This window comes from Nicotiana tabacum, chromosome 15, assembly GCF_000715075.1.
Source record: "Nicotiana tabacum cultivar K326 chromosome 15, ASM71507v2, whole genome shotgun sequence".
NCBI lineage: Eukaryota > Viridiplantae > Streptophyta > Magnoliopsida > Solanales > Solanaceae > Nicotiana > Nicotiana tabacum.
The window spans coordinates 39,826,541-39,970,719 of NC_134094.1; the positions used below are offsets into that span (position 1 = coordinate 39,826,541).

At 38.8% G+C, this 144,179-nt stretch overlaps 3 protein-coding genes, 1 long non-coding RNA gene and 1 other non-coding gene across 11 annotated transcripts; 2 read left to right on the plus strand and 3 right to left on the minus strand.

Moving 5' to 3' along the window:
- The first annotated feature begins 4,923 nt into the window (after positions 1–4,923).
- Positions 4,924–5,506, plus strand: LOC142169592 (uncharacterized). The gene is made up of 2 exons (XM_075231475.1): positions 4,924–5,111; positions 5,278–5,506. The coding sequence occupies exons 1-2, from the start codon at positions 4,924–4,926 to the stop codon at positions 5,504–5,506; spliced, it is 417 nt and encodes a 138-aa protein (XP_075087576.1).
- A 23,729-nt stretch (positions 5,507–29,235) lies between these two features.
- LOC142169998 (small nucleolar RNA R71) lies at positions 29,236–29,342 on the minus strand. The gene has a single exon (XR_012699617.1). It is a non-coding gene; the product is annotated as a small nucleolar RNA R71 (small nucleolar RNA).
- An 18,591-nt stretch (positions 29,343–47,933) lies between these two features.
- Positions 47,934–49,574, minus strand: LOC142169439 (uncharacterized). The gene is made up of 3 exons (XR_012699227.1): positions 48,854–49,574; positions 48,683–48,730; positions 47,934–48,297 (listed from the first exon to the last, which is right to left on the minus strand). It is a non-coding gene; the product is annotated as an uncharacterized LOC142169439 (long non-coding RNA).
- A 14,924-nt stretch (positions 49,575–64,498) lies between these two features.
- Positions 64,499–89,319, minus strand: LOC107765969 (putative GPI-anchored protein At1g61900). 7 transcript variants are annotated; one of them, XR_012699229.1, is made up of 9 exons: positions 88,974–89,297; positions 87,450–87,589; positions 86,057–86,908; positions 78,724–78,969; positions 78,603–78,617; positions 73,228–73,318; positions 65,419–65,559; positions 65,248–65,295; positions 64,499–64,862 (listed from the first exon to the last, which is right to left on the minus strand). XR_012699229.1 is itself a non-coding variant. In XM_075230765.1 (8 exons), exons 2-8 carry the CDS (start codon positions 87,481–87,483, stop codon positions 64,795–64,797), a joined length of 1,404 nt encoding a protein of 467 aa, XP_075086866.1. In that variant the 5' UTR covers positions 87,484–87,589; positions 88,974–89,295; the 3' UTR covers positions 64,499–64,794. The 7 variants fall into 7 exon arrangements, 5 of the variants coding, with proteins under 5 accessions (XP_075086866.1, XP_075086865.1, XP_075086867.1 ...); XR_012699228.1 differs by having other exon boundaries at positions 65,419–65,562; XM_075230765.1 differs by lacking the exon at positions 73,228–73,318 and having other exon boundaries at positions 88,974–89,295.
- Positions 89,320–141,784: 52,465 nt separating this feature from the next.
- On the plus strand, positions 141,785–142,135 carry LOC107775827 (large ribosomal subunit protein uL29-like). Its single transcript, XM_016595613.2, has one exon. The coding sequence runs from the start codon at positions 141,785–141,787 to the stop codon at positions 142,133–142,135; it is 351 nt and encodes a 116-aa protein (XP_016451099.1).
- The last annotated feature ends 2,044 nt before the right edge of the window (positions 142,136–144,179 follow it).

Genomic DNA, 144,179 nt, shown 5'->3' on the forward strand with positions numbered 1-144,179 from the left:
TGTTTGACGCTTCATTCTAGAAGGAACCAAACTTTGGAAATCATTAGAGATCTTCTGAATTTTGGGCGAAGCGGGTGTTCTTGTATTTCGATAATTTCTCCGGAACTTATTCCCCTTCTTTAATGGACCCAATCTCTCAAATACGGAAGTTCTCATAGTTTATTTTCCAAGTCGATCAAAGACAGAAGGCATATTAGAAGCAGCAGATTCGTCTTCTACAGTGATATAATTGATTCTCGCCCTTCTTATGGAGATGCGCACTGGTGATGGTTGCTTGTATCTCAAACCTTCACGTGGTTGCCTCGTCGCAGCTTCTGATGGGAGCTTCCCTAACTTTGACGACTCATTGGGATTGTATCCAGCTGTTGCAAATAGCCTGTAAGCGTTAGGATTAAAACCTTCATCTGTTCTCTTTGTAGGGAGTGCCACATTCTGCAAACGATTTTGGGCTATAAACCCTGCAAGTGGCTTCGAGGACAACTTTACTGCCTCAATTTGTTTTACCGGAAGAGTTAACTCATTTAGCATGTTAGTTTGGAGATTAGATGATTCGCCTTCATCTTTCTTCCTTTTAGGGACATATTGGAGCGCGTGATTTACTTTCTTTCCATAAGGCGCAATATCCTCTTTATGAGATTTATTCGCGTTGGGTTGTACCTCCTCAGTAACAGATTTGGCTACCAGCAATCACCTCAGCTCTTTTAGTTGTGGGCTCGTCATTCTTGCTTTTCATGCCATCATCAGCTTTTAGCTCCTTCACAATGCAGTTCTTCAAGTAAAACTTTGCAACAGTGAAGTGTGACTCAGCCTCGGTGAATGGTTCGTCATCAGCAATTATCTTCTTCTCGACTTCACCTTTGTAGTATTTCAAACATTGATGGTAGGTAGATGGAACCACTTTATTCTCATGTATCCAAGGCCTTCCAAGCAAGACGTTGTATGAAGTCTTTGCATCGATCACATGCAGCCATGCACTTGATTGCATATCTTCAATGGTGATTCCCAACCTGATCGCACCTATGGCTCTTTGCCCCCCTTTGTTGAATCCTTGGATCATCACATGACTTTCTGAGAGTTCGTTTATGGGAATACCAAGTTCTTTCACAGTGCGAATTGGAAAGATGTTCACTGAGGATCCTCCATCAACCAAAATTCGATTTCCCTTTTCATCACGCATATAGCCAACCAGGTACAACAGGCGGTTATGAAGAGTGCCACCTAGCAGAAGATCGTCATTTGTGAACGTGACTTTTTCCTCGCACATATTAACTTCTTGAGGAATAGACTCGATGAGATTTTCTGAAGATGGTGCTAATAGTAGGTCATCACTCTTTTCTTCCCCTTTATCAACATTACAACAAGAGGCCTCAATACCATCATGAGAAATCTTCATGCGGAACCAACATGGCAAGAAATCCTCCAAGGTCACTGGATGTCGTGGCTTTTGAGGGTGGTGCACCTCCACTTTTGCTTTCTTCAAACGCCTAACTGGATTCCGTTTCCTTGGTCCTTTTACCATAATTTTCCTTGTTGGTTGTTCTATTGATTCTTTTCATGGGCTCCTTTTGTGGCGCCTACGACGAGTCACCAACGTCCAACCTTCATCATCATCAGGTTGATCGACTTCAACTTTATTATTCTCTAGTAATTCTCCATCTTTACTTTCTTTAAAACCACATAATTCATTCGGACTGAATGAGCCAAAGGTGATAAAGACTTTGTTTGCACTTGATTTCTCATCTTCAAGCACGATCTTCTTTTCACGAGCCAAGTCCATAACTTTATCCTTGAAGACAAAGCACTTCTCTAGAGGGTGGCTCACAAGTCGATGGTATTTGCAATAATTTGGGTCATTCATTTTACCAGCTTCATTTGGCCGCTTCATCTCCGGAAGCTCAATGAGATTTAACTCGAGGAGTTCTTGAAAAATTGCTGGCACATCAGAATCCAGAAATGGGTACTCCTTCTATTGTATTTTTTTAGAGTCAACTTCCCACTTGGTTTATCTTGAAAAGAAGTGGATTTCGTACTCTGCTTCTTGCTCACCTTTTTGTGAACTTCACATGTGATGTGTTGACATTCATAGCTTCTTTGTTTTCAGACCTCGGTACAAACTTACTCCATTTCCTGACTTCTTTCTTGTCGTTCCCTTTGCGAGGCTCATAGATAGGTAACCTTTCGTTTCCAGCGAAGGCCATGCTTAACTCCATGTCATGGGCATGAGTCGCAAGTTCTTCAAATATGCTAGGCTTGATACCTTGCAGGATGTAGCGGAGTCCCCAATGCATGCCTTGGATGCACATCTCTATGCCAGAAGCTTCACTAAGCCTCTCTTTGCAGTTAAGGCTTGCATTCCTCCAACGATTGATAAAGTCGATAACTGGTTCACTCTTTCGTTGATGAGTATTTGTAAGTTCTATCGTACTCACAGTACGTCTCGTGCTATAAAAGCGATTGAGGAACTCTTGCTCTAGTTGATCCTAGCTATCAATAGATCCAGCCTCGAGGTCTGTGTACTAGTCAAAAGCATTTTCTTTTAGCGAGCAGACAAACTGCTTGACGAGATAATCTCCATAAGTCCCATCATTGTTGCACGTCTCAACGAAGTGCGCCACATGTTGCTTTGGATTACATTTACCATCAAACTGTTGAACCTTTGGAGGTTAACAGCCAGCAGGCATCTTCAACATATCGACCCTGGAAGTGTATGTCTTTGCATATGTAAGGGAGGACTTTACAGCAACTTCATACTTGCTCTTAATGGTTCCTTCAATGAACTCCTTCAGGTGATCGATTGGAATCATCCACTCAGATGAGACAGGGATAGCCTTAGCGGATGCTACTTGTCTTGGGGGAGAATCACTCTCTGGAACTTCTGGGAGCTTGCCAAGTGCGTGGGTGGATTTTTCTTCCAGTAAGATTCCCACCCTATCTGTTAGCTTTTTAATTCTAGCATCTTGATTTTGCATGCACTTGGTCAAGCCAGCAATTGCTTCCGTCAAGTTTGCCAACTGCTCCTCCACAGATGAAGTGTTTGTCACCATGGCTTGCATGATTGTCGTGGACGATGGAGAGTAGCATGGATTGTCACACAGATTGATCCTCGATTGGCTCACGCTATGTGGTGTAAGTGGGGAGGATCCATCACTTGAAGCATCATCATTTTCCTTCACAGCAGAGTGCTTGGATCCGGAGAGGGCAAGCAGAGCAAGAGTTTTCTTGATCTTTTCAGCAACATCGCTTCCTCCTTCGGGTGCGTTTGTGGAAGATCTTACTCCTTTTGAGGATGAAGATCCAAAAACAGGGGTTGGTGCGGACGGCACATGGGGTGTTTGTTGTCCTAACGAGCTTGCTTTGCTCCTCGTAACTAGTCCAAAGCTTCCAAAAGTAACATCGAGGATGCTTTCCACATCAGCATAGAACCTGGAATTAACATCCTTGGTGGAGGTCGAGCTGGAGTTGATTTTCTTTGAAGCCATTTCAATGTTCTTGAACTTAGGTGATTTGAAAAGTTGAGATGAGAGGTAGAGATTGTCCCACTAGGTGTGCCAGAATTTGTAGACAATATATTTGCGTCGAGAAAATAAAATCAAGACCGAAATATATTTCAACAATCGTAGTATTTTATTTAATTTAATATGAGTGTACAATCTCTATAATTCCTCTGATTCTACTTTTCCAATATAAATTCAAGGGACTTTGAGCTTGATCTTGATCTTGAATTTGAATTTGATTTATCCGTCTTGAATTCAACTAGCACGAACTTTAATTTGAACTCGTACTCCTTGAATCTTGATTTGTTCTTCGTTCTTGAGCATGAACTTGATTTGTCCTTCGTTCTTGAACTTGAACTTGATTGCTTGAAGCCTGAAATTTGTGGAGGAATTTGCAGCATTTAATCCACGAGCTCTTTCTTGCTTTTTGTTATAACTTCTGGTGTCTTTTCTGGGTTATGAAGACCCCTATTTATAGTTGTGGGAGGAAAGAGTTATGATAAGAACAAACTCTTTCCGACCAATCAAATTGAAGTGTGACAAGGCCGCATTTGATTGGCCAGAACATGTCACTTGCACACGTGGTGCGATTTCATTAGCCTTTTAATGTGACTTGGCATGGCTTGTCATTTGGACACGTGGCATGATCCTATTGGCTCTTCTGTTTGACTTGGCGTGCCACGTCATTTGACACGTGACACCAAACTGGGCCTCTAGGAAGATGACATCTTTGGCCTAATGAAGTGGGTTCATCTCTTGTAGCCCAACTAAATAGGCTAGCCCAATGGATTAAGGCTTATTTATTTAATCAATATATATTGGATTTATATAATTAATTTAATTATATTATCCCATAATAATTATTTAGACCAATATATCTTGAATTTAAAATATAGCCCAAATAATTTTATGATTTAATCCAATAAAATTTAGATGCCTATAATACTTTTTGCTGTGCTTAAGATTAATCCATACAAAAGAAAGACTATTTTGCAACTTGATACTCACTTTAGGCTCTCATACCTTACTTGAAGTTTTGCCTTGACCATCAGTGATTATATTTCTATACAATATCTTTTACAACTGTCAAGAATTCAAATTAACTAATTTTTAAATTTTAATATTTCGTGTCATATTTTCTCTATCAAATTAAATATTTGACCATTATCATGATGTTTTCATATCAACATTTTAAACTCCATTTTCAATTAAATGTTACTATATAAAGTTGGACAGAGGGAGTTCCTGTTTGGGGGGTTATTCTTTAGTTTTACTTGTTCGGCAAGATCTTAATATCGGTAACATATTAGCTTGAGTGGCATCCACTTTATAGATAATTGGAAAGTCAATATACATCTAGTAGTGTCAAGTGAGCAAGTCAGGTCAAGTTTGAACGGGTTAAAGTAATAAATAGATGGAAAAAACATAAATGGCCGGTGGAAAGGGGGATAAGGGAGCCTCTAGGCTGAGAGTTGGGTCTTGGAATATAGGGATGTTGACGGGGAAGTCTATAGAGTTAGGTAAGATTCTTCAGAAAAGGAAGATCAACATAGCGTGTGTCCAGGAGACTAAACGGAAGGGTACTAAGGCACGGGATGTAGACGGGTTTAACCTATGGTACTAAGGAAGCGCTGGAGGTAAGAACGGGGTAGGTATTTTAGTGGAAAGGGACCTCAGGGAGCTCATGGTCGAGGTTAGCAGGGTAAACGATAGGTTGATGAGTATTAAGCTTGTAGTTGGAGGATTTAAGGCAAACATGGTTAGTGCATACACTCCCCGGTAGGTTAAGACCAGGATGTCAAGCAGCAATTCTGGCAGGATTTGGACGAGGTGGTGCATATTATCCCGCATACCGAGAAGCTTTTCATGGCGGAGATTTCAATGGCCATATTGGGACTAGTGCTAAGGGTTATGATTATGTGCACGGCGGGTTCGGATTTGGGGATAGAAATGAGGGAGGTACTTTACTGTTGGACTTTTCTAGAGCTTTTGATTTTGTTATAGCTAACTAGAGTTTTCTGAAGCAGGAGGAGCACCTGGTCACATTTCGGAATTCGATGGTCAAGACTCAGATTGATTACCTTCTCTATAGGAAATATAATAAAGGTCTTTGCACTGATAGCAAGGTTATCCCAAGTGATCACCTCACGACCCAGCATAGACTCCTAGTAATAGACTTGGAGATCAAAAGGAGTAGGAGGAAGAGGGCGGTGTATAGGCAACCTAAGATCAAGTGGGGTAACTTGACCAAGGACAAAAAGTTACTGGCTATGAGGGCCTGGAGGAGTACGGGGAACGCGACTAGTATGTGGATCACGATAGCGAATTGCATTAGGGAAGCTGCTAGAGAGGTCTTAGGTGTCACGAAGGGATGGTGGTGGAATGGAGAGGTCCATGGTAAAGTGGAAGCCAAGAAAGATGCTTATTTGAAGCTAGTGGAGAGTACAGATGAGGAGGAAAGAAGGACTTATTGGGAGTGTTATAAAAAGGCAAAGAAAGAGGCGAAGTTAGTAGTTACGGCGGCTAAGAATACAGCGTTTGGTCATTTGTACGAGGAACTCGGGACAAAGGCGGGGATAAAAAGTTGTACCAGTTGGCCAAGGTGAGGAAAAGGAAGGCATGTGACTTAGACCAAGCCAAGTGCATTAAGGACGAGAATGACAAAGTATTGATGGATGAGGCACTTATTAAAAGAAGATGACAGACATACTTTCAAAAACTATTGAATGAAGAGGGGAATAGAAGCATTGTGTTGGGTGAGTTGGAGCACTCCGAGAGTCGGCGAGATTTTGGGTATTGTAGGTGGATTAAGTTAGAGGAGGTGGAAGGGGTGATGCGTAATATGTGAAGGAGCAGAGCGATGGGGCAAGATGAAATCCCGGTGGAATTTTGGAAGAACGCGAGGCGAGCAAGTGTCACGACCCAAAATCCAATTAGTCATGATGGCACCAAACCCAACCCGCTAGGTAAGCCAATTAGCAAATTTCCTTTCGGATGTTGCAAATGCACAAACTAAACAACAATCCAATTCAATTAGAAATTCACTGAGAGAAATAATGATAATTTAACTAAACGTTTATACAAAGAATTCTCAAAGGACTAGTAGTACAAATTATGAGTTTATAAGACGTAGAGTTTACAAAGATGATGTGAAATAAATACATCATCTGTTCGAAATGCACATAAATAGATTTTTTTTATAAATCTAAAACTACCATGAACAAGAGGCAGCTACAACCGGAATACAGGTTCATCTTCAAAGCCAGCTCCCGCCATACACAGCGATATCAACTCCAAAATCTGCAAGCAAGGTGCATAAGTGTAGTATGAGTACAACCGACCACACGTACTCAATAAGTAACAAACCTAACCTTAGGTTGAAAGCAGTGACGAGCTTGGACAACGGTCAGAGTCCAATACCAATAGCCAACAATAACTCATAACAATATAATAAAAGTAGTACAAGAAATAACTCAAAGATATGATACTCAACTCGTTCACAGTTACGAAAAATAGCCATGCTTTTCAAGTATAATAGTAAAACCCAAATCTTTCACCGAAATCCCCAAAATATGAGTAAGTCAGGAATTTGTGATTTTTTCCAAAATACTTTCAACAACAAATAAGATGTTTCAATCTTAGATAGCATGAGGAAAGTACATCTCTATGCCTACAGGTCAATATGCATGTGAAGTCCTAAATGTCACAAAATCGTGTAGCATGAGGAAATGCATCTCTATGCATGTATGTCATGTATACATGTCAAATGCAATGCATCACAGTGATGAACTTGCGTACTCACACTCTCGGAGTACTCAATCTCACTATCTCGAACTCCCACTCATCAAGCTCAATCACTAAGCAAACTTAGTCACTCAACATTATACGGTACCTGCGCTCATTACTGGTATGTCAGACTCTAGAGGGGCGGATCCTACCCAAGCGCTAATATAAGCCAACATTAAATGCTGCAGCATGCAGCCCAATCTCATCAATAATAATAAAGCCTATAAGGCATGTTGCGACGTGCACCCCCATCCATATAATAATAATAATAATATATAAAGCCAATATGGCCTGCTGCGGCGTGAAACCCGATCCCATCATGAACTAATAAAACTTGTTGCGGCGTGCAGCCCGATCCCATCAATATCACTCACAATCAGGCCCTCGGCCTTAGCTCAGTCATCAATCTCTCAACTTTCCCGGGCTCACGAATCTCATTCCAATCAGCCCAAACAATGATAACATGATGTGACAACAGAGACTAAGATATGATATGCAAATGAATGAATATGACTAAGCATTAATTGAAATTAAGAAAATAACTCAACAGCAACAATGACCTCAGTGGGTCCCAAAATAATAAGTATATAGCCTCAATATGATTTCTAACAAGGATCACAACTCCATTACTCTAGCACGTAGGAATTTCATGGCTAGAAGCAAGATTAGGTAACTACACACTACCACATAATCAACCGAGTCATAATTCACACGGTGCACGCCCACACGCATGTCACCTAGCATGTGCGTCACCTCAACACCAACACATAACTTGTATATTCAGGGATTCATACCCTCAGCATCAAGTTTAGAAGTGTTACTTACCTCGAACAAGCCGAATCCAATACCGAACAAGCCAAACAATACTCTAGAAATGTCATCCCGCGCGTGCCGACCTCTGAACGGCGCGCAACCCAATTCATGTGGTGAAAATAGCCTCAAACATCTCTTCAATCTGAGTTCCATAACTCCAAATATGTTAAAATAGCTGAACCACCAAAAATAGAGTACTTATAACCACCGGATGAATCAATGAATCACCATCGCGAAAATATCATTGCGATCGCAAAAAAGAGAAATGCATTGTCCCTGAAATACTCTACGCGATCGCGGAACTAGCTTCGCGACCACGAAGCACAAAATGCTCACCCTCGAAGAATCTCTACGCGAACGTGATGAATAAGTCAAGAAGACCTACCCAGCCTAGCTCTACAATGTGTGACCGCATAACCACTTGCACGAACGTGATGCTCAAGCTCCATAAACCTACGCGAACACAGACGAATATTCGCGAATGCAAAGAAGAAGATAGCCGGCTCCAGATTTTCCTAAATGCGATCGCCTCCATCTTCGCGATCGCGAAGAACAGTTGGGGCACCAGACATCAGTAAAAACCAGAAATGCAAATATGAAGAAAAATGGTCTGAAATCGATCTGAAACATGCCCGAGCCCCTCGAAACCCCGTCCGAACATGCCAACAAGTACCATAACATAACACGGACCTACTCGACGCCTCAAATCACCCTTAACAACATCAAAACCATGACTCGCACCTCAAATCAAAGTTAATGAACTTTGAATCTTTCAACTTCCAAAACTCGTGCTGAACCTTATCAAATCAACTCGGAATGAACTCAAATTTTGCACACAAGTTCCCGTCAAACTTATGAATATTCCAAACCTTCAAATTATCAAATTTCGCCAATTAGTGCTGAAACCTTCTAGAAACATCCAAATGTAAATCCGGGCATACTCCCAAGTCCAAAATCACCATCCGGACCTAACGGGATCATCAAAACTCCGATCTGAGGTCAAATACTTAAAAGTCAAACTTGGTCATCTCTTCCAACTTAAGGCTTCAAACATGAAACTCATTCTTCCAAACTAATTATGAAACACTTGAAAACCAAAACTGAAGATTCACACAAGTCATAATATATCATATGAATCTACTCAAGACTTCAAACAGCTGAACAGAATGTAAATTCTCAAAATAACTGGTCGGGTCGTTACATTCTCCCCCACTTAAATATATGTTCGTCCTCTAACATGCCTAGAGTCGTTCCAAAGCCATCAAATCGCCGTGTAACCTTACCATGCACAAACTCGGGGGTGATCCCACGTCACCCCAATCCATGTAAGCCTGACAACACAACATAACTAAAGATTATTACTTTAACCTTAGTCTATATGTCTTAGAATGTCACGACCCCAAATTCCCTCTGTAGGAGGTCGTGATGGCACCTAGTCTCTAAGACTAGGTAAGCATATCAATGCGGAATAATAATAGATATCTAAAATAAATAAACTACAATTCAAATAATTACAACTCCCAAAACCCGGTAGAAATAAGTCACAAGCTTCTAAAAATTTATTCTCTATGTCTCTATACATCAGAGTCTAAAGCAAATAAGGAAGACAACATAGTAAGATATAATGGGACTCCGGAGTCTGCGGATACTGGCAGATATACCTCGAAGTCTCCTCGTACAGCTAGTTTATTGATGCCTGGTCTGATAAGAGGTACCTGGATCTGCACAAAAAGATGTGCAGAAGTATAGTATGAGTACACCAACGGTGGTACCCAGTAAGTGCCAAGCCTAACCTCGGTAGAGTAGTGACAAGGTCAGGTCAGGCCCTACTAAAAAATAATTAATGGCATGGTAAAATGTTTAACAATATAATAAAATAATATGACAATGGAAATGAGTAAAATAGCATGTCATCATTTAATTACACCAAATAATGGAAATTAATACCTCGTGGAAACAAAATAGAATTCTTTTCAACTTTAAGAAAATCACAACAATAATCAAAGGCGACTACGACCATAAATCAACATCAACAAGGGCACTCCCGAGGTACCACCTCGTAGTCCCAAATCATAAATAAATTCACAATATCTCATTTCCTTATATCACCGCCAGAGCCTTTATAATTTATTTTAAAGAAAATATTTCCCCGAAATAGCATCCCGCGTTTTAGTCATCCTTATCACACCGCATGACTTCTAGTAGTTTTTCCTACTAGCCACGCGTATCAAGTCATCATTATCTCACCGCATGCGTTTCAACACCCAAACCTTATACCACGGCATGCGTATCAATATCACAATTTGCACCTCAAGTGCCCAAATATTTCAATTTGTCAAAATAAATCAACAACAATATTTTTCCACAATAAAGAGCTCACAGATCCATCACAATGAGTACAAAATCTCACCAAGAATATTCGGGAATAAATAACTCAATAAAATAATATTTTAAAATTTTAATACGTTGCTTCAATTCCAAATTTAAAATGTCAAATAATTCATATTAATAATATTTAATTTAAAGAAAATCAACCTTCAAATAATGCACCGAATAAAAGAAACCAAGTTTCAATTAAACAGGTAAAACAATTAGGAGAAAAAGGTCAAGCAAATTTAAAGTATAAACATTTAAATCAATGATGAAGAATATAACAAGGTAAAATTATTTAATTGATATGCAACAACGATCTACACAATTTAAAGACATAATCTTTCATATTTAGCCCGTGTACACACTCGTCAACTCGTGTACACGACTTTCAACACATTAAAATTTATCACTTCAATGCCAATCCTAGGGGAAATTTCCCCCACACAAGGTTAGACAAGTCACTTACCTCGACTTGCTCCAATTTAACCAAGTAGTATGCCTTTTCCTCGATTTTTCAAATTCGATCGACTCGTATCTAGTCATAATTAATTCGATACAGTCAACAAAAATTATAGAATCAATTCCATAAGAAAATAATATATTTTTCAATAAAATCCGAAATTAGTTCAAAAATTTTTCGTGGGGCCCACGTCTCGAAATCCGGTAAAACTTATAAAATCCGACAACCCATTCAATTAAGAGTCCAACCATACCAGTTTCACTCAAATTCGACTCTGAATCGACAGCAAAATCTCAAAAAATTCATTGTTATGAGATTTCTAAAAGAATTCCAAATTTCCATCTTAATACACTACTTAAATGGTGAAAACAATGATATATTCGTGTATATTGACCAAATCCGAGTTAGAATCACTTACCCAAATGGTTTTCCTTGAAAATCTGTCAAAAATCGCTTCTGCTCAAGCTCAAGTTCGTCAAAAATGGAAAATGGGATGAAATTCTCAGTTTTATAAACTGCTGAGGTAGCCATCGATCCTGGGTATCGATCATGGCTTCGATCTTTTTGGCCCTCGATCTTGGGCCTCGATCCCGGGCCTTCGATCACTGACCTTCGAGCTTGCCTTCGATCATGGCCCTCGAGCCTCGCGCCTTGGCCTTCGATCATGGCCCTCGAGCCTGCCTTCGATCATGGACCTCGAGCCTAAGCCTCGATCATGGCTTCGATCTTGATCCTCGTCCCTGGCCGTCGATAACTGGGCTCGATTTCTGCATTTCCAACAGAAGAAAATTGCAGCAACTGTTTAAGTCCAACTTTTGATCCGTTAACCATCTGAAACTCACCCGAGCCCCTCGGGACCTAAACCAATTATATCAACAAATCCTAATACATCATACGAATTTAGTCGAGTCCTCAAATCACATCCAACAACACTAAAAACACGAATCAGACATAGATTCAAGCTTAAAGAACTTTGAAACTTTCAATTTCTACAAACGACGCCGGAACCTATCAAATCAAGTCCGATTGACCTCAAATTTTGTATGCAAGTCATAAATGACATAAAAGAGCTATGAAAATTTTCGGAACTGGATTCCGACCCCGATATCAAAAAGTCAACTCCCCAATCAAACTTTCAAGCTTAAATTTTTATTTTAGCCATTTCAAGCCTAATTTAACTACGAACTTCCAAATAAAATTCCAAACATACTCATAAGTCCAAAATCACCATACGGAGCTGTTGGAATCATCAAGATTCTATTCTGGGGTCATTTTTTCAAAATGTTGACCGAAGTCAAACTTAGCATTTTAAGGCCAATTTAAGGAGCCAAGTGTTCCGATTTGAACACTTCCAAATTCCGAACCAACCATCCCCGCAAGTCACAAATTTATAAAAGCACATACGGGGAGTTTTATTTAGGGGAACGAGGTTCTAAAAGTCAAAATGACCAGTTGGGTCATTACATTCTCTACCTCTTAAACAAATGTTCGTCCTCGAATGGGTTTAGAATAATACCTGGAGTGGTGAAAAGATAAGGATAACAGCTGCGCATCTCATGTTCGGTCTCCCAAGTTGCCCCCTCGACCGAATGACGCCTCCACTGAACCTTCACGAAAATAATGTTCTTTGACCTCAGCTTTCGAACCTGCCTGTCTAAAATAGCCATTGGTTCCTCAATATAAGATAGATCCCTGTCTAACTGAACTGAACTGAAGTCTAACACATGATACGGATCGCTGTGATACTTCCGGAGCATAGAAACATGGAATACCTGATGAACTGCAGAGAGACTAGGGGGTAATGCAAGTATGTAAGCCACCTCTCCAACTCTTTCAAGAATCTCAAAAGGCCCAATATACCTAGGGCTCAACTTGCCCTTCTTCCCGAACCTCATCACACCCTTCATAGGCGAAACCCGGAGCAGGACCTGCTCACCAACCATGAATGCAACATCACGAACCTTCCAATCCGCATAACGCTTCTGTCTATATTGGGGGATATAAAGTCGATCCTGAATCAATTTAACCTTTTCCAAGGCATTTTGAACCAAGTATGTACCCAATAGTCTAGTTTCACCTGGTTTGAACCAACCCACTAAAGACCGGCACCGCCTACCATACAAGGCCACATACGGAGCCATCTGAATGCTCGACTTATAACTGTTGTTGTAAGCAAACTCCGCAAGTGGTAAGAACTAATCCCAAGCACCCCCAAAATCTATCACACATGCACAAAGCATATCCTCCAGTATCTGAATAGTGCGTTTAGATTGCTTGTCCGTCTGAGGGTGAAATATTGTACTCAATTCTAACCAAGTACCCAACTCACGCTGTACGGCCCTCCAGAACCGTGATGTAAACTGCGTACCCCGGTCAAAGATGATAGATAACGGTACGCCGTGAAGTCTGACAATCTCGCGAATATAGATTCGAGCCAACTTCTCTGAAGAGTAGGTAGTCATCATAGGAACGAAATGAGCTGACTTTGTCAGCCTATCCACAATCACCCAAACTGCATCAAACTTCTCCTGAGTCCGTGGAAGTCTAACAACGAAATTCATAGGGATCCGCTCCCATTTCCACTCCGAAATTTCTAACTTCTGAAGCAGTCCACCTGGCTGCTGATGCTCATATTTCACCTGCTGACAATTAAGACACCGAGATGCATACTCCATTATGTCTTTCTTCATCCGCCTCCACCAATAGTGTTGTCTCTGGTCCTGATACATCTTTGTAGCACCCGGATGAATGGAGTACTACGAACTGTGAGCCTCTTGGAGAATCAACTCACGCAAACCATCTACATTTGGCACACATAGCCTGCCCTGCATCTATAATACACCGTCATCTCCAATAGTGACTTCTTTGGCATCCCAGTGCTGAACTGTATACTTAAGGATAAGCAGATGGGGGTCACCGTACTAACGCTCTCTGATACGATCATAAAGAGAAAGCTGAGAAACTACACAAGCCAAAACTTGGCTCGGCTCGGAAATATCCAACCTGACAAACTAGTTGGCCAAGGCATGAACATCCAAGGCTAAAGGCCTCTCTGTTACTGGTAGATATGCTAAGCTGCCCAAACTCTCCGCCTTACGACTCAAGGCATAGGCCACTACATTGGCCTTCCCGGGATGATAGATAATGGTGATATCATAATCCTTAAGCAACTCCAACCTTCTCCATTGCCGCAAATTAATATCCTTCTGTTTAAACAGATGTTGTAGACTCCGATGATCGGTGTAGACCTCATAATGGACACCGTACAAATAATGCCGCCAAATCTTCATGGCATGAATAATAGTTGCTAACTTAAGGTCATGGACCGGATTATTCTTCACATGTACCTTTAACTGTCTAGATGCGTAGGCAATCACCCTACCATCTTGCATTAACACTACGCCAAGACCAATACGCTATGCGTCAAAATATATACAGTATAAGACTATGAACCTGTAGGTAATACCAATACTGGGGCTGTAGTTAAAGCCGTCTTGAGCTTTTGGAAGCTCTCCTCACATTCCTCGGTCCACCTAAACGGAGCACCCTTCTGGGTTAATTTGGTTATAGATGCAGCAATAGAAGAGAAACCCTCTACAAATCGGCGATAATACCCTGCCAAACCAAGGAAACTCCGAATCTCCGTAGCTGAGGACGGTCTGGACCAACTCTACGCTGTTTCAATCTTCTTTGGATCTACCTTGATCCCCTCACACGAAACTATATGGCCCAAAAATCCCATTGAATCAAGCCAGAATTCACACTTTGAAAATTTTGCATATAAATTCTTTTCTCTCAAAGTCTGAAGCACAGTCCCCAGGTGTTGTTCATGATCTTCCTAACTCCGGGAATACACTAGAATGTCGTCAAAAAACACAATGACGAAAGAATCAAGATAGGGCTGAAATACACTATTCATTAAGTGCATAAATGTTGTTGGGGCATTGGTCAGCCCAAAAGACATCACAAGGAACTCGTAATGACCGTACCGAGTCCTGAAAGCAGTATTCGGGATATTTGGCTCCCAAATCTTCAACTGATGATAGCTTGAACGCAAATCAATATTAGAAAACACTCTGGCACACTGAAGTTGATCAAATAGGTCATCAATATGTGGCAATGGATACATGTTCTTCACTGTAACCTTGTTCAGCTGGCGGTAATCAATACACATCCGCATAGAACCATCCTTCTTCTTTACAAATAAGACAGGAGCACCCCAAGGCGATACACTGGGCCGAATGAAGCCCTTATCCAGTAATTCCTGTAATTGTTCTTTTAATTCTTTCAAATCTACTGGGGCCATACGATATGGTGGAATAGAAATGGGTTGAGTACCCGATAACAAATCAATACTAAAATCAATATCCCTGTCGGGTGGCATACCCGGGAGATCCGCTGGAAATACATCAGGAAAATCCCTTACTATAGGAATTGACTCCACGGTAGGAGTATCAATACTAACATCTCTCACATAGGCCAGATACGCATCACACCCCTTCTCAACCATTCGTTGAGATTTAAGAAATGAAACAACCCTGCTAGAAACATGATCTGAGGTACCTCTCCACTCTAGCCGCGGTAGACCTGGCATAGCCAACGTCACCGTCTTGGCGTAACAATCAATAATAGCATGATAGGGCGACAACCAGTCCATGCCCAAAATAATAGCGAAATCCACCATACTGAGCAATAATAAATCAACTTTGGTCTTAAAACCACTGATAACAATTAAACACGACCGATACACACGGTCCACAATAATAGATTCACCCACGGGTGTAGATACATAAACAGAAGAACTCAAGGAATCACGTGATACGCCCAAATACGGGGCAAAATAAGATGACACATAAGAATAAGTGGAGCCTGGATCAAATAAGACTGATGCATCTCTATGACAGACCGGAATAATACCTGTGATAACAGAATCAGATGCAACGACATCTTTCCTAGCAGGAAGGGCATAATATCTGACCTTGCCTCCCCATCTAGCTCTCGGGCCATACTAAATCTGATACTAGGGTGAAGACCCTCAATAAATCTGTGAACCCGCTCTCGAACTGTAGCAACTAAGGCTGGTGCATGCCTAGCCAAATCACTGAATCAGACCGCATATTCTGACACGGTCATAGAACCCTGGCGCAACTGCTCAAACTATGCGCGCCATGCATCTCTAAGACTCTGAGGAACATACTCCCTTAAGAACATATCTGAAAATTGAATCCAAGTGAGTGAAGATGCCTCAGCGAGACTATCCAACTCAAATGCCCGCCACCACTGGTAGGCTGCTCCTCTAAACTGGAATGTCATGAAAGAAACCCCACTGGAATCCACAATACCCATAGTACAAAGGATACGGTGACATTCCTCCAGAAAACCCTGAGCATCCTCTGAAGCTAAACCGCTGAAAGTGGGAGGGTGGTACTTCTAGTACCTCTCGAGCTTGAGCTGCTCCCCCTCTGAAACTACTGTCCTAATCTTAGGCCGAACTAGGACAACTGGCTGCACTGGTATAACCTCTGGGGCATGGTCAACTTAGGCCCGTGGCTCTGGAGTACGGGCGGCGGGAGTCTGTGCTCCTCCCCAGGCTTGAGATGTGGCAGGAGCAAGTGGAATTTACCTTGCCTGAGCTACAGTGCCAAACATGCTCAAAACTTGGGCAAGAGTCTCCTGAAGTGCAGGAGTAGTATTAGGCATCTCAGGTGCCTGCTCTCCAACTGGAGCTACTGGTGGCTCTGGTGCAGCAGCTCGTGCAGGTGCTCTGGCTGCACCACGTGGTCTTCCTCGGCCTCTGCCCCGACCCCGGCCCCTTGAGGCTCCAACAGGAGGCATGGGTGTCTGATCATCGGATCCAGTTATGCGTGTCCTCACCATCTGTGAGAGAATAAAAAGATAATGGTTTAGAACTTTGAATTCAACAATTGCGCATGATTAGGAATCAAAGAAGTAAATATTTTCCTAACATTTCCATAGCCTCTTGAAGATAAGTACAAACGTCTCAGTACCGATCCGCAAGACTCTACTAAACCTACTTGTGACTCATAACACCTATGAACCTAGTGCTCTGATACCAACTTGTCACGACCCCAAATTCCCTCTGTAGGAGGTCGTGATGGCACCTAGTCTCTAAGACTAGGTAAGCCTATCAATGCGGAATAATAATAGATATCTGAAATATATAAACTACAATTCAAATAATTACAACTCCCAAAACCCGGTAGAAATAAGTCACAAGCTTTTAAGAATTTATTCTCTGTCTCTATACATCATAGTCTAAAGCAAATAGGAAGACAACATAATAAGATAGAAGGGGACTCCGGAGTCTGCGGACGTTGGCAGATATACCTAGAAGTCTCCTCGTACAGCTAGTTTACTGATGCCTGGTCTGATAAGAGGTACTGGATCTGCACAAAAAGATGTGCAGAAGTGTAGTATGAGTACACATCAGCGGTACCCAGTAAGTGTCAAGCCTAACCTCGGTAGAGTAGTGACAAGGTCGGGTCAGGCCCTACTGGAAAATAATTAATGGCATGGTAAAATGTTTAACAATATAATAAAATAATATGACAATGGAAATGAGTAAAATAGCATGTCATCATTTAATTACAACAAATAATGAAAATTAATACCTCGTGGAAACAAAATAGAATTCTTTTCAACTTTAAGAAAATCACAACAATAATCAAAGGCGACTACGACCATAAATCAATATCAACAAGGGCACTCCCGAGGTACCGCCTCGTAGTCCCAAATCATAAATAAATTCACAATATCTCATTTTCTTATATCACCGCGAGAGCCTTTACAATTTATTTTAAAGAAAATATTTTCCCGAAATAGCATCCCACGTTTTAGTCATCCTTATCACACCGCATAACTTCTAGTAGTTTTTCCTACTAGCCACGCGTATCAAGCCATCCTTATCTAACCGCATGCGTTTCAACACCCAAACCTTATACCATGGCATGCATATCAATATCACAATATATCACAATTTGCACCTCAAGTGCCCAAATATTTTAATTTGCCAAAATAAATCAACAACAATATTTTTCCATAATAAAGGACTCACGGCTCCATCACAATGAGTACGAAAATGTCACTAAGAATATTCGGGAATAAATAACTCAACAAAATAATATTTCACAATTTTAATACGTTGCTTCAATTCCGAATTTAAAATATCAAATAATTCATATTAATAATATTTAATTTAAATAAAATCAACATTCAAATAATGCACCGAATAAAAAAAAACCAAGTTTCAATTAAACAGGTAAAACAATTAGCAGAAAAAAGTCAAGCAAATTTAAAGTATAAACATTTAATCAATGATAAAGAATATAACAATGTAAAATTATTTAATTGATATGCAACAACGATCTACACAATTTAAAGACATAATCTTTCATATTCAGCCCGTGTATACACTCGTCACCTCGTGTACACGACTTTCAACACATTAAAATTTATCACTTCAATACCAATCCTAGGGGAAATTTTCCCCACAAAAGGTTAGATAAGTCACTTCCCTCGACTTGCTCCAATTTAACCAAGTAGTATGCATTTTCCTCTATTTTCCGACTCTGATCGACTCATATCTAGTCATAATTAATTCGATACAGTCAACAAAAATTATAGAATCAATTCCATAAGAAAATACTACATTTTTCAATAAAATCCGAAATTAGTTCAAAAATTGCCCGTGAAGCCCACGTCTCGGAATCCGGCGAACTTACAAAATCCGATAACTCATTCAATTACGAGTCCAACCATACTAGTTTCACTCAAATCCGACTCTGAATCGACACCGAAATCTCAAAAATTCATTTTTATGATATTTCTAAACTTTTTGTTAGAATCACTTACCCAAATGTTTTTCCTTGAAAATCTGTCAAAAATCGCTTCTGCTCAAGCTCAAGTTCGTCAAAAATGGCAAATGGGACGAAATCCCCAGTTTTATAAACTGTCGAGGCAGCCATCGATCCTGGGTATCGATCATGGCTTTGATCTTTTTGGCCCTCGATCCTGGCCTCGGTTATAGCCCTCGATCATGGGCCTTCGATCACTGGCCTTCGAGCTTGCCTTAGATCATGGCCCTCGAGCCTTGGCCTTCGATCATGGACCTCGAGCCTGAGCCTCGATCATGGCTTCGATCCTGAGCCTCGTCCCAGGCCGTCGATTTCTGGGCTTCGATTTCTGCATTTCCGGCAGAAGAAAATTGCAGCAGCTTTTGCAGTAGCTGTTTAAGTCCAACTTTTAATCTGTTAACCATCCGAAACTCACCCGAGCCCCTCGGGACCTCAACCAATTATACCAACAAGTCATACATCATACGAACTTAGTCGAGTCCGCAAATCACATTCAACAACACTAAAAACACAAATCACACATAGATTCAAGCCTAAAGAACTTTGAAACTTTCAATTTCTACAAACGACGCCGGAACCTATCAGATCAAGTCCGATTGACCTCAAATTTTGCACGCAAGTCATAAATGACATAACGGAGCTATGAAAATTTTTGGAATTGGATTGCCACCCCGATATCAAAAAGTTAACTCCCCGGTCAAACTTCCAAGCTTAAATTCATATTTTGGCCATTTCAAGCCTAATTTAATTACGGACTTCCAAATACAATTCCGAAAATGCTCCTAAGTCCAAATTCACCATACGGAGTTTTTGGAATCATCAAAATTCCATTCTAGGGTCGTTTTCTCAAAATGTTGACCGAAGTCAAACTTAGCATTTTAAGGCTAACTTAAGGAACCAAGTGTTCCGATTTCAACCCGAACACTTCCTAATCCCGAACCAACCATCCCTGCAAGTCATAAATTTATAAAAGCATATACGGGGAGTTTTATTTAGGGGAACGGGGTTCTAAAAGTCAAAATGACTGGTTGGGTCATTACATAGAACTTAATTTCCAACATCCGAAATTTCTTAAAAGACCTAAATCTCGCACCTACACAATGTATAAGTCTGAACCAATTGTATCAAGTCATATCCATAACCCAAGATGTAATTACATAATATACCACACAACTCGCATACTCGTAACAATAATTCTCGATCACAGTAGCTGCTCAAAACAAACCTAATACAGGTAATAAACCTCATATCAAATAAAACCTCATTCAAAACCTTCGTACACTGCCAATGATGAAAGAAACACGTAGAAACTCATAACCACTCATCATATCAACAAGTCATGGAGCTCTCTTACTCGTCAAAGAAGAACTAAAGCCAAATTCATAGCCCACTTCCGATATTATTCTTCCTAATATACTGTAATCAAATCTGATAGTATCCATTCTAGGTCCAATGACCTTACCGCATCAAACACAACTATTCCATTGACACGCCACACCAATACAACCTAAAGTGATAACTGTGCAATCTATGCACCAGCAAGCAACAATTCAAATGTACTCAAACATGGAAAATGACTCAAATGAGAGAACTATCTCGCAACCCTAACAAGTACCACCACAGTCACAATGCTATGAACCCATCATACATAGTAGAACCAAGACATACGGATCTGACACAAAGGATCATATCCCAACATAACGTCGTTGCAATGTGTGACCCCATCCAACACTGGTCCAATGAAATACCTCAAGCCACAATGCTCAAAATCAAAAACCACACGAAATTTCACATCAAGCACACGAAGTGCATGACCATAACCATGGAAAAGTGAATAACACAACATACCACAGCCCGGAAAGACCATAGCCAAGGTGTAATCAACCATTTAACACTCCAATAACCATTTTGCTCGAATTCCGCTACAAGGCCCAAAGAGAACCGCATCATATGTGCATATAACCAATAAATCACAACCCCTCGTAGCATATAAGAGTAGCACATAGAATATATCAGAACACGAACAAGCTCAACTCTAACTGAATGACTCACTCCTCAACACTAACCGTGCTGAGTCAACAAATTCGACCCGGTGTAAAATACACATCCTCATTGGGCCTACCGATGGGACCCCAAATCAACTTCAATCATCCCCAAGTTGATAAATAGCCCTCCAAAAGTCCACAATGACTTAACCATATCATGTACTACCATCCAGCTAACTTTGGCGACATCTTCACAGTTCGCAACCCCGAAACGATCTACGTCTGAGAACTCCCAGTCTCCAAATTCATAGAACACATGAATCACCATAGCCGATCCTAACTCCACCACCCGAATGTATAACACATCTCTCATACACGATCATCCCACAAGGAATACTTCTATAATTCGTCCGTGCCACATAGCAAAATTTGAACTTCAACAACCGATCAACCAGGCGAGTACCCCAATATCAATGAAGAATCCGTAAGTCAAAACACAGTGCGCCTTCTAAAATATGCACCCTTCTTAAGAAATACCAAGTGGTAATATCATTCATCTAATCATCTGAAACCGTCCATGTTGTCTAAGAATTCAAGACCTTCCCTTCGAACTGAATTGTGACCTTGTACATGCAAATCTCTATCCCACACAATACACCACATCTATCATGCCATCATATGAAAAGTACGAGAATCTCATTATAAACTTTGAATCACAAGCAGAATACATCCTCAAATAGCTAGAAATCTTCCACTTGATCTCATCCAGAAGAAAATCATAACATGCAACATACTCCTCGTGCCGGTAGAAAATATCCATCTCAAACCGAAGTAGAAATCATCGAGAACTCTTTGAAACCTATTTGCACATAATCAAGCCGTCAGAACTGAATCTCTCTAACTCAACCAAGCCACGCAGGTTGCCAACCCCAAGAGTATTGCCACAAAACACCTGTAGAGACTCACACCATCATAAGTACCTAAAGAATCGATCATATCCATTAACGTGTTGATCCCACCTACTACCAAGTTGTCCTATTTCTCTGAGTTCTTTTCGAATTACCCTCAAGTTGACACTTCTCCTTGCCAGAACACCACGATTCTTACCCAAAGCTCACCACAAGATATCCTAGCATAAAACCATACCTCCCTATGGCCCATAAGTTATTGTATTCCCTCTTAAGCACCCCCAAAGTACCACAACTGAGACACCCACTCTAAAGAGACCTTCTGCGGATCTAAAATCATTTCCTTCACCTTCGTGATACTAAAATGTAAAATCCATAATGATATAGAAATACCATGAATCCCGACACCATTAATTGCAAATCACATATTCTAGCCATATACAAATCTGGAAAAAATAATTCTCAAATGCCATCAAGAAAAGCAACCCTAAACCATTCCCAAGACTTCCATATGTCCATAAGGTGTAATACATCATGCATCCAGAAATTCCTTACTCAATTCATCTTCGAAATCAGCCTCTGTAAGTCATAACCGATCCACAAGTATGCCTCAAACTGAAACTAGTACAACACTCAACCATGCAATCAAATCGTCGATAGAAGACCCCCATTTGGCTCAAAGCCATAGATCCAAACATTCGATAACTCACCATACTCTATTACTGTCATAATCCCGCATCGAAATTCAACTCAATCCTTCATAAGCTCATGCAACACAAACCACCTAATACCTCAAATCATCTGCTAATCTCGCATTCATCCTCGTGACGGTCAAGTTGACTATCTCAACCGATCCAAACTTAAATTGCAACATATAAAAACCACTGATAGAAATAAACACTCCACACAACATTATAAGGATCACATATTCGTAGACTACCCACAAGAGATAACCCACCTGCTTAGCCTCAACTGGCTTCCCTTTATACCCCTTCATGGCCACGACCACTATGCAATCACTACATCCTCTCAAGTCTGAACTCGTCAACAAGACATGAGAATCTACTTCGTCTCACAAATGAAATAACATGAAAGAATCCCTCAAAATATTCGTAACTCCAGACCGTATAACACATCCACAGAAATAGAGCACTTAATAGTCGTTTTTACATCTCAAGAAAACTCTTCTTTACATATTTCAACCATCTGAATGCTTCCAGCAGTCACATCCTACTTATCATATAGCCATTCAAACACTCACTGAGCCATCAGTCCCACTCATAGCAACACCTCTGGACATAGAAGTCCAAAAGAATATGCCCACACAACTGAAACTACCGAGCCTAAGTTGCGGTCCAACCCCGGCCTCAAGTCCTTTAGACTGGCCCATCACCAAAACACAGAAGACACATCTCGCACCTCATCCATGGAATTCCACAAGCCATCGATGTACAGCTGATACCAAGCGCTCACATGCGTATAAGAGTAAGTGGAAGGAATTTAAAGAGCTACGCTTCAAGCTGTATCAATGTCGCACAATAAGGAAAGAAAGATGGAACGTTTATCCTAAATGCCCTGTATCCTCTCAAATATAGGTATGCACGTCATTATAACGATTCGCAAGACTATACTAGACACTTGCTCATGACTCATAGAACCTATGAACCTAGAGCTCTGATGCCAACTTGTCCCGACCCAAAATCCAACTAGTCATGATGGCACCTAACCCAACCCGCTAGGTAAGCTAATTAGCAATAATCCAATTCAATTAGAGGTTCACTTAGAGAAATAATTATAATATAACTGAACTTTTATACAAATAATTCCTAAAGGACTCGTAGTACATATCATGAGCTTCTAAGACTTAGAGTTTACAAAGCTAGTGTAAAATAAATACATCATATGTTCAAAATGTACATAAACAGATTTTGTTTATAAATCTAAAACTACCATGAACAAGAGGAAGCTACAATCGGAACGCAAGTTCATGTTAAAAGCCATCTCCCACCATACACAGCGATATCAGCTCCAAAATTTGCACGCAAGGTGCAGAAGTATAGTATGATTACAACCAACCCCATGTACTCAATAAGTAACAAACCTAACCTTAGGTTAAAAGCAGTGACGAGCTTGGACAACGGTCAGAGTCCAACACCAATAGCCAACAACAACTCATAACAATATAATAAAAGTAGTACATGAAATAACTCAAATATATGATGCTCAGCTCGTTCACAGTTACGGAAATTAGGCATACTTTTCAAGTATAATAGTAAAACCCAAATCTTTCGCTAAAATCACCAAAATATGAGTAAGGAATGTGTGATTTTCCCCCCAAAACATTCAACAACAAATAAGATGTTTCAATCTCAGATAGTATGAGAAAAGTATGTCTCTATGCCTACATGTCAGTGTGCATGTGAAGTCCTAAATGTCACAAAATCGTGTAGCATGAGGAAATGCATATCTATGCATGTATGTCAAGTATACATATCATATGCAATGCATCACAGTGATGAGCTCATGTACTCACACTCTTGGAGTATTCAATCTCACTGTCTCGCACTCCCACTCATCACGCTCAATCACTCAACACACTCAGTCACTCAGGATTGTACAGTACTTGCGCTCACTGCTGATATGTCAGACTCCGGAGGGGCAGATCCTGTCCAAATGCTAATATAAGCCAACATGGCCTGCTTCGGCGTGCAGCCCAATCCATATAATAATAATATATATAAAGCCAATATGGCCTGCTGCAGCGTGCAGCCCGATCCCATCATGAATCAATAAAACTTGTTGCGGCGTTTCGCCCGATCCCATTAATATCACTCACAATCAGGCCCTCGGCCTCAGCTCAGTCATCAATCTCTCCAGTCTCTCAGGATCACAAATCTCATGCCACTCAGCCCAAACAATGATAACATGATGTGACAACAATGACAACAGAAACTGAGATATGATATGCAAATAAATAAATATGACTGAGCATGTAATTGCAATTTAAGCAAATAACTCAACAGCAACAATGACCTCAGTGGGTCCCAAAAGAATAAATATATAGCCTAAACATGATTTCTAACATGGATCACAACTACATTACTCTAGCGCGTAGGAATTTCATGGATAGAAGCAAGATTAGGTAACTACACACTACCACATAATCAACCGAGTCATAATTCACACGGTGCACACCAACACGCCCATCACCTAGGATGTGTGTCACCTCAACACCAACACATAACATGTATATTCAGGGATTCATACCCTCAACATCAAGTTTAGAAGTGTTACTTACCTCGAACAAGCCGAATCCAATCCCTAGCAAGCTAAACAATACTCTAGAAATGCCATCCCGCGCGTACCGACCTTTGAACTGCTCGAAACCTAATCTGTGTGGTGAAAATTGCCTTAAAATTGCTTCAATCCGAGCTCCATAGCTCCAAATATGTTAAAATGGCCGAACCCCCAAAAATAGAGTACTTATAATCATTAGACGGGTCAATGAATCACGATCGTTGAAATATCATTGCGATCGCGAAGAAGAAAAATGCACTGCCCCTGAAATACTCTACGCGATTGCGGAACCAGCTTCGCAATCGCAAAGCACAAAATGTTAACCCTCGAAGAATCTTTACGCGAACGCGGCCCCAAGCACGCGAACGCTATGAATAAGTCATGAAGACCTTCCCATCCTAGCTCTACACAGTGCGACCGCGTAATCACTTGCACTAACGCAATGCTCAAAATCCAGCAACCTATATGAACGCGGACGAATATTCGCGAACACGAAGAAGAAGATACCTAGCGCTAGATTTTCCTCTACACGATCGCACCTCCATCTTCGCGATCGCGAAAAACAGTTGGGGCACTAGACACCAGCAAAAACCAGCAATGCAAATATGAAGAAAAATGGGAAACTCATAACCACTCATCCAACAAGAACTAAAGCCAAATTCTTAGCCCACTTCCGATATTATTCTTCCTAATATACCGTAATCAAATCCGATAGTATCCATTCTAGGTCCAATGACCTTACCACATCAAACATAGCTATTCCATTGACACGCCACACGAATACAAACTAAAGTCACAACCGTGCAATCTATGCACCAGCAAGCAACAATTCAAATGTACTCAAACATGGAAAATGACTCAAATGAGAGAACCGTCTCGCAAGCCTAACAAGTACCACCACAGCCGCAATGCTATAAACCCATCATACATAGTATAACCAAGACATACGGATCTAACACAAAGGATCATATCCCAACATAACTCTACTGCAATGTGTGACCCCATCCAACACTGGTCTTATGAAATACCTCAAGCCGCAATGCTCAAAATCAACAACCACATGCAATTCGACATCAAGTACATGAAGTGCATGACCATAACCATAGAGAAGCGAATAACACAACATACCATGCCCGGAAAGATCATAACCAAGGCGTAATCAACCATTCAATACTCCAATAACTATCTTGCTCGAATTCCGCTACAAGGCCCAAACAGAACCGCATCATATGTGCATATAACCAATAAATCACAACCCCTCATAGCATAGAAGAGTAGAACATAGAATGACTCACCCCTGAACACTAACCGTGTTGAATTAACAAATCCGACTCGATGTAGAATGTGCATCCTTATTGGGCCTACCAATGGGCCGCCAAATCAACTCCAGTCATCCCAAATGGATAAATGGCCCTCCAAAAGTCCACAATGACCTAACCATAGCACGTACTACCATCCAGCTAACTTTGGCCACATCTTCACATTCCGCAACCCCGAAAGAATCTAAGTTTGATAACTCTTAGTCTCCAAATCCATAGAACACATGAATTGCCATAGCCAATCCCAACTCCACCACCTGAATGTCTAACACATCTCTCATGCACGATCATCCCACGAGGAAAACATCTATAATTCGTTCGTGCCACATAGCAAAATTTGAACATTAGCAGTCGATCAACCATGCGAGTACCGCAATACCAATGAAGCATCTATAAGTCAAAACACAGTGTGCCTTCTAAAATGTGCACCCTTCTCAGGCAATACCAAGTGGTAATAATATTCATCTAGTCATCTGAAATCATCCATGTTGTTTAAGAATTCATGACCTTCCCTTCGAACTGAATAGTGACCTTGCACACGCAAATCTCAATCCCACACAACACACAACATTTATTATGCCATCATATGAAAAGTACGAGAATCTCAATATCAAATTTGAATCACAAGTAGAATACATACTCAAATAGCTAGAAACCTTCCTCTTAATCCCATCCAAGAGAAAAACATAACACGCAACATACTCCTCGTGCCTGTAGAAAATATCCATGTCAAACCGAGTTAGAAACCATCGAGAACTCTTCGAAACCTATTTGCACATAATCAAGCCGTTATAACTGAATCTCTCTAACTAACCAAGCCACGCAGGTCGCTGATGTTCGGCTATAATTCCATATTTTAGTACATTATTTACCTTACAGTTTAGGTGATTTAATGCCAAACTATACTTTATTTACGCGTAATGGAGTCTATTTTATGTGTAGGTACATTGGAGATGAAATTAGAGCAAAAGGAAGATTTAAAGTATAAAGCGTGCTCGAAAATAGTTGGAAAGAAGAAAGAAAGAAGTGAGCAGCGGAAAAATGAAGAAGCTAGCGAAGCGAGATATGGAGCTCGCATTAGAGCTGGTGAGGCGAGCCTCTGAACTCGCGTGGGAGCAGGCGACGTGGGGGGTAAGGTGAGGATGAGCGCACTGAATGCCTGGTGCCGCATAGTCTGGGGGCCAGATGCATCTCGCGTTTTACCTCGCGAGGCACGGTCTGAGACGAGCCTGATCCGGATTTAGAAGGCTTATTTCATCTCTTTGTTTGACTAGGACTTGGGCTATGTCTTTTAGGTATTTTTCTACACATATAAATAGACATTAAACACCACTTTTGAAGGAGCTTTGCAACCGGAGGCAAGAATAGCTCGTGGAACACCTGTTGGTGGATAGAATCATCGATTTCTACATTCCTTCATCTTTACCTTGTAATTTATTTATGCAAAATACTTGGGATATTTTTACTATGAGTATGAGTAGCTAAAATTCTAATATAGGATTTTGATGGAATCTATTGGAGGATGATTTTCCTGTTACGTTATTATAGATTTGCCGTAGTGTTTCTCTATTTTTTTCAACTACGTTTATATTACGGTTGGTTGAAGAGCTCTCAATCGACTGTGCCTATTTAATGTGTATTCTCGGAAAAGAGTGCATATTTAGGTAGTTGTTGAACATCATCACTCCTAACGTATATAAGGGATCAATACGGAGGGTTTAAAGGTGGGATTAGGAATAACGAAATCTTGGTACTATCCGAGTGAGCCGTAACTTAGTGCCAGCTAGCGTAATTCGGAAGAATATATCTAGTAAATTGTGGTAGTTACTCAAGAGAGAATTACGACAATCAGAAAGCACATGATCGGTAGAGAAAACTTAGGCAACTTTATAGGAAATGTAGCGGAAAAGATTCTGACAATAGGGGAAATCAGAACCTTAGATCATTCCAAATCTTATCTACAACCTGTTCGTAGTTAGTTATTAATTACTGCATTTTCATAACTAAATTTTTTAGCAGTAAACATCTAATTTGTTATTTAAATATTTCTGAAGATTGATTGCGTGAATTTGTGCAAGTCTAGTAGATGTGCTTTATAGGTTAATTCCCTGTGTGATTCGACTTTGGGCTTGTTAACCGGAATATATTTGCAACAACCGATTAGTCCTTTTTATAAGGCACAGTTGGGCGTGATCAAATTTTGGCGTCGTTGCCGGAGAATTAATGGTGTTATTAATTGCAGCTAAAAGAAGTGCTAGAATTCTTAGTGTAGTCAATTTTCTTCATTTTAAACTAAATATATTGAAATTCTAACGTTTGTAGTCTTGGGTGTTACAGGGGCATGCCTAGAAACTCCTCAAGAACTGCTGAATTGTTCGAAGCATTATCATATCCTGAGAAAGTTTTCAAGGCACTGAATCGTGCAAACAAGAAGGGGAAACAACAATAGAACTCAACAGAACAAATCGAACTAGACATGGATGACGGAATAAAAAATCCAAACAACAAAAACAATGCAAATGAACCGAACAATCAGGGTGTGGTGCCTCTTGTGCCAGAAACAGTATTGTATGATTGGGCACAACCCACCACCGAAAATCTGGCAACCGCAATTGCAGTCCCTCAGATACAAGCGGAATCATTTCAAATCACAAACAGCATGCTACATTTGTTGTAGAACAAGGGACTGTTCTCAGGGTCTTACATTGAAGATCCTCAGCAGCATCTGAAAACTTTCCTGTCAATATGTGTCACGCAAAGGCAACCTAATGTGACACCGTGAGCAATAAAGTTGTTATTGTTTCCATTCTCGGTGATGGGAGAGACTCAGACTTGGCTTAATTCACTCCCCATAAACTCCATCACTACTTAGGAGGAATTAGTCAAGAAATTTTTGAACAAGTTCTACCCACCCAATAAGACTGCCAAACGAATTGATGAGATATTGAGCTTCAGGCAGAGACCAATAGAAACACTACAAGAAACGAGGGAGAGGTTCAAGGGTATGCTGGTTAAGTGTCCACATCATGGCATTTCAGATCAGATGTTGGGGCAGAGGTTCTACATAGAATTGGCAGACAGCATAAAGGCCAATGTTGATGCTTCAGCAGGTGGAGCATTTTTGAGCAAATCATTCAGAGAATGCAAGATCCTACTTGATAAAATGGCTCAAAACTCAGGATGGATGACAAGAGACTCTACGATCACTCCTGTCGTTCACTCAGTAGCTTTGGACCCAGATAACTCCATAGCCGAAAATATGGCCACTCTGATGATACAAATGAGTATCCTCACCAAAAAGATCGATGAATCAGGACAGAAGTAGCAAGTACACATAGTTTATGCGACTAATGGGGGCTTATGTACACCATGCATTAACCAACCATATGTATGCTCTTGGAGTGCGGAAAGTGACAACCAGCACTATCAGGAAGATATGAACTATGTGGCAAACTATGGAGGAAAGAGGCAAGGTGGTCAGAATTGGGGGCAACAGAATCAGCAATATAGACCAGCACATCAGCAGTACAATAATAGCAGCAATCCTGGAGCTATGCAACCACAGGGTCAAGTTGTGCTGTACCAAAGGCAACAAAGACATAACCAGCAAAATTAGCAGCTAGCTTATCAACAGCCTCAACAACAGCAAATAGTGAGACAAGATGATGGGTTGTCTGAAATTAAAGGAATGTTGCAACAACTGATTGGGTCCAATGGAAAAATGCAAGAGAGAGTGGACGCACATGAATTAACGATAAAAGGTATTGAGATTCAATTAGGACAGATATCAATGGCTCTGAATAATCGCCCCCAAGGGACGTTACCTGCAGACACACAAGTCAATCTAAAAGAGCAGGGCCCAAAATAGCTTATGGCAGTGAGTCTAAGAAATGGTAGAGACCTAGATCTAGAGCAAGAAATTGCTCGCGAAAGCCGACCAAATAAAACACTTGTGCCAGTACCCATTGAGGTAGATGATTCAACAGGGTTAACTGAGGTGCCGATACAACATGCACAAGAGAGCACAAGCAAAGAAAAAGAGGTTGCAAAGGAGATTGAGGTAGCACAAGAAACGACAGTAGAAGTAGTGCCTGAGCAGGATAAAACTCAAATCACATGAAGGAAGCGAACTCCAGCACCATTCCCACATAGATTGGCCAAATATCAGAAGGGTGAGTAGTATAAGAAATTCATGGAGATGTTGAAACAAATCCAGGTGAACATTCCACTGATTGATGCCTTGAAGGAGATGCCTGGGTATGCCAAACTGATGAAGGATTTGATGACTCACAAGTTAGACTCTCTAGACTTGGCCACTTTTATACTAACCCAGACCTGTAGTGCTGTCGTGATGAGACCCATAACTGAAAAGTTGTTAGACCCAGTGAGTTTCATAATCCCATGCACAATAGGCAGCTACGCTTTTGCTAAAGTATTGTGTGATTTGGAGGCAAGCATAAACTTGATGCCTACAAAAGGTTAGGCATTAGAAGAGCAAGAGCCACATCCATGTTACTATAGCTAGCCGACCGGACAGTGAAGAGGCCATCAGGTATCCTTGATGATGTACTAGTGTAGGTTGGAAAGTTTGTTTTTTCAACAGATTTTGTCATTCTGGACTACCGGGTTGACGAGGAGATCCCCATAATTTTGGGAAGACCATTCTTGGCCATTGGGAGAGCTCTAATTGATTGTGAAATTGGAGAGCTAAAAATGAGACTGAATGATGAAGAGATAACATTCAATGTGCAGAAGTCTATGTGGCGACCAAGTGAATTTGCTAACTGCTCTCTGATAGAAGTTGTGGATGTAATTTTGGAGGAGGAAGATGAGACTCTGAACACTAAAGACCCTCTAGCAGCCTGTCTCATGAACTTAGAGGAAGTTAATTGAGAGGACTTGGCAGAGTGGGTGCTGGCTCTTGAAGGCCAAGGGTTCTGGAAAAGAGAGCTCGAATTTGAGTCTTTGCATTTAGAAGAAAGAAAGACTCCTCCAGCTAAGCCATCAATCGAAGAGCCACCACAGTTGGAACTGAAACCGCTACGACCTCACCTCAGGTATACATTATTAGGACCTAACTCAACTTTACATGTTATTATCTCATCTGTTTTGTTAGATGTGCAGGCAGAACAGCTTTTGCAGGTATTAATAGAGTGCAAAACTGCAATTGGTTGGACCATTGCAGACAGTAAAGGGATCAACCTGGCCTTCTATATGCATAAGATTTTACTGAAGGATGGCCACAAACCTTCCAGAGAACATCAAAGATAGTTGAACCCAACATGAAAGAAGTTATGAAAAAGGATATGATAAAGTGGTTAGATGCGGGAATCATTTTTCCCATCTCCGACGGCAACTGGATTAGTCCAGTTCAATGTATGCCAAAGAAAGGTGGAATGACTGTTGTGCAAAATGAGAAAAACGAGCTGATCTCAACAAGAATAGTCACGGGATGGCGAATTTGTATGGACTACAGAAGATTGAACAAGGCCACCCGAAAAGACCATTTTCCCTTGTTGTTCATTGATCAGATGTTAGATAGATTGGCTGGGAGGTCCCACTTCTGCTTTCTAGATGGATACTCAGGGTATAATCAGATCTTTATTGACCCGGAAGATAGAGAGAAAACATCATTCACCTATCCATATGGCATCTACGCTTTTCGGGGAATGACGTTAGGCCTATGCAATGCACCCGCCACATTTCAAAGGTGCATGATGGCCATCTTCACAGATATGGTAGAAGACATAATGGAAGTCTTCATGGATGATTTCTCAGTGGTGGGAGACTCATTCGATGACTGCCTTAAGAATCTGAAAAGAGTGCTGAAAATATGTGTGGAGACCAATTTGGTGCTCAACTGGGAAAAGTGTCATTTCATAGTACATGAAGGTATAGTCTTGGGGCACCTAGTGTGATAGAAAACTTACCACCACCCACTTCTGTCAATGCAATAAGAAGTTTCGTTGGCCACGCCGGTTTCTACAGACGGTTTATAAAAGATTTCTCCAAAATTGCTAACCACTTGTGTAAACTGCTTGAAAAAGATCAGCCTTTTGTGTTTTCTGACAACTGTAGGGTAGCGTTTGAGGAGTTGAAGAAGGAACTGGTGACTACACCAATCATAGTGGCCCCCGACTGGGGGCAACCTTTGGAGCTGATGTGTGATGCAAGAGACTATGATGTGGGAGCAGTTCTTGGACAACGAAAAGATAAAGTCATGCTTCCGATAAACTACGCAAGTAGAACCTTGAGCGGCGCCCAACTGAATTACACAGTGACAAAAAATGAGATGCTAGTTGTGGTGTTCGCATTTGATAAATTCAAGTCATACCCGATAGGCTCAAAGGTAATTGTTTACACTGACCATGCTGCCCTCAGGTACCTAATTGAGAAAAAGGAGTCAAAGATGCGCCTAATTCGATGGGTGCTACTGCTACAATAGTTCGACTTGGAAATCCGGGACCGAAAAGGAATAAAAAACCAAGTTGTTGATCATTTGTCCCGGCTTGAAGGAGCGGAAAAGAAGGTGGAGGTGGAGGAGATCATGGAGACTTTCCCAGATAAACAACTTTTAGCAACGAGCCTCGAGGCTACACCATGATATGCAGATATTGCAAATTACCTAGCAAGCGGTATTGTTCCCTATGACTTGTCTTCTATGCAAAATAAAAAAACATTTCGTGATTGTCGCATGTATTTCTAGGATGAACCATATTTGCTTAGGATTTGTCTTGATAACATGATCCGGAGATGCATTCCCGAGATAGATCAATCTTCTGTTTTGCAGGCATGTCATGCTTCACCGTATGGAGGACATTTTGGAGGTGTTAGGACAGCTGCTAAAGTGTTTGAGTCAGGTTTTTATTGGCCGATATTGTTTAAAGATGCACACTTATGGGTGAAAAGTTGTGATGAGTGCCAACGGACGGGGAATATTTCCCGTCGGCATGAGATGCCCATGAACCCAATTCAAGAGGTGGAAGTATACGATGTATGGGGAATCGACTTTATGGGACCATTTGCCAACTCATATAATAAGTATATACTTGTAGCGGTGGACTATGTCTCGAAATGGGTAGAAGCCGTGGCACTTCCAACAAATGATGCGAAGATAGTTATTGGTTTCCTGAGAAAACATATCTTCACCAGATTTGGCACTCCAAGAGCTATCATCAGTGATGGGGCACCCACTTCTACAACCGATCCTTTGCAAAGTTGTTGGAGAAATATGGAGTTCGCCATAAAGTTGCTACTCCACATCACCCACAAAGCAAGTCGAGGTGTCAAATAGAGAAATCAAGAGTGTTTTGACCAAAACTGTAAATGCTACTTGGACTGATTGGGCGAGAAAATTGGATGATGCGCTATGGGCCTACCGTACTGCATTCAAAACTCTGATTGGTATGTCATCGTATAAATTGGTGTTTGGAAAGGCATGTCACTTGCCGGTGGAGTTAGAGCATAAAGCCTTCTGGGCGTTACGACAATTAAATCTAGACTAGGAGGCCGCTGGAACTAGTAGAGTCACAGAGCTTCATGAACTTGACGAATTTTGTTATCATGCTTTTGAGAGTACAAGGTTACATAAGGAAATAATGAAATCGGTGCACGATAAAAACATTCTTGAGCAAAATTTTAAGCCGGGAGACGTGGTATTATTATTCAATTCGAGATTGAGGCTGTTTCCGGGAAAATTGAAGTCAAGATGGTCAGGACCATTTTGTGTGCTAGAGATTCACCCCACCGGAGCCGTAGAGATTGCTTCAGAAGATGGCTCTCGCAAGTTCAGAGTCAATGGTCACAGGTTGAAACATTATTTGGGCATGGATGAGACGAAAGTAGTATCGGTGACTCATTTGCTAGAGCCAACAATATTGAGCGAGCTTTAAGTTGATTGCATGCATCGTGCCGCGATGTTAAATCAGGCTCTTCATGGGAGGCAACTCATTGTAATGTTGTATTCTTCATGCCGTGACGTTAACTAAGGCGCTCGTTGGGAGGCAACCCAATTTGTAATTGATTTTTAGTAAAGTTAGAATTTTTTTTCTTCTCGTTTGTAGGAACTAACATGTTTCCAGGGAATTTCGGCGGGTCGTGCACTGAACCTCGCGTCGCCTGGTCCCCAGCGAGCTGGGCTAGACGGAATGCCTCGCGTCGCCAGATAGAATTCTCGCATGGGAGCTCGCCTTGCATGGGCTACAACGAGATATATCTCGCGTGGAGCCTCACGACGCATGCCCTAGAGCTCGCGTTGGAGATCGCCTCGCGAGGGGGAAAGCAAGGCAGAATCCTCGCGTCGCCAGGTAAGTGAATTTTTCGGGTTCTTTTAATTTCTTTTCTTTTGTTATTTTAACTCCCTCCCTTAAAAACCTAACCTAAACGCCGAAAACTTCACTGCTCACAAAAATCTCCAACACTCATGCAAAGAAGAAACTGCCAAACCCTCTCCCTCACAAACCCTCCAATATCAATTCAAGGTAAATCCCTCCTCTTAAACACCCAAGATATGATTTCTACCTCCATTCCTTGGCAATTTTGAATTGGGTGAATGCATGTCATTGGATACAAATTTTGGGGTTGTTCTTTATTGTAACAATGTGTTTGTGTGTCCCAACCCCATGAACCCCATAAGTATGGTGTTGTTATTGTGTGAACAAGTGGTAGCATGGAACTCCCAAGCCAATTTGGGAGGGTGAGGCAATCCCTCATCCCTACAAGCACTCCCATTGCACTAGTGCATGCTAAGTGTTTGTCATAATGCCCCAAAGGCATTCTTTGTCCCCATTGGAGCCCGATCTCCGGGATTGTAAGACTAGTGCTATGTAGTCATGCACCACTTTAAAATTTTAAGTGTGGGGTGGCTCACTAGTAGCCCGATGCTTCGAAATTGGAGGAAGCACCCATGTGTCATTGCTTGATTCTCATACTAAGAAAAGATGAGGTGAAGTCTGAGTAACCTCGGAAATTATTGAAAATCATGTGTTGAACTCTTAAGTGTGGGGTCGTAAAACCATGTTTTGAATTTTGCAATGCGTCCTAAACTGATTAATACACTTGTGTAGATACAAACATGCCTCCAAGGAAGGACACCGGTAAAGGAAAGGCCACATCCACTGCTCCGTCTAAGGCTAAGGCTCCCTCCGCACCTACACCGAAGAAGAGAAAAGGGGGGAAGCTACTTCCAGTCAGGGTGAAGGACTACAAGCCGTGGCAGCTGTAGCAGCCACTCCCTCACAACCTCAAGGACAGCGGGAGTTTGGACTCAAGAGCATACCTCCACATGTTAAGGATTGGTACAAACGTTGTAGGCCGAGACATATACATCCGGAATCTGCAATTCATGAGCTTCGCCTACAAGCCAAGTACCAAGAAATATGGAGATGTATTAATGAGTTAGGGTTGCGTTATGTGTTCAAAAATATCAGGGATATCAATATTAATCTGGTTCGAGAATTTTATGTCGGGTTTGAACCAAAGGATCCTGAGCAGCTGGTGCCCATTCGGGGAAGGTTGATAGATTTTCCAGCCTCAATAATATGCAATTTCTTAGGTGCTCCAGATGTTCCTCAGGAACCCTTGGATAATTTCATCGCCCGTTCTACATATCGAGAGCTGAGACGCACTCTTTGTGGTGTCAATTCTGTGGCGGCTTGGGTTCGGGACAAGAAAACCAATCGTCATAGAAAATTCCCTAAGAAGAAAATGAGGGCAGAGGCTCAAGTATGGCTGAAATTACTTAATACACGGCTCCTACCTTGCAATCATGACACTCTTATTATCCGTGAGAGGACGTGTGTGCTATATTTCTTCATGACTGGCTAGCGAGTGAATGTGGGCCACTTGATCCGATACCAGATGTCCTTAGTGAGAACTAGTAAAAGAATTGATCGAATGCCCTTTGCAAATATGTTAACACAGTATTTGAGACAAGAAGAGGTGGAGGAGGAGAAAGCTTTCGATCACACCATTGATCAGCCCCTACGACTAATGGACATTACAAGCGTCCGGGTTAAGGAGGAGAATGTTATGCCATCAATGACAAGTTTCGAGCATAATGCTCACGATGACAGCTTTATGGCCCATTTATATGGGATGATGGACTTGCATCTTCGGATTGGGAGACGTCCCGCTCAATGCTCATGCTCAGCAGCTGGTTGGGCTTGGTAATGGCTACAGACTCCTAGAGGATGAGGATGTCAACACACCTGAGCAGTCTGAGGCTGAGCCGGAGAAGTCGGATGATGATGATGATGATGCTGATGAGGAGGAAGCAGAAGATGAGGAATGGGCAGCCTTCGAGGAGGAAGGCGATGACGAGGTTTGATCAGGGAGTTTTCATACACCCAACTTGTTATTTTTCTTGTTTTGTCTGTTTGAGTATGCACAGAGGGCATTGCATGAAATAAGTATGGGGTGGTAACTTGTAAATATTAGTCTTGTTGTAGTTATTTTTTTTAGTTAGTGTCGTCTTAGCCTTTTAGAAAAAAACAAAAAAACAAGTAGAAAAATTGGACTCTTTCTGACGACGGATCTCCTAGACAGTTTTCTTGAGGGAATTAAGTCTAAAGAAAAAAAAATATTTCTTTGTAGGTAGTGTAGTAATTTCCCCTCGCTTTTTCTTTGTGTCGCAGTTCTTTTCCAAGGGTTTTAGTTGAACCGGGTGTAGTTAGTTTTAATTTTTAGGAGTAGAAACCACTGTGCTATGAATTGAATTGCAGTGATATCTCTTGACTTTGTTATGCCTTGAGAATAGTGAGCACTCTGGTTGTGAAGCTTAGGCTCAGTGTTTGACTCTAGTATAAGTACCTTTAATCGTAGATTCTTAAATTTGCTTAACTGCTTTGACTAGAGTGTCGTGATAAAACCAATCCTGAGTGAGTTATGTGTCATGTCTGTGTGAGGTTTGTATGTATTCTGTGCATTGCAGTTGATGTCTAGAACTTGCCCCGTGTGTGTGCAAAGCAAAATAGTAGTTTTGTTCAGTCTGGGAAGTGATATAGGCATTTTCTTGTTGAGCCAGATATATATAGTTTACCCGCCTAAATATCATATAACGTAGTTAACCCCTTTGAGCCTATAATCTTGTTTCTTTGGTAACCACAGTACAAGCCTTACCCCTTTGTTTGAATTGACCATATATTTGAACCTTGTCACCTCTCATGAGCACTTGAATTGTGATGAATTATGTAAAAGTTAAAGTGTAGGGTGGTGGTTTGTCTTTTGAGTGGAACAAATGGAATAAGGAGAAAGGTGCACCGTTTTGAAAAGAAAAAAAATATATATCAATAAAAGCCACTTGGATTGAAAGAAAAAGAAAAAATATACATATAGTTGTATTGTATGAAAAATAATTCTTGATGGTGGTGGATAGTGATGTAATTGTACTTAAAGGAGTATAGGGTAATATACATTGAAGTAAAGGTGGAGTTTTGGTTTGACATAAGTATGGGCTCGAGTTTTAAAGTATATGTATTAAAGTGCTTAAGGGAGGTGTAGTCACTTATATCCAAATGTATCCTACCCGACCCACAGCCTACATTACAACCAGTTAAAGTCCTACTTGATCCTAGACTGAATGATCTCGATTAGTAGAGTATTACACTACGGGCAAGCCTATGGTGCATCATTTGTGGCATATGACTGTTATTTCTCAGAGCGAGTGAATTCTTCCTATCTTGAGTTCCTACGGTCTTAAAATTTATTGTGTGGAACTAATTTCGTTTGTCGTGTGAGGGCACGTGATTCATGATGGAGAGGTAATGTCGGTGACCTCCATGTTAGAGTAAGTAAGTGAATTATGAATAATGCATGGTATTTGTGAGTCAAATCTTGAGGTGAGAGTGTTACACATTTGTGCTTAGTATATTTTAAAGATTCTTGGTGTGACGAGTTAAGGGAATTGCTTAAAAGGTCGTGTCTATAAGTGTAGTTTGATTGCTCGAGGACGAGCAACGTTTAAGTCGCCAACCCCAAGAGTATTGCCATAAAACACCTATAGAGACTCACCACATCATAAGTACCCAAAGAACCGATCATATCCATTACCGTGTTGATCCCACCTACTACCAAGTTGTCCTATTTCTCCGAGTTCTTTCTGAATTACCCTCAAGTTGACACTTCTCCTTACTAGAACACCACGATTCTTACCCAAAGCTCACCACAAGAGATCCTAGCATAAAACCACACCACCCTAAGGCCAATAAGCCGATGTATTCCCTCTTAAGCACCCCAAAGTACCACAACTAAGACACCCACTCTGAAGAGACCTTCTGCGAATCTAAAGCCATTTCCTTCACCTTCCTAATACTAGAATGTAGAATCCATAATGATATAGAAATACCACGAATCCCGACACCATCCAATGCAAATCCCAGATTCTTGCCATATACAAATCCAGAAAAAAAATTCTCAAATGCCACATATGAATCTTAAACTCCTTATAACTTCCTCGAGAGTCATCCACCCTATTCGAATCTCAAATGAACCGCCCAAACGAGCCGAATGATCTGTGCTCCATTAGCACTTCAGCACCCAAAGAAGTAATCCACACATTTAAGCAACCGAGCGAATTCCTTTTCTTAGTACATTACATCCATCAAGAAAAGAAACCCTAAACTATTCCCAAGACTTCCATATGTCCATAAGGTGTAATACATCATGCATCCAGAAATTCCTTACTCAAGTCATCTTCGAAATTAGCCTCTTCAGTCATAACCGATCCACAAGTATGCCTCAAATCGAAACTAGTACAACACTCAATCATGCAATCAAATTATCGATAGCAGATTCCCCCACTTGGCTCGAAGCCATAGATCTAAATATTCGATAACTCACAATACTCATACTCTATTACTGCCATAATCCCGTATCAAAATTCAACTCAATCCTTCATAAGCTCATGTAAAACAAACCACTCAATACCTCAAATCATCAGCTAATATTGCATTCATCCTCGTGACGGTCAAGTTGACTTTCTCAACCGATCCAAACTCAAATCACAACATATATAACCCACTAATAGAAAGAAACTCTCCACATAACATCATAAGGATCATATATTCGTAGACTACCCCGCAGGAGATAACCCACATGCTTAGCCTCAACTGGCTTCCCTCTATACCCCTTCATGGCCACGACCACTATGCAATCACTGCATCCTCTCGAGTCTGAACTTGTCAACAAGACATGAGAATCTACTTCGTCCCATAAATAAAATTACATAAAATAACCCCTCAAAATCCCCATAACTCCATACCGTATAACACATGCACAGAAATCGAGCACTCAATAGCCCTTTTCACATCTCAAGCAAACTCTTCTCAACATATTTCAACCATCTGAACGCTTCCCGCAGTCATATCCTACTCATCATATAGCCATCCAACCGCTCATCAAACTACCAGTCCTACTCATAGGGACACCACTGGACATAGAAGTCCAAAAGTACATGCTCACACAACTGAAACTACCGAGCCTAAGCAGCGGTCCAAACCCGGCCTCAAGTCCTTTAGACTGGCCCATCACCAAAACACAGAAGACACATCTCGCACCTCATCCATGGAATTCCACAAGCCGTCGATATACAGCTGATACCGAACGCTCACATACGCATACGAGTAAGTGGATGGAATTCAAAAAGATATGCTTCAAGCTGAATCAATGTCGCACGATAAGGAAAGAAAGATGGGAAGTTTATCCTAAATGCCATGTATCCTCTCTAAGATAGGTATGGACGTCATCATACCGATCCGCAAGACTCTACTAACATTTGCTCATGACTCGTAGAACCTATGAACCTAGAGCTCTGATACCAACTTGTCACGACCCAAAATCCAACTAGTCATGATGGCACCTAACCCAAACCACTAGGTAAGCAAATTAGCAACAATCCAATTCAATTAGAGATTTACTGAGAGAAATAATGATAATATAACTGAACTTTTATACAAAGAATTCTCAAATGACTGGTAGTACAAATCATGAGCTTCTAAGACATAGAGTTTACAAAGCTAGTGTGAAATAACTACATCATTTGTTTGAAATGTACATAAATAGATTTTTTTATAAATCTAAAGCTACCATGAACAAGAGGAAGCTACAACCGGAATGCAAGTTCATCTTCAAAGATAGCTCCCGCCATACACAACGATATCAGCTCCAAAATCTACACGCAAGGTGCAAAAGTATAGTATGAGTACAACCGACCCCATGTACTCAATAAGTAACAAACCTAGCCTTAGGTTGAAAGCAGTGACGAGCTTGGACAACGGTCAGAGTCCAACACCAATAGCCAACAACAACTCATAACAATATAATAAAAGTAGTACAAAAAATAACTCAAAGATATGATGCTCAGCTCGTTCACAGTTACGGAAAATAGACATGATTTTCAAGTATAACAGTAAAACCCAGATCTTTCACCGAAATCCCAAAAATATGAGTAAGTCAGGAATCTGTGATTTTTCCCCCAAATACTTTCAACAACAGATAAGATGCTTCAATGTGCATGTGAAGTCCTGAATGTCACAAAACCGTGTAGCATGAGGAAATGCATCTCTATGCATGTATGTCATGTATACATGTCAAATGCAATGCATCACAATGATGAACGCACGTACTCACACTCTCGGAGTACTCAATCTCATTGTATCGCACTCCCACTTATCACGCTTAATCACTAAGAAAATTTAGTCACTCAACACTGTACGGTACCTGCGCTCACTGCTGGTATGTCAGACTTCGGAGGGGCGGATCCTTCCCAAGCACTAATATAAGCCAACATGGTATGCTACGGCGTGCAGCCCAATCCCATCAATAATAATAAAACCTATAAGGCATGTTTCACCTGAACTATTTCTTTATATAATAATAATAATAATAATAATAATAATAATAATGATAATAATAATAATAATAATAATAATAATAATAATAATAATAATAATAATACGTGTAGCCCGATCCTATCATGAATCAATAAAACATGTTGTGGCGTGCAGCCCGATCCCATCAATATCACTCACAAGCAAGCCCTCGGCCTCAGCTCAGTCACCAATCTCTCTAGTCTCTCGGGCTCACAAATCTCATGCCAATCAGCCCAAAAAATAATAACATGATGTGACAACAATGACAACAGAGACTAAGATATGATATGCAAATGAATGAATATGACTGAGCATGTAATTGTAATTTAAGCAAATAACTCAACAGCAACAATGACCTCAGTGGGTCCCAAAAAAATAAGTATATAGCCTAAACATGATTTCTAATAAGGATCACAACTCTATTACACTAGCACGTAGGAATTTCATGGATAGAAACAAGATTAGGTAACTATACACTACCCTAGAATCAACCGAGTCATAATTCACACGGTACACGCCCACACGCATGTCACTTAGCATGTGCGTCACCTCAACACCAACACATAATATGTATATTCAGGGATTCATACCCTCAGCATCAAGTTTAGAAGTGTTACTTACCTCGAATAAACCGAATCCAATACCGAGCAAGCCAAATAATACTCTAGAAATGTCATCCCGCACATACCGACCTCCGAACGGCTCGAAACCCAATCCATATGGTAAATATCGCCTCAAAAATCGCTTCAATCCGAGATCCATAGCTCCAATTATGTTAAAATAGCCGAACCCCCCAAAAATATAGTACTTATAATCACTGGACGAATCAATCACAACTGCAGAAATATCATCGCGGTCGCAAAGAAGAAAAATGCACTGCCCCTGAAATACTCTACGCGATCACAAAACCAACTTCTTGATCGCGAAACACAAAATGTTCACCCTCGAAGAATCTCTACACGAACGCGGCCCCAAGCGCGAACGCGATGAAGAAATCATGAAGACCTGCCCAGCCTAGCTTTACACTAAGCGACCGTGTAACTACTTGCACGAACGCGATACGCAAGCTCCAGCAACCTACGCGAACGCGGACGAATATTCGCAAACGCGAAGAAGAAGATACCCAACTCCAAATTTTTCTCTACGCGATCGCACCTCCATCTTCGTGATCGCGAAGAACGGTGGGGCACCAGACACAAGCAGAAACCAGCAATGCAAATATGAAGAACAATGGTCTGAAATTGATCTGAAACACGTCTGAGCCCCTCGAAACCCCGTCCGAACATGCCAACAAGTACCATAATATAACACGGACCTACTCGAGGCCTCAAATAACTCGTAACAACATCAAAACCATGAATCGCGCATCAAATCGAACTTAATGAACTTTGAATCTTTCAACTTCTAAAACTCATGTCGAACCTTATCAAACCAACTCGGAATGAACTCAAATTTTGCACATAAGTCCTAAATTATATAACGAAACTATTCCAATTCTCGGAACTACAATCCGACCCCGATATCACCAAAGTCAACTCCCACTCAAGCTTATGAACATTCTAAATCTTAAAATTGCCAACTTTTGCCAATTAGTGCTGAAACCTTCTAGAAACATCTAAATGCAAATCCGGGCATACGCCCTCAAGTCCAAAATACCATCCGGGCCTAACGGAATCATCAAAACTTCGATCTGAGGTCAAATACTCAAAAGTCAAACTTGGTCATCTCTTCCAACTAAGGCTTCAAACATGAAATTCATTCTTCCAAACTAATTCTGAAACACCTGAAAACCAAAATCGACGATTCACGCAAGTCATAATACATTATATGAAGCTACTCAAGACTTAAAACGTCTTAACGGAATGTAAATACTCAAAATAAATAGTCGGGTCGTTACAGTAGGCTTGGAGTGGCTCACTAAATTGTTTAATATTATTTTCAGGATGAAGAATGTGCCCGAATAATGGAGGTGGATTACGATGGTTCCATTGTACATGAACAAGGATGATATCAAAAATTGAAATAGATATAGGGGTATAAAGCTGTTGAGTCACACTATGAGGGTTGGGAGAGGGTGGTGGAGGCCCGAGTGAGGTGGTGCATATCTATTTTCGAGAACCATTTCGAATTCATGTCGGGGCATTCGACTATGGAAGCGATTCATCTAGTGAGGAGATTAGTGGAACAATATAGGGAAAGGAAGAAGGACTTGCATATGGTATTCATTGACCTTGAGAAAGCGTATGATAAAGCTCCAAGGGAGGTTCTATGGAGGTGTTTGGAGGCTAGCGGCATTCCGATAGTGTACACTAAGGTGATTAAGGATATGTATGACTCGGAGCATTTTCCTGTTGTGATGGGGCTGCACCAGGTATCGGCTCTTAATCCATTTTTATTTGCCTTGGCGATGGATGTGCTGACGTGACACATCCAAGGGAGGTGACTTGGTACATACTATTTGCCGATGATATAGTGTTGATTGACGAAACGCGAGGCGGAGTTAACGCGAGGTTGGAAGTTTGGAGACAGACCTTGGAGTCTAAAGGTTTCAAGTTGGGCAGGTCCAAAATAGAATACTTGGAGTGTAAATTCAGTGACGGGACCCATGAAACAGACGTGGATGTAAAGATTGATGTCTAAGTTATCCCCAAGAGAGATAGTTTCAAGTATCTCGGGTTTATTATCCATGATAGCGTGGAGATTGACGACGATGTCACATATAGCATCGGAGCGGGATGGATGAAATAGAGGCTCGCATCCGATATTTTATGTGATAAGAATATGCCGCCAAGACTTAAGGTTAAATTTTATAGAGTGTGGTTCGACCGACTATACTGTATGCTGCTAAGTGTTGGCCAGTCAAGAACTCTTATGTGCAGAAGATGAAAGTAGCAGAAATGAAGATGTTAAGATGGATGTGTGGGTGTACCAGGAGAGATAAGATTAGGAATGAAGCTATCCGGGACAAAGTGGGTGTGGCCTTCATGAAGGACAAGATACGGGAGTTGAGGCTGAGATAGTTCGGACCCATTAAGAGGTGAAGCATTGATGCTCCCGTTAGGAGGTGTGAGAGGTTGGCCATGACGATTGACGGGTTTGAGAAAAGGTTGTGGTAAGCCTAAGAAGTACTAGGGAGAGGTGATTAGGCAGGATATGGCACTGCTTCAGCTCACTGAGGACATGACCCTTGATAGGAGGGTGTGGAGGTCGAAGATTAGGGTAGAAAGTTAGTAATTAGTTGGAAGTTTCTTATTTGCTCACTGATAGTCTTAGTAGCATGCATATCGCTTCATATTCTTAGATCTTTATTGTGTTATGTGGTTTTGTTCGCCCCAGGTATTGTATTCTCTGTTGTTATTATTTGGTACTACTTATCCTTTATCTCCTTCTTTCTCTTCTCTCTTTTCTAGCTTCCCCCCTTCTTCTTCTTCTTCTTCTTCTTCTTCTTCTTCTTCTTCTTCTTCTTCTTCTTCTTCTTCTTACCCTTTTCGAGTCAAGGGTCTATTGAAAATAGCCTCTCTACCTTCATTAGGTAGGGGTAAGGTCTGCATACAAACTACCCTCCCTAGACCCCACCTGATGGGAATATACTGGGTCTGTTATTGTTGTTGTTGTTATTGTTGTTTATATCCAACCCAAGGCTTAAGGTCCAAGATCACTATATTTAATGTTTTGTTATTTATAGTTTAATATATAAAGTATATATTTAAATTTATTCAGTTCGATTTGATAAAGTGCTTTTAAAATATAAAAAAATAAAACATACTCTAATTATTCGGTACGATTATAGAATTACTATCGAAAAGTATAATTTTATTGGAGAAACTTAATATTCAGTTCGGTAGAATCAGTTAGGTCGAGTTACTCCATTTTCAAAGAACCATTAAAACTCGTAAGAACCATCTTGACTTTGAATAAAAGTATTCATCGTTTTTGTTTTCAATTTTGAAATTAAGTTATTTGCTTTCCTGATATCCTTTCTTCCGATTTAGAAAGTTTTTCAAAAGATGAAATATATAGATGGCATCTTTTAAGTTATCCACAACGATCATTGAAACACTTTAACTTTTCAAGTGATTAGACAGACACCTATAATCAGAAAAATGTGCCTCATAAACACTTGAGTCTAACTAACCCTATGTGTGAGTCACCTTTGCCAATAGCGTGTCAAATAAAATAATTTTAAAACGAGACGTATAATTTAATTTGACACATGTAATTAATAAAAAAGAAATACATATAAAGAGAATCTTTTTTCCTACTTTTTACTAGACCAGTCCTCCCCTCCCCCTTTTCTTCTTTCCTTTCCTTTCCCCCCTAATTTGCTGATGCTTCTTCTATTTCTTGACTAGAGATCGAACTCCTCACCCATATTTTCTTCTTCTTTTTCATTGTGATTTTTTTGATTGATTGTTACCCAAGCATAAAATTTATAAATAGTTGAATTGTGTGTTGAATTCAAGCGGATGGATGGAGGTGTTAAGGGTGTGTTATGAGGAAGAAAGGGTCATTGGGCGGCTTAGGGTGGTGGAATCGTGGAGCCCAAATAAATAAAATAAATTCTTAAAAAAAAGAAAACACAATATTAAAGGCTATCACGCACTCAATCTAAAGTGAGACACACCTGATTTGTCATGTTAGTGAGAGATGTGTACAAGACACAACTGCGTGAACGAAAGATGTCTATTTGATCACTTGAAAAGTTTAAATGTTTAAATGATCGTTATGGATAACTTAAATGGGCCATCATTTCAAAATAAAGAGAATATGAAAAGAAAAAATTACCAATTATATTAGCTTATAAGTAAGTTAATACAAAAATTAGCCAATTCATAAAATATTATCAATATTAGTCAATTAGCTGTTTGTAGCCAAAAAATATTATTTTTTTGCTTTCTTTTAAGTGGTGTTGTTGGAATAGATTGGATAAATTTTAAAGGAGTTTAAATCTCAGTTTTGAAATAATTTGGTAGAGTTTTGAGGTAGTTTGAATTAAAAATTCGAAGTAGAAGATGAATATGGAAAAAGATGATATGTGTATCACACTTTGTATCATTTGTGTATCACATATGTATCGTTTTTTATCAAATGTGTATCACATGTATATCTATGTATACAGAGGAAGATTCAAGTTTTAAACTTTATGGGTTCAGAGTTGTAATTCTACCACATCTCATCTAATTTAATAGGTTCAAAATTTATTATTAGTATATATTTAATAATTTTTTGGATAAAAATACAGAGTATGAGCGAAAGCTATGGGTTCAACATGGGTTGAACCCATAGCATCTACACTTGTTCAAAGATAATGGCTTATTTGAATGAAAAAAAATTAGTCAACATACTTCATTTAATTGTGTATAGTATTACAAATTCAATGGCCATTGATGTAATATTTGCAATATAGTCCCTTAAATTTTGAATTAATGTGGTTTAAGAGTGGGTTGTTCTAGTGGTGAGCAACCTCCACTTTCAACCAAGAGGTTGTGAGTTCGAGTCACCCCAAGAGCAAGGTGGGAAGTTCTTGGAGGGAGGGAGCCGAGGGTCTATCGGAAACAGCCTCTCTATCCCAGGGTAGGGATAAGGTCTGCGTACACACTACCCTCCCCAGACCTCATTAGTGGGATTATACTGGGTTGTGGTTGTGGTTGTGGTTGTAGATTCAATATATATTTTTCAAAAAAAACGTATTACGAATAAACAGTATTATACTTCAAATGAAAGAAAACAAAAAATAAAAATTATGAGATATAGAAAACTAGACCCTAAACCGAGAGCAAGTAGAGACATGACGTTCAATATATATTTTCAGAAAAAAATGTTCAAGTGAATCTCAGTCTCAAGCCCATAATATTCTCAAACGAAATATGTGGTATTATGAGTTGTAATATTCAAACTCCATATTGGAGATAGAAGAAGATGAATTTTAAGGAGTGTTAAGTATTTTGAAGGTGAATAATGCTAATTACGAAATTGCGCACATGATTTAAATAGAAATTGTTAGGCAAGCCCTGTGTTACTTTTAATGTGCTTAGCATACAATCTAATGTGAAGGCTGCATAGAGTTTCGTTTGACCAAGCAATATGTTGTCCATTCTGACAACTATGTTAGTTATCTAAATCCGGAATGAGAAAATGTCATTCCTAATTGTATTTTAGTAATCGTTTGTTAGCTCTATAAATAAATAGCTTAACAGGAAGGATGATAACATCCTCAAATCAGCGCATTCAGAGAAACATGGCCTTTTACAAATCAAGTATCCTTTCTCTCCTCCTATTATCTGGTAAGGCTTCTTTGATATATATATATTTGAGATACATCAAGCCAAAATGTCATTTTATATCTTTACTTTGTGTGCTTTAATTTATAGGCATATTTCTGTTGGGAATTAATGAGGTGAAATATGTAAATGCCAAGTCATGTCTCCAGTTTTGTGATAATGAAGTGGCATACATGACTTGTCCCTCTTCAGGAGATGAGCAAATTAGTCCAGTATGTGTCAACTGTTGCACAGCAGATGAAGGTTGTAAACTTTTCCGCACTGATGGATCTTTAATTTGTACTGGAACCCAAGATTAACTGTACATACTCATATCATATGTGTGCAATAAGGCCTGAGTTTATGATTACTCAGGTGATTTCTAATGTGCAATTATGTTTGCATCCTTTGTCTAAGCTTGTAAAGATATGAATAAATTATAAGTACTATTGGCTTTTTTCCAGCACAATACTATCATAATATCTAGCAACACAGGATGAAAGAACTCAGACCTCTTCATTTGTTGCTCTATCTGTTTTTACTGTAAAGTTTTCGCACATGCAGGAAGACGACAGTAGTTGTGCTCGTTTTTCTCCTCCTTTTTTGAATAGTATTAGGACTTACAACTTTTCCTCCACCAGCGTGGGCAAAATAGCAGAGTAAGTATTATAACAGACTAGAATCTGCGGCTATACATAAGGAAGGATACTCAAATATATACACGTGATCTGGTCATTCACTATCTACCTACAGGGCTCTAATTCAAACTGGATCAGCTTTCTGGAAAATCTCTTCAAAACAATATAGAAATAAAAAAGAAAAGAATGGGCACAAGGAGATCTACTCCATCACGGGGACAGCCTGCAATCACGGCATCAATACATGCATCAATATATAACCTAAAAACAGAATAATTCCTACGCTAATAGTGTACACCATCCCCCACCCCACTACCAAACAAAAAAAGGAAGAAAAGCGGAGGAGAATTTGCAAAATATTTCATGAAAAGACAGTTGCGTGTGCAGTTCTATATAGTTTGTATCCATAATAGAAACAGAAATCTATTTCAGTTTCTCACTTGATAGGATGCAATTGTCGTCCAATGGCTAAAACTCACTTTTCAAGGGAAATGATAAATGCAATTCCATCTTGAGAAGAAAGCAAAAAATACTACCTAGTATGACGTTTGAAAATAAATGTCATCACAGGAATAAACAAAAGAAGGCTGAAAATGAAAGATACTCACTAGAATTTCCTAATGTCTCTGATGTTGGTAATGCCGGCAACGCCATCTCTGCAAATTCAAGCAATTCATCAAGACATTTATTTGCCGTAAAGATAATTAATATGGAGCTATATGCCAAAAGTAGCTTCAGTTTGGCAGAAAGAGAATTTAATGTGAAGTTAAGTCAATTACCGGGAGCACATAGAGAAAAAGATGTGCCGGTCAATGATGAAGGCCATGGAGCAGCAATATTGTCATTTAAATCGCAAGTAAAGCTGAAACCTGTTGAGTTGTCATACACCAGATCCGCTGGATAACTTCGAAGTAAGCACCCTGCTAATTAATTCAAATGACATAATAAGTGCAACCTACACCAAGCAAACCTAAGATGCATTCCACAAGGCAAAAAGCAACACTGACAAAATACTGGCATTGTTGCACTTATTTTTTCAGTCAAACACAGCTATGAATTTCAGTTTGCTTACCAACAACTGCGGATGCATGCATAAAATTCCAGCTATCCCTAAGCTAGAGGATAATCTTTCAAGTGCTCACTTCTCATGAGTAGTATGCATGCAAATTGTGGAATGAAATAGGTGAATCGGGGTGTAGCGAAATTGCCAAGCTTAAAATCAGTGACAACCTACTAAAAATGGCAGAACTTTATTAGAGCAGATGGCACTGGTGCTGCTTTTGTTAGGATTATTTAACTTTTCTTTGTATTTCTACACCCTAAACAATGTAAGGAATGCAAGACAATTCCTTGCATTCATGCTCTTACAAATCGTCATCGAGCAACTATGTTTGATGGTCCCATCCCATTAAATCAGCAGCTAATCAATTGAAAATAACCCAATGACACCTTTATATATTCGTGAGGGTGCACACCGTTGCAAGACTGCAGTGTTTTGAATAGCGTGCGACGACAAATAGCGACGAGGATCTGCTTTACTAAGGCGAGAGGCGAGCAGCAAAGCGCTCGCCTTTTTTATGTGAAGCGACAATTTATACAAAAAAAATAAAATATTATATACATAACTAAAAACTCATTAGTAATAATATATTAATAAATATATCAATTCAAAAATTAAAAACTCAATAGAAGAACTGAAGAAGCTCTTTGACTCTGTTCTGTTGACTGCAGCACCTTTTTGCTCGATAAAAAAAGAGCAAAACAGAAAAAAAAAAAAAAAAAAAAAGAACAAGAAAAAAAAAGGAAGAAAAAACAGAGCTTTTCTCAGAATCTATTATGTTGAGTGCAGCAGCAGTGATCAAAAACAGAGCCAAAAAAAAAAAAGAGAAGAAGAAAAAGGAAGAAAAACAGAGCAAAACAGACTATCTGTTGCAGCAGCGATCAAAAACAGAGCCCAAAAACAAAAGAAAGAAGAAAAAGGAAAAAAGAAAGAAAGGAGAAAGAAGAAAGAAGAAAGAAAAAAATTGGATAGAGTAGAGATGAAACACGAAGAAAGAAGAAAGGAGAACAAGAAAGAAGAAAAGAGATGAAGTGAAGCATACCTCATGAAGAAACTTGAAGAAGAAAGGAAATCGCGGGACAGCTGTAAGTCTGTTGTCGACTTGAAGGAGAAAAGAGTAAAGAAATCGCGACCCCTAATTTTTTGTTTTAATCGCAGATCGCTACTGCTGCCTTCTTCTTTTCTTTTTTGCAAAAGGCGACGCTACAGGTCGCCACACGCTACAGAGGCAGAGGCGCTCGCCTCTTTGAAAACGCTACGCTATAGAGTAAAATGGCGATGGAAGCTCGTATCGCCTCGCCTCACGCTATTAGTACTGAGGCGAGCGCTATTTACAACCATGTGCAAGAGAGTTAAGTAGCTTAATTATCAAAGGCGAATACTCACTTTATTATGACCAGTAAGCTAGCTGTAGGGAACCTGCTCTAAGGTATCATGATACTTGACCGGGGGGTGACTTTTTGATATCGAGGTCGGAATTTGATTCTAAAAATTAAAATATCTCTGTTATATCATTTATGACTTGTGTGCAAAATTCGAGGTCAATCGGACTTGATTTGATAAGTTCCAGCATCGTTTATAGAAATTTGAAATTTCAAAGTTCATTAGGCTTAAATTGGGGTATGATTCGTGGTTTTAGCATTATTTGAGGTGATTTGAAGGCTCGACTAAGTTCGTATGATGTTTTGGGACTTGTTGGTGCATTTGGTTGGGGTCTCGGGGGCCGCGGGTGAGTTCCGGGATGGTTTTAGATTATTTTTCCTTGTTTTGCAACTGCTAGAACTGGTGTCTGGTATTGTTCATCGCGAACGTGAAGGGTCTCACGCATTCGCGAAGAAGGATTTTGGGCTGTTGGGATTTGCCCATCGCGAACGCGATGAAGGAGACGCGAACACGAAGAAGAGGCCGGGGAAGCCTACGCGAACGCGAAGAGGAAAGGGAGTTGGGGCCTGCCTGGCTTTAAGCCTTCGCGAACGCGGCTCGTGTCTCGCGAACGCGAATGGCAGAGGTCGGAAGGCAACGCGAACGCGATGAGGAGATCGCGAATGCGAAGAAGGAATCTTGGCAGCACATTTATGTGTTTCGAGAGCGCGAAGCTATGGTCGCGAACACGATGAAGGCATTTCTGGGCAGAATTAAAAGTTCCAAAACGGGGATTTTGAGTTCATAACACAAAATCAAATTTGGAGCTCGGTGGAAGGTGATTTTTGGATAGATTCTTGCATGGGTGTTTGGGGTAAGTACTTCTTATCCAGTTTTGATTAATTTCCATGATTATGCCTTCGAATCCATCATTTAATGGGTGAATTAAGTTGAAAAATTTAGAAACTCCTCTTGGTTTAATTTGAATATTGAGGGTCGAGTTGAGGTCAGATTCTCGTAAAATTGATATGGTTAGACTCGTGGTTGAATGCGCTTTCGGATTTTGTAACTTTTGTCGAGTTCCGAGATGTGGATCCCACGGGCTATATTTGAGCTAAATTTCGATTTTTTATGAAAAATTAGCATTTTTTTATGGAATTAATTCCAATAAATTTTATTGACTGAATCGAATTATTTGTGGCTAGATTCGAGGCTTTTGGAGGCCAATTCATGAGGCAAAGGCCTAGCGGAATAAGAATTATACGGTTTGAGGTAAGTAAGAGTTCTAAATTTGGTACCGAGGGTATGAAACCCCAGATTATGTGTTATGTGACTGGTTTTAAGGTGACGCACATGCTAGGTGACGAGCGTGTGGGCGTGCACCGTAGGAATTGTGAATTGGTCAAATTCCTTGGATCTGTGTAGTTGAATAATCTGTTGATACAAGTACATTCTCTATGTGTTAGAGAAAATTGAGTTGAGATTCGTATTAAAAATCATGCTTAGACATATGTTGTTATTATTGGTACCCACTGGGGTCATTTATGTGGATCAATTATATGTTCAAATTGTAATTTCACACTCGGTCATGTTCATTCATTTCATATCATACCTCAGTCTCTGTTGCTATTTATTAATACATCATATTATCATTTTTGGGCTGATTTTCATGATATCTTGAGCCCGAGAGACTGGAGAGGTTGATGACAGAGTGAGGTTGAGGGCCTAATTGTGAGGATATTTATAGATCGGGCTGCACGCCGCAACATGTTTCATTGATTTATGCCATGATTGGCTTGATATAGCGCTTGGGCTGAAAGAGCCCCTCCGGAGTCTGTACACACCCCCATGAGCACAGGTACCTACTGAGTGCGAGTGCCGAGTGCTGAGTGATTGTGAGGAATGAGTGACTGTGAGGAAAGAGTGACTGTGAGGTTGGAGTGAAGGGGAGGACTGAGTGACTGTTACTCGGAGTGGATGCATTGATTCCATTATTGTTGCATTTCAGCTGTCATTATCACTGTTTTTGGAAAAACTTTGAAAGACATTATTTATGTTTCAGTCAAATTTGATATGAAATTACTGTGGAGTTTTAAATGTTGAACATGAAAGCATACTTACCTTTTCATGTTGGAAATTACTGTATTTTGACTTAGCTGTGAAGCTCGTCACTACTTTCAGTTCTTTATTTATTATTGTTACCCACTGAGTTGATTGTTACACCCTGCACTTCGTGTGCAGATCCAACTGATCCCGAAAACCGCAGGTGTTGATTCTTTCGCACAGTTGATTTTTCAGAGATTCTGAGGTAGCTGTCGTGTTTCGCAGACCTTGTCTCTCCTTCCCTGTCTCCTTGTTTTCTGTATTTGGTCTCAGACTATTATAGACCATGTTTTCCAGACTTGAAATATATAGATGCTCATGTACTCAGTGACACCAGGTTTTGGGAGTGTATTTATATCAGTATGTATGGGGTTTTCTATTAAATTTAGATATTATGTTTCCAATCTTAAAAGAAATTGTAGTTTTCTTTGAGGTTGTTGGCTTGCCTAGTATTGAGATAGGCGCCATCACGACAGGTTAGGATTTTGGGTCGTGACAAGTTGGTATCAGAGCCTAGGTTACATAGGTCTCACGAGTCATTAGCAGGTTTAGTAGAGTCTTGCGGATCGGTACAGAGACATCTGTACTTATCTTCGAGAGGCTGCCGAACCCTTAGGAAAATTTCACTTTCTTGTATTCTATCGTGCCGAATTGATTCAGCTTGAAATATAATTCTTTGAATTCCTTTCACGCATTCGTGTGCGCATGTGAGCGCTCAGTATCAGCTCTGTATCGCTGGCTTATGATTCCATGAATGAGGTTCGAGATGAGTATTTTATATTTTGTTGTTGGGCCAGTCTGGAGGATTTGAGGCTGGAGTTAGACCGCAGCTTAAGCTCGGTAGTTTCGGTTGTGAGAACCGGTGCAATTGGACTTATGCGTTCGGTAGTATTCCTATTAGTGAAATTTGTGGCTCGATGAGCGGTTGAATGACTATATGATAAGTATGATGTGACTGTGGGATGTGTTCAGATGGGTTAAATGAGACAAATAAATTTCACTTGTGACTCAAGAGTTTGTTATTGGGTACTTGATTCCTATTTTGATGTGACGTACAATTTTGAGTTGTGAGTGCATTGAGGGATCTGTCATGTTGTTTAATTGTGGAGAGAAGTAGATTTTCATGTCGTGTTGTTGCGTTCAAACTGAGAAATATTAAGTGATTCTGTGGTAATTGTGGCTACGAAAGGGTATAGCAATATGCCAATTTGAGGCTAAGCTGGTGGGTTATCTCCAGCGAAGTAATCTACGTAGGTGTGTTCCTTATAATGTTGAGTGGAGAGTTTCTTTTCTACCAGCTAGGCGTATGTGTTGAGATTTGAATTTGAATCCTGTTGAGAAAGTTGACTTGACTGTCACGAGAATAAATGCGAACTTTGCGGATGATTGAGGTATTTTATGGTGAGTGTTGCGTAAGCTTGAGAAGAATTTTCATAGAACTGACTGCAGTATTATGGCAGTAATAAAGTATGATATTGTGAGTTATGGAGTATTGGGGGAGCCTGCTATTGACAATTCAATTTCATGGATATATGTTAAATTTTAGTTTTGTTCTGAGGCATACTTGTGGGTTAGTTATGACTTGCAAAGGTGGAGATCGAGGATGACTCGGGTAAGGAAATTTCTGGATACGGGTTACATTGCACTTTATGAAAATATATAAATTATGGAATGATTAAGTTATTATTTTGAAGGATGTAGTTCGCACGAAGTATGAATTTGATTGGTCGTGTTAAGGCAAGGTTACTTCTTTGAGTGTTGATTGTGCTAAAGGAGCACGTGTCTTTCGGCCAGTTTGGGCAGAGCAAATTAGATTTGAGCAGAGTGGATGACTCTCGAGAGGGTTCTAATGGATTCAAAATGTATATGTGGCAATTAAAAAAAATTGAATTTATATATCACTAGAATCGGTTACTTATACCGGATGGTATCGGGACGTGCGATAATTCTGTTTGACTATGGATTCTATATTTCAGTATAAGAAAGGAAAGAGGAACAATTTTAAATTCACATAAGGTCCTTAAGAGTAGATGTCTCGGTTGTGGTATTTATGGAGGTGCTTTAGAAGAATACAGTGGCTTATGGGACTTAGTGCGGTGCGGTTTTATGTTGGGATGTCTTGTAGTGAGCTTTGGGTATGGATCGTAGTGTTCTGACAAGGAAAAGTGTCAACTTGAGGGTAATTCAGAAGAAACTCGAAGAAAATAGGACAACTGGGTAGTAGGCTAGACCAGTATGGTAATGGTATGTTCGGTTCTTTTGGGATAATTATGATGTGGTGAGACTTTACAGATGTTTCGGTGGCAATATTCTTGGGTTTGGTGACTTGCGTGGCTTGGTCGAGTTAGAGGAATTCAGTTTTGATAGCTTGGTTATGTGGAAATGGATTTGAAAGTATTCTTGATGGTTTCTACCATGGTTTGAACTAGATATTTTCTACCAGTGTGGGAGACATGTTGTGCACTGTGAATTCCTTATGGACGAGAGAAAATGGAAGGTTTCTAATTGACCGGGTATGTAATATGTTGGTAACTCAGAGTTAATAAGGAGATTCTCATGCTTTTCACATGATGGCATAATAGATGTGGTGTGTTGTACGAGATTAAGACTTACATGTACAAGGTGGCAATTCATCCTGGAAAGCAAGACCACGAATTATGGACAGAATGGTCAATTTCAGATGTTTAGACGGATATTATAACTACTCGGTAATCCCTGAGAAGGGTGTGCATTTCAAAAGGGGCATTGTGTTTTGACTTTCGAATGTCATCGGTATTACGATACCCACCTGGTTAATAGACTGTTGATATTCCAATTATTGCTATATGGCACGGGAGGAAATGTGGAAGTATTCCTCATGGGATGATCGTGCGTGAAAGATGTGTTAGTCATTCGAGTACTGGAGTTGGGACCAGTCACAGTGATTCCTGTGTTCTATGAATGTGGAGACTGGGGGTTCTCAGAAGCATATTGTTTCAGGGTTGCGGACTGTTTGAGGTGAGTATTTTATTTTAACTCAGTGGAGGCACTAGTTGCCTTTGTGATGACTACGCGCTACGAGTGTGTGTGTGTGTGTGTGTGTGTGTGTGTGTATATATATATATATATATATATGTGTGTGTGTGTGTGTGTGTGTGTGTGTGTGTGTGTGTGTGTGTGCGGGCATCGGGGCAAGTATTGAGACTCGGAAAAATGTTTAGACTATGATATGCCTAGAGTTGATGGTTAAGCGTAAAGTTATGACGTTTCTCTTATTCGTACCTTTGTTGAGAACTATCCAGGCTATACTTGAGGTTACAAAGAGGCTAACTCCTTGAATAAACTGGGTAGTTACTATTTTTGCATTCACTTGCCGATTTGAGTTGTGATAACGCACTTTGCACATGTCTACTCTATGGCATGTTATTTATACCAGTCCAGGAGCATGTGAATTTTATTTCATTTATCATAAACATGTGTACTTATTTGATTTATCCTATATGATATGCTTGGACTGGAGGCATGTGACCATGCCAGGCGGATTATGTTATTGGCACGTGAGTTGTCCGTGTGGATCCATATACCGATATTATTGGCACGTGAGTTATCTGTGCGGGTCCGGATATTGATACGATAGCACATGAGTTGTCCGTACGGGTTGATCTTAATGTGAGCTCTAGGAGAGCTGGTTACCGTTATTAGATTCGTGTGTCTTGGTTTTACCATGTATTGTGAGCTCATAGCATGTCGGTTGTAGAAGTGCTTGTTGAACTTGCGAAACGGTTCTCTTCTTTGAAACATTTTCCATTTTTGGGTACATGGATTGCGCAGTTTGCGGTTTGAATTAGATTGGTGTGGCATATTTGTGGGATAGTTGTGTTTAATAATTGTCACGACCCAAACCGATGGGCCGCGACGGGCACCCGGTACCTTACTCAATCGAGTACCAACGTAACGTATCTTTCTTATTACATCATCATATATAAACTCAAAACATAGGCCGACAAGGCCGTACAATCTTTTACGTACACTACATATGTCTATAAGCCTCTAAGAGTACATAATTGTCATAAAGGTTGGGACAGAGCCCCGTCATACCAAATCATACACATCTAAATCATACTGACCAAACAAGCAATTCCGGAGTAAATAGAGTGCACCAATATCTTCTGCTGAGCTGATCACCTACTTGGAGGATTCTCGACCTGTCTATCGAGACCTGCGGGCATGAAACGCAGGGTCCCCAGGCAAAAGGGACGTCAGTATAAATAATGTACCGAGTATGTAAGGAATAAAAATCAATAAATAATAGACATGAGAGAAACATGAAGTAAAAGACTCGACATGTACGTCTGCATAGTTCTGTGAATCATTTCATTTTTATAACGTCATGCATATGCATATAAATGTCATACCATGCATAGGTATATGTGTTCATAACATCATCAAGCCTCTTAGGGCATCCCATCCTATCATTTTGGCCAATGTAGTCAAATCATCAACGTATACCAGCTGATCAGGTGGTGGTGAGTATATAATGCCATAACCTTTTTCCATATCCCATATACATATAATATACATATATACGCGTATATAACGCCATCTGTTCATGGGTCAATGTATATATATAAATGCATGAAATGCATAAGAAATACGTTAATAATATTTTCTCAGAATGTCATAAAAATAATATGCCTTAAGAAATACGTTAATAAAATTTTCTCGGAATGTCATAAAAATAATATGCATGTCGGATAAATTTTATCAAATACGTATTTTTTCTGAGACCCATAAACAGAAGATATAATAATAATTCACATGGAAAAATCAAGAATATAGACACCCCTAATAGTTCTATGAATAGAGTCGTTTATGGAAACTGTGCGTTTGCTCGTTTCTTTCAGTATCATTTGGGTCATGCCAAAAGAAAGAAGGGATAGCCTTAACATACCTGAGTCAATTCTCTTGATAATCCTCTAATACATGTTAATTGCGACAAAACACGGAACAAGTCATATGAAAAGCTCGAAGCAATCATGTTGCTATGCAAAGAAAATCTTAACTAAAACCTTTCCTTAAGAACTTAGCAACAACGTTGCTATTTGGAAAGTGAATTAACGTTGGTGATTGAATTATAAAGTTTCTATATAAAGCTTGGATTGTAAAGTTTCTGTGTAAAGCTTGAATTGTAAAGTTTCTATGTAACGTTGGTGCTTGAATTGTAAAGAACTTAGAATGGATCTCTTTCCTTAAATGAGTAAGGTGACTCACGTTCAAGACTTTCCCACCTCTCTTACTCTTTCCACCTCTTTTAATGACTTAAGAGTCATTTGGTTAAAGAGTGGCTTGCTGCCACGTTGGTCTTTCCCATCATTATCCAAATAATTCATTAATTAAGTGGGTAATATCTCATTACCCAATAATTAACCAATTACCCGCATAATTAAGAATTATCTCAATTTACTTAAAATACTACTTACTTTTAACACACCTTATACACCTTATTATCATGGCCATGTGGTACCTTGTATGGTATTAGTCCATAAATACCGGGTATTTTAGCTCGGGTCGTACTTTATCCAAAATGTCAAACTTCGACGAAATTTATTTTCTCCGATTTGCTTACCCTCTCACCTTCACGAATTTACTCGTTACTTGTTTGAAATAGCATAATGCTTATAATTTCAAAATAATCACATTCCCGAACTTACGTCGATTAATTTACGACGAAGCTTTAACGTACGAAAATGCGAGATGTAATATCTCATTTTCGAGCTTTTAAAAATTTATTTATGGTGTACTTTCACGTATGAAAATATGGGGTATAACAATAATAGATGGTCATTGGGCATAGAATGGGTACTATTAGGTTTGATTATGGTATATTTGGGAGGATAACAATGAAAGTCGGCTTAGAAGGTGACTATGGTTCTGGTTGGGACAAGATAACTCCATGACTTGTTGATCTGATAAGGGGTTATGAGATTCCACGTGTTTCTTTTATTATCAACAGTGTACAAAAGTTTTGGAACGAGGTTTTGTGGGATGTGGGGTTTAATATAGTACTTGGTTAGTTTGGAGTAGTTACCGAGATTGGAAATGGTGCTGTGAGCAGGCGAGTTGTGTGATATATCATGTGATTACATCGTGAGTTATGGCTATGTCTTGATATAATTTGTTCGGACTTATACAGTGTGTGGATGTGAGATTCGGGTCTTGAAAAGAATTATAGATGTTAGAAATGAGGCTCCAAGGTTTTTGGGCTAAGGTTAAATTGATTCAGGAGCGGCTTCGCACGGCACAGTCTAGACAGAAGAGTTATGCCGACCAAAAGGTCCGTGATGTTGCTTACATGGTTGGTGAAAAGTTTCTGCTCAAGATTTCACCCATGAAGGGTGTGTTGAGGTTCGGAAAGAAGGGCAAGTTGAGCCCTCGATATATTGGGCTTTTTGAGATACTTAAGAAGATTGGAGAGGTGGCTTATGAACTTGCTTTGCCACTTAGTCTATTAGGTGTTCATCCAGTGTTCCATGTGTCCATGCTCCGAAAGTATGTCGGGGATCCGTCTCATATTTTGGATTTCAGTACAGTGCACCTGGACGGTAATTTGACTTATGATGTGGAGCCGGTGGCTATTTTAGACCGGCAGGTTTGAAAGCTGAGGTCAAAGAATATAGCATCAGTGAAGGTACAATGGAGAGGCCAGCCAGCCAAAGAATCTACTTGGGAGATTTAGCGGGAGATGCAGAGCAAATATCCACACCTATTTGAGGCTCCAGGTATAATTCTAAACTCGTTCGAGGACGAACGTTTGTTTAAGATGGGGAGAATGTAACGACTCAGCTGGTCGTTTTGAGTCTTATTACCTTGTTTACCCATTTACTACTCAAGTTATGCTTTACGGTTATTTTATGAATTACCGGGCTAGTTGGTTCGGGTCCGGAAGGATTTCGGAGTGAAATGAGATACTTAGTCTCATAATTAAAAACTTAAGTTAGAAAAGTTGACCGGATATTGAATTATATATAAATGACCTCGAAATTAAATTTTAATTATTCGAATAGCTCTGTATGGTGATTTTTGGACTTAGGAGCGTGTCCGAAAAATTATTTGGAGGTTCGTAGTGGAATTAGGCTTCAAATGGCGAAAGTCAAATTTTTTTGGGAAGTTTGACTGGGGGTTGACTTTTTGATATCGGGGTCAGAATCTGATTCTGAAAATTAAAATACCTTTGTTATATTATTTATGACTTGTGTGCAAAATTTGAGGTCAATCGGAGTTCCAGGACGGTTTCGGATCATTTTTCCTTGTTTTGCAACTGCTAGAACTGGTGTCTGGTATTGTTCTTCGCGAACGCGTCGCGTTCGCGAAGAAGTATTTTGGGCTGCTGGGATTTGCCCATCGCGAACACGATGAAGGAGACGAGAACGCGAAGAAGAGGCTGGGGAAGCCTACGCGAACGCGAGTGGGCGGATGCAAACGCGAAAAGGAAAGGGAGTTGGGGCCTTCCTGGCATTAAGCCTTCGCGAACGCGCCTCGTGTCTCGCGAACGCGAAGGGCAGAGGTCGGAAGGCATCGCGAACGCGATGAGGAGAACGTGAACGCGAAAAAGGAATCTTGGCAGCACATTTTTGTGCATCGCGAACGCGATGAAGGCATTTTTGGGCAGAATTAAAAGTTCGAAAACGGGGGTTTTGAGTTCATAACACAAAATCAAATTGGGAGCTCGGTGGAAGGCAATTTTTGGAGAGATTCTTGCATGGGTGTTTGGGGTAAGTGATTCTTATCCAGTTTTGATTAATTTCCATGATTATGCCTTCGAATCCATCATTTAATGGGTGAATTAATTTGAAAATTTTAGAAAACCCTCTTGATTTAATTTGAAGATTTGAGGGTCGAGTTGAGGTTGGATTCTGGTAAAAACTGGTATGGTTAGACTCATGGTTGAATGGGCTTTCGAATTTTGTAACTTTTGTCGAGTTCCGAGACGTGGGCCCAATGGGAGATTTTTGAGCTAAATTTCGGATTTTTATGGAAAATTAGCATTTTCTTATAAAATAATTTCAATAAATTTTATTGACTGAATTGAATTATTTGTGGCTAGATTCGAGACGTTTGGAGGTCATTTCACGGGGCAAAATCTTAGCGTAATAAGAATTACACGGTTTGAGGTAAGTAGCAGTTCTAAATTTGGTCCTGAAGATATGAAACCCCGGATTATGTGTTATGTGATTGGTTTTGAGGTAACGCACATGCTAGGTGACGAGCGTGTGGGCGTGCACCGTAAGAATTGTGACTTGTTCAAATTCCATGGATCTGTGTAGTTGAATAATCTGTTGATACCAGTACATTCTCTATGTGTTAGAGAAATTGGGCTGAGACTCGCATTAAAAAGCATGCTTAGACATATGTTGTTATTATTGGTACCCACTGGGGTCATTTCTATGGATGAATTATATGTTCAAATTATAATTTCACACTCAGTCATATTCATTCATTTCATATCACACCTCAGACTCTGTTGCTATTTATTAATACATCATATTATTATTTTTGGGCTGATTTTCATGATATCTTGAGCCCGAGAGACTGGCGAGGTTGATGACAGAGTGAGGCCGAGGGCCTAATTGTGAGGATATTTATGGATCGGGTTGCACGCCGTAGCATGTTTCATTGATTTATGCCATGATTGGCTTGATATAGAGCTCGGGCTGAAAGAGCCCCTCCGGAGTCAGTACATACCCCCATGAGCGTAGGTACCTACTGAGTGCGAGTGCTGAGTGATTGTGAGGAATGAGTGATTGTGAGGAAAGAGTGACGGTGAGGTTGGAGTGAATGGGAGGACTGAGTGACTGTTACTCTGAGAGGATGCATTGATTCCATTATTGCTGCATTTCAGCTGTCATTATCATTGTTTTTGGAAAAACTTTGAAAGACATTATTTATGTTTCAGTCAAATCTGATATGAAATTACTGTGGAGTTTTAAATATTGAACTTGAAAGCATGCTTACCTTTTCATGTTGGAAATTACTATATTTGGACTTAGCTGTGAAGCTCGTCACTACTTTCAGTTCTTTATTTATTACTGTTACTTACTGAGTTGGTTGTACTCATACTACACCCTGCACTTCGTGTGCAGATCCAGGTGATCCCGAACACCACGGGTGTTGATTCTTTCGCACAGTTGATTTTTCGGAGATTCAGAGGTAGCTGTCGTGTTTCGCAGACCTTGTCTCTTTGTTTACTGTATTTGGTATCAGACTATTATAGATCGTGTTTTCCAGACTTGAAATGTATAGATGCTCGTGTACTTAGTGACTCCAGGTTTTGAGAGTGTATTTATATTAGTATGAATGGGGTTTTCTATTAAGTTTATATATTATGTTTCCAATCTTAAAAGAAATTATAGTTTTCTTTGAGGTTGTTGGCTTGCCTAGTATTGAGATAGGCGCCATCACGACAGGTTAGAATTTTGGGTCGTGACAAAAGGAAATCGTTAGACTGTTGTAGGTCTACTGTCGACTTGAAGGAAAAAGAATAAAGAAATCGCGAGCCCTAATTTTTTGTTTTAATCGCAGATCGCTGTTGTTGCCTTCTTCTTTTCTTTTTTGCAAAAGGCAACGCCACAGGTCGCCACACGCTACAGAGGCAGAGGTGTTCGCCTTTTTGAAAACACTATGCTATAGAGTAAAATGGTGATGGAAGCTTGCATCGTCTCGCCTCACGCAATTAGTGCTGAGGCGAGCGCTATTTACAACCCTGTGCAAGAGAGTTAAGTAGCTTAGTTATCAAAGGCAAATACTCACTTTATTATGACCAGTAAGCTAGCTGTAGGGAACCTGCTCTAAGGTATCATGATACTTGTACGGTACCATAGAGCAATTATTCATATTCTCGTCACTAAGGGTTGAAAGTTTAGATTCAGTTTATCGAGAAAATGGAAAAAGAAACTCATTTCAACTGACGGTCCAACAGTATTAAATGTATGCTAATGTTAGATAATATTAAATGTATACTAAAATGAATTTCTTTTTCGTCTTGTATCTAATATTGTTGATCACGCTTAAAACTGTGGAAGGAAATCTTTGCGTGTAATTCTTGGAGAAAGAATCCTTATTTATTTGAGTTTTCAATTTTTGTATGTGCTTGGCTAGTTTTAGTAAATCTATATTTAATGGCTAGAAGTTGGTAAGTTATGAGTCCTTATTTGGGACATTTCCGTAAGATTCTCAAAATTAACACCAACGAAACTAAAGTTTAGAGAGATGTAAAAGTCTTAAAAATCTATTAATAAGTCTATCTATCCAACCGGACATGTTGTGATAAGGTTAACTTGGTTTCTATTATACCTTTGGTCAAAGTTAGGAAAACTACCCCGCTATGAGTCTTGACTTTTTATGTGTCAACATGGTTATCACTTATTCAAAGATAATGGCTTATTTGAATGAAAAATAATTAGTCAACATACTTCATTTAATTGTGTATAGTATTACAAATTCAATGGCCATTGATGTAATATTTGCAATATAGTCCCTTAAATTTTGAATTAATGTGGTTTAAGAGTTGGTTGTTCTACTGGTGAGCACCCTCCACTTCCAACCAAGAGGTTGTGAGTTCGAGTCACTCCAAGAGCAAGGTGGGAAGTTCTTGGAGGGAGGGAGCCGAGGGTCTATCGGAAACAGCCTCTCTACCCCAGGGTAGGGATAAGGTCTGCGTACACACTACCCTCCCCAGACCCCATTAGTGGGATTATACTGGGTTGTGGTTGTGGTTGTGGTTGTGGTTGGTTGTGGTTGTGGTTGTGGTAATATTCAATATATATTTTTCAGAAAAAACGTATTACGAATAAACAGTATAATACTTCAAATGAAAGAAAACAAAAAATAAAAATTATGAGATATAGAAAACTAGACCCTAAACCGATAGCAAGTAAAGACATGACGTTCAATATATATTTTCAGAAAAAAAATGTTCAAGTGAATCTCAGTCTCAAGCCCACAATGTTCTCAAACGAAATATGTGATATTATGGCTCAAAATGTGAGTTGTAATATTCAAACTCCATATTGGAGATAGAAGAAGATGAATTTTAAGGAGTGTTAAGTATTTTGAAGGTGAATAATGCTAATTACGAAATTGCGCACATGATTTAAATAGAAATTGTTAGGCAAGCCCTGTGTTACTTTTAATGTGCTTAGCATACAATCTAATGTGAAGGCTGCATAGAGTTTCGTTTGACCAAGCAATATGTTGTCCATTCTGACAACTATGTTAGTTATCTAAATCCGGAATGAGAAAATGTCATTCCTAATTGTATTTTAGTAATCGTTTGTTAGCTCTATAAATAAATAGCTTAACAGGAAGGATGATAACATCCTCAAATCAGCGCATTCAGAGAAACATGGCCTTTTACAAATCAAGTATCCTTTCTCTCCTCCTATTATCTGGTAAGGCTTCTTTGATATATATATATTTGAGATACATCAAGCCAAAATGTCATTTTATATCTTTACTTTGTGTGCTTTAATTTATAGGCATATTTCTGTTGGGAATTAATGAGGTGAAATATGTAAATGCCAAGTCATGTCTCCAGTTTTGTGATAATGAAGTGGCATACATGACTTGTCCCTCTTCAGGAGATGAGCAAATTAGTCCAGTATGTGTCAACTGTTGCACAGCAGATGAAGGTTGTAAACTTTTCCGCACTGATGGATCTTTAATTTGTACTGGAACCCAAGATTAACTGTACATACTCATATCATATGTGTGCAATAAGGCCTGAGTTTATGATTACTCAGGTGATTTCTAATGTGCAATTATGTTTGCATCCTTTGTCTAAGCTTGTAAAGATATGAATAAATTATAAGTACTATTGGCTTTTTTCCAGCACAATACTATCATAATATCTAGCAACACAGGATGAAAGAACTCAGACCTCTTCATTTGTTGCTCTATCTGTTTTTACTGTAAAGTTTTCGCACATGCAGGAAGACGACAGTAGTTGTGCTCGTTTTTCTCCTCCTTTTTTGAATAGTATTAGGACTTACAACTTTTCCTCCACCAGCGTGGGCAAAATAGCAGAGTAAGTATTATAACAGACTAGAATCTGCGGCTATACATAAGGAAGGATACTCAAATATATACACGTGATCTGGTCATTCACTATCTACCTACAGGGCTCTAATTCAAACTGGATCAGCTTTCTGGAAAATCTCTTCAAAACAATATAGAAATAAAAAAGAAAAGAATGGGCACAAGGAGATCTACTCCATCACGGGGACAGCCTGCAATCACGGCATCAATACATGCATCAATATATAACCTAAAAACAGAATAATTCCTACGCTAATAGTGTACACCATCCCCCACCCCACTACCAAACAAAAAAAGGAAGAAAAGCGGAGGAGAATTTGCAAAATATTTCATGAAAAGACAGTTGCGTGTGCAGTTCTATATAGTTTGTATCCATAATAGAAACAGAAATCTATTTCAGTTTCTCACTTGATAGGATGCAATTGTCGTCCAATGGCTAAAACTCACTTTTCAAGGGAAATGATAAATGCAATTCCATCTTGAGAAGAAAGCAAAAAATACTACCTAGTATGACGTTTGAAAATAAATGTCATCACAGGAATAAACAAAAGAAGGCTGAAAATGAAAGATACTCACTAGAATTTCCTAATGTCTCTGATGTTGGTAATGCCGGCAACGCCATCTCTGCAAATTCAAGCAATTCATCAAGACATTTATTTGCCGTAAAGATAATTAATATGGAGCTATATGCCAAAAGTAGCTTCAGTTTGGCAGAAAGAGAATTTAATGTGAAGTTAAGTCAATTACCGGGAGCACATAGAGAAAAAGATGTGCCGGTCAATGATGAAGGCCATGGAGCAGCAATATTGTCATTTAAATCGCAAGTAAAGCTGAAACCTGTTGAGTTGTCATACACCAGATCCGCTGGATAACTTCGAAGTAAGCACCCTGCTAATTAATTCAAATGACATAATAAGTGCAACCTACACCAAGCAAACCTAAGATGCATTCCACAAGGCAAAAAGCAACACTGACAAAATACTGGCATTGTTGCACTTATTTTTTCAGTCAAACACAGCTATGAATTTCAGTTTGCTTACCAACAACTGCGGATGCATGCATAAAATTCCAGCTATCCCTAAGCTAGAGGATAATCTTTCAAGTGCTCACTTCTCATGAGTAGTATGCATGCAAATTGTGGAATGAAATAGGTGAATCGGGGTGTAGCGAAATTGCCAAGCTTAAAATCAGTGACAACCTACTAAAAATGGCAGAACTTTATTAGAGCAGATGGCACTGGTGCTGCTTTTGTTAGGATTATTTAACTTTTCTTTGTATTTCTACACCCTAAACAATGTAAGGAATGCAAGACAATTCCTTGCATTCATGCTCTTACAAATCGTCATCGAGCAACTATGTTTGATGGTCCCATCCCATTAAATCAGCAGCTAATCAATTGAAAATAACCCAATGACACCTTTATATATTCGTGAGGGTGCACACCGTTGCAAGACTGCAGTGTTTTGAATAGCGTGCGACGACAAATAGCGACGAGGATCCGCTTTACTAAGGCGAGAGGCGAGCAGCAAAGCGCTCGCCTTTTTTATGTGAAGCGACAATTTATACAAAAAAATAAAATATTATATACATAACTAAAAACTCATTAGTAATAATATATTAATAAATATATCAATTCAAAAATTAAAAACTCAATAGAAGAACTGAAGAAGCTCTTTGACTCTGTTCTGTTGACTGCAGCACCTTTTTGCTCGATAAAAAAAGAGCAAAACAGAAAAAAAAAAAAAAAAAAAAAGAACAAGAAAAAAAAAGGAAGAAAAAACAGAGCTTTTCTCAGAATCTATTATGTTGAGTGCAGCAGCAGTGATCAAAAACAGAGCCAAAAAAAAAAAAAAGAGAAGAAGAAAAAGGAAGAAAAACAGAGCAAAACAGACTATCTGTTGCAGCAGCGATCAAAAACAGAGCCCAAAAACAAAAGAAAGAAGAAAAAGGAAAAAAGAAAGAAAGGAGAAAGAAGAAAGAAGAAAGAAAAAAATTGGATAGAGTAGAGATGAAACTCGAAGAAAGAAGAAAGGAGAACAAGAAAGAAGAAAAGAGATGAAGTGAAGCATACCTCATGAAGAAACTTGAAGAAGAAAGGAAATCGCGGGACAGCTGTAAGTCTGTTGTCGACTTGAAGGAGAAAAGAGTAAAGAAATCGCGACCCCTAATTTTTTGTTTTAATCGCAGATCGCTACTGCTGCCTTCTTCTTTTCTTTTTTGCAAAAGGCGACGCTACAGGTCGCCACACGCTACAGAGGCAGAGGCGCTCGCCTCTTTGAAAACGCTACGCTATAGAGTAAAATGGCGATGGAAGCTCGTATCGCCTCGCCTCACGCTATTAGCACTGAGGCGAGCGCTATTTACAACCATGTGCAAGAGAGTTAAGTAACTTAATTATCAAAGGCGAATAGTCACTTTATTATGACCAGTAAGCTAGTTGTAGGGAACCTGCTCTAAGGTATCATGATACTTGACCGGGGGGTGAGTCTTTTTGATATCGGGGTCAGAATCCGATTCTGAAAATTGGAATACCTCTGTTATATCATTTATGACTTGTGTGCAAAATTTGAGGTCAATCGGACTTGATTTGATAAGTTCCGGTGTCGTTTATAGAAATTTGAAATTTCAAAGTTCATTAGGCTTAAATTGGAGTATGATTCGTGGTTTTAGCGTTGTTTGAGGTGATTTGAAGGCTCGACTAACTTCGTATGATGTTTTGGGACTTGTTGGTGCATTTGGTTGGGGTCTCGTGGGCCCCGAGTGAGTTCCGGGATGATTTCGAATCATTTTTCCTTGTTTTGCAACTGCTAGAACTGGTGTCTAGTATTGTTCTTTGCGAACGCGAAGGGTCTCACGCGTTCGCGAAGAAGGATTTTGGGCTGCTGGGATTTGCCCATCGCGAACGCGATGAAGGAGACGCGAACGTGAAGAAGAGACTGGGGAAGCCTACACGAACACGAGTGGGCGGACGCGAACGCGAAGAAGAAAGGGAGTTGGGGCCTGCCTGGCTTTAAGCCTTCGCGAACCCGGCTCGTGTCTCGCGAACGCGAAGGGTAGAGGTCGGAAGGCATCGCGAACGCGAAGAAGGAATCTTGGCAGCACATTTATGTGCTTCGCGAACGCGAAGCTATGGTCGCGAACGCGATGAAGGCATTTCTGGGCAGAATTAAAAGTTCCAAAACGGGGGTTTTGAGTTCATAACACAAAATCAAATTTGGAGCTCGGTGGAAGGTGATTTTTAGAGAGATTCTTGCGTGGGTGTTTGGGGTAAGTACTTCTTATCCAGTTTTGATTAATTTCCATGATTATGCCTTCGCATCCATCACTTAATGGGTGAATTAAGTTGAAAAATTTAGAAAATCCTCTTGGTTTAATTTGAATATTTGAGGGTCGAGTTGAGGTCAGATTCTGGTAAAATTGATATGGTTAGACTCGTGGTTGAATGAGCTTTCGGATTTTGTAACTTTTGTCGAGTTCCGAGACGTGGACCCCACGGGCGATATTTGAGCTAAATTTCGGATATTTATGAAAAATTAGCATTTTCTTATGGAATTAATTTCAATAAATTTTATTGACTGAATCGAATTATTTGTGGCTAGATTCGAGGCGTTTGGAGGCCAATTCACGAGGCAAAGGCTTAGCGGAATAAGAATTACACTGTTTGAGGTAAGTAAGAGTTCTAAATTTGGTACCGAGGGTATGAAACCCCGGATTATGTGTTATGTGACTGGTTTTGAGGTGACGCACATGCTAGGTGACGGGCATGTGGGTGTGCACCGTAGGAATTATGACTTGGTCAAATTCCTTGGATCTGTGTAATTGAATAATCTGTTGATACGAGTACATTCTCTATGTGTTAGAGAAAATTGAGCTGAGACTCATGTTAAAAATCATGCTTAGACATATGTTGTTATTATTGGTACCCACTGGGGTCATTTCTGTGGATGAATTATATGTTCAAATTGTAATTTCACACTCAGTCATGTTCATTCATTTCATATCATACCTCAGTCTCTGTTGCTATTTATTAATACATCATATTATCATTTTTGGGTTGATTGTCATGATATCTTGAGCCCGAGAGACTGGAGAGGTTGATGACAGAGTGAGGCCGAGGGCCTAATTATGAGGATATTTATGGATCGGGCTGCACGCCGCAGCATGTTTCATTGATTTATGCCATGATTGGCTTGATATAGCGCTTGCGCTGAAAGAGCCCATCCGGAGTTTGTACACACCCCCATGAGCGTAGGTACCTACTGAGTGCAAGTGCCGAGTGCTGAGTGATTGTGAGGAATGAGTGACTGTGCGGAAAGAGTGACTGTGAGGTTGGAGTGAATGCGATGACTGAGTGACTGTTACTCTGAGTGGATGCTTTGATTCCATTATTGCTGCATTTCAGCTGTTATTATCACTGTTTTTGGAAAAACTTTGAAAGACATTATTTATGTTTCAGTCAAATTTGATATGAAATTACTGTGGAGTTTTAAATGTTGAACATGAAAGCATGCTTACCTTTTCATGTTGGAAATTACTGTATTTGGACTTAGCTGTGAAGCTCGTCACTACTTTCAATTCTTTATTTATTATTGTTACTTACTGAGTTGATTGTACTCATACTACACCCTGCACTTCGTGTGCAGATCCAGGTGATCCCGGACACTGCTGGTGTTGATTCTTTCGCACAGTTGATTTTTCGGAGATTCCGAGGTAGTTGTCATGTTTCGCAGACCTTGTCTCTCTTTCCCTATCTCCTTGTTTACTGTATTTGGTCTCAGACTATTATAGACCGTATTTTCCAGACTTGAAATGTATAGAAGCTCATGTACTCAGTGACACCAGGTTTTAGGAGTATATTTATATCAGTATGTATGGGGTTTTCTATTAAATTTAGATATTATGTTTCCAATCTTAAAAGAAATTGTAGTTTTCTTTGAGGTTGTTGGCTTGCCTAATATTGAGATAGGCGTCATCACGACAGGTTAGGATTTTGGGTCGTGACAAGTTGGTATCAAAGCCTAGGTTACATAGGTCTCACGAGTCATGTGCAGGTTTAGTAGAGTCTTGCGGATCGGTACGGAGACATCTGTACTTATCTTCGAGAGGCTGCCGAACCCTTAGGAAAATTTCACTTTCTTGTATTCTATCGTGCGGAATTGATTCAGCTTGAAACATAATTCTTTGAATTCCTTCCACGCATTCGTGTGCTTATGTGAGCGCTCAGTATCAGCTGTGTATCGCTGGCTTGTGATTTCATGAATGAGGTTCGAGATGAGTATTTTATATTTTGTTGATGGGCCAGTCTGGAGGACTTGAGGCCGGAGTTAGACCGCAGCTTAAGCTCGGTAGTTTCGGTTATGAGAACCTGTGCAATTTGACTTATGCGTTCGGTAGTATTCCTATTTGTGGAATTTGTGGCTCGATGAGTGATTGAATGACTATATGATAAGTATGATGTGACTGTGGGATGTGTTCAGATGGGTTGAATGAGACAAATAAATTTTACTTGTGACTCAAGAGTTTGCTATTGGGTACTTGATTCCTGTTTTGATGTGACGTACAGTCTTGAGTTGTGAGTGCGTTGAGGGATCTGTCATGCTGTTTAATTGTGGAGAGAAGTAGATTTTCATGTCGTGTTGCTGAGTTCAAACTGAGAAATATTAAGTGATTCCGTGGTAATTGTGGCTGCGAAAGGGTATAGCAATATGCCAATTTGAGGCTAAGCAGGTGGGTTATCTCCTGCGGAGTAATCTACATAGGTGTGTTCCTTATAATGTTGAGCGGAGGGTTTCTTTTCTATCAGCTAGGCGTATGTGTTGAGATTTGAATTTGAATCCTGTTGAGAAAGTTGACTTGACTGTCACGAGAATAAATGCGAACTTTGCGGATAATTGAGGTATTTTATGGTGAGTGTTGCATAAGCTTGAGAAGAATTTTCGTAGAACTGACTGCAGTATTATGGCAGTAATAAAGTATGATATTGTGAGTTATGGAGTATTGGGGGAGCCTGCTATTGACAATTCAATTTTAGTTTTGGTCTGAGGCATACTTGTGGGTTAGTTATGACTTGCAGAGGTGGAGATCGAGGATGACTCAGGTAAGAAAATTTCTGGATACGGGTTACATTGCACTTTATGAAAATATATAAATTATGGAATGATTAAGTTGTTATTTTGAAGGATGTAGTTCGCACGAAGTATGAATTTGATTGGTCGTGTTAAGGCAAGGTTACTTCTTTGAGTGTTGATTGTGCTAAAGGAGCACGTGTCTTTCGGCCAGTTTGGGCTGAGCAAATTAGATTTGAGCAGAGTGGATGACTCTCGAGAGGGTTCTAATGGATTCAAAATGTATATGTGGCAATTGAAAATTTTTCGAATTTATATATCACTAGAATCGGTTACTTACACCGGATGGTATCGGGACGTGCGATAATTCTGTTTGACTATGGATTCTACATTTCAGTATAAGAAAGGAAAGAGGAACAATTTTAAATTCACATAAGGTCCTTAAGAGTGGGTGTCTCGGTTGTGGTATTTATGGAGGTGCTTAAGAAGAATACAGTGGCTTATGGGATTTAGTGCGGTGCGGTTTTATGTTGGGATGTCTTGTAGTGAGCTTTGGGTATGGATCGTAGTATTCTGACAAGGAGAAGTGTCAACTTGAGGGTAATTCAGAAGAAACTCGAAGAAAATAGGACAACTGGGTAGTAGGCTAGACCAGTATGGTAATGGTATGTTCAGCTCTTTTGGGATAATTATGATGTGGTGAGACTTTACAGATGTTTTGGTGGCAATATTCTTGGGTTTGGTGACTTGCGTGGCTTGGTCGAGTTAGAGGAATTCAGTTTTGATAGCTTGGTTATGTGCAAATGGATTTGAAAGTGTTCTTGATGGTTTCTACCATGGTTTGAACTAGATATTTTCTACCGATGTGGGAGACATGTTGTGCACTGTGAATTCCTCATGGACGAGAGAAAATGGAAGGTTTCTAATTGACCGGGTATGTAATATGTTGGTGACTCAGAGTTAATAAGGAAATTCTCGTGCTTTTCACATGATGGCATAATAGATGTGGTGTGTTGTGCGAGATTAAGACTTACATGTACAAGGTGGCAATTCATTCTGCAAAGCAAGACCACGAATTATGGACAGAATGGTCAATTTCAGATGTTTAGACGGATATTATAACTACTCGGTAATCCCTAAGAAAGGTGTGCATTTCAATTATTCCAATTATTGTTATATGGCACGGGAGCAAATGTGGAAGTATTCCTCATGGGATGATCGTGCGTGAAAGATGTGTTAGTCATTCGAGTGCTGGAGTTGGGACCAGTCACGGTGATTCCTGTGTTCTATGAATGTGGAGACTGGGGTTCTCATTAGCATATTGTTTCAGGGTTGCGGCCTGTTTGAGGTGAGTATTTTATTTTAACTCAGTGGAGGCACGAGTTGCCTTTGTGATGACAGATATATATATATATATATATATATATATATATATATATATATATATATATATATATATATATATATATATGTGTGTGTGTGTGTGTGTGTGTGTGTGTGTGTGTGTGTGTGTGTGTGTGTGTGTGTGTGTGTGTGTGTGTGTGTGTGTGTGTGTGTGTGGGGCAAGTATTGAGACTCGGGAAAATTTTTAGACTATGATATGCCTAGAGTTGATAGTTAAGCGTAAAGTTATGACGTTTCTCTTATTCGTACCTTTGTTGAGAACTATCCGGGCTATACTTGAGGTTACAAAGAGGCTAATTCCCTAAATAAACTGGGTAGTTACTATTTTTGCATTCACTTGCCGATTTGAGTTGTGATAACGCACTTTGCTACTCTATGGCGTGTTATTTATACCAGTCCAGGAGCATGTGAATTTTATTTCATTTATCATAAACAAGTGTACTTATTTGATTGATCCTATATGATATGCTTGAACTGGAGGTATGTGACCATGACAGACGGATTATGTTATTGGCACGTGAGTTGTCCGTGTGGATCCATATACCGATATTATTGGCACGTGAGTTATCTGTGCGAGTCCGGATATTGATACGATAGCACATGAGTTGTCCATGCGGGTTGCTCTTAATGTGAGCTCTAGGAGAGCAGGTTACCGTTATTAGATTCGTGTGTCTTGGTTTTACCATGTATTGTGAGCTCATAGCATGTCGGTTGTAGAAGTGCTTGTTGAACTTGCGAAACGGTTCTCTTCTTTGAAACATTTTCCATTTTTAGGTACACGGATTGCGCAGTTTGCAGTTTGAATTAGATTGGTGTGGCATGTTTGTGGGATAGTTGTGTTTAATAATTGTCACGACCCAAACCGATGGGCCGCGACGGGCAACCGGTACCTTACTCAATCGAGTACCAACGTAACGTATCTTTCTTATTACATCATCATATATAAACTCAAAATATAGGCCGACAAGGCCGTACAATCTTTCACGTACACTACATATGTCTACAAGCCTCTAAGAGTATATAATTGTCATAAAGGTCGGGACAGAGCCCCGTCATACCAAATCATACACATCTAAATCATACTGACCAAACAAGTAACTCCGGAGCAAATGGAGTGCACCAATATCTTCTGCTGAGCTGATCACCTACTTGGAGGATTCTCGACCTGTCTATCGAGACTTGCGGGCATGAAACGCCGTCCCCGGGAAAAAGGGACGTCAGTACAAATAATGTACCGAGTATGTAAGGAATGAAAATCAGTAAATAATAGACATGAGAGAAACATGAAGTAAAAGACTCATGCATAGCTCTGTGAATCATTTCATTTTTATAACGTCATGCATATGCGTATAAATGTCATACCATGCATAGGTATATGTGTTCATAACATCATCAAGCCTTTGAGGGCATCCCATCATATCATTTCGGCCACTGTGCGCAAATCATCAACGTATACCAGCTGATCAGGTGGTGGTGCGTATATAACGCCATAACCTTTTCCCATATCTCATATACATATAATATACATATATACGCTGGTCATGAGTCAATGTATATATATAAATGCATGAAATGCATAAGAAATACGTTAATAATATTTTCTCAGAATGTCATAAAACTGATATGCCTTAAGAAATACGTTAATAAGATTTTCTCGGAATGTCATAAAAATAATATGCATGTCGGATAAATTTTATCAAATACGTATTTTTTTTGAGACCCATGAACAGAAGATATAATAATAATTCACATGGAAAAATCAAGAATATAGACACCCCTAATATTTCTATGAATAGTCGTTTATGGAAACTGTGCGTTTGCTCGTTTCTTTCAGTATCATTTGGATCATGCCAAAAGAAAGAAGGGATAGCCTTAACATACCTGAGTCGATTCTCTTGACAATCCTCTAATACACGTTAATTGCGACAAAACACGGAACAAGTCGTATGAAAAGCTCGAAGCAATCATGTTGCTATGCAAAGAAAATCTTAAGCGAAACATTTCCTTAAGAACTTAGCAACAACATTGCTATTTGGAAAGTGAATTAACGTTGGTGCTTGAATTGTAAAGTTTCTATGTAAAGCTTGGATTGTAAAGTTTCTGTGTAAAGCTTGAATTGTAGAGTTTCTATGTAACGTTGGTGCTTGAATTGTAAAGAACTTAGAATGGATCTCTTTCCTTAAATGAGTAAGGTGACTCGCGTTCAAGACTTGCCCACCTCTCTTACTCTTTCCACCTCTTTTAATGACTTAAGAGTCATTTGGTTAAAGAGTGGCTTGCTGCCACGTTGGTCTTTCCCATCATTATCCAAATAATTTATTAATTAAATGGGTAATATTCCATTACCCAATAATTAACCAATTACCCGCATAATTAAGAATTGTCTCAATTTACTTAAAATACTCCTTACTTTTAACATACCTTATACACCTTACTATCATGGCCATGTGGTACCTTGTATGGTATTAGTCCATAAATACCGGGTATTTTAGCTCGGGTCGTACTTTATCCAAAATGTCAAACTTCGACAAAATTTATTTTCTCCGATTTGCTTACACCTCACCTTCACGAATTTACTCGTTACTTGTTTGAAATAGCATAATACTTACAATTTCAAAATAATCTCATTCCCGAACTTACGTCGATTAACTTACGATAAAGCTTTAACGTACGAAAATGCGAGATGTAATATCTCATTTCCGAGCTTTCAAAAATGTATGTATGGCGTACGTTAATGTATGAAAATATAGTTGTGTTTAATAATATATGGTCATTGGACCTAGAATGGGTACTATCAGGTTTGATTATGGTATATTTGGGAGGATGACAACGAAAGTCGGCTTAGAAGGTGACTATGGTTCTGGTTGGGGCAAGATAACTCCATGACTTGTTGATCTAATAAAGGGTTATGAGATTCCACAAAAGTTTTGGAACGAGGTTTTGTGGGATGTGGGGTTTAATATAGTACTTGGTTGGTTTGGAGTAGTTACCGAGATTGGAAATGGTGCTGTGAGTATGCGAGTTGTGGATATATCATGTGATTACATCGTGAGTTATGGCTATGGCTTGATATAATTTGTTCGGACTTATACAGTGTGTGGATGTGAGATTCGGGTCTTGAAAAGAATTCTGGATGTTAGAAATGAGGCACCAAAGTTTTTGGGCTAAGGTTAAATTGATTCAGGAGCGGCTTCGCACGGCAGTCTAGACAGAAGAGTTATGCCAACCAGAAGGTCCATGATGTTGCTTACATGGTTGGGGAAAAGTTTCTGCTCAAGATTTCACCCATGAAGGGTGTGTTGAGGTTCGGAAAGAAGGACAAGTTGAGCCCTCGATATATTGGGCCTTTTGAGATACTTAAGAAGATTGGAGAGGTGGCTTATGAACTTGCTTTGCCACCTAGTCTATCAGGTGTTCATCCAATGTTCCATGTGTCCAAGCTACGAAAATATGTCGGGGATCCGTCTCATATTTTGGATTTTAGTACAGTGCAGTTGGACGGTAATTTGACTTATGATATGGAGCCGGTGGCTATTTTAGACCGGCAGGTTTGAAAGCTGAGGTCAAAGAATATAGCATCAGTGAAGGTACAATGGAGAGGCCAGCCAGCCGAAGAAGCTACTTGGGAGACCGAGCGGGAGATGCAGAGCAGATATCCTTACCTTTTTTAGACTCCATGTATAATTCTAAACACGTTCGAGGACGAACGTTTGTTTAAGAGGGGAAGAATGTAATGACCTAGCCAGTCGTTTGAGTATTATAATCCCGTTTACCCATTTACTGCTCAAGTTACGCTTTACGGTTGTTTTATGAATTATCGGGTTAGTTGGTTCGGGTCCGGAAGGATTTCGGAGTGAAATGAGACACTTAGTCTCATAATTGAAAACTTAAGTTAGAAAAGTTGATCGGATATTGACTTATATGTAAATGACCTCGGAATTAAATTTTGATTATTCCAATAGCTCTGTATGGTGAGTTTTGGACTTAGGAGAGTGTCCGAAAAATTATTTGGAGGTCCGTAGTGGAATTAGGCTTCAAATGGCGAAAGTCAAAAATTTTTAGAAAGTTTGACCGGGGGGTTACTTTTTGATATCCGGGTCGAAATTTGATTTTGAAAATTGGAATACCTTTGTTATGTCATTTATGACTTGTTTGAGGTGATTTGAAGGCTCAACTAAGTTCGTATGATGTTTTAGGACTTGTTGGTGTATTTGGTTGGGGTCCCGGGGGCCCCGGGTGAGTTCCGGGAGGATTTCGGATCATTTTTCCTTGTTTTGCAACTGCTAGAACTGGTGTCTGGTATTGTTCTTCGCGAACGTGAAGGGTCTCACGCGTTCGCGAAGAAGGATTTTGGGTTGTTGGGATTTGCCATCGCGAACGCGAAGAAGAGGCTGGGGAAGCCTATGCGAACGCGAGTGAGCGGACGTGAAGAGGAAAGGGAGTTGGGGCCTGCCTGGCATTAAGCCTTCGCGAATGCGGCTCGTGTCTCGCGAACGCGAAGGGTAGAGGTCGGAAGGGTAGAGGTCGGAACGTGCTGCTTTTGTTAGGATTATTTAACTTTTCTTTGTATTTCTACACCCTAAACAATGTAAGGAATGCAAGACAATTCCTTGCATTCATGCTCTTACAAATCGTCATCGAGCAACTATGTTTGATGGTCCCATCCCATTAAATCAGCAGCTAATCAATTGAAAATAACCCAATGACACCTTTATATATTCGTGAGGGTGCACACCGTTGCAAGACTGCAGTGTTTTGAATAGCGTGCGACGACAAATAGCGACGAGGGTCCGCTTCACTGAGGCTACGCGCTCGCCTCTTTGATGTGAAGCGACAATTTATACAAAAAAATAAAATATTATATATATAACTAAAAACTCAATAGCAATAATATATTAATAAATATATCAATTCAAAAATTAAAAACTCAATAGATAGTCATAGTAGATTCATAAACTAAAAGTCTAAAACAAGTAACATCTATTCTCAGACTGAAGAATGAAGAAGAGAAGAAGAACTGAAGAAGCTCTCTGACTCTGTTCTGTTGACTGCAGCACCTTTTTGCTCGATAAAAAACAGAGCCAAAAAAAAAAAAAAAAGAGAACAAGAAAAAAAAGGAAGAAAAAACAGAGCTTTTCTCAGACTCTATTCTGTTGAGTGCAGCAGCAGTGATCAAAAGCAGAGCCAAAAAAAAAAAAAAAAAGAGAAGAAGAAAAAGGAAGAAAAAACAGAGCAAAACAGACTGTCTGTTGCAGCAGCAGCGATCAAAAACAGAGCCCAAAAACAAAAGAAAGAAGAAAAAGGAAGAAAGAAAGAAAGGAGAAAGAAGAAAGAAAGAAAAAAATTGGATAGAGCAGAGCAGAAACTCGAAGAAAGAAGAAAGGAGAACAAGAAAGAAGAAAAGAGATGAAGAGAAAGCATACCTGATGAAGAAACTTGAAGAAGAAAGGAAATCGCGGGACTGTTGTAGGTCTGCTGTCGACTTGAAGGAGAAAGAGTAAAGAAATCGCGAGCCCTAATTTTTTGTTTTAATCGCAGATCGCGCTGCTGCTGCCTTCTTTTCTTTTTTGCAAAAGGCGACGCCGCTACAGGTCGCCACAAGCTACAGAGGCAGAGGCGCTTGCCTCTTTGAAAACGCTACGCTATAGAGTAAAATGGCGATGGAAGCTCGCATCGCCTCATGCTATTAGCGCTGAGGCGAGCGCTATTTACAACCCTGTGCAAGAGAGTTAAGTAGCTTAATTATCAAAGGCGAATGCTCACTTTATTATGACCAGTAAGCTAGCTGTAGGGAACCTGCTCTAAGGTATCATGATATATGTACAATACCATAGAGCAATTATTCATATTCTCGTCACTAAGAGTAAGGGCTGAAAGTTTAGATTCGGTTTATCGAGAAAATGGAAAAAGAAACTCATTTCAACTGACAGTCCAACAGTACTAAACGTATGCTAATGTTAGATAAAACAATAGTTGCAGGGCTGTGGGAAGAGGTAATAACTATCGTCGGCATGAGATACAGAAGGCCCATAATATCTTTATTTTAAAAAAGAAAAATATTATGATGGTGGTACCCAGGCCAGCTTGCGCGCACCTCAACTATTCCACCGAGTACCTGCTACTTCCCACCAACACAAGTACTGGGTAATTAGCCCATACAATCTTTATTACACCATTATGGCAGATGGAAAGACGGAGTCCTACAACAGTAACAAAACTGCAATTTCTCAATCTATCTAAAAGTTCCAAGTTCTTTAGGAGCTTATATTGGTTGAAATCACTGATATGTATAATAGCATAACTAGTTCAGAGTTTCTAAAAGAAATAACAACTTATATCCAAATATCTTCGTATGAAAATTTATAAAATTGAGTGTTTTATGCTAAAGAAAGAAAAACGGGCAAATATTTATTAACAGCAAATCAGAGAATGAAAAAGCATACAAAATAATAGAGTTAGTACCTTCTTGCCCATATGCTGCTCCATTGCAATCAGACGCCAATCACAAAGAAAGCGAACATCAGATAAAAACAATAGAAATCAACAAGCGATTAAAAAACAAAATTAAAAAATGAACAATCACCTTGAAGACTAAAGTCTTTCAAGTCAACATCACAAAGCTCATAAACATTTGTCATGACCCCTGCCTTCTGTAACATAGAACCAAATGCCGCAGCACACATAATTGCTTGCTGATTTGTAATCAACATCTGCTTCTGCATCCCAGCAATATAGGCATTTAATGAGCTACAACATGAAGGACTAGGAGCGGCTAAATTTCTGCAGGCATTGATCACTTCTAACGGTTGCTTGAATTCCAGGGGACACGCTGCAAACCAAAAGAAAACTGATTAAAAATATGCCCCTAACCACACCTGATATATGCTAGAATGAATGGTACAATTCTACTGGTGTGAGCCAACCCGAACTAGATTTGGTTTGAGGCATGTTTGTTATGGTTGTTGTTGTAGAAGGTATGGTACACAGGTACAAATTGATTTAAGAAAATATTCGAGTTTAGACTTTTGATAAACGTGGATAATCCACAAACTGTTTATTCTCATTTGGTGTAAGAAAGACATGAATATACAACAAGTGGATGACTTCTTAGCTCTGATCTCAAGCATAATCCCATTTTTTTTGATAAGGTAACAATTTGTATATTAATATAAAGACTACACTGAAATTGTGAAGTCACCCAATATTACAGTGTGAGTGTCCATACAAAACTAAACAAAAAGGACATTGTTTACCCTTGTTCTTCTTACAATGAATCTAGGGCATCTAAAATGGATTCATGATCCTCCAAAATTTTCCCTTTACACCAAAAATAAAAAAGAGCTACACATTTCATCTTTATCTTCTGAATGTTGTTGAACTTTTCTTCAAAGCATCTTTGGTTTCTCTCTTCCCATACTGTCCACCATATACAAGCTGGGACAATTCTCCATCTCTCTTTGTCTCTCGGAAGTGCTCCCTCTTTATTCCAGCTAGCTAGAATATCAAGGATTCTTCCCGGCATTGCCCATGGGATTCCCCTTAGACTAATGAAAATCCTCCACCTCCATATCTGAATAGTGAACTTGCAATGCAAAAAAAAGATGGTTGATTGTCTTTGCCTGATCCCCACATAAGTAGCCCCTAGAGCACAATTGGAATCCTCTTTTTGTTAGGTTGTCTTGTGTTAGGACTGCATTTTTTGCCAATAACCATGTGAAGCAAGCGACCTTGTATGGAATTTTGACTTTCCATATCATCTTCCATGGCCAACATCCGATTTGATTGTTAGAAATGTTGTATTCTTTGTATGCACTCCTAACTGAGAACTTTTCCTGCCCATTCCCTTGCCACATGATAAGGTCTTGGCTTGCATTGGTTCCATTGAACTGCTCCAATACCCTATAGAACTCAGTGAATTTGTCAATCTCCCAATCGTTTAACATTCTCCTGAAGGTGAGGTTCCATCCCTGGGCTGTCCAAACCTCTGCTAAAGCTGCTTCTTGTTGCTGATTCAGTTCATGAATGTCAGGGAAGAGACTCTTCAAGGTTCTTTGTCCTAGCCAGTTATCATTCCACAAGGATACTTTACTTCCACTTCCTACTTTGAACTTTGATTTGTTGATCACTTTTGGCCAAAGGTTTCTAATTGATCTCCATAAGCTGACACCATATGGACTTCTCACTGGCTTGGTTGTCCAGTTACCTTCTCTTCCATACTTCTCCCTAATGACCTCTATCCACAATGTTTGGTCTTCTACCGCAAGTTTCCATAGCCATTTCATTAATAGACATTGGTTCTGCACTTTCAAATTTTTGATTCCTAGGACCCCAGTCCTTTTGCTGGTAGTCAGATCATTCCACTTCACCAGATGAAACTTCTTTTTCTCACTGTTGCCTTCCCACAGAAAGTTCCTTCTCATAGCATCAATTCTTTTCACTACATATACTGGAGCTGGAAATAAGGACATCATGTATGTAGGCATGGCATCAAGCACTGAGTTGATCAGAGTCCATCTTCCCCCCATGGACAGGTATTGATTTTTCCAGTTTGCTAGTTTCTTCTCACATTTCTCCAGCACATTATTCCATATGCCTTTTGCCTTACTTTTTGCACCCAAAGGCATCCCCAGATATATAGTTGGCAGCTCCCCTACTTTCCCACCCAGCATGTTGGCCAAGCTTTGGATTTCTGGCACCTCATTAACTCTCATTAACTAGGTAGATGAAACTTTTCTGCTAGTTAATGTGTAGCCCAGATATTGCTTCAAATAGAATGAAAATCACCCTCAGTATCTTTACCTGTTCTCTTCTTCAGTGTATAGATTTTTATAGAAACTGATGATTTCCCTTTTAATATCTCCTGGACTTTGAAAGGTTTCCCCTTCCACCATCAACTGGTCAATATGGTTGTATCTCCTATGGGCATTTGTTGTTCTGTGGAAAAATTGTGTTTCTATCTCCCTCTTTCAACCACAGGGCCCTGGATCTCTGCCTCCAAGCTATTTCCTCTCGGTTTGCAATCTCCTCAAGTTCCATGGACAGAGCTGTTTTAGATAGAATTTCCCTATCATTCAAACCCCTTTGTTCATGTACCTTCTCCAAGTCTGCCAGTTGAATGAGAATGCTTGATTTTTGCTTGGCTAGATTACCTTCAACTGATTTACTCCATTCCTTAAGTTTTGCTTTTAAGAATTTGAGTTTAAAGGCCAAAATAAAGTCAGGTCTTCCTAGGCAAGTGAAAGACTTCCACCACTCTTCCATTCTGCTTATGAACCCTTTAGTTTGAAGCCACCAATTCTCAAAATTGAAATATGCCTTGAGTGGTTCCCAGGAGCCTGATTGAAGCATTAAAGGGAGTGATCTAAACTCACTGTCTGCATCAATTGTTGCTTTATATTGGTGAAATTATCATTCCAATCACATGAGAACAAGAATCTGTCCAATCTGGCTGCTGCTATATGTTTATCTCCCTTCCTCCATGTGTACTCTCCACATGCTAGTTGCATATCTACCAGCTCCATGTCTTTTATAAAGCTAGAGAAGTCTATCATTGCTCTTGATATTCTGGAACAATTTCTGTTCTCTGAAGGGTATCTCCCTGTGTTGAAATCTCCACAGACCACCCAAGGCCCCTCAAAGAGACCTCTTACCCCTACCAACTCCCACCAGACTTCCTCTTTTTCCTCTCGTTTGGAGCATACACTACTGATATGTGAAATGAATACTCTTGTGTCTTTCCTGAGAATTTGCAAGTGATAGTATGGGCTCCAATACCAACCACCTCCCCCTCTCATTCTTTACCATCCCACATAACTATAACTCCCCCTCTTGTCCCACTAGCTTCCAATTGAGCATATCTTACCCATCTACTGCCCCATAACTCCCTCACTAATTCCTTGATATCCCCCTCTAATTTTGATTCTTGTAGACACACTATCCCTGCCTTCCAACTGAGTAACAAACTTTTAATCAGTCTCCTTTTCCTCACTCTATTCAACCCTCTCACATTCCATGATAAGATATTTACAATCATTAATTAATTGGCCCAAGTTATTTCTGAAGTTACTCCCTAGTTCCAAGGCTTTTAATTCCTTGGCTCCCTTTCTCTTTGGTGTCTGAATGGGTTGTGACACTTATTTCCCTCTGTTGATCTGCCTCATGTTATCTACTTTCATAAATAGCTCCATTGTTTCACGCTCACACCCACTGAAGTCCACCCCAAATTCCTTGCTCAATTTAATAATATTTTGATGTACCCATATGGATACCTCGAAATCCAGGTCATTCTCTTCCTCTAGGGTCTGTTGGTTGAGTGGTTCGACATCTTCAATTGCCCAGCCCATGGTTCTGTCAATTTCTGCTACATGCATGATCATTCTGTTATAACTTTCAGAGTTCTCGTCTTCCTTATCTTCCTCTGTAATGGATGTACTGTTGTTCTCCTGTAGACGGATGCACTGAAATTCTTCTTCACTGTCTTCTTCCTTTTTCTCTTTCTCCTCTTATTCAGAATTTTGTTCGTAGCAGTGTGCGCTTCCTTTAGTATTTTCCGTCAAGGCAGAGTTTTGTTTCTCATTAACTGGGCTAAATTGTAGAGCTTTTAATTCTTCATTAAATGGGTCAGGTCTATAATTTGGGCTTGGCTTGTAGTAATATTTCTCTTCAGAAATAACTTGGGCCAAAGAGTCTGGGCCCAAACTCTTTTTCAACACAGCCTCTTTATTTGTTGTATGCCCCTCACGTGACTGGTCACATGACCTTTTAAAGTCACAGACTTTGGAACTTCCCACGTGCCCCTTTTGAAGTTTAAAACCTCGAGCCCCACCCCCTGAAATTAGGTCAAACTCTTTTACCCACGGGTTAGAGCCCTTCCCTTTTACCCGTTGGTCACACCACTCGTCTTCTTCCTTCTCCCCCTCAGTCGACCTCACCGGTGCCTCACACCATACCGGAATCTCGAAGACATTTCCTTCACTTTCAATTTTCACTGTTTTAGGCGTCGACGACCCATCCCCTCTCACTTTGATTCTCGCCCATTTCAGATGGTTCTTGAGCTTTGTTTCCTCCTCTGTCTCTAGCCATCCTCCACAGACTTCCCCCACTTCTTTGAATACTTTAGGAGACCATAGATGTAAGGGAAGCCCTAATAACCTAATCCATGTCTGATTTATTACTTTGCTTTTAGGGATCGTTCACACCATAGGGTTCCACCATTGGAGCTTTATTTTCTCTTTCTTCCAGTACCATTCACTCTTCAGCACATTTTTAGCAGCAATTTTCGAAGGGAATTCGAACAGGAATCTATTCTGGCCCATTTCATAGATGTTAATCCCATTAGCTTGTATCCAGATCTTTGATGTCCATCTTCGAACTTCTGATAGCGTTATCATTTCTGAATCTCCTTCTGATATGACTCCCACCAGACTTCTGCCTAGAACCTCATTGTGTTTTTGGCCTCCTGTTATATGAATTATACCACCATCTTGTTGAATTACTGCTTCATTTATATCTATGTTGGCCCATTTATGGTTCCTGACAGTGCTTGAATACATCAATCCCTCTTCAATCACCCTAAGAGCATTGAATGCATTCCTTCTTTCCCCACCATTAATGAACCTCTCAATCTTTGTTGCTATTTCGGACCATCCTGAATTAAAGTTCACTTCTGGAACAATGATGACTGATCTCCCCCTGCTGTGGACCCTGATTATGGAAATGTAGCGACCATATTTGTTGAAATTTCTTGCACAGAAGGTCTCTGAGTACCGGTCTCTACTTTTCCATATTTTGACAAAATTACCTTTCTCCTTTGACATTTCTTTCAGATTCTCGCATAACCACAGCATTGTCTTTTTACTGAAGACGGTCCTTCTTATAAAGCTTCTTCCTCTTTCAGTCCATTCGAACCATTCATCGGCTTTGGTTGAACGTCTTTCTATTTCATAAGACTTGAATCCCATTGAGAAGAAAATGATATTCTCCTTCATTATTGAACAATGCTCAGAGGATTAACTAAATCTCAAGGAATTAAAGTTATAAAACTCAATGAACACGTAAGGCGATCACTGAAATTTAGGAATTAAGGGAATATGGAAGGAATCCGGTCACGAAGGATGCCGGAGGGGAACTCTGCTAACCTAGAAAGTAGGAGAGAGAGGGAATTTTGGGAGCTGTGCTTGGGAGCATAATTTCCAGTTAGGACCATATACGACTCTAATCCATCGAAGGTAGCTGCTTCTTCATTTCATATTATTTGAGCTTAATTCTAAGGAAAAAACTGGATAATTTCATATGGAGGAGAAAAATTTGGCAAAATAGGGCCAACTTGTGGCAAATAGAAAAAATCCAAAATAAAGCTATGTTCTAAACAGACAAGGAAATATAGCTCCTAACTTCTGAATCTCAGATGTTAACAATTTAAGGAATTGCAATTTTCTTTTCCTTTTTTTTTAATTTCTTTTTTTGGGGGTTGTTGGGGGGTTTAACTTTAAGGATGCGCAAAGTGTCACGTTTTCTTGTAAGTAGCCGAAAATGGCATATCTCTACAGAGTAAGTGAAACTTGGAAGCCAAGCGCGCAAAAGGAAAACCACTTTTATTCAAAAGTTATAACAGGATCAGATTGTAATTGAGCCTTTTGCAAGACACTGTAATACAAACCATAAGAATTAAGAAGGACAAATATAAGCACTTGCTTATATAAGTTGTACGGCTAACTAGAATTACGTAGGTGAATCTTTTACTTCTCCAGTTACAAGGAATGTACCTTTTTTCAGTGGTAGAAAGGAATCAAGTTGTTTATATACATGGTAAAAAGGAATTTAGTACTTATATTTTAGTCACCAGTAGCTTTTTCTTTCTTTCTTTTTTCTTTGGGGAGAGATGGGGGAGCTGATGTTAATTCAGTCATCTTCACCTCGATGAATTTTGCTAATCTCTATGTCCTTCACAGTTAATATGGAAAATATACATTTGTTTTATCAGTCATTGTTGCGATTTTCAAGCCACAATTTTAGTTCGAATAGGAAAGGATGAAAGCACTGCTCTAACAAGTCACAAGTAAGATACCAGATCTTACTAAACAAAGATCATTCTTGAGCCCTCGAAAGCTAGGTCCTATAGGCTCCTAAAGCAACATCCTAACCAGGATCAGCATGAAAGACTGAAGATTTGATTTTCATCCCAAAAGAAAAAGGGCAGAAGATTTGATCCTCAAACGCTAACATGCAAGGTTAACATTACAATCATCTAATCTGTATAGTAAATCATTTCCAGAAACAAAACTAAAGGCAATTCACATTATTCAATGGTAGGCTAACATGTATGATGATGCAACAATTAAAAATTTCTTTAAAAAAAGAGAGCCATTCAGAAACATTAACCATGCGTCAAAACCATGAATTAAGCCAAAGCTTTAACCTTGCCGTTAAGTGCAATAACATTTGCCGTAACATTCTCATAAAGACCACAAGTTTGAGTTGTTCAAATGCTTTCATGACCACAACTACATCATTCCAGCCTGTGTAATATATTTCAAATCACATATATTCAATTACAACATAAAAGTATTACTTGGTTCAGTTTTGGATACACAATTACATTTAGATGTGTGGCAGGGGCATACAATATACTTGAGGCAAACTTGCTCCACTAACAATTAGAAGTCATGGGCTGTTATTTTAACCCCTATGGCGATAGAAAAATTTCTACTGAATGCGTCTCAGTTGGAGTAGCCAAAAATCAAACATCCTAACCCCGTGTTGACAAAAATATAAATATGAGATTAGAGTCAGGTTCACCATAATAATTTTGGAGGAACTCTAGCATAGTCAAATAGAACAGAACGAGAAACATGAGTTCTTCTAGAAGAATAAAAATCTCACAAACACGTTCAGGACCAGATGTGTCAAAAACTAACCTTTGTTAACTTTGCAGGAAGATAACAACCGAAATGCAGAATTGGCATCATCAATTCGTAGTTTTCTTGCAATCCATGAATAGACCACTCCTTTACAGTCATTAAGTGTATCAATTTCACTAGGCACTCCAACTATGTTCTTACCACCAAGACTTGTCTTTATTCCTGAGATCTGAAGCGCGGCCTCAGAAATAGCATGCTGGCAAACAGGCCTACAGCATTCTTTAAGAGTATCAACTGTGCTGCAAGCCTCCAACAACTTGCTTGTATTCACTGTTTTCTCGAAAGTGCCAAGGTCCTTCACAGGGCAAGACCCACCAGTTAGATTTGATGACTTCACAGAGCATAGGCCAGGAATTGAGCTGTTTGCTCCTTTACTAGCTAATATACTGATGATATCTCTAAAGCAATCATCAGCTACCGCACTTTGTAAAACTAAAGTATCAGAATGGTTGCTGTAAAATCCCTGGAATATGTGGAGTAAGCTATTGAACTGTGGACAGCATATTACATTTCCTACAACTGTTGACAAAGATCGAGTACAATCAGATGCTGTCTTATCTGTGATGCTTGAAATAACAGAGAAATTTACAGGGCATCTTCCAGTCAAGACAGGGTCATATGTCTTCGGAAACGAAGGGTACATTGGTGGCAATGGCTTCACTGGGAAAGGATAACGAGGTATGACAGCAGGCGGTATCTCAATTGGTTCAAAGATTCCAGTTTTGGGAGGGCTAGCCAGTTCAGGTGTGGAAGAAGTTTCGCCTGTTTTATGTGGCACATGTAGAGCCGCTACATTCTGATAGCTGGCCAACCAGATAGCAACGACTAGCAGCAGATGGCTCAACAAACCTGCAATCAGATGTAACAAGTAAGGGCCTGGATAGAATACAAATGCACATGCATAAGCAGGAGTTGGGCAATATTAAGTTGCATCTTGGAAGTGGTCATTTCATGCAATTAATTTAAGTAAAACTACCCTTGAAATTTTACCGATAAAAAAAAAAAACTACCCTTGAAATTTTGACAGAACTTCAGCATTATAAAGATCTTTCAGTGACACAAAGAAACCACAAGGCAAAACCAACTACAACATGGCATCTTGCTCATCTTCATTCAGAAGGAATAATATAATGGCCACTACCAGGAAGAAAATGAGAATAGGCTACCAAAAATCAGTACAACCTCTCAACAACTGCCAGCTAAATTATGTCTGCTAAAATACTTTGTAACAACAGCTTGGATGCCATTCTTTAGGGGACAAAACAGAAAGCCACCAAGAACACGAGTACATTTACAACAGATGGCACATAGTTAAAGTCCAAAATTCTCTTCCCATGTCTCTAATAAGATAAAGTCTAGCATATTAATTTTCACAAGTCCAGTACTGTACCCTTGAGACGAGTGGCGGTCATCGCACAAGCCATGCCTCTGCTAACCCTCCGGCAACATGGAGACACACAATCGATACCTTTATGTTGCTGATGGTACGACAATTGAGCTGGTCACATAAATATTATGACGTACCAGTACCTATGATAGATTCAGCCACCGAGTTAATTGAGAGATTAAGGCAACACCCAAATAATCTGAAATTGCCTTAGATAGTGTATGGCATACATATTTGTAAATAACTTTTATCTTATTTGTAAAGAAAGAGGTACAACAATATAATAGCAGCATTATTTTGATAACACCGGTATTCGGACCAGCTTGTGCACCTCAACTAATTTCACGGGGTACCTACTACCTCCCACCAACACAAATATTGGATAACTCTATCTACCAAGGCTTGGACAAATGAGAAGAAACCATCTAGTGTTTTGCCTCCGCTGAAATTTGAACCAGAGACCTCATGATTCTCAATCTACTTCATTGACCACTAGGTCACACCTTCAGGTGCAATAATTTAATAGGGCTATAATAGTTCCAAATGCCTCTTTTTCTCTTTCAAGAAACATAAGCAAACCAATGTTCTTCAATATCATCACAAATAAGTGCCAAGGAACTTCACTACAAAATAAATGCAGAATCTCATGACCATGTCATAAGTTACACTCGTCTCTAGATGCCATGGGAAAAAAAGCGGACTGAAATCTCTTCAAATATCAAACTATTGTTTTCACCTAATCCCATTATTATGATTTTCCAAATTCGGAGAAATATGGAAGTTTAGGTCCACTATTTCCCCGGACTTTCTATAACCTGAAAGTTCTACCACATAATTGAAACTTTACAACAAAACATATACAGATAAAAGTTACAATCAGAAATTTCATGATTCATCCAACTCTTTCCCCCCAATTTCTAGTATCACTTGATTTCCATCCTAACAGAACTATCCTAGTCCATTGATTACATGACTAGAGTCGGATCCAGAATTTGAACATTATGAGTTCGAGATTGGAATTCTACTACAACTCATTCGCTTTATTGTGTTCGAAATCTATTATTTATACTTATTTCTTGGTATAATTATTATACACTGACGTTCTAAATAATATTTACACATCTAGCCACTTAAAAACCAGCTACTACCGGTGTATACAACTTAAATCCATATTTCTTTTCCTATTTCTTTATTTATTTAAAAAAATATGTTCATTTCTTCTATAGGGAAAGAATACTCCTTTTTAGTAAAAAGAAATGCCAATTAAAAAATTCAAAATTAAAATGATTTAGGAGTTAATTTTCCTATAGAAAAAAATGCCCTCTAAAATAAAGACAAAAAACAATTACAAACTCAAGAACTAAACAAACAGGAAGTTAAAATGCGGCTCAAAATACCTAAGATCCAGAGCTACCAAAAGCTTACAAATACACTAAAAATTTAACTAACTGCATAGTTATATATGGATATATAACAGAAATAGATTTGAAAAAAAAAACAGAAATAGAAAAAATAATGAACCAATACCTGAAGTTAAAATTTAGTAGAGACCAGAAATTCTCCACATCATTTGTCATTAAATGAATGGTTGGATCCAAAGAATTGTAGACTAAGAGACTCAATAAATCGACAAATGGTTTGATTCAGAGTATCTATCCATTAAAGGGTAAGTAGTAAATGGGTTTGCCAAATAGAAAGAACCCTAGAATCAGAGGAAGAAAGAGTAGTTGCAGCAGGCAGGTGTTCAGGAAGGGGTATGGGGATGTTAACTTTCCTGTTTTCTTTATTTTAGAGGTGCCCTTTTAGGGGAAATCACCTGTTTTCTTTATGTTTCCATTTTCTTGTTTTCCTCGCAGTGCAAAAATTATTACTCACTTTGTTTTAATGACGTATTTTGACTTGTAATAAAGTATTTGTGGTGCTAAAAGTTTAAGAAGCAAAAGCTTAGTAAGGCAATGATATTTGTGTGGCTATAAAAGCATTTCATTAAGGATAAATTGGATAAAATAAAAGGTTTAAAGTTAAATTATTTCTAAATAAAGAAATGTGCCATTCTTTTTGAAACGGACTAATAAGAAAAATGTGACATTTGAATTGAAACGGATGAAATACCAATATTAGCCAATTAGCTATTTATAGCCAAAAATAAATAAATTTTTACTTTTTTGAGTGGGTGTTATTGGAATAGATTGGATAAATCTTAAGGAGTTTAAATCTCAGTTTTTGGATGATTTAAAATAGTTTTGAGGTGGTTTGAATTGAAAATTTGAAATAGAAAATGAACATGGAAAATGATGATATGTGTATCACACTGTGTATCATTTGTGTATCGCATATGTATCATATTTGTATCAAATGTATATCACATGCATATCCATGTATACATGTGTGATAGATGATTGATACATGTATCGCAGAAGAATTTTTTGAACTCGATTTTATCTACGAATTTTGATAACAAATCACCCTCAATCTTCCTCAAATTTTGTATATTGACTCATCTATATGTTTTTAATGAATTTTAACCATACCCATTGAAAAAAGTCTATTTTTGCTTAAATTTTTTGGAATCTTGCATATATATATTTTTTTGTATTTCATCACCTTGTTTGTTACCTCGTCTATGAAATTTCCTTTCCATCTTGCGTCTAATATTGCTGATCACACTTAAAAATATGGAAGGAGATCTTTGTGTGTGATTCTTCGAGAGAACGAATCCTTATTTATTTGAGTTTTTAATTTTTATATGTACTTGGCTAGTTTTGGTAAATCTATGATTAATGGCTAGAGATTGGTAAGTTAAGACTTATTTGGGACATTTCCGTAAGATTCTTTTTTTTATTCGGAAAAATGCCAAAAAATACTCGTAACGTAATAAAAATGGCCCAAAACCCTCACATTTTTAGCCCATTTTCAGTATGTTAGAGGTATTTTAGGCTATAAATGCCCCTAACATTTTTTGGGTTCCAATTTAACCTATATATCTAATAGATCTGACTTGGTTGATTTTTGGTCTTTAACTTTACCACCTAGTATTTTTCTTAGCTTGTCATGTGTATTATTTGTGTCAAATCAAAATACATATGCATCTTTATAAAATAATAAAAGATCCTAACTTGTTCTAATAACCTACCACCAAATTCATAAAAATAGTACGGGCTAGCCAGTTTTCAGATTGGTAATTCAAAAATAGCCACCGTTTGCAAAGTCATTAAAAAATAACCATTATTTTGCTGCAACACGGACCGGTCCAGCATAATATACTGGAGATTGGTGCACATGTGTATGAACTTCCAGCATATTATGTTGGAACTCCAACACGTAAAAAGTTCCAGCATAATATACTGGAGATTGGAGCACATGTGTATGAACTTCCAACATATTATGTTGGGCCGGTATATTATACTGGAATTCCAGTATATTATGCTGGAATATTTTTCGAATTTTGAACAGTATTTTCGTTCAGATTTATCTTTACATGAAAAGTGACTAAATTTTGATTATTTTTGAAATTGTGACTATTTTTCAATTACCACTTATAAATCTGACTATTTTTGAATTTCTCCCCCCAAATCCTTACCAGGCCCATTATCCAGTTAATTCAAACCAACAACCCCCTTCTTCTTCCTCAATATAAGTGATACTAGGGTTCTGCAACTCTATTTTTTTATTCTTCAATCAAGCAAATTTTCGTCTTCCTCTTCTTTCTTCGATTTTGTTTATCATACTTACATTTTTATGCAAAAATATTTACTTAAGTAGATAACACGGAAGAACAATTCACTCACAACCTGATTTTTATGCTTTGCAAATTACCACAAAGCAAGGAAGCAAAAAATTTGGATTGAGCAAATAGAGTCATGTAATGTTTGAGTAAAGACCTATTTTTCCAGCAAATGAATCAAATCCTACAAACTGACCAACTAAAATTTGAATATTTTTCAAAGGCTGCCAACAATCACACTATATATAATTAATACTTTTCTCAAAGATTACCCTTCAAGTGCTCTTTCACTTGTAGAAGCTATAAAAACTCAATTCCATAATATATTTTTCTTTTAAAAGAATCCATACCTTAGAATCTTGTGAACATTGTATTTTTCTGATGTGCATAAGCTAAAAGAGTCATTCATGCCAAAAGAGCACTTAACAGTCGTGCTATAGAATCTTAATAGCCCATTTCCATTGCCTAAGCAACAAGATTTCTCCAAGAGTTAATTAATTTGTTGGCTTTGATTTCTACCAATTCGCGATATTCTTTAAATTGGTCTAGTATTTTCTACATGTTGTGAACCTTCAAAATTCTCTCAATTATATCGGGGTTATTATCAGACTTTGACAAGTGACAAGTTAGTTCTGCATATCATTCCAACTATCTTCCTTGCAGAATCTCCTTTAACAAGTTCAGAGACTGCAAAAATAAATAGGATATCATCTTGATGCAGAACAAGTTAGGATCGTTGAATATTTTAAAAGATACACAGTGGGTTTTGATTAATACAAAGAGTACACATGGCAGGCTAAGAAAATACTTTGTGGCGAAGTTAAAGTCTACAAATTGACTAGGTCAAGTGCGTTAGCCATATAGGTAAATTTGAGCCCAAAGAAAATATTAAGAATATTTATAGCCTAAAAGGTTAAAAAAGAATATTTTGAGTCATTCCAATAAGTTAGGATAATTTTGGCCCTTTTCTATTTTTCATTTGGGTTTTGATTCTTCAACGGATATATGGATGTATTAATCCCACTTTCTTGTCCAACTTTAGGGGTGTGTTTGGTATGAAGGAAAATATTTTCCGAAAAATATTTTTTATTTTCCCATATTTGGTTGGTTTAAATATTTTGGAAAATATTTTCTTTATGAACTCATTTTCCTCAAATTGGAGGAAAATATTTTCCTTTTCAAGAGAAGGGAAAACATTTTCCAAAACTCCTTCTCAACCTTCCCCACCCTCACCAACCCACCCCACACCCACACACCCCCATACCCACTTAACCCCACCCCACCCCCTCTCTCGGAAAAAGCTTTTATTTTTTCAAATTTCAGTTTTTTTTCTTACCACCCACCCTACTAACCCCTCCCCTCTGCAAAAAGTAATTTCAAATTTTTATTTTTTCATTTTTCTGCACCACCCACCCCCACCCCGCCAAACCCTACCCCTCCCCCGCACAAAAAAAGTTTTTTTTTACTTTTTTTTTTAATTTCAAATTTCTGTTTTTTCATTTTTCTGCACCCCTCCCCTGCCCCCTCTTCCCCTCCCACCCTCCCCCTCCCCTAGGTTTTTTTTATATATATTTTCACTTTTAGTTTTTTCATCTTTCGGTTTACATGTTCAAAATTTTACCACGATTGACTTTACTGTATTGAATATTTTTGGTTTTCTATTAATGATTTAAAAGTCAATTATTCCCGCCATTTTAATTCATGTGTCGTAGTTTGACTGGGTACAGAGGTTAAGAAAAGTATGAAGACTTTTAAAATCTTGTAGTCTTAAACTAAAATATATATAATATACTAAAATATCCTTAAATCTTGTGATCTTAAATATGTCATGTAGTATGTTGGAGTTAAGGAGTTACTTAATATAAAAAGAGGCGTTCTTTTGAAACAAACTAAAATGAAAAATAAGATACATAAAATAAAATGGAGAAAGTAAAAAAGTAAAATTTAATTAAAATGATTTTAAATAGAGTAACACAAATAGTAAGGATCTATATATATAGTTATAGTCCAACTTGTAGCGCCAATCGAGACTAACTGAGCTTAGTCAAGTTCAACTGAACATGCTCTAAGCCAAAGACCGGGCCGAGTCTAGACGAGTTGAGCCGAGTCCAGCAAGCGTTTGTTGCAATTTATCTGAGCCAAGTTGTAACAAACTAATAATAAAGATTAACACAATTCAAACTCAAATATGTGATAGATGTATTTCAATAACTTACAAACTAAAATTACAAAGGATATTAAAAACTAAAAGAAAGATTACTAAGAACGAACGTAAAAGGGACACAATAAGTATAATAGGGATGAGAAGACACAAATTCAAAAATATAGGGAGAGACCAGAAGAAGGGAGGTGAGAAAATATAAGAACATTCAAAGTACTCAAGCCTAACTCTAAAATGCAATAAATAAATTATGTATCTCATGATTCTCTTGGTTCCCTACATACACTGTGCACCTACTCCATTTTCAGCCTCGGTCCCACCCGTAATTTGCTAAAATTTCAAACGTGTCCTCTTGGCTATTTTGGTTCATACCAATACCTGCGACCTTAATAATTATATTGTCCTCGAGGTTAAAGTTGAGAAAGACTGATTCTATCGCAATAAACCTAGTGTCTAACCTCTTTTCTTGAACGTGAATTAAAAATTCTAATCCCTACCTGGGTTGAAAGGAAGCTAAGACAAATCTAGAATAATTCGTAACATATTGTTGTCTACATAGTCTAGTTATTAAGTATGTCCTTCAAAAGCCACATATTCCAACAAAGTTCCATTCTTGATGGTATTCCAAATAACATATTTCTTCTCTACTGACGAGTCAATCCATTTAGCAGAATAACCACCCCAAATATTTGAAACAATCTCGATACTGGCAGCACTAGTGTATCACATATGGAGGGTGAGGAATGGTACCCATTGGGATCAAAGAGTACCTAGACCTCACGTGATTGTTAATACTATTAAGGAGGAATGCAAATGAAAGATACATGAGATACCAGGTAGGAGATCATTAACACAAAATCAAAGAGCATGAATAGAAAGTCTAATTTAAATAGAAGCAATAGTACAATTGGTACAATTGATATGATGTAGTCATAGTAGATCAAATATGTTGTTAAGTGGAGTAAGGAAAAGAGGAGGTATTCAATTGTAAAGTTTTGTGCTAGTGATCAATAAAATTCTTGTTTCCACCAAAATATTTGAAACAACATGCTTACTCTAACATTGTTCATCTGTAATGACCCGAGTGATTATATTTAGTATTTTAGCCCAATTTTCCATATTTGATGCTTTACATATGCGTACTTATGGTTGTGTGACTTGCGAGGATGATTGGTTTCAATTTCAGGGAGGTTTTGGATTGAATTAGGACACTTAGTCCCTTGGTTAGATGCTTAAGTTGTAAGAGTTGACCGAAATTTGACTTTTTGTATAGACAACTCCAAAATGGTATTTTGATGGTGTCAATAGCTTTGTATGGTGATTTTGGACTTAGGTTTATGTCTGGATTTGGATTTGGAGGTTCCTAGGTCATTTTGACTTGAATTGGCAAAAGTTAGAAGGTTGATAGGTTTGATCGAGAGTTGACTTTGTTAGTATCGGGTTCGCATTTTGGTTCTGCGAGTTGGTATACGTCCATTGTATCATTTGAGACTTACATGCAAAATTTGAGGTCATTCCGAGTTGATTTGTTATGGTTCGACACGAGAATTGGAAGTCGGAAGTTTATTAGTTCCTTAGGTTTGAATTGAGGTGTAATTCGTAGTTTTGATGTTGGTTTGTGTGATTTGAAGCCTCGAGTAGGTCCGGGTTATATTTCGAGATTGGTTGGTATGTTTGGATGGGGTCCCGAGGGGCTCTAGTGTTATTCGGATCATTTTGGACTATGCTGACTTTGCTGAAGAATTGTTGAATTATACTATTTTCGCATATGCGATGGGTCTCGTCGCAAGTGCGAGACCGCAGAAGTGGTTAGGGTGGTCGCATATGTGGTGCTTGGTTAGGTCCGCAGGTGCGGACTATGGAGCACAGGTGCACAGGCGCAAGTGCGTAGGATCTACCGCAAAAGCGGAGCTACAAATGTGGCTTGGTGTCTGTAGAAGAGGCTGGTCGGGAGGTTAAGTGGCTTCCACATCTGCGATGGATATTCCGTAGATACGGTATAGCAGATTCAACACTGTGGACCGTAAATGCGGTTTAGATGGGGCAGACTTTATAATTCGAAGGGTTTTGTCATTTTCTCTTTTTTTTTTTTTGGAGTTGTTGAGCTCAGGTGGGAGCAATTTTTGGAAGGCTTTTCATCAGAATTGAAGGAATAAATAATCCTTACTTGATTTTGGTGTTAGATATTAATTACCCATAGACTATTATACCTAATTTGTATGAACGAAAGGTGAAATTTGTGGGTTTTTGGACTATGATTTTGGAGAGTGAGATTTGATGATTTGAGGGTCGATTTGATATTGGAATTAGATAAAACACATATATCTGGACTCGTATCAGAATGGATGTTCGGAATTGGTGAGTTTTATCGGGTTATGGGATGCGGGCCTGGGGTTGACCTTTTGGGTTGACTTTGCATAATTGATTCAAGATCTTAGCTTTATCATTTAGAATTATTTCCTATAGCTTTTATTGATGATATTAAGTTATTTTGGCTAGATTTGAACCGTTCTGAGGTTTATTCATGCGGGAAGGGTTTTTTAGAGTACCGATTTAGCTTGCTTGAGGTAAGTAACGTACCTAAACTTGTTATGGGTGGCACACATGTGTGGGGTTGAGCCCATGTGCGTGCACCAGGGTATTTTTCATGCTCGAAGTAATGTTTAGGCTATGATATGCCTTGGATTGATTGCTAAGCTTTATGCTATGATGATTCTTATATTTGTAACCTTGTTGTGAGCTATTTGTTCCATGTTTGAGGTTACAAAGAGGTTAATCTCCTGATTGAACCTGATAATTTCTACTTTCATGATATATTTGCCTGATTTAAGCTATGATAACATACTTTGCACATACATACACCTTAACATGTCACTTATACCAGTCTAGGAGTATGAAATTTAATGTTCATTGATCATGTACATGTATTTTTATATATGCTTTCTGTGTGATATGGATTGGGCTGGTAGCACGTGACCGCGCCGTGCAAATTGTGATATTGAGCATGTCCCCACGCTAGGTGGATTATGATATTGAGTATGTGACCATGCCAAGCGAGTTGTGATATTGAGCATGTGACCACATCGGTCGAATTGGGATATTGAGCACGTGAGTTGTCCATGCAACATGTGAGTTATCCATGCGGATCCAAGATATTGTTGTTATTGGCACGTGATCAGTGTAGTTGATATTATTAGCACGCGAGTTGTCCGTGCAGCATGCAGATATAGATCTATCCCCCTAGGGTCATCCTCTCATGTTCCTTCTTGATAGTGTACACGCGGTTTGTGGAAAGCTGATTAGTGGTTTGGTTTGGTTATTGAGATTCTGAGAAAAAAACTGGCCAGTGTTTGATTTGGTTATTGCATTTCATTTTTACTTGCAATTTTCTTGGTTGTTTACCTGATTTATTTGCATATCTTCTTTATATGCTGGATTGTTGATTGAGCAGAGTATGATAAGTTATTATGTGTGCCAAGATGATTTCTATCTGTAATTCATGACTTGATCATATTATTATTCTGTACTTGTTGGAAATATGAATTGTACAGGTGATTAGCAAGTATCATTTATAATTCTTGCTTCTATTACCTCGCCGAGGATAGTTATGATACTTGCTGAGTACATGGGGTCGGTTGTACTCATACTACACTTTGCATTTAATTGTGAAGATCCGGGTATTGGACCGAGCCACCAGTAGCTGAGTTGCTGAGTATTCTTCAGAGAGACGCGGTAGAGCTGCATCTTGACCGCAGTCTTGGCGTCTCTTTTCATTTTGTACTGTTGTCTTTCATTTAAACAATATTGTTATTTGGCATTTCAGACTTGTCTTTCCATTTTAGAGCTCATGACTCTGTATTTATCAGTTCTAGAGAATTTATTATGTATCGACACTATTATGTTATATCGATGGCTTTAGACTTGTATTATTTTCATTATTTCTATTATTATGATTCGTTATTGTTTTGTTCGGCTTGCCTAGCAAGTGCATTAGATGCTATCATGATCGTTTGGTGGGTTTAGATCGTGACATCATCATCTCCAATTAGGTGCCTATTATGGTCTATAGATTTAATGTAATCTTCTCAGTTCCTGATAACCCAACGATGAGGGATATATCACGTTTTGTTTTTCAATTTGCAATCGGTTTGTTAAAAGGGAATTAGACTTTTAGGGTATGGATAGTGCATTACACTAAACAGGCCATGCTTCATTTATCTTACATACTATGGGCCAATAATGATTATTTTCCTCTTAGTAAGTTTGACGTTTATGCTACTAGACAAAGTTATATAATGAATGTAACGACTACATGAGAACTTCCCAGCATTGTAAATTGTTAAATCGGGAGTACAAAAATTCTCTAACTCTTTACGAGTGGTTCGGAGGCACAATTTGTGCATGAATAAGGAGTGATAGGCTCGAACATTTCAATTTTACAACCATTAATAAGTCTGCAAAATGGCTTCCAAATGCATCTACGATATCATTGAACACAAACTTCACTAATGTATGCATCTCCAATCTTTCATTTCATTTTTCAACAGACAATGCTAACAACAGAGTAAGAGATTTTAATCTCCAAGTCAATAAATTTGCCTTTGTTGCCAACTCTATTAGGTGGGAGGAAAGTCGCTTTTATAAATATAAAAGCAAGTAAATCTAAAATATTATAATGACTCGGCCGGTTATTTTGTGTATTTGAGCCCTATTCTCCTTTTTGATGTTTCTCAAGTGTTGTTTGTTGTTTTTGTAACTTGAGGAGAGGATTGATTTGGTTTTGGGAAGGTTTAGAAGCACTTTGGAATAATTAGTCTCATTTTGGAAGCTTAAGTTATAAGAGTTGACCAAGGTTTGACTTCTGAATAAATGCCCTCGGACTAGTGATTTGATGGTTTCAATAGTTTCGTATGGTGATTTTCGACTTGGGTGTATGTTCGAATTTGGATTTGGAGGTTCCTAGAAGGTTTTGGCTCTATTTCCCGAAAGTCAGCAATTTGAAGGTTTGGAGAGTTTATAGGTTTGACCGGAGGTATACTTTGATTTTATCGGGATTCGATTGATGTTTTGGGACTTTGAATAGGTTCATTTAGTTTATTATAACTTTTATGCAAAGTTTGGTTGGAATTCGGAATATTTAGGCACGATTTGGATGAGTTTGGCGAAGTTAGAAAGTTTGGAAGTTAAGAATGAATTTTGATCGTCGATTTCTTGATTCTGATATTAGTTATGGTGTTTTGAGCATTTGGATAAGTCTGGATGAGATATATAGACTTGTTGTTATAATTAAATGGGGTCTTGGGGGGCTCGGATGTGTTTCAGAGTGGTTTCAGACCATTTCCATTCGATTGAAGTTGACGGTTTTCTAGTGTAGGATGGTGCTTCGCGATCGCGGAGCTGAGTCTCGTGATCGCGGAGAAGAGAGGCTGGAAGGTGAGATTTTTCTCATTGCATTCGCTATATGGGATTTGCGTTTACGTAGTGGCCTAGGAAGGAACATCGCAATCGTGTGGGTGCGATCGCGTTCGTCATGTTGTGGAGTCGGGCGGAAAGATTGCCTTCGCGTGGACATTTCCGCATTTGTGTAGAGGTGATGGCTTGGCTGAGGAATGTTGGTCATCGTGTTTGCCAAGAGGAGCTCGCATTCATCAGGGGGTGGTAGATTAACTTTCGCGATGGCGGGGATATAGACGCCATCGCGGAGTATTTTTAGGGGCAACCGAATTTTTGTGCTTCACAATCACGAAACTTTGGACCGTAATTGCGAAAGGTATGCTTGGGCAGTCCAGTTAAGTGATTTATTTCGAGATTTTTTCCGTTCTCTCATATTTTGAATCCTAAACTTCGTGAGGTAGAGATCTTGAAGAGCAATTTTACTACTACATTGGAGGTAAGAAATTTTCACTTGGATTTAGTTTTATATCTTGATTCCCCAAATTTTTCTACACCTAAAGCTTGGAATTTTAAAGTGAAATTTGGGATTTTTATCCACAATTTAAGAGGGTATATTTTGGGGATTTGAGGGTCGATTTGGACTTAATTTTAAAATTTAATCACATATTTGGACTCGTGGGATTATGGGTTATTGGGATCTACCCCTTAACTCAGGTTTTGACCATGCGATCCCGAGTTGACTTTTGTTGACTTTTGGAGATTTGATTAATGATTGAGGTTTTATTATTTGGAGTTGATTCCTATGGCTTTGTTTGACGTTGTTGAGTTACTTTTTACTAGATTGGGGTCATTTGGAGGTTGATTTGCGAGGAAAAATTATTTTGAAGGGTTGAGGTCGATACGAGTGGTGGTAAGTCTCTTGCCTATCCTTGTAAGAGAGAATTCTCCCAATAGGTAATCTATTTTCTAAATGTTGCTTGATTTAGGAGCGACGTATATGCAAGGTGACAAAAGTATATACGTAGCTAGATTATGACCGTATCCGGTAGAGTTAGACTTATGATTATGCTTTGTTTGGACTATATGAACTTATTATCCATGTTTTATTGATTATATGACTATGTGATAATTTATAACTATGATTTAGGAGCATGCTTAAGGTTATAACTTGTTGATATGAGTATAAAGGATTATTTTACCATGTTGAGCTTTATTATAAATCCATAGTCATACATTTGTCTTATTTGCTCCATGATTTGGTGGTTATATGACTTAATTGACTCATGTTAAATAATATGATTAAACTACGCATGCTTAATAGCTTATTGAGCCATTGTGATAAATTGACTTACATGATTATCCATAGTCATCTTCTAGCCATATGAGCTTTTATCCGCATTCTTTGTTGTTATTATCTGGTGCTTTTTTATTATATTATTTTGCACACATATGCATGAGTGGAGAGTTGATTATCGTGAAAAGTTGAGGATTTTGGCACTACATACACTTTGAGCGGATATTAATTATTGGTTATTGATCATTAATTGTAAAATAATCAACTCTATATGGATCCATCCCTCTAAAATCAGGTGATTATCCATGTTATCTTGGGCCTTGTGAGCGTAGACAGCTAGAATTTTTGGTGCTTGGTTGGGCATGTAGCTTATGTCAAGCTAATGAATTTATGTTGTGAGATGTTGATAAAGAAGTCCTGAGCATGCTTATAAATATTTTGACTCATACAGTAGTGTGATATAAATGTTGTTGATATGTATCATTTCTTGATGTGAGGATCAAGGTGTTGATATCTTAATTGATTTCCTTATCTGGCGTGCCTAAATTTTGTATGAATTGTATTTTTTAAGATTTTGTAATCATTTGATGATACCATGCTTTATTCCGTATATTATTTATGCTTTCACCTAATTGTTGGGCTGTTTGTGAGTGTCAATGTTGATCCCTCGCCACTACTTATTTGAGGCTAGATTTGATACTTATGAGGTATCGTGATTTTGTTACTATACATTTACACATTTTGTGCAAGTTCTGAGGTTGGTATTGGTGGTGTACATCCGACTATGTAGGAGATCTAGAGGAGACTTTGTGGTGAGCTGCTTTACTTGACCGATTCACAGCCACATGGAGTCTCCCTCCCTACTTATCCATTCAGTCTATCTATTACTTCCAGACAAAACATTGTTACTTAGTTTACACTTTTATTCTAGTTAGATGCTTGTGATAGTTGTGACACCGGGTTTTGGGCTTTGTAGATAGTCATGATTGTGTTTAGGTCATGTCTAAGATATTTACATTTTTGCTATTGGTTTTGAGACTCCTTCCGCTTTCTTATTATATTATGATTATGTTAAAGATTTAGCTAATCTGCTTTAATTATGATTGATTGAGTCTTGGCTTGCCTAGCAAGCGGGTTAGGCGCCATCATAACCTTTGGTGGTATTTTGGGTTGTGACATGTTGGTATAAGAGTTATAGGTTCTAAGAGTCTCATAAATCACAAGCATGCCCAGTAGAGTCTTGTAGATCGGTACAAAGACGTCAGTATCTATCTGCGAGAGGCTATTGGGGTTTAGAAAAATTTCCTTTTCTTGATTCGACATTGTGCGTTGATTATTGTCTTAGTCTAGATCTTTATCTTATATTCTCTTACGAATGGTGAGATCGCGCGCTTCAACTACGACAGTTGGTGCTGAGGAGGCAGCACCACCGGGGGGGGGGGAGCTCATACCCCTACCACTCGTACTCTAGAGCAACCTAATGCAGCTAGACCTAAGATTTTGTTTGCCGTGTCTGCTGATGAGTAGAGGAGATTATAGAGGTTTCAAAGGTTACATACTCCTCACTTTGATGGTGATACTTTAGAGTATGCCCAGGATTTTCTATATCGGTTCCATCAGATGCTTTGCAATTTGGTCCTGGTAGAGTTCAAGAGAGTGGACTTCACTACATTTCAGCTGAGAGGAGTTGCTAGGAGATGGTGGCAGACTTATGAGCTGGGCATGCCAACTAGTTCGTCTCATCTTACATGGACTCAAATTTTGCATCTATATCTTGCTCACCAGGAGGGATAAGTTGAGAGGCCAGTTTGAGCACCTTCGACAAGATCATATGTTAGTAACTAAGTATGAAGCGAGATTCATAGAGTTGTCTTGCCATGCAGCCTTTTGATCCCTACCAAGGCAGAGAAGGTGAGGCGATTTATTAAGGATTGGCCTATGGCATCAGGGTTACTATGTCTTGAGAGTCAAAGATGGGGACTATTTTCCATCAGGTCATAGAGATAGCTCAGAAGATTAAGTGTATTCGCAACCAGGGATGAAAGGGCATGATGAGGGACAAAAGACCTCGTTGTTCTGGTGGTTTTAGTGGTACCTCATATGGAGGAAGAGGTTATTTTTATAGAGGCCATCATGGTAGGCCAGCCATTTAACACAACATAGATCCCGTGGTGTAGTGGCTCAATCATCTTTCAACACTCCAGTTCTGTCATCCTTTAGTGTTCTTTTAGCAAGCTCATAATGTGTTCCATCTATTCACGGTTCCATCAGTGGGTATTCAAGTCATCAGGGGCAGTATCAGTCTCAACAACCTCATTCAACTATGGGTTATTATGAGTGAGGAGAGTTCGGCAATATGAGAAAGTACTACCCCTTACTTGTTAGAGGCACAACTCATCAGAGTTCTCAATTAATGTTTCTGCATCGGTTACATCACCGCTACCCAGTCAGTTAGAGGGGGAGGGCATGCAGTGAGAGGTCTCCCTAGAGGGGGAGGCCAGGTTGGTGGAGGCTCAGACTAGTGGAGGTCCATGCCTTGGATGATGTGATCATATGTATAGTTTCGGTATGTCATAAAGATTCTTCTGTGTTGCTTGATCCCGGGTCTACTTATTCTTATGTTTTATCATATTTTACTCCATATTTGGATATGCCTCATGATTTTCTTGATATTCTTATTCATATGTCTATACTTGTTGGAGATTCTATTATGATGGACTGTGTGTATTGGTCTTGTGTGGTTGCTATTGGAGGTTATGAGATTATGGTTGATCTTCTGTTACTTAATATTGTCAATTTCGAGGTGATTTTGGGTATGGATCGGTTATCTCTGTACCATACTATTATTAATTATCACGCTTAGGCTGTGACGTTGGATATGCCGGGGTTGCCGAGATTAGAATGAAGGGTCTCTCTTGGTCACACTCCTATGAGTGATTTGCTTTTTGAAGTCTCAATAGATGGTTGAGAAGGGGTATTTTGGCGTATTTGGCCTACTTTAAGGATGTTAGTGTTGATACTTCTACTGTTGAGTCAGTTCCAGTAGCAAGGGAGTTTCCAGATGTGTTTCCCGCAGACCTATCAAGCAGGCCATCTGATAGGAATATTGACTTTGGTATTAATTTGGTGTCGAGCACTCAACCCATATCTATTCCACCATACCGTATGGCTTCAACTGAGTTGAAGGAGTTGAAGGAATAGTTTCAAGAGGTGCTGGATAAGGGGTTCATTAGGCTGAGTGTTTCTCGTTGAGGTGCGCCAGTGTTATTTGTGAAGAAGAATGATGGTTCTATAAGGATGTGTATTGATTACAAGCAGTTGAACAAGGTCACTATTAAAGAACAAGTATCCATTGCCTCGCATTGATTATTTGTTTGATTAACTTTAGGGTTCCAAGGTGTTCTCGAAGAATGACTTGATATCAGGTTATCGTTAGTTAGGGCTTCAGACATTTCTAAGACGGCTTTCAGGGCTTGTTATGGGCATTATGAGTTTTTGGTGATGTCTTTTAGTTTGACTAATGCCCTAGCAGTTTTCATGCATTTGATGAAGAGTGTGTTCCAACCATATTTGGATTCTTTTGTTATTGTGTTTATTGATGATATCTTGGATTATTCCTGTGATGCTGAGGAGCACGAGCGACATTTGAGGATTGTGCTTTAGATTCTAAGAGAAAAGAAGTTATATGCTAAGTTCTCCAAGTGTGAGTTTTGTTGGACTCAGTGGCAGTCTTGGACCACATGGTGTCTAGTGATGGGATCAAGATGGATCCGAAAAATATTGAGGCAGTTCAGGGTTAACTCAGACCTTCTGCCACTATAGAGATCAGGATTTTCCTAGGTTTGTCTAGCTACTATCGTTGTTTTGTGGAAGGGTTCTCATCTATTGTTGCTCCATTGACAAAGTTGACTTAGAAGGCCCTCCGCTCAGGTAGTTTGACATGTGTGAGGAGAGCTTTCAGAAGCTCAAGACTTCTTTGACTACAACTCCAGTTTTCGTATTTCCCTTAGGATCGAGGATATATACTGTCTATTGTGACACTTTTCATATTGGCCTTAGGTTTGTGTTGGTGAAGGACAGTAAGGTAATTTCCTATGCGTCGCGCCAATTGAAGCCCCATAAGAATAACTATATGGTGCATGATTTGGAGTTAGTTGCTATTGTGTACGCACTCAAGATTTGGAGACATTATTTATATGTCGTGTCTTGTGAGGTTTACACTGATCATCAGAGTCTTTAACATCTATTCAAGCAAAAGGATTTGAATTTGAGGCAGCAGAGGTGGTTGGAGTAGTTGAAGGATTATGATATTACTATTTTGTATCATCCAAGAAAGGCTAATATGGTAGTAGATGCTTTGAGTAGGACGACATAGAGTATGTGAAGTTTGACATTTATTCTAGCTTTGGAGAGGCCTTTGGCTATGAGAGTTTTTGCTTGTGTTGTTATGCAGTCGTCCTTGATTAAGCGCATTAAGGCTCATTAGTATGATGATCCCTATTTTCTTGTCCTTAAGGACACGATGTTGCGAGGTTATGCTGAGGAGGTGGTTAATGGTGATGATGGTGTATTGTGACTTCAAGGTCGGATTTGTGTTCCTAATGTGGATGGCTTGAGGGAGTTGATTATTTAAGAGGTTCATAGTTCGTTGTATTCTATTCACCCAGGTGCTATGAAGATGTATCATGATTTTAAGTAGCATTATTGGTGGCAGAGGATGAAGAAAGACATTATTGGGCATGTTTTGTGGTGTTTGACTTGTCAGTAGGTTAAGGGTGAGCATCAGAAACCAAGTGGTTTGACTCAGAGATTGGTAAATCAGAATGGAAGTGGGAGCACATTAGTATGGACTTTTTGGTAGGATTGCCATGGACCTTGAGGAGATTTAACGTTTTTTGGATCGTTGTGGATAGACTGACCAAGTCTGCGCATTTCATTCCGGCCATGACTTCTTACACTTTAAAGAAGTTGGCTTATATCTACATCAGAGAGATTGTCTTCTTGCATAGTGCTTATTTCTATCATCTCGGATTGGGGTGCTCCGTTTACATTGTATTATTTGAGAGATGTTCAACATGAGGTTGGCATGTAAGTGGAGTTGAGCACTGCATTTTACCCTCAGACAAATGGGCATTCCGAGTGGACCATTCAAATCTTGGAGGATATGTTAAGGGCCTGTGTTATTGATTGTAGTGGCCAATGGGATCAGTTTCTACCATCAGCGGAGTTTGCTTACAACAACAACTACCAGTATAATATCAAAATGGCTCTGTATAGGGCAATATATGGGGGTGTTGTCATTCTCCGGTTGGTTGGTTTAAGCATGGTGAGGCTAGGTTATTGGGCATAGATTTGGTTCGTGATGATTTGGATAAGGTGAAGTTGATTCAGGAGCAGCTTCATATAGCGCAGTCCAGGTAGAAGAGTTATGCTGATAGGAAGGTTTATCATGCGGCTTTCATGGAGTGTGAGAAGGTTCTTCTTAGGATTTCACCTATGAATGGCGTAATGAGATTTGGGAAGAAGGTCAAGTTGAGTCCTCAGTATATTGGTCTATTTGAGATTTTGGAGATAGTTGGTGAGGTGGCTTACAAACTTGCTTTGCCACCCAGCTTGTCGGTAGTTCATCCGGTGTTTCATGGTTCCATGCTTCAGAAGTATTATGAAGACCAGTCACATGTGTTTGATTTCATTTTAGTGCAATTGTATGAGAATATGGCTTATGAAGAAGAGCCGTTGGCTATTTTGGAATGGAGGTTCGGAGGTTGAGGTCAAAAGATATTACATAAGTGAAGGTTCAGTGGAGAGGTCAACTGGTCAAGGAGGCGACTTTGGAAACCGAGCATGATATGTGGAGTAGATATCCTCGTTTTTTGTCATTCCAGGTATGATTCAAATCCCGTTCGAGGATGAATGTTTGTTTAAGAGGGGAAGAATGTAATGAACCAACCGATCATTTTGTGTATTTGAGCCTCGTTCCCATATTTGATGCTTCGTATATGTGTGTTTGTTGTTTTGTGACTTGTGGGGAGGGCTGATTTTGCTTCAGGAAGGTTTCAGAGCGATTTGAAACAGTTAGTCTCATTTTGGAAGCTTTGTAAGAATTGACCAAGGCCTGACTTTTGAGTAAACGCCCTTAGATTGGTGATGTGATGGTTCCAATAGGTTTGTATGGTGATTTTGGACTTGGGTGTATGTTCGAATTTGGATTTGGAGGTTCTTAGAAGGTTTTTGCTTTATTTGCCAAAAGTCAGCAATCTAAAGGTTTGGAGAGTTTATAGGTTTAATTGGGAGTTGACTTTGACGTTATTGTAACACTCCCTAAATCTGAATTAGTTGTGGATGCATTAAATGAGTATTAATGTGACATTTTAACATGTGAAGTCCTATCAGGATGAGTATGGGTGGAAACCGTTGTTTTGGAATCAAGACCGATAGTGAGGTGCATAAAATTTGATAGAATCAACTAAGTTTATGGGAGGTCCGTCTTATAGCCTTAGACAGTGCAAGGCCATGAAAACCCACGGCCATAGACAATGCAAGTCCATGAAAACTCACGGCCATAGACATTGCAAGGCACTGTCCAGGGCATTAACCTCAGCGCCCCTGACAGTGCAAGGTACTGTAGTTTTGGCGCCTCTGATGGCGCCTTGCATAGTTATTTTGGCGCCTCTGACGATACCCCGTGCCGGCGATTTTTATCCGAGCTACTTTTATTTCCTCCTCAAGTTTTGGGACGCGTACACTTATTTAAACCCTACCTCGTTCCCTACAACCCCAAACACGTAAGTTTTCTCAAGAAAGGGAAGCTCTCAAGAACCCAACTTCCCCAAGGTCCCACCATCATCCAAGTTGAGTTCTAACTATGATTCTAAGTTAATTTCAATTCTCCAACACCTTATTAACATTGGAAAATCCTTCAAATCATTAGATATTCGATCGAGGTATCATTGTTGAGAAAAGAAACCCTAGAACTCGAATGCAAGAGGATTGAACTTCAAAAAGGTAATGCGTCTACTCCCTAATTATTTATAACTATGAATTGATGAGTTTTTGGGAGAATAGTAGATGGGTTTGATAAAGGGAATTAAATGAACTATGCTAGGGTTTTGGGTTGTTGACTTATGATTATTGTAAATATTTGGTTGATGAGAAATGGTGTTAGTTACATCTATTTGGGATTGTAGATTCACCTAGAAGTAGTAGAGTGAGAACTTGGTGAAGAAAATACCAATTACTAAGGGTTATGAGGCTTTACGCCCATAAGGTGTTTGATAAAATGCATAAGTGACTAAAACATGAGCATTAGTGTTTATATTGGCTCCTCTTGATATTTATTGACGTAGATTATCGTTGAAAGAAGCGCCGAACATTGTGATACGCTAAAAAGGACCAAAGTCAAGGTATGTGAGGCTAACTCTCTATGTTTGGGAATGTTAATGATTCTCCCTACCCTACGTTTCTTTTACGATGTCACTAATTGCCTCAGAAATATATAGTTAAGCCTAGTTCCTTGAATAGTTTCAGAACTTCTATTCTCTAGCTTCATAACTCATTCATGACTTTCATTATGAATGTTCTGAGCTTAGTGCGTAATAAATATAGACTTTGGTTTGATGCCCATGAGTGTCAGTCTAGATTACTCAGCATGTCATAAACAGTTGAAGTTTCAGTTTTCATAATCAGTTCATGAATACATGTCTCAGTCTAGTCTTATTCAGTAATCCAGTATCATGTAACTCAGTGTGATTCAGTATTTCAGTATCATGTATTGCAGTATGATTCTCAGTTCCCGATTATAAATTCCTGAATGTTGAACACCTGTATTTGGGCCTGAGGCTTCAATTAATGCTTTATGCATCTTTGGGCCTGAGGTCGCAATTAATGCTTTATGCATCTTTGGGCCTGAGGCCGCAGTTTATGGTTTATGCCTCTTTGGGCATGCGGCTGCATTTATGTATACATATACTTGGGCTCGAGGCTGTAGCTTGTGCACATATATATTGGGCCTGAGGCCGCAGTTGTTACACCCTATATTTTCGTACGTAAAAATGCGTCGTAAGAAAACTAATGTAGGACCAAAAATGAGATAATATTTAAAAGTATATAAAGTAAGTTAATCATATTACCTCTGAGGTTACAAATATTGAAGATCATGAACAACAAGTACAACGAGGGTTGGACAGTTCAGAAGCTAAAGCAATTAAATAAAATAATGTTTCGTCGAAAGTCGAAAAGTTGGGAATGTTATAACATGTACCTTTGGGGTAAGACTAGGGTGATTAAGATGATAAGGAGATTATGTTATGATTTATATTAGTCGTATGACATCCGTGTGTTATGTTTTGAAGTCAAGCGAGTTGTGGAACAAAAGTCGATGAAAGTCATCACAAGTTACATTCATAAGTTTTACTGAAACTTTGGGTCAAATGTAACTACAATTTTCTCCCAATATACTTAGAGTTATGGGGTGTTCCACAAATCAAATTAAAGATCTATGAGTCTATTTTCCAATGCATTAAACCGTTTGTCAATACGACATCGGAGTAGTGAGATATGGGCATTTTTTCGATACTGCACAAGCTGCTAGGTGACAAGTAGGTGTGTCACCTACTTGCTTAAATGAAAGCCCAAAAATGGGCCATTTCGGGTCATCCAAAGAGGCCTTTTAAAGGCCTATTTGCTTCATATATTAGACTTAAAATAGAGCATAATAACCAGACATAAGCTCTGCAAAGAATCCTCCCAAATATTTTCCACAAACCCTAATTGATTTTCTCTCCCTTTCAAGTTCTAATTGGAGGTAAAACCTAGAGTTTGAAGAACCAAGATAGGAGCTGAGTTATCCAACAAATAAGGTGAGTTTACTGCTCTCTTTCATCCAGTTTTTCTTTTATAAATTCATGGTAAGTCGTTCTATACTTGTGAGAACTCACGGGACGGTGATCGAAAGCCGTAAGTTCGAGTTATTCACTTGTAGCGGACTGTTTTGTGTTGCTGTTGGGCTGCGTGTTTTACTACTATTTTGTGGAGTTTTGGAGGAGGAAGGGGGTGTAGAAACACCATATAAATGTAGGGTGGTTGGCTGGTCGTTCGTCATAACATTTTCGGGTCGTTTGACACTACTACGGTGGTCGTTTTGTATATGAAGAGATTGGGGTGTGTTGGGCTGTTTTGTAGTATTTGATGGTGTATATAGGGCTGGAAAATGATGTATATATGTTGTTATTGTTCTGTTCTTGTATTGTTGGTGTTATCTTGAATTTGGAGGAAGTAAGGATTATAGGGGAGATGCTGCCCGTTTTAATACAAAATAAGTTTGTCGTTCGTTGTGCGATAGTTGTACCTTTCGTAACTTAACGATAGTATTATTATCATTCTTGTAGATTAAGGTGTGAAGAGGTGAGTTCAACTTGGTGATTGGAAAGATTGTGATAAGGTATGTTAAGGCTAAGCCCTTCCTTCATTTTGGCATGATCTCGTAGCTACATGTGTTAATAATGAGACATAAAGAGAAGTTCGTATTCATGAATTTATTCACATTATTCTAGTCTCATAAGTTACAATATTATTCCTTATCGAGACTTCATATTCAGTTTAGTTTTGTCTTTATTCAGTCAAGAGAGCAGAGGGTCTATATATATATACAGTATTACACTATTTTTACATATATACAGTATTACACTATTTTCACCACCATCGAGCTATAATCGGTGGGCAAGCCCCTATTGGGCAACCTCTGATCAGATGGTAAGTTATATATACCGAGCCTACTGTGGCCGAGCGCCTATGAGCGAGCCCAGGATGGCTGAGATACAGAGCCCAGTATGGCCGAGCGCCTATGAGCGAGCCTACTACGGCCGAGCATTTACACGTACCGAGCCTTATAGGGCCGGACATTTATTTTACTTACTATATTGAAGGAGTTTAGTCACTATCAGCAGGTAAGTATATCTCCAGATCATCTTTGACTCCCAGTTACTTCCAGTTATTATATTATCAGTTCAGTTTCGATTTTCAGTTATGTTATTGCCTTACATACTCGGTACATTATTTCGTACTGACGTTCCTTTTCCGGGGACGCTGCATTTCATGCATGCAGGTTCAGATAGACAGACGAGTAGACCTCCTCAGTAGGTATTTCCAGAGTTTAGCCTGATCGGTAAGCTCCACATCCTTCGGAGTTATCGGGTCTAGGTTTTTGTGTGCATCTTATGTATGTATTTATATATATAATATGGGTAGGTCGGGGCCCTGTTCCGATCACAATATATCTATCAGTAGAGGCTTGTAGACATATCCTGTTGGTTAGTGCAGTATGTTGGGTTTGTAGGCCTAGTATGTATATTTGATGGTTTGTCAGCTGTAGTAGCTATGACGGCCTTGTCGGCCTAGCTTTATATTAATGTTTAGTTAGCGCTAGTTTCTATTCAGTTTTATATTTTGCTTCGCAAATTGTCTTGCAAGGTGGCCCTATGGCCAAAGTATGACATTATATGTTCAGAGTCCCTTAGTCGCAATTTGGTACGCCAGGTTAGGTGAGGCACCGGGTGCTTGTCTCGCTCCTAGGTTCGGGGCGTGACAAACTTTGTATCAGAGCAGTTCTGTCCTAGGGAGTCTACAATCCGTGTCTAGTAGGGTCTTGTTTATAGATGTGTTGTGCACCACATTATATAAGCAGGGAACTACAGGGCATTTAGGAGTTGGTTACCCTTCTTTGAAATCTAAATCATGCCATAGAACTGAGTTATAGGAAATTTGAATTAAACTTATGTGTTGGTATTTGCATGCACAGATGACGGTGACTAGGAAGACTACGGCTAGCCAGAGGAGAGATACAACAGCAGGTGAGGGGACCAGCAGGGTACCCCCAGTAGATGGGGCCCAGTCTGGTGCTCAAGGCGAGACCCCTACTCAGCCATTACCGGCTCCTCCACCAACTACGGAGATTCCTAGGGAAACCGCACATCCAGTTCCCCTTCCACTTCCATCAGATCAGGACTTGAGGAGTGCGGTGCATTTGTTGACACAGTTGGTAGCTACCCAGCAACAGGCTAGGGCATCAGCTAGTGCAGGAACCTATGAGGGGTCTGGGAGTTCAAGGGTCCGAGAGTTTATTGCTTTGAGTCCGCCAGAGTTCACGGGGACAGATCAGAGGGAGGACCCGCAGGATTTCATAGATCAGCTTCACAGGATCTTTCGTGTTATGCATGCCACGGAGAAAGAGGCAGTTGAGCTAGCAGCTTTTCGACTCCGAGATATAGCCATCCTTTGGTACGAGGGATGAGAGAGGTTCAGGGGACGGGATGCACCTCCAGCTATTTGGGAGAATTTTTCAGATGCCTTCCTTGACCAGTACTTACCACGGGAGATCCGACAGGCTCGAGTCGATCAGTTTCTAGCCCTCAAGCAGGGTAATATGAGTGTTCGAGAGTATAGTCTCCATTTTGACTCATTGGCCAGATATGCACCATCCATAGTTGCTACTATGCGGGACAGGATTCACAGGTTTATAGCAGGGTTAGCCCCAGAGTTAACCGAGGCATGTGCCACCACTGCATTGCAGGATAGTATGGATATCTCGCGGATTCAAGCATTCGCCCAGAATATCGAAAGGGGTAGGCGTCGGCAGCAGGGTACAGAGAGGGCTGAGCAAGGGCAACGTAAGAGGATGAGATTTCCCAGGTCTCAGGAGCAATCTCAGGGTAGTTATAGGACCCAATACTTCGGACGGCCACCTAGGCCTCCGCCACCTCAGTTATAGGGTTACAGGTATGACCGCTATACTCAGTCAGGACCAGGTGAGAGCTCACGGGCGTCGGGTTTGCAGCGACAGCGAGGATCTGCGCAGACATGGTCATTTCCTCCACGGTGTGACATCTGTGGTAGAGGACACTTGGGCCAATGCGGAGCAGGTTCTGATGCTTGTTATACATGTGGGCGTCCGGGGCATATGATGCGAGATTGCCCAAATAGAGATTCGGGGGGAATGGCACAACCAGCGAGTTCAGCAACAGGATCATCTATGTCCGTGCATCCTTCAGGGCGCGAGTCTCAGTCTTCGGCTGGTAGAGGTCGGGGCAGAGGTAGAGGTTCCAGTTCAAGTGGTAATCAGAACCGTATCTATGCTTTAGCGGGTCGACAGGACCAGGAGTCTTCACCAGACGTTGTGATAGGTATATTAACCATTTGCTCTCATGATGCTTATGCTTTGATAGACCCAGGATCTACTTTATCGTATATTACCCCATTTGTCGCGAGGAAGTTTGGTATAGTGCCTGAAATACTAAGTGATCCTTTTGCGGTATCTACACCGGTCGGAGAATCGATTATTGCTAGACGGGTTTACCGAGGTTGTACGGTGACAATTTGTAGTCGTCAGACCTCAGCTGACCTAGTTGAGCTAGAGATGATGGATTTTGATGCTATCATGGGCATGGACTGGTTGGCAGCTTGCTATGCCACAATTGATTGCCGAGCAAAGGCAGCCAGATTTCATTTTCCGGGTGAGCCAGTCCTTGAATGGGTAGGTAATACACCAACACCCAGAGGTAGGTTTATTTCCTATCTAAAGGCGAGGAAAATGTTCGCAAAAGGGTGCATTTATCATATTGTGCGAGTTAGAGATGCAGATGCTGAGATACCTATACTTCAGTCTATTCCCGTAGTCAAAGAGTATGCAGATGTGTTTCCAGATGAGCTTCCAGGTATTCCTCCAGAGCGAGAGATTGATTTTAGCATCGATTTGCTTCTAGGAACTCAACCAATATCCGTCCCTCCGTATAGAATGGCACCTGGCAAATTGAAGGAGTTGAAGTAACAGTTAAATGATTTGTTGGAGAAAGGTTACATCAGGCCCAGTACCTCACCTTGGGGTGCACCAGTACTATTTGTGCGAAAGAAAGACGGCTCGCTGAGGATGTGTATCGATTATAGGCAGCTGAACAAGGTAACTATTAAGAATAAGTATCCACTTCCAAGGATCGATGACTTGTTTGATCAGTTGCAGGGGCTAGATGCTTTTCAAAGATAGATTTGAGGTCGGGGTACCACCAGGTCAGAGTTCGGGAAAAAGATATTCCGAAGACAGCCTTCAGGACCCGATATGGCCACTTCGAGTTCCTTGTCATGTCCTTCGGGTTGACTAATGCACCCGCTGTATTTATGGACTTGATGAATAGCCTATTCCGGCCATTTTTAGAGCTGTTCGTGATAGTATTTATTGATGATATTCTAGTTTATTCCCGTTCAGAGGATGAGCATGCAGACCACTTGCGAGTGGTACTCCAAACCCTCCGTGATCGTAAGTTGTATGCTAAGTTTTCTAAATGTGAGTTCTGGTTGAAGTCTGTAGCATTCTTGGGGAATATTGTATCAGATGAAGGGATAAAGGTGGACACTCAGAAGATTGAGGCCGTGAAATCTTGGCCTAGACCTACCACTCCGACAGAGGTTCGTAGCTTTCTAGGCTTAGCAAGATACTATCAGAGGTTCGTAGAGGGTTTTTCTTCCCTTTCGGCACCATTGACGAAGTTGACACAGAAAGAAACTAAGTTTCAATGGACAGAGGCTTGTGAGCGGAGTTTCCAAGAGCTTAAGAACAGGTTGACCTCAGCTCCAGCTCTAACACTTCCAGAGGGTCTAGAGGGTTATGCCGTGTATTGTGATGCATCAGGTGTCGGGTTAGGATGTGTCCTGATGCAACATGGGAAGGTAATTGCGTATGCTTCAAGGCAGTTGAGGAAGCACGAGAGGAATTATCCGACCCACAACCTCGAGTTAGCTGCGGTTGTCCATGCACTTAAGATATGGCGGCATTATTTAGATGGTGTTCATGTTGATGTATTTACTGATCATAAAAGCCTACAATATATCTTCAAGCAGAAAGAGTTGAATTTGCGATAGAGGCGATGGCTTGAGTTATTGAAAGATTACGATGTTAACATTCTCTACCATCCAGGGAAAGCTAATGTTGTAGCAGATGCATTAAGTCGCCGATCTATGGGTAGCTTAGCACATGTAGAGCCCGAGAAAAGACAATTAGCTAGAGAGATTCATCAATTGTCTTCGTTGGGGGTTCGGTTAGTAGATTCTGAGGATGGTGGAGTTGTACTCCAAAACACTACAAAATCATCCCTCATAGCGGAAGTCAAGGAAAGGCAGTACGAGGACCCAGAGTTGGTCGAGCTGAGAGAGCGAGTTCCGCAGCAGAAGAAGCCACTGTTAGAGCTAAAGGGAGATGGGGTTCTCAGATATAGGGGTCGTTTGTGTGTTCCAGATGTAGCAGGGCTACGAGACAGGATTATGTCAGAGGCACATTATTCATGGTATTCCATCCATCCTGGGTCGACGAAGATGTATCATGACATTAAGGATGTGTACTGGTGGAACGATATGAAGAAGAACATTGCTGAGTTTGTCGCCCAATGTACTAGTTGCCAGCAAGTGAAGGTAGAGCACCAGAAGCCTGGAGGGCTAATGCAGACTATAGAGATCCCGACATGGAAATGGGAGGCGATAAACATGGACTTTATCACGGGTTTACCTCGTTCTAATCGTAAGTTTGATTCCATATGGGTGATAGTCGATAGGCTCACGAAATCAGCTCACTTCCTACCGGTCAGATCTACATATACAGCAGAAGATTATGCAAAGTTATATATTAAGGAGATAGTGCGGCTACACGGAGTACCGGTTTCTATTATATCTGAACGTGGGGCTCAGTTTACAGCACATTTTTGGAGGTCATTTCAGAGAGGTCTAGGGACTCAGGTGAATCTCAGCACAGCTTTTTATCCACAGACTGATGGACAAGCCGAGCGCATAATTCAGACGCTCGAGGATATGTTACAAGTATGTGTGTTGGATTTTAAAAGAAGTTGGGATGAACATCTACCTCTTATCGAGTTTGCATATAATAACAGTTACCACTCCAGTATCCAGATGGCTCCGTACGAGGCTTTGTATGGGCGTAAGTGCAGATCTCCTATAGGGTGGTTTGATGTTGGGGAATCTAGGTTATATGGGCCAGACCTGGTTCAATAGGCCATAGAGAAAGTAAAGCTTATACGGGAGCGACTGTTGACAGCTCAGAGTCGTCAGAAGTCATATTCTGACGTGCGGCGACGAGACTTAGAGTTCAGGATTAACGACTGGGTATTCTTAAAGGTATCACCTATGAAGGGCGTGATGAGGTTTGGCAAGAAAGGCAAGCTTAGCCCACGGTATATTGGGCCTTATAGGATCATTCGGAGAGTGGGCCAAGTAGCTTATGAGTTAGAGTTGCCCTCAGAATTGGAGTTTGTCCATCCGGTTTTTCACGTATCTATGCTACGGAAGTGCATTGGCGATCCTACCCGAGTGGTGCCCACGGATGATGTACAGATTACAGAGGACTTGTCATACGAGGAAATTCCAGTTGCCATCCTAGACCGACAAATCCGCAATCTACGAAATAAGGAGGTAGCTTCCGTAAAGGTTTTATGGAGGAGCAAGAATGTAGAAGAGATGACGTGGGAATCGGAGGAAGAAATGAAGTCTAAATACCCCTACCTATTTCAAACTGAAGATATGGCTCGAGATGGGATGCTACAACACAGCTCTATTCAGGCTAGCAGGTCATCAGGTAAGCTTTTATTTTTCACTTTCAATATTTATGATTTACGGTCGGTGAGGCAAATTGCTGCTATTTATAAAGATTGGCCATGTGTGGCATGCATAGTATGTTTTCTGGCTGCGTGCAGGTTGGTTTTAACCTAGTGTACGAAGGATACTTTGGCAAAATTTTCCAAAGTCTCTAAGAGTAAACATTCGAGGACGAATGTTCCCAAGGGGGGAGTGATGTTACACCCTATATTTTCGTACGTAAAAATGCGTCGTAAGAAAACTAATGTAGGACCAAAAATGAGATAATATTTAAAAGTATATAAAGTAAGTTAATCATATTACCTCTGAGGTTACAAATATTGAAGATCATGAACAACAAGTACAAAGAGGGTTGGACAGTTCAGAAGCTAAAGCAATTAAATAAAACAATGTTTCGTCGAAAGTCGAAAAGTTGGGAATGTTATAACATGTACCTTTGGGGTGAGACTAGGGTGATTAACATGATAAGGAGATTATGTTATGATTTATATTAGTCGTATGACATCCGTGTGTTATGTTTTGAAGTCAAGCGAGTTGTGGAACAAAAGTCGATGAAAGTCATCACAAGTTACATTCATAAGTTTTACTGAAACTTTGGGTCAAATGTAACTGCAATTTTCTCCCAATATACTTAGAGTTATGGGGTGTTCCACCCATAAAATTAAAGATCTATGAGTCTATTTTCCAATTCATTAAATCGTTTGTCAATACGACATCGGAGTAGTGAGATATGGGCATTTTTTCGATACTGCGCAAGCTGCTAGGTGACAAGTAGGTGTGTCACCTACTTGCTTAAATGAAAGCCCAAAAATGGGCCATTTCGGGTCGTCCAAAGAGGCATTTTAAAGGCCTATTTTCTTCATATATTAGACTTAAAATAGAGCATAATAACCAGACATAAGCTCTGCAAAGAATCCTCCCAAATATTTCCCACAAACCCTAATTGATTTTCTCTCCCTTTCAAGTTCTAATTGGAGGTAAAAACTAGAGTTTGAAGAACCAAGATAGCAGCTGAGTTATCCAACAAATAAGGTGAGTTTACTGCTCTCTTTAATCCAGTTTTTCTTCTATAAATTCATGGTAAGTCGTTCTATACTTGTGAGAACTCACGGGACGGTGATACTGCTCCCTTTCATCCAGTTTTTCTTCTATAAATTCATGGTAAGTCGTTCTATACTTGTGAGAACTCACGGGACGGTGATCGGAAGCCGTGAGTTCGAGTTATTCACTTGTAGCGGACTGTTTTGTGTTGCTGTTGGGCTGCGTGTTTTACTACTATTTTGTGGGGTTTTGGAGGAGGAAGGGGGTGTAGAAACACCATATAAATGTAGGGTGGTTGGCTGGTCGTTCGTCATAACATTTTCGGGTCGTTTGACACTACTACGGTGGTCGTTTTGTATATGAAGAGATTGGGGTGTGTTGGGCTATTTTGTAGTATTTGATGGTGTATATAGGGCTGGAAAATGATGTATATATGTTGTTATTGTTCTGTTCTTGTATTGTTGGTGTTATCTTGAATTTGGAGGAAGTAAGGATTATAGGGGAGATGCTGCCCGTTTTAATACAAAATAAGTTTGTCGTTCGTTGTACGATAGTTGTACCTTTCATAACTTAACGATAGTATTATTATCATTCTTGTAGATTAAGGTGCGAAGAGGTGAGTTCAACATGGTGATTGGAAAGATTGTGATAAGGTATGTTAAGGCTAAGCCCTTCCTTCATTTTGGCATGATCTCGTAGCTCCATGTGTTACTAATGAGACATAAAGAGAAGTTCGTATTCATGAATTTATTCACATTATTCTAGTCTCATAAGTTACAATATTATTCCTTATCGAGACTTCATATTCAGTTTAGTTTTGTCTTTATTCAGTCAAGAGAGCAGAGGGTCTATATATATATATATATATATATATATCTATATATATATATATACAGTATTACACTATTTTCACCACCATCGAGCTATAATCGGTGGGCAGGCCCCTATTGGGCAACCTCTGATCAGATGGTAAGTTATATATACCGAGCCTACTGTGGCCGAGCGCCTATGAGCGAGCCCAGGATGGCTGAGATACAGAGCCCAGTATGGCCGAGCGCCTATGAGCGAGCCTACTACGGCCGAGCATTTACACGTACCGAGCCTTATAGGGCCGGACATTTATTTTACTTACTATATTGAAGGAGTTTAGTCACTATCAGCAGGTAAGTATATCTCCAGATCATCTTTGACTCCCAGTTACTTCCAGTTATTATATTATCAGTTCAGTTTCGATTTTTAGTTATGTTATTGCCTTACATACTCGGTACATTATTTCGTACTGACGTTCCTTTTCCGGGGACGCTGCATTTCATGCATGCAGGTTCAGATAGACAGACGAGTAGACCTCCTCAGTAGGTGTTTCCAGAGTTTAGCCTGATCGGTAAGCTCCACATCCTTCGGAGTTATCGGGTCTAGGTTTTTGTGTGCATCTTATGTATGTATTTATATATATAATATGGGTAGGTCGGGGCCCTGTTCCGATCACAATATATCTATCAGTAGAGGCTTGTAGACATATCCTGTTGGTTAGTGCAGTATGTTGGGTTTGTAGGCCTGGTATGTATATTTGATGGTTTGTCAGCTGTAGTAGCTATGACGGCCTTGTCGGCCTAGCTTTATATTAATGTTTAGTTAGCGCTAGTTTCCATTCAGTTTTATATTTTGCTTCGCAAATTGTCTTGCAAGGTGGCCCTATGGCCAAAGTATGACATTATATGTTCAGAGTCCCTTAGTCGCAATTTGGTACGCCAGGTTAGGTGAGGCACCGGGTGCTTGTCTCGCTCCTAGGTTCGGGGCATGGCAAACTTTGTATCAGAGCAGTTCTGTCCTAGGGAGTCTACAAGCTGTGTCTAGTAGGGTCTTGTTTATAGATGTGTTGTGCACCACATTATATAAGCAGGGAACTACAGGGCATTTAGGAGTTGGTTACCCTTCTTTGAAATCTAAATCATGCCATAGAACTGAGTTATAGGAAATTTGAATTAAACTTATGTGTTGGTATTTGCATGCACAGATGACGGTGACTAGGAAGACTACGGCTAGCCAGAGGAGAGATACAACAGCAGGTGAGGGGACCAGCAGGGTACCCCCAGTAGATGGGGCCCAGTCTGGTGCTCAAGGTGAGACCCCTACTCAGCCATTACCGGCTCCTCCACCAACTATGGAGATTCCTAGGGAAACCGCACATCCAGTTCCCCTTCCACTTCCATCAGATCAGGACTTGAGGAGTGCGGTGCATTTGTTGACACAGTTGGTAGCTACCCAGCAACAGGCTAGGGCATCAGCTAGTGCAGGAACCTATGAGGGGTCTGGGAGTTCAAGGGTCCGAGAGTTTATTGCTTTGAGTCCGCCAGAGTTCACGGGGACAGATCAGAGGGAGGACCCGCAGGATTTCATAGATCAGCTTCACAGGATCTTTTGTGTTATGCATGCCACGGAGAAAGAGGCAGTTGAGCTAGCAGCTTTTCGACTCCGAGATATAGCCATCCTTTGGTACGAGGGATGGGAGAGGTCCAGGGGACGGGATGCACTTCCAGCTATTTGGGAGAATTTTTCAGATGCCTTCCTTGACCAGTACTTACCACGGGAGATCCGACATGCTCGAGTCGATCAGTTTCTAGCCCTCAAGCAGGGTAATATGAGTGTTCGAGAGTATAGTCTCCGTTTTGACTCATTGGCCAGATATGCACCATCCATAGTTGCTACTATGCAGGACAGGATTCACAGGTTTATAGCAGGGTTAGCCCCAGAGTTAACCGAGGCATGTGCCACCGCTGCATTGCAGGATAGTATGGATATCTCCCGGATTCAGGCATTCGCCCAGAATATAGAAAGGGGTAGGCGTCGGCAGCAGGGTACAGAGAGGGCTGAGCAAGGGCAACGTAAGAGGATGAGATTTCCCAGGTCTCAGGAGCAATCTCAGGGTAGTTATAGGACCCAGTACTTCGGACGGCCACCTAGGCCTCCGCCACCTCAGTTACAGGGTTACAGGTATAACCGCTATACTCAGTCAGGACCAGGTGAGAGCTCACGGGTGTCGGGTTTGCAGCGACAGTGAGGTTCTCCGCAGACATGGTCATTTCTCTTATATATACACACACTATACTATATATACATAGTATATAAGTCATATTCGATAGTATACATCTTAAGATATATATAATATATATAGTAAGATGTATATATATTATAGTATAGTATAGTATATACTATATATACAACTTAAGATATATAAGCTATATTCGATATATTCGATATATATATATATATAGTATATTCGATTTATATACTATATATACATCTTAAGATATACTATATATACATGTATATCTACTATACTATACTATATATATATCTAGTATATCTAGTATACTATGTATATATAGTATATCTTAAGATGTATATATAATTTAAACAGGATCAAGTGGCGGGCAGTAATCCGCCATGCCTTCTCAATTAAATTAAAACAGAAATCACCGTTTGACCGGGAACTGGACTTGTTTCACACCTCACATCTGGCTTTTATATACCTGGAAGGTTTTCACCAGTTAAAGATTTCTATTTTAACATATTTGAGAATTCTTAATCTAGCTAATTCAGTACCCTTATATTTAAAGACTGGCGGTAATCCGCACAATCAGTAAGGATAAGAATTGAAATATACTTGAATTTTATATATAGTTTAATGACTGTATGGAAGGTTAAAAACCTTTACTCAAGCAAGGGGTCTGTCATAATATAATACATACTTTTATTGAGCCCATGTGTCTAGCAGTTCTAACCGTGAAAGAAGATGCCCTTTTAACTCCTTTATCGGGCTGAGGTTCACGGCTGGCTAGACGGAGCCACTAAGGCAAAGCCAATAAGAGCAGTGTTATATCAGACTGTACCAACCATCTTGACACCAAGTCAAAACTCTATATATAAAACTCATTTATATTTTAATAGATGCCGTCGCTTTCATAGTGTATATAGGAGAGAAGTTAGATACTCAACATAGATATGAAGTCTCTTAGCCGGACATCGTCACGGCCAGAGAGGAGAGACTAGAAGAAAATCTAAACTAAGAAAGACAGAAGTATGTACCTTGTGGCCAAGAAGCAAGGCCCTGAAGATGAAGAACTGAAAACTTTTATTTATTTGTTCTTCTATTACAATCTACAAACTTCAAACTAACTCTTTACTTACACTTAGAGAGAGAGAGAGAGAGAGAGTTCTAGAGAGAGGGAGTCTTAACGTCTGCCTCCTAAGAATGAACGAATGACTTCTATAAATAGAAAAAGAAAAGGAATCTATGAACAGTAAAAGTGGATCCCCGTGGGTCCCTGTAACAGTGTTTCTACTATTGAAACAGTGTATTTACTGTTGATGAACAGTGTATCTACTGTTCGAGTGGGTCCGGCAGCTTCACTATGCTGTAGGTCCGGCGGCTTCACTGTTTGAGTGGGGTCCAGCTGTTTCACTGTGCTGGTTTCTTTTCCGCTTTTTTTAATTTGCGGATGAATTCTTCTGTATCACGTAAGTCTTCTTCAGATAATATCCTTTCTGCTTCAATGGGCTGAGAATCTTCAGCAATATCATCGTTGCTTGTTTCACTTTGTATTGACGTATCTGACTTTTCATATTGATTAATGGAAGACAGTAAATTTCTTTTAACCTCTTCCAAGTAACTGTTAATCATCTCTGTTTTATCTCCTTCTTGAAAGGAGATCCTTCTGGCAATATGCCTTACTGAACTGTCATCAATTACCTCTTTCTGAGGTTTACTGGAATATTCTTGGATCTTTATCTCGATTGAATCCAAGAGCTCTTGACCATATAAGGTCTTTGTTTTGGGATCCTTCTTCATTAACTTGTCCCAAAAATTGTTGTAAAAAGTCCTATATAAGCAGGGGACTTGTTCTTCAGTGAATCCGACTTCTGGATTCCATTTGTGTATCCAAGGGATAGAAAATTCCAGAAAGAAATATATTTGGTTAATTTTTTCTGGGTAGCAGATATGATCTGCGTGATATAAATCGTTAATAAAAGGAGAAATTTTTATCCATTCTTTGTATAACATGAAAAATGGATCTGGTAAAATCTTTATTGTTGGACCGTGGTATGACCACCGGTTTAGAAACCAATTAGGAACAGTTGTTGCAAATATCTTTGCACATACTTTTATAAACCAAGTATGTTTGTGTCTATCATTATTGTAGTATAATACTTTATCAAAAGCTTGGATATAATCCCAATAAGTAAAATTCATTTTATTTTTGTTAAGGCTTATCTGCCTTTCCTTCATTGTGGATATACCCCAGTCTTCAACAGATATAATCTGTTTAATTATAATCTTCGAGAAGTTATAAACGTTCTCGTCTGTGCTATACCCAGAAAAGTGCTGAAAATCTGCACTTCCAGTACTGGTCAGTATCGTTTCATAGTAGGAACGGGTTTTGTATGACTCACCCGGATAATATAACCCATTTATCAAATACCTTTGGAATATCTTCCATGGTTCTTCTTTTCTCTGAATGTCAGAATTTTCTAAGAGAAATATCATTTCTCTTTTTGGCACTTTCTCGTATGACTTGATATCATCATTGTCATCTTTAGTAATGGAAGCAAAAGTATTACTTTGCTTAACAGAAGTATCTTTCTGTTTTTGAGCAATCAAATATGCCTGCAAATGTGCGTATAACGGACTATCTTCTGGAATATCTTCCAGATGGACGGATGGTCCAATCGATGATTCTTCTCTGAGAGATACCCCAGGGGGGTTCCATCCTGTAAATATTCAAGAGATAAGAAATCTGGCAGAAAATTATCAATTCCCTTTTTATATTGTATTTCAAAATCAAAAGGGGCTAATTGAGCTTGCCATCTTGCAAATATCATTTTTGAGGCATCATGTTTAAAATCTTTATTAAACATATATTTAACAGATTGTGCGTCAGTTTTTATCAAAAACTTTTGATTGTATAAGTCGTCCTGAAATTTTAAAACACATTTTACTATGGTTAACATTTCATGTGCCACAGTAGCGTATTTTCTCTGGGCTTCAGACCATTTACCAGAGTAAAATCTAATCAGATATTCATGTTTATCATTAGGATTTATCTGTTTTAATATCCCTCCATAACCAATATTAGACGCATCAGTCTCTATAATTTTTTGCCATGTAGGATTAGCAAGGGTTAAGCAAGGTAAAGATTTAACACGTTGTTTAATATTTTTTTACCAAAGTAGTGTGACTATCAGTCCAAGGGATTTTATAATTCTTTTTTATCCTATCATATAAGCGGGCTAAATCACGTGACAGATCTTTATAAAAAGGTGAAATATAATTTAAACTTCCCAAAAATCTTTGTAACTGAGTTCTATCAGTAATAACATTGGAAAATTTTGAGGCAAAATCAATCGATCGTTGAATAGGAGTAATCTTCCCCGGACAAATATAATGTCCTAGGAATCGAATGTTAGTTTGAAATAAGCTCATTTTTTGTTTTGAGATTACCAAACCATTTTGTATAACAATTCTTTTGAAAATATCTAAATGCTTAATATGCATTTCAAGTGTTTTGGAAAATACCAAAATGTCATCGATATATACAATGACGAAGTCTAGATAAGGGTTGAACATATCATTCATAATATTTTGGAATTCTGAAGGGGCATTTTTTAAACTAAAAGGCATAACATTCCATTCATATTGCCCAAATGGAACATTAAAAGCAGTTCTATAAGTATGCTCTTTAAATATTTGAATCTGCCAATAACCAGATTTTAAATCAAATTTTGAAAATATATTGGCGTCATATAATCTAGACAATAAATCTCTTTTATTAGGAATAGGATACCTAACCCATTTCAAATATTTATTCAAGGGCTTATAATTAATGACTAATCTAGGAACATCACGTTCCTTTTCAGCTGCGTTATTAACATAAAAAGCTGTACAAGACCAAGGAGATTTTGAGGGTTTTATCAAACCCTTTGATAGCAGACTATCAATCTCTTTTTTGCAAAATTCTACCAATTCTGCATTCATCTGACAAGGTCGAGATTTAGTAGGAATATCATCCTCAGTGAAATTATCTTCATATGGAAGAGTAACAATATGCTTTTTTCGATTCCAAAAAGCACTAGGATGCTCAGCACAAATATCAATAGCAATCTGCTCGGAAATCAATTTGATTTTTTTCTGTACTTTAGTAGAATTCAGAGTATCAAATATATTCATACTAAACATTTCTAATTGTAAAGAATCAACATGTTTTTGCTTCATATCAATTAAAGCATTAATATCTCTAGTTACTGGATCTGTAACAAAAGTATAACTTATCTCTTTATCCTTATAAGTAGCAGTAAAACCTTTCGAGTCTATGCTAGTAAAAGGATAAACGGCGTTAATAAACGGTGTTCCAAGTATAATTGGAGGGTATAACTGGTTTTTTACCAAGAAAAAGAAGTGAGGAATACAGACTTTATTCTGACAAATACCCGTATTAGGAAGTTTATACTTTATATCTAAAGCATGTCCGGATGCAGATCTAACCATATGAGTAGTTTTTTGAAAATATTTCGTAGGTACTAAACCTTCTTGAATGCAGCTAACATCTGCTCCACTATCAATCATGGCAATGTTTGTAATTGAGAAACTATTATCAATGAGAATAGTACATTTGATGTACCATTTATGAGCAGTAATAATTTGCATCATTCCTAAAAACATATCATGTTTAGGATTAAAATTAATAGGTTTTTCTTCAATATCATTTTCAAAAATACCTTTGTTTTTATCATTAGATTTCTCAGCTGGAGAATTGATTTTCTCAATCTGAGTAATCCTATGATCACAAATCATTTGATTTTGTTTAAGAGATTTGATCTCTCGTTTTAAGTTTTCAACTTCAATTTTTAAATCATCGAAAGAAGAATCTCTTGCTGGAGTTGCATTTTTGTTTAACAAATGGTTATTAACCTCTAGTAAGGAATAAGGCGGGGAATATTCAAATTCTTTTTCAAAAGGTTTTGCAAAACCAGAACTTGAATTAGAACTTGAACTAGCAGCCAAATTAATAATTTTTTCACGAAGTTTTTCATCATTAACTTCTTTTAAAAGTTCTATTACATTATCAGAAGTAATAGTTTTCATGTTTAGGTCTTGAAACTGTGATTGTAATTTATAAAATTCATCATCACAAGTACATGTATCACCTTTGCAAGTTGTACAAGTATTATCAATATTTTTATCACTATCAGATAAATCAAGCAAATCAATTTCAGCTTCGGATTCTGATTCAGAATAATAATCAGATTCCGATCCAGAAGTGTATAACAAACTATAAACCTTATCACGTAGTTCATCTTCTAGTCCTAAGGTTTTCAGCTTTTGAAGCTTACAATTTGGAGCTATATGGCCAAATTTACCACACTTATAACACTTAATGTCAGCAAGATCTCGCTTAGACCTATTTTTGGTAAATCTAGTAGACTTGCGATGTGCTTTCTTGGCTTCTTGTTCTTCTTTGGATCTATATCTAGATCTCTTTTTCCTATAAGGACTGTCTTGGTTGGGGTATCTATGATACTTATGTTTCTTTTTCCTATGAGTAGAAGTCTCGGGTAAATCGAACTGGGCGCAAAAGTCCCCTAACTGGTTTCTTTCTTTAAGCTTATCCATCTTAAGTTGTCTGGACAATCTTAATTCATTGCACAGGTTTAATCCTTCCTGTGTGCAAATTCCTATTAATTTACCATAGGTATAGTCTGCGTAAGGAATTTCTCCATAACTACCTCTTAAACCTTTCTAACTCTTTCGGCAAATAAAGAGGGAAGGCCATCTATGAACTTAGCTTTCCAATGTTCAAACTTATTTTCTGGTAGTTCCATCACTCTACTCATAAAGGTGTCTTTATACCACCTAAACTCACTTAAAGTCTTACATCTAAGGCTATTAAGGAGAGTACGAACAGTTTCATTTTGGTTGGTAAATCTACCATTGAAGTGTTCTAATATAGTAAGAATAAGGGTATAAACGGCATCTTCTCTATTTGCCACTAGGGCCATGCCTAAGTTATCAAGTCCTTCGTCAACGGCTTTAGCGTTAATAACCATTGCCCTTTCGTCGACAGACAAATAATTGTCCCACCAGCCACGAAGTTGGCCAGTAAAACCTGCAACAATCATTCTGCAAATATTCCTATCTGTATTTTTTACACTTTTACAGATAGTTGCATACATAAGCATTCTATGTACTAGAATAGTTAACTGTCTATCAGTCAAACCATCAATATTCCATTCGTAAATTTCGGAACCACTGTAAGACGTATTAGTCTGATTCCAATCACGTTCCTCAATTAAAACATCTTGAGGAGTAGGACGATTGTAATAATAAGTCTGCATTCTAGGTTTATCAGCATATCTGCTATCTGCAAACTTACTATTCTTTTTGGGGTAACTTCTGAGTTTATTAAACTCTGACAAAACATCCTTTTTATAGTCAAAAGTAGAATCTAATTTATCAGCAAAATCATTTGATAAATCAATGGGTTTGATATTCAAACCGGATAAATTTTTATCAAGAAGTTCTTCTAAGTCTCCAAAAGATTTAAATTTAAAATCCTGAATATCAGGAGGTCTTTGAATATGAGTAACAACAATCTGAGGTTCTGATTTGCTTCCTGAAGAAGAGGCAATATCAGTCAAAGTCTTTTTCGTATTCATCTCCTTAATCAAGACTGTTAAATTATCAAGTTTTTTATTAAGAAAACTAACGTTTTCACCCAAAACTTTAACATATAAACTCAAATAATTATTTTGAGAAATTAATTATATTAATTTCTGCGATGCTGACTGCAGCAACATCTTCATCAATAAATTTTTGAAATGCAGTAAAAGTAATACCTGTATTATTAGGTAAAATAAAAGATGATTGAGGAGGGTAAATGGCTTTAGTAATATTGCCACTCCCGTCTTTATAAGATCTTTCCAAAACTTTTATAAAAAGTGGTAAATATGTGGTTATAAACCAAGGAACAAAATACATAATTTGATTATGTAAAGCACAAGTTTCATAAAACTCTTGTGAAATATTGTTTAAATCTTCCTTACTATAAGTATCAAAAAACCAAGTTTTAAACTGGTTCCATTTATCAGTAAAAAATTCTTTTTGAATATAACCTCTAGCTTGTGACCCTGGACTAAAATCAATTTGGTGTGGAATCATTAAGAATCATTGGGGTCAAAATCCACTTCGGACGCAGAAGGAATATCCTTATCAGAAATATTATCACTATCCTGAACAATATTTGTTTTGGGGTTAATCTTAACCCTTTCAACAGGTTTATCACCTACTTTAGTAGAAATTGTGTGTAAAGATGCAGCACGATTTCTAGCTGGTCCATAGACTGGTTCAACAGGAGAAATGTGTTGAATATCAGGCAACAGTCTACGACTAGTAAAGGAATGTCTGTTATAACTAGAACTAATAGTAGGCAACAGTCTATTATTAGAAAATGACTGTCTACTATAAGTGGAACTATTATCGTCAAACTGAATGCAAATCCTACCATCCGGATTTTGAGTAATATGAGAATACTCAGTATTACTAACAACATCAGTTATCTGACTGGGGGATATAACCGAATCCAAAGTCCATGTGGTTGGAAAATTAATTTCTTCCCACTTAATAGGTCTTCTCGTGGTGACCTTAGACTTTGCAAAATTCGTTTCCACTAGAATAGTCTGATCAGATGTATCATATAATTTACATCTGGGGTTTAACGTAGATAGTAATTTAAAATATATTCTATACGATAAACATATCAGTTCAGAACCAGGCGCATAATTATAACCATGCGTTTTCACATTTAATGTTAATGCATCAAGTATATTAACATCAGATAAAGATAATTGCAAATTGGGTTGAGTATTAAAATATACTGGGCCATAGGCGACAGTAGCTTAAAGGGTTAACAGAGACATTTTTGGCTGCTCTCAGAGATGCCAGAAATTTGAATTTTAGACAGTCTCTGATGGGTTCTATTGAATCTACTGTCGCCTATGGCCCAGTATATTTTAATACTCAACCCAATTTGCAATTATCTTTATCTGATGTTAATATACTTGATGCATTAACATTAAATGTGAAAACGCATGGTTATAATTATGCGCCTGGTTCTGAACTGATATGTTTATCGTATAGAATATATTTTAAATTACTATCTACGTTAAACCCCAGATGTAAATTATATGATACATCTGATCAGACTATTCTAGTGGAAACGAATTTTGCAAAGTCGAAGGTCACCACGAGAAGACCTATTAAGTGGGAAGAAATTAATTTTCCAACCACATGGACTTTGGATTCGGTTATATCCCCCAGTCAGATAACTGATACTGTTAGTAATACTGAGTATTCTCATATTACTCAAAATCCGGATGGTAGAATTTGCATTCAGTTTGACGATAATAGTTCCACTTATAGTAGACAGTCATTTTCTAATAATAGACTGTTGCCTACTATTAGTTCTAGTTATAACAGACATTCCTTTACTAGTCGTAGACTGTTGCCTGATATTCAACACATTTCTCCTGTTGAACCAGTCTATGGACCAGCTAGAAATCGTGCTGCATCTTTATACACAATTTCTACTAAAGTAGGTGATAAACCTGTTGAAAGGGTTAAGATTAACCCCAAAACAAATATTGTTCAGGATAGTGATAATATTTCTGATAAGGATATTCCTTCTGCGTCCGAAATGGATTTTGACCCCAATGATTCTTAATGATTCCACACCAAATTGATTTTAGTCCAGGGTCACAAGCTAGAGGTTATATTCAAAAAAAAATTTTTACTGATAAATGGAACCAGTTTAAAACTTGGTTTTTTGATACTTATAGTAAGGAAGATTTAAACAATATTTCACAAGAGTTTTATGAAACTTGTGATTTACATAATCAAATTATGTATTTTGTTCCTTGGTTTATAACCACATATTTACCACTTTTTATAAAAGTTTTGGAAAGATCTTATAAAGACGGGAGTGGCAATATTACTAAAGCCATTTACCCTCCTCAATCATCTTTTGTTTTACCTAATAATACAGGTATTACTTTTACTGCATTTCAAAAATTTATTGATGAAGATGTTGCTGCAGTCAGCATCGCAGAAATTAATAAATTAATTTCTCAAAATAATTATTTGAGTTTATATGTTAAAGTTTTGGGTGAAAACGTTAGTTTTCTTAATAAAAAACTTGATGATTTAACAGTCTTGATTAAGGAGATGAATACGAAAAAGACTTTGACTGATATTGCCTCTTCTTCAGGAAGCAAATCAGAACCTCAGATTGTTGTTACTCATATTCAAAGACCTCCTGATATTCAGGATTTTAAATTTAAATCTTTTGGAGACTTAGAAGAACTTCTTGATAAAAATTTATCCGGTTTGAATATCAAACCCATTGATTTATCAAATGATTTTGCTGATAAATTAGATTCTACTTTTGACTATAAAAAGGATGTTTTGTCAGAGTTTAATAAACTCAGAAGTTACCCCAAAAAGAATAGTAAGTTTGCAGATAGCAGATATGCTGATAAACCTAGAATGCAGACTTATTATTACAATCGTCCTACTCCTCAAGATGTTTTAATAGAGGAACGTGATTGGAATCAGACTAATACGTCTTACAGTGGTTCCGAAATTTACGAATGGAATCTTGATGGTTTGACTGATAGGCAGTTAACTATTCTAGTACATAGAATGCTTATGTATGCAACTATCTGTAAAAGTGTAAAAAATACAGATAGGAATATTTGCAGAATGATTGTTGCAGGTTTTACTGGCCAACTTCATGGCTGGTGGGACAATTATTTGTCTGTCGACGAAAGGGCAATGGTTATTAACGCTAAAGCCGTTGACGAAGGACTTGATAACTTAGGCATGGCCCTAGTGGCAAATAGAGAAGATGCCGTTTATACCCTTATTCTTACTATATTAGAACACTTCAATGGTAGATTTACCAACCAAAATGAAACTGTTCGTACTCTCCTTAATAGCCTGATACCATTTAAACAGGATCAAGTGGCGGGCGGTAATCCGCCATGCCTTCTCAATTAAATTAAAATAGAAATCACCGTTTGACTGGGAACTGGACTTGTTTCACACCTCACATCTGGCTTTTATATGCCTGGAAGGTTTCCACCAGTTAAAGATTTCTATTTTAACATATTTGAGAATTCTTAATCTAGCTAATTCAGTACCCTTATATTTAAAGACTGGCGGTAATCCGCACAATCAGTAAGGATAAGAATTGAAATATACTTGAATTTTATATATAGTTTAATGACTGTATGGAAGGTTAAAAACCTTTACTCAAGCAAGGGGTCTGTCATAATATAATACATACTTTTATTGAGCCCATGTGTCTAGCAGTTCTAACCGTGAAAGAAGATGCCCTTTTAACTCCTTTATCGGGCTGAGGTTCACGGCTGGCTAGACGGAGCCACTAAGGCAAAGCCAATAAGAGCAGTGTTATATCAGACTGTACCAACCATCTTGACACCAAGTCAAAACTCTATATATAAAACTCATTTATATTTTAATAGATGCCGTCGCTTTCATAGTGTATATAGGAGAGAAGTTAGATACTCAACATAGATATGAAGTCTCTTAGCCGGACATCGTCACGGCCAGAGAGGAGAGACTAGAAGAAAATCTAAACTAAGAAAGACAGAAGTATGTACCTTGTGGCCAAGAAGCAAGGCCCTGAAGATGAAGAACTGAAAACTTTTATTTATTTGTTCTTCTATTACAATCTACAAACTTCAAACTAACTCTTTACTTACACTTAGAGAGAGAGAGAGAGAGAGTTCTAGAGAGAGGGAGTCTTAACGTCTGCCTCCTAAGAATGAACGAATGACTTCTATAAATAGAAAAAGAAAAGGAATCTATGAACAGTAAAAGTGGGTCCCCGTGGGTCCCTGTAACAGTGTTTCTACTGTTGAAACAGTGTATTTACTGTTGATGAACAGTGTATCTACTGTTCGAGTGGGTCCGGCAGCTTCACTATGCTGTAGGTCCGGCGGCTTCACTGTTTGAGTGGGGTCCAGTTGTTTCACTGTGCTGGTTTCTTTTTCGCTTTTTTCAATTTGCGGATGAATTCTTCTGTATCACGTAAGTCTTCTTCAGATAATATCCTTTCTGCTTCAATGGGCTGAGAATCTTCAGCAATATCATCGTTGCTTGTTTCACTTTGCATTGACGTATCTGACTTTTCATATTGATTAATGGAAGACAGTAAATTTCTTTTAACCTCTTCCAAGTAACTGTTAATCATCTCTGTTTTATCTCCTTCTTGAAAGGAGATCCTTCTGGCAATATGCCTCACTGAACTGTCATCAATTACCTCTTTCTGAGGTTTACTGGAATATTCTTGGATCTTTATCTCGATTGAATCCAAGAGCTCTTGACCATATAAGGTCTTTGTTTTGGGATCCTTCTTCATTAACTTGTCCCAAAAATTATTGTAAAAAGTCCTATATAAGCAGGGGACTTGTTCTTCAGTGAATCCGACTTCTGGATTCCATTTGTGTATCCAAGGGATAGAAAATTCCGAAAAGAAATATATTTGGTTAATTTTTTCTGGGTAGCAGATATGATCTGCGTGATATAAATTGTTAATAAAAGGAGAAATTTTTATCCATTCTTTGTATAACATGAGAAATGGATCTGGTAAAATCTTTATTGTTGGACCGTGGTATGACCACCAGTTTAGAAACCAATTAGGAACAGTTGTTGCAAATATCTTTGCACATACTTTTATAAACCAAGTATGTTTGTGTCTATCATTATTGTAGTATAATACTTTATCAAAAGCTTGGATATAATCCCAATAAGTAAAATTCATTTTATTTTTGTTAAGGCTTATCTGCCTTTCCTTCATTGTGGATATACCCCAGTCTTCAACAGATATAATCTGTTTAATTATAATCTTCGAGAAGTTATAAACGTTCTCGTCTGTGCTATACCCAGAAAAGTGCTGAAAATCTGCACTTCCAGTACTGGTCAGTATCGTTTCATAGTAGGAACGGGTTTTGTATGACTCACCCGGATAATATAACCCATTTATCAAATACCTTTGGAATATCTTCCATGGTTCTTCTTTTCTCTGAATGTCAGAATTTTCTAAGAGAAATATCATTTCTCTTTTTGGCACTTTCTCGTATGACTTGATATCATCATTGTCATCTTTAGTAATGGAAGCAAAAGTATTACTTTGCTTAACAGAAATATCTTTCTATTTTTGAGCAGTCAAATATGCCTGCAAATGTGCGTATAACGGACTATCTTCTGGAATATCTTCCAGATGGACGGATGGTCCAATCGATGATTCTTCTCTGAGAGATATCCTCTCATTGACTAAACTCCTTCTTCCCATTTGTATAACTGGGGAGTTTGATGAGGATCCGTATGACGATCCCGAAGGTGATGACCTTCCTTTGGACTGTGGGGATGATCTTCCCCAACCTCTACCTCTTCCCCTACCCCAGGGGGTTCCATCCTGTAAATATTCACGAGATAAGAAATCTGGCAGAGAATTATCAATTCCCTTTTTATATTGTATTTCAAAATCAAAAGGGGCTAATTGAGCTTGCCATCTTGCAAATATCATTTTTGAGGCATCATGTTTAAAATCTTTATTAAACATATATTTAACAGATTGTGCGTCAGTTTTTATCAAAAACTTTTGATTGTATAAGTCGTCCTGAAATTTTAAAACACATTTTACTATGGTTAACATTTCATGTGCCACAGTAGCGTATTTTCTCTGGGCTTCAGACCATTTACCAGAGTAAAATCTAATCAGATATTCATGTTTATCATTGGGATTTATCTGTTTTAATATCCCTCCATAACCAATATTAGACGCATCAGTCTCTATAATTTTTTGCCATGTAGGATTAGCAAGGGTTAAGCAAGGTAAAGATTTAACACGTTGTTTAATATTTTTTACCAAAGTAGTGTGACTATCAGTCCAAGGGATTTTATAATTCTTTTTTATCCTATCATATAAGGGGGCTAAATCACGTGACAGATCTTTATAAAAAGGTGAAATATAATTTAAACTTCCCAAAAATCTTTGTAACTGAGTTCTATCAGTAATAACATCGGGAAATTTTGAGGCAAAATCAATCGATCGTTGAATAGGAGTAATCTTCCCCTGACAAATATAATGTCCTAGGAATCGAATGTTAGTTTGAAATAAGCTCATTTTTTGTTTTGAGATTACCAAACCATTTTGTATAACAATTCTTTTGAAAATATCTAAATGCTTAATATGCATTTCAAGTGTTTTGGAAAATACCAAAATGTCATCGATATATACAATGACGAAGTCTAGATAAGGGTTGAAAATATCATTCATAATTTTTTGGAATTCTGAAGGGGCATTTTTTAAACTAAAAGGCATAACATTCCATTCAAATTACCCAAATGGAACATTAAAAGCAGTTCTATAAGTATGCTCTTTAAATATTTGAATCTGCCAATAACCAGATTTTAAATCAAATTTTGAAAATATATTGGCGTCATATAATCTAGACAATAAATCTCTTTTATTAGGAATAGGATACCTAACCCATTTCAAATATTTATTCAAGGGCTTATAATTAATGACTAATCTAGGAACACCACGTTCCTTTTCAGCTGCGTTATTAACATAAAAAGCTGTACAAGACCAAGGAGATTTTGAGGGTTTTATCAAACCCTTTGATAGCAGACTATCAATCTCTTTTTTGCAAAATTCTACCAATTCTGCATTCATCTGACAAGGTCGAGATTTAGTAGGAATATCATCCTCAGTGAAATTATCTTCATATGGAAGAGTAACAATATGCTTTTTTCGATTCCAAAAAGCACTAGGATGCTCAGCACAAATATCAATAGCAATCTGCTCGGAAATCAATTTGATTTTTTCCTGTACTTTAGTAGAATTCAGAGTATCAAATATATTCATACTAAACATTTCTAATTGTAAAGAATCAACATGTTTTTGCTTCATATCAATTAAAGCATTAATATCTCTAGTTACTGGATCTGTAACAAAAGTATAACTTATCTCTTTATCCTTATAAGTAGCAGTAAAACCTTTCGAGTCTATGCTAGTAAAAGGATAAACGGCGTTAATAAACGGTGTTCCAAGTATAATTGGAGGGTATAACTGGTTTTTTACCAAGAAAAAGAAGTGAGGAATACAGACTTTATTCTGACAAATACCCGTATTAGGAAGTTTATACTTTATATCTAAAGCATGTCTGGATGCAGATCTAACCATATGAGTAGTTTTTTGAAAATATTTCGTAGGTACTAAACCTTCTTGAATGCAGCTAACATCTGCTCCACTATCAATCATGGCAATGTTTGTAATTGAGAAACTATTATCAATGAGAATAGTACATTTGATGTACCATTTATGAGCAGTAATAATTTGCATCATTCCTAAAAACATATCATGTTTAGGATTAAAATTAATAGGTTTTTCTTCAATATCATTTTCAAAAATACCTTTGTTTTTATCATTAGATTTCTCAGCTGGAGAATTGATTTTCTCAATCTGAGTAATCCTATGATCACAAATCATTTGATTTTGTTTAAGAGATTTGATCTCTCGTTTTAAGTTTTCAACTTCAATTTTTAAATCATCGAAAGAAGAATCTCTTGCTGGAGTTGCATTTTTGTTTAACAAACGGTTATTAACCTCTAGTAAGGAATAAGGCGGGGAATATTCAAATTCTTTTTCAAAAGGTTTTGCAAAACCAGAACTTGAATTAGAACTTGAACTAGCAGCCAAATTAATAATTTTTTCACGAAGTTTTCATCATTAACTTCTTTTAAAAGTTCTATTACATTATCAGAAGTAATAGTTTTCATGTTTAGGTCTTGAAACTGTGATTGTAATTTATAAAATTCATCATCACAAGTACATGTATCACCTTTGCAAGTTGTACAAGTATTATCAATATTTTTATCACTATCAGATAAATCAAGCAAATCAATTTCAGCTTCGGATTCTGATTCAGAATAATAATCAGATTCCGATCCAGAAGTGTATAACAAACTATAAACCTTATCACGTAGTTCATCTTCTAGTCCTAAGGTTTTCAGCTTTTGAAGCTTACAATTTGGAGCTATATGGCCAAATTTACCACACTTATAACACTTAATGTCAGCAAGATCTCGCTTAGACCTATTTTTGGTAAATCTAGTAGACTTGCGATGTGCTTTCTTGGCTTCTCGTTCTTCTTTGGATCTATATCTAGATCTCTTTTTCCTATAAGGACTGTCTTGGTTGGGGTATCTATGATACTTATGTTTCTTTTTCCTATGAGTAGAAGTCTCGGGTAAACCGAACTGGGCGCAAAAGTCCCCTAACTGGTTTCTTTCTTTAAGCTTATCCATCTTAAGTTGTCTGGACAATCTTAATTCATTGCACAGGTTTAATCCTTCCTGTGTGCAAATTCCTATTAATTTACCATAGGTATAGTCTGCGTAAGGAATTTCTCCATAACTACCTCTTAAAACCTTTCTAACTCTTTCGGCAAATAAAGAGGGAAGGCCATCTATGAACTTAGCTTTCCAATGTTCAAACTTATTTTCTAGTAGTTCCATCACTCTACTCATAAAGGTGTCTTTATACCACCTAAACTCACTTAAATTCTTACATCTAAGGCTATTAAGGAGAGTACACTATACTATAATATATATACATCTTACTATATATAAGCTATATTCGATTTATATACTATATATACATCTTAAGATATACTATATATACATGTATATCTACTATACTATACTATATATATATCTAGTATATCTAGTATACTATGTATATATAGTATATCTTAAGATGTATATATAGTATAGTATAGTATATATATAAGCTTATATATATATGTATATCGAATATAGCTTATATATCTTATGAGATGTATATATAGTATAGACTATAGTATAGTATAAATATAAGCTTAGATTTATATACTATATATACATCTTAAGATATACTATATATACATGTATATCTACTATACTATACTATATATATATCTAGTATATCTAATATACATATATATGTATATGTATATCGAATATAGCTTATATATCTTAAGTTGTATATATAGTATATTATATACTATACTATACTATATTATACTATATGTATAGCTTAAGATATATAAAAAGACAAAAATATTGTAAAGAGATATTCAAATCAATGCGTTATATATTTATTATAGCATTAAAAATCATGGCAATATCTTTCTTAGTCTTCCTCCCCCTATGGAATGAGCACAACAAGGTGCTAATACCACCATTGAGAAGAAAAAGAAACTAATCAAGATGTGCCAAAATACAAGTTACATATTAATTTACATGGTATCTCTTACAAATTTCATAAATCCTTCAAGGTCCGGAGGAATTTCCGTTGGTGGTGGAGGAAATGAAGCTTGGTCATCACCGCTTCCAGGCGAAGCATCATCCTCCGCAAGTTCAGCTAGCATTTCTTCGTAAGCTTCGTCTACCTCTGGTTGTGATTCAGCAAGTCCAAAATTTCTTCTTTCTGAATGGATCCAATCTCTAAAATGTACTGATTTTTCCAAGCTCTCCCTCATAGACGCTCTATAATCACCGAGTTGAAGTCTTGCTTGACTGAAAGCGCTCTCTGATGCCACTGTTGAAGCTTGAATAGTTAAAATATTTCGGTCCATCCTTGAAAGAATCGGAAAGTGTTTTTCTTTGTCCTTCCACCATTCCAAAATATTAAAGGAGCCGTCGGGATTCACTTTCTCAATTCCCTGTGACAAATAAACTTCAAGCTCATTTATTTGTGAAAAATCACTAGTACTAGAACCTTGAGAACCCCTGAACCCTGCCCAAGCACTAAATGCTCTTACTCCCGCAGTTCTTTTAGATGATTGAGAACTAGAAGAAGAAGGAGTTGGAACATTTGGTCTAGCATGATCTAATGCAACTTGATAAGCATTATAAATAGTTTGAACATTTATTTTAATTGAGGCTATTGCGTTCGGAAGTTTAGACAACTCCTCATCTTCAAGTGCTAAACCATTATAAACAGTTTCATACCAAAATTGAGGACCTCCTAATTTCATAATAGGATTTAACAATGCAGCAATACCATAAATAGGGGGAATAGGGAAAAAATATTTTTTAAACTTTTTTCTCATGGAATTAATAGCAAGTTGATAAATTTCCCCACCCTCTGAAAAATAATCAAACAAATTTACAAGTTCTGCAATATAAACTAAACAGTTAGAAATAGTAGGATAATATTGCCCAGAAAATTTATTTGTAGCAATATGAAATTTTTCTAAAAAATCTACAAGCATTTTAACATTAGCCCAATCCGCATTTGTAAGGTGCTCATCATCATCACTTACATGAGCATTAAACGTTGAGTTTATGGGGTTTCTATATTCATATGCAACAACTAAACTTTCATACATGTAATTCCATCTAGTTGGACAAGGTTTAGGAACCTTTCTTTCTCTTAGGCCAAATTCATCGCATCTTTTAAAATATTCTCTAAGTCTACTTCTACGGTTTGAATAAAAAAGCCAATTAAGAGCCATTTTATCCTTTTCAATTTCAACATTTAAAATTCTCATACCATCACCCACAATTAAATGGTAAATATGACAAATACATCTAACATGAAAAATATTACTAAATACAGGACTTAGTGTAGTGGTAAGCAAGGCTACAACATTTGTGTTACTAGTAGCATTATCCATTGAAACTGACATTATTTTATCACTAATGCAAAAATATCTGCAAATATTCGCAATCGTGCTAGAAATAAACTGCCCTGTGTGACGTGAATTAATTATTCTATAAGCAATAATGCGCTTTTGCATTATCCAATGCTCATCAATCCAATAACTGGTAACAGTAAGGTAATCACAGTCATTACCACTTCTACCAATATCAGTTGTAATAGCAAGACGACAATTTATATGAGTAAATAAATAGCGCAAATATTGTTCATATTCATGTTTATTTTTATAAATATCACTCTTTACGGTTGTGCGAGGAAAACCTTTATAAGTAGGATTATAAACTTTTCTAATATAATGCACAAAGTGGGGGTTAGAAGGAAAACTATAGGGTAAGCATATAACAGTAACCATTTTTGCCAATTCTTCCCGATCTTTTTTTGGATCATAATATAAAATACCACCGGTAACAGTGTTAATTCCCGGTTGAAATTGATTTGACCCGGTACTAAGGTCAGCCTGACTAGGTGCACTTGTCCCCTCAGCCAAAGCTTTCATACGAAAATATCTAGCTTTATCTTGAGGGTGTAGCAATATGTGTCTAGTCAAACTTCCCGTCCCCCCCCCCCTCCCCCCCGACTTCCAACATATTGAAAAACTAACTCTTTGCCACAAGTTTTACACTTAGCCCTATTTTTTTCTCTTAGTTGAGTAAAAAATTGCCAAACAAGAGATGTTTCTGCCCGTTTAGAAGGTTGTCTAGAAAAAGTAGGGGCACTAATAGGAGGGTCAGACGGGGGATCATCTGGATTATTATTAGTTGGGTTAACTTCAGGAGCAGGACTAGTGGGTGTATCGTCATCCGGTTGCGTTTCATCAAAATCTATTTCTTCATCATCATTTTCATCAATAGTTGGATTACCATAAAGAGCATTCATATATTCATGGTTTAATTGTTCGCCGGGTGCAATATTTTGGCAAAATTGACTCTCGGTAAATTGTAATAAACTATTAGCGCTATCAAGAATAGGAAGTGTAGGACGGGTAACAGGTTTGGGTCGGGGAGCCGGGAAAAGTGGAGGAGGAACAGATTGGCCACTAGATTCACCACTCTTCGATTTTTCCTTATTTTTACTAAACATATTTTTTAAGGAATAAGCCATCTTAATTAATCAAGCAAAGTAAATAAAACAAACAAAATTATAATATTAAAACTTAAGAGTTGGAACGAGTTTACTGAATTGACGAATAACTTGTTGGAAATTGATTATCGTTGAAGACTTCAATTCACCAACTTCACAATTGTTTCACAAATTGTAACAATAAAGTAAGCAATAGTAGCAATTATAGAAGTACATTAGAGAGAGATTGTGATAGATTGATGATTTTGTAAGAAAAAATGAAGTAATGATGGGGTATTTATAGTTGAAAATAGGGAAAAAGTGTAATTATAAAAAGTTTGGGATTAAAACAAAGTTGTTGGGGGGGGGGAGTTAAATGACTATTTTATAAATAGCCAACGGCTATTTTTGACAGCCCAACGACTATTTTTTTTTTTAATTTTATTTTTAAAAAAATAGCCGTTAGGACCGTTTGGCCTGCTAAGGGACCGGGCCGGTCCCGGGCCCTGGCGGGCCAAACGGTCCCGGGCCTGACGGGCCCAAATCATAGGACCGGCCCACGAGACCGGACCAGGACCGCTAAAATCGGACCAAACGGTCCTGGCCCGTTTAGCCATTTGGCCCGCGGTCCCGGGCCTGCACCGGCCCACTTGCCAGCCTTAGTTTGTATTGTTGTTGTTGTTCCAGAGATTGGAATAGGTCTATTTTGTCATTTGGAACTTGTATCCAAAGTTTGGGTTCATTCCGAATTGGTTAGGCTTGAATCAGATGCTTGGTTTGAAGTTGGAAGTTATGAACCTAAGAGATTAATTTTGAGCAACAATTCTTGGTTTTGATGTTAAGTACGGTGTTTGTAGTCTTTGGATAGGTTTAGATTATGTATTAGAACTTGTTGGTACGATTGGATGGGGTCTTGAGGGGCTCGAGAGTGTTTCAGATGGAGATCATTTGGGAGAAGTTGGTAGTATTAGTTCTGGTGTGTGGCAACTGCGGAACTTTGGTGCACGTGCGAGATCGCAGGTGTATCGAGGAGTCCGTAGAAGCATAATTGGGCTTGGGCAGGGGAATTTATAGATACAGAGGTCTGTGCGCAAATGTGCTTGTGCATATGTGAAGTTATGTCCGCAAGAGAGGATCTACAAAAGTGCATGTTAGACCGTAAGTGTGAGTGGTCGGGATTTTTGTGAAACTCGTAGAAGGGATTCTTTTGTCGCAGAAGCGACGTTGCAGAAGCAGTATAATTAGTTGCAGATGCGAAACCAGTGGGCAGAATATTATAATCAAGGGTTTGGTTTCATTTTTTTTATATTTTTAGATTGGCAGCTCGGATTGGGGCGATATTTGATGCGATTTTTATCCACTTGGATTGGTAAGTGTTCTTAACTCAGATTTGATTATTATTCGTTATTATATCCTTGATTTGGCTTTTGGTTGATGTTTTGGGGGGGGGGGGGTTGTAAGAAATTTTGGAGAATGAATAATTGAGATTTTCCCGATGCGGAGTCAGCTTTGGATGAAGCTTGTATATGTGGACTCGTGTTGGAATGGGTGATCAAGATTTGTGACTTTTGTCGGGTTCCGGGATGCGAGCCCAAGTTGACCTTTTAGTTGACTTTGTGTATTTGATTAAAGATCGAGCCTTTATGCTCTGTTATTGTTCCCTTTATCATTATTTGACACCATGGTATGTTATTTGATTAGATTCGAGCCATTCAGAGGTCGATTCATGAGGGAATGCTTTTTTGGAGTATTAATTTGGCTTATTTGAGGTAAGTATCTTGCCTAAGTTTGGTTTGAGAGTAATCTCGTTGCCTATGTTATTTGATATATATGTTGGGGGTGATGCACGTATGAGGTGACAAGCGTATATGCTACATCGTGGTTATCCATGATTCCAACAGACTTTAGGCTATTATGTGCCTTGTTTTTCTATCATGCCTCCTTGTTACCATATTTTCTCTACTTGTATGAATACATGAGCTATTATTCATGCTAGATATCATGTCTAGGCTATATGCTTATCCGTTTGAGACATGATAGAGTTGTTTTGCTAGGTTGAGATATTTGCCTTGATTGCGGTCATATTTCTTTCCAGTCATGATATTATATCCGTGTGCAATATGACCATCTCCGTATGCTTTTTATATGTTATCTCACATGTTGTTAATGTCCTTACTTGTGTGACACAAGTTTGAGCAAATTTGTGGCACATTGGTATAATTCGTGCGTATATTGATTTTGATACTGATATATGTTGGCATATGGTGATTTGAGCGGATTAATGACTGAACTTAGGTTATAGAGCCGTGCTAATATTGATAGTGAGGTGACATGTACGTCGTACCTCATATTGGGCTGAGTGGTATTGATAGTGAGGTGTTGTGTATGCCAAGCCATTTAGGCTGAGTTATGATGATCGTTGACTTTTGATCCGATCAGTGCTTGGGCTAGGATCCTCCCATCCGGCGTCAGGTGATAACCCATGCTACTTTGGGCCCAATGAGTGCAGGCACTTGATACGTGCTTGGTGAGGGTCTTATGTCAGGCACCCGTACGATGTTGAGTGTGTGTGTGTGTGATGTGTGTGTGTGATGATGGAAGGGTACTTGTGCCAGGTACTATACATGTGTTGTGATTTGGTATTTTTGATGATTAAACTGCGATGTCATGGATTTTTTGCATGTATACTTGTCAAATTTGTTTGATGATTAAACTGCGATGTCATGGATTTTTGGCATGTATACTTGTCGTGTAGGCATAGATTTGTATTTCCTTCCTCATGCCAATTGGTACTTGATATCTCTATTTGATGCTTAGAACTTGGAATCACATTTAAATTGATAAAGCCATGTCTAAGTGATTTTTATGAAAAGATTTATGTCTTAACTGTTATACTTGAAAAGTATGCTTATTTATCCTCTTATTATGAAAAGGTTTAACTTTTATTACTTGAGCTATTTTTCCTTTTGCCGTCGTTATACTGTTATTGTTGTTGTTGGCTATTGAAAATGAATACTGGACTTTGCCAAGCTCGTCCCTGCTTTCTGCTCGAGGTTAGGGTTTTTACTTATAGAGTAAATGAGGTCGGTTGTACTCATACTACACTCTGAACTTTATGTGCAAAAAACCCTAAATCCTCTTCAGCTTCTAAGCAGTAACCTCAAAGGAGAAGCCATGGCGAGAATAAAGGTTCATGAGCTGAGGGGCAAATCGAAGACAGAGCTGTTGGCTCAGTTGAAGGATCTGAAGGCTAAACTTGCCCTTCTCCGTGTTGCTAAATTCACCGGTGGTGCCCCTAACAAGCTATCCAAAATAAAGGTTGTAAGGTTGTCGATTGCACAGGTTTTAACTGTGATCTCACAAAAGCAAAAGTCAGTTCTTCGGGAAGCTTACAAGAACAAAAAGTACTTGCCTCTTGACCTTTACCCCAAGAAAACAAGGGTAGTCCACAGACGTTTGACTAAGCACCGGGCATCCTTGAAGACAGAGAGAGAGAGAAGAAGAAGGAGATGTATTTCCCCATAAGAAAATAAGCTATCAAAGTGCCACACCCCAAAATCGGGGAGCGCGACCGGCGCTCAACCGAGTGAACCCGGCCGAGCAAGCCTATTAGATTTCCTTCTACCCAAACTTATCCATGAATGGAGATAATAAATGTTTTCCATAATTAGACAAAAAGGTGTTCATGTCTACAATACCAATTCATTACCAATAATTTCATCATTTTTAAAGTCTCAAATGGACAAGTAATGCCACCACAACATAACATAGTTTGACTTTCCCAGCACCAATACACAACCTACACTATGTTTATGGAGCCTCTAAAATACCAAAGAGTACAATGATTGTGCCGGCAACAAGGCTCCGGCTATACCTCAAAACACAATAAGTCATACGAAACAAAAAATGCACAACCCCGGAATGAGATGGGGCTCACCAAGTCAGCTGGGAAGAATGAGCACTGCTATCACTGGTTAGTATCCTCCGCTGTGGAACCACCTGCATCCATTAAAGATGCAGTGCCCCCGGCAAAAGGGACGTTAGTACATGTCGAATAGTACTAGTATGAAAACCAAACACCAATTTAAGAATTCAGAAATATAGTATGAATATGATGAATCAAGGCGACAATAAAATAACATAGATAGCCGTTTAAACCAAAGCAAGCTTACCAAAAGCTGTCATTAACATTTATAGAATTTAAGATGAGATCCTCTGTAACCATTTTCACACAAAGCGGCCCCGCCGCCTCAGACCAATGTATGCGGGTGGAGGTGTAAACACAATACCAAAACTCTACTCAAGCAGCCCTACCGCCTCACCCCAATGTATGCGGGTGGAGGTATAACCACATTATCAAAAACCTACACAAAGCGGTTATGCCGCCTCACCCCAATACATGCGGGTGGAAATGCATCAACGATACCAATACCTACACAAAGCGACCATACCGCCTCACCCCCTGTGGGTGGTGGTGCAACAACAATACCAAAATCATACACAAAGCGGCTCTTTCGCCTCACCCCAATATATACGGGTGGAGGTGTAACCCCAATCACAATCTCTACGCAATACCAAAATCATACACAAAGAGGCTCTTCCGTCTCACCCTAATATATGTGGGTGGAGGTGTAACCCCAATCACAATCTCTATGCAATTTGGTATAATAGTTTTCCACATAAATCCATAGTTTGGAACATATCCTCAATTTATAATACAATATGATAAGAGGATTTGAAACACGAATCGAATATTTATCTTTGTCACAAAACATATTCGGAATACTCAACTTATAATAAATATCTTGGAACTTACAAGGATATTGGGGTTCCAATTCTTAAAGAAGAGTTTAGCCAACATACCTCAATGGAGCTTCCTTAAACTCTAAAATATTCTGGAATTTATTAGCAACTTCAATCTATTTTAGAAATATAACAAATTGAACCAAAATTAGGAAGATGCTCACGGTTCTAGCTCATTTAGGCATTTTATCAAACACTAGGTGTGCATTAAGGTTTCAAGGTCCTTTTATGGAGGATTCCATCATCCCACAACCCAATCTTTATCATTTTTAGCTCAACAATCTTCCTACACCCTTTGATAACACATGCATGTAAAATAAATAACTCTCATGCCCAAAAATTATCTTGCTAATTACCCATTTCTAGACAAAATTCGAGATTGAGGGTTAGGGTGTAGAATCTTACCTCTAGGATGAAGACCTAGTGAGTTTCCTTTATTAATCTTCCAAAATTTGAGCAAGAATTGAAGAGCAATTATTGAGGAACACTTTCTCACTCTAGGGCACTCTCTCTCACTCTAAAATATCAGATTTTAGCTCAAAAATGGCCCAAAGCGTGTATTCAATGAAGTAGGGTCGGGTCTTAAAAACCTAATAATGAAGCTCTGGAACAAGGTCTGCGATCACATAATCGATATGCGGACCGCATTTCAGCCGCATAATTAGTGTCTAGAACTGGCCAAAAATCTGTCTGGGTCTGCGGTCACTATGCGGTCCGCAGACCTGTTCTGCGGTCGCATAATGTACCACAGAACGGTTCTGCAGTC

Coding starts and splice junctions, on each gene's coding strand:
- LOC142169592 (XM_075231475.1), top strand. CDS start 4,924: ATGGCCGGTGGAAAGGGGGATAAGGGAGCCTCTAGGCTGAGAGTTGGG. Junction 5,112..5,277: donor GTAGACGGGTTTAACCTATG/GTACTAAGGAAG, acceptor ACTCCCCGGTAG/GTTAAGACCAGGATGTCAAG.
- LOC107765969 (XM_075230764.1), bottom strand. CDS start 87,483: ATGGCTTGTGCGATGACCGCCACTCGTCTCAAGG. Junction 78,970..86,056: donor TTCCTGCAAAGTTAACAAAG/GTTAGTTTTTGA, acceptor TTTGGTTTGCAG/CGTGTCCCCTGGAATTCAAG. Junction 65,296..65,418: donor TTTTTCTCTATGTGCTCCCG/GTAATTGACTTA, acceptor TTGAATTTGCAG/AGATGGCGTTGCCGGCATTA.
- LOC107775827 (XM_016595613.2), top strand. CDS start 141,785: ATGGCGAGAATAAAGGTTCATGAGCTGAGGGGCAAATCGAAGACAGAG.